The sequence below is a fragment of the Camellia sinensis genome, chromosome 9, assembly GCF_055761805.1.
Source record: "Camellia sinensis isolate YWXY chromosome 9, ASM5576180v1, whole genome shotgun sequence".
Classification (NCBI taxonomy): Eukaryota; Viridiplantae; Streptophyta; class Magnoliopsida; order Ericales; family Theaceae; genus Camellia; species Camellia sinensis.
The window spans coordinates 62,454,198-62,598,376 of NC_138969.1; the positions used below are offsets into that span (position 1 = coordinate 62,454,198).

At 37.3% G+C, this 144,179-nt stretch overlaps 3 protein-coding genes, 5 long non-coding RNA genes and 1 pseudogene across 11 annotated transcripts; 5 read left to right on the forward strand and 4 right to left on the reverse strand.

Annotated features, from left to right (window-relative positions):
- Positions 1 to 19,761: 19,761 nt before the first annotated feature.
- LOC145798621 (uncharacterized) lies at positions 19,762 to 41,392 on the forward strand. The gene is made up of 2 exons (XR_014339781.1): positions 19,762 to 19,887; positions 41,233 to 41,392. It is a non-coding gene; the product is annotated as an uncharacterized LOC145798621 (long non-coding RNA).
- Positions 25,313 to 28,735, forward strand: LOC145798620 (uncharacterized). Its single transcript, XR_014339780.1, has 3 exons — positions 25,313 to 25,445; positions 28,353 to 28,451; positions 28,601 to 28,735. It is a non-coding gene; the product is annotated as an uncharacterized LOC145798620 (long non-coding RNA).
- A 1,170-nt stretch (positions 41,393 to 42,562) lies between the features above and the next one.
- On the reverse strand, positions 42,563 to 50,579 carry LOC145788972 (taxadiene 5-alpha hydroxylase-like; annotated as a pseudogene).
- A 2,768-nt stretch (positions 50,580 to 53,347) lies between these two features.
- Positions 53,348 to 56,392, forward strand: LOC114321362 (uncharacterized). Of its 2 annotated transcripts, XR_014339776.1 has the most exons (6): positions 53,348 to 53,485; positions 53,563 to 54,131; positions 54,690 to 54,772; positions 55,693 to 55,738; positions 55,831 to 55,885; positions 56,308 to 56,392. It is a non-coding gene; the product is annotated as an uncharacterized LOC114321362 (long non-coding RNA). The 2 variants fall into 2 exon arrangements; XR_014339775.1 differs by lacking the exon at positions 53,348 to 53,485 and having other exon boundaries at positions 53,511 to 54,131.
- Positions 56,267 to 57,635, reverse strand: LOC145798619 (uncharacterized). The gene is made up of 2 exons (XR_014339778.1): positions 56,742 to 57,635; positions 56,267 to 56,388 (listed from the first exon to the last, which is right to left on the reverse strand). It is a non-coding gene; the product is annotated as an uncharacterized LOC145798619 (long non-coding RNA).
- On the forward strand, positions 56,733 to 57,995 carry LOC145798618 (uncharacterized). The gene is made up of 2 exons (XR_014339777.1): positions 56,733 to 56,766; positions 57,709 to 57,995. It is a non-coding gene; the product is annotated as an uncharacterized LOC145798618 (long non-coding RNA).
- A 2,040-nt stretch (positions 57,996 to 60,035) lies between these two features.
- Positions 60,036 to 70,623, reverse strand: LOC114321398 (putative disease resistance protein At4g27220). Of its 3 annotated transcripts, none has more exons than XM_082886884.1 (5): positions 70,365 to 70,623; positions 70,176 to 70,279; positions 63,114 to 66,299; positions 60,703 to 60,768; positions 60,036 to 60,338 (listed from the first exon to the last, which is right to left on the reverse strand). In XM_082886884.1, the coding sequence occupies exon 3, from the start codon at positions 66,295 to 66,297 to the stop codon at positions 63,115 to 63,117; it is 3,183 nt and encodes a 1,060-aa protein (XP_082743010.1). In that variant the 5' UTR covers positions 66,298 to 66,299; positions 70,176 to 70,279; positions 70,365 to 70,623; the 3' UTR covers positions 60,036 to 60,338; positions 60,703 to 60,768; position 63,114. The 3 variants fall into 3 exon arrangements, 2 of the variants coding, with proteins under 2 accessions (XP_082743010.1, XP_082743011.1); XM_082886885.1 differs by having other exon boundaries at positions 70,176 to 70,222; positions 70,365 to 70,496; XR_014339774.1 differs by lacking the exon at positions 63,114 to 66,299 and having other exon boundaries at positions 70,365 to 70,489.
- Positions 70,624 to 90,301: 19,678 nt separating this feature from the next.
- LOC114321363 (glucose-6-phosphate/phosphate translocator 1, chloroplastic) lies at positions 90,302 to 95,270 on the forward strand. The gene is made up of 5 exons (XM_028268537.2): positions 90,302 to 91,313; positions 91,408 to 91,633; positions 91,844 to 92,066; positions 93,231 to 93,444; positions 94,913 to 95,270. The coding sequence occupies exons 1-5, from the start codon at positions 90,804 to 90,806 to the stop codon at positions 94,922 to 94,924; spliced, it is 1,185 nt and encodes a 394-aa protein (XP_028124338.2). The 5' UTR covers positions 90,302 to 90,803; the 3' UTR covers positions 94,925 to 95,270.
- Positions 95,271 to 109,293: 14,023 nt separating this feature from the next.
- On the reverse strand, positions 109,294 to 110,350 carry LOC145799476 (L10-interacting MYB domain-containing protein-like). Its single transcript, XM_082889066.1, has 3 exons — positions 109,979 to 110,350; positions 109,676 to 109,876; positions 109,294 to 109,611 (listed from the first exon to the last, which is right to left on the reverse strand). The coding sequence occupies exons 1-3, from the start codon at positions 110,348 to 110,350 to the stop codon at positions 109,294 to 109,296; spliced, it is 891 nt and encodes a 296-aa protein (XP_082745192.1).
- Between the last annotated feature and the right edge of the window lie 33,829 nt (positions 110,351 to 144,179).

Sequence of the window (144,179 nt, forward strand, 5' to 3'; positions counted from 1 at the left end):
CTTATTGGGACAATGCTCATCTTGGCTCGGCGGAGCCCGATGTACGATGGCTTCAGGTGTGAGTTCTGCGACGAAGTTGGCCAAAACTTGGCCCTTTATTGCTGTTCTCGGCCTAAACTCCAGGTCATACTGGCCCAGGGTTACTGCCCATTTTGCTATCCTTCCTGTTAAGTCTCCTTGTTGCAACAAGGACTTTAGTGGGTGCTCTGTTAGGACCACAATCTTGTCTGCCTGAAAGTAATGGCTCAATTTCTTTGAAGCCATTACTAAGGCCAGCATTAATTTTTCCAGTGGTAGGTATCTTGTTTCTGCGTCAGCCAAAGTTTTACTTACATAATAGACAACCTTTTGCTCCCCTTTTTCTTCTCGGATTAGCACTGCACTGACTGCGTGTTCAGAGACTGCCAAGTACAAAAACAGCTCCTCTCCTAGTACTGGGTTGGAGAGAACCGGAGTTGTGGTCAAGTACTTTTTTAGGTCGGCTAAGGCAGCTTCATATTCTTCTGTCCATAGGAAGTCTGTGGCTTTTTTCACCACGTTAAAGAAGGGTCTGCACTTGTCTGAGCTTCTGCTAATGAATCTGTTTAGGGCTGCGGCCCTCCCAGTAAGTATTTGAACTTGCTTCACCGATGTCGGGCTCTGTAGTTCCAGGATGGCCTTGATTTGGTCTGGGCTGGCCTCAATGCCCTTTCTTGTTACCAGATATCCTAGAAATTTACCTGACCCAACTTCAAAGGCACACTTCGAGGCGTTGAGTCGGAGCCGATATCTTTTGAGTATGTCAAAGACCTCTTTTAGGTCGGCAAGATGACCTTTTGACTCCTTGGTCTTTACGACCATGTCATCGATGTAAACTTCTACTGTTTTGCCAATCAGGTGTTTAAACATCTTTGTTACTAACCTCTAATAGGTTGCTCCTGCGTTTTTCAACCCAAAAGGCATTACCTTATAACAGTACAGGCCTTTCGGGGTGATGAACGCGGTCTTCTCCTCATCTGGAGGGTACATGGCAATCTGGTGGTACCCTCTGTATGCATCCAAAAAACTCATCCTTTCATGTCCCGAAGTGGCGTCTACCAGTTGGTCGATTTTGGGCAGAGGAAAGCTGTCTTTGGGGCAAGCTTTGTTGAGGCTGGTAAAGTCTACACAAACCCTCCACTTGCCATTCTTCTTTTTTACTACTACTGTGTTGGACAGCCATGTTGGGTACTGAACTTCTCGGATGGCCCTGGCTTCAAGGAGTCTGTCTACCTCTTCTTCTACTGCTTCGACGTGCATCAACGTCGGCCTTCTGGCTCGTTGAATCACAGGTTTTGCCGATCTGTCGACATTCAGTCTGTGGTAAGTGACCTCGGGGTCAATGCCAGGCATTTCATAAGGTGTCCAGGCAAACGCCTCTATGTTTGCCCTTAAAAAATCTTCCAATTCTTTTTCTTCTTCTCTAGCTAAGCCTGAGCCGAGAAGAAAGAAACGTTCTTCGTCGCCCTCCTGGACGAGGATTTTCTTTAGCGCCTCTTCGCTTTTCTCGGCTGGTTCTTTGCCGACATCTTCCAAGACTTCTATGGCTTCATCTTCAATTTCGACTTTCCCTGGTTCTCGTATGCTGCAGGTGGACTTCATTGCTGCCATGGACCAATTTTTTGCCTGCAGTTGATCTCCTCTGATCTCTTCAATCCCACGCTCTGTTGGGAACCGAAGTAGTTGATGCAACGTTGAGGGAACTGCCCCCATTGCATGCAACCACGGCCTTCCCAAGATGATGTTGTATGGTGAGGGTGTGTCAATTACCAGAAATTTCGTCTTGATCTTCTTAGTGCCGGCTTGTACTTCCAAGCTTGTTGCGCCCAGTGGCTATGTCGGCGTTCCATTAAAGCCGACCATCGGGCCGCTGGATTGTTCTAAGTCATCAGGGTGAAGGCCCAGCTCCTTGTAACATCTGACATACATGATGTCACAAGAGCTGCCTTGATCTATTAGGATGCGTTTCACTTGGTATTCCCCAACCTGGAGGGATACTACCAAGGCATCATTATGCGGATGTTGGACCAATTCCAGGTCGGCTTCAGTAAAGGCTATTATCGGCCCTTGGCATTCTTCTGGCCGATGTCTCTTTTCCCCGACTTGGTAGACATGCTGTAAATGTCTTACCCTCTGGGTCTCCCCTCTGACTTCGTTTTCGTTGACCCTTGAGTGGATCACATTAACCACCCTCGGTCCTCCTGCTTGTGGTAGCTGTGCTGGGGGTGGGGGTGCTGCTGGTGCTTGTGGCAACCTTGCCTGTTCTTCCCTTGTCCTGGCTTCATCGACCAGGTCCCTCAGAAGGCCTTGTCTCACCAGGTCCTCCAAATGTGCTTTCAGGGCTCTGTATCCTTGAGTTGGGTGCCCTTCTTCATTGTGGTAGGCACAACGCCTACCAACGTTCCTTCTCATGAATTCCCCTGGTGCTCTTGCCGGAGCCCTGAAATATGGTTGGTTTCGAATCTGATCTAAGACTTTATGGATTGGGATTCGGAATACCGTTGTTACCGCCTGTTTACTCCTTAACTCTGTTTCTTGTTTGGTCGGTCCATTGTTGCCTCGGCCTCGCTTCGGCGAGCCGTTTCCCTTTTCTTGCTTTACCTCTTTGTTTCCCGATGTATCTTCTTCGGCCCTGGCGTATTTCTCAATTCTTGCCATGAGTTCTTCCATGCTTTTTGGCAATGTTTTTGCCAAAGACTTCCGTAGTGGGCAGTCATCTTTCAAGCCGTTCTTGAAAGACACGACTGCTACCTCCTGGTTGCATTCGGGTATTCGGTTGAACACCTCGTAGTACCTCTTCGCATAGGCCCTAAGGCCTTCTTCCTTGGTGATTCTTAGGGCCATCAAAGCATCAACCCTCAGGGGTTGCAGCTTGTTGGTCACGAACCTGGCTACAAACATCTCGGCCAGGCCTTCCCATGTCTTTATACTTCCTTTTGGTAATTTATGGAACCAATCGGATGCAATTTCTCCAAAGGATGAGGGGAATACTTTGCAGAGCAACGGCTCGTTTCCGCTATATAATGCCATTGAATTTAGGTATAGCCTAACATGAAAGTTTGGATCTGACTTACCATCATAGATTTGAAACCTCGGCATACTGAATCTCTTGGGTGGTTCGAATTTGTCCAGTTCCACCGAGAAGGCTGTCTTCGGTTTTACTGGGGAGTTTACCTCGGCTTCTGCATTCTGCTGCTTCCTCTTGAGGTAGTCCCTTAGGTCTTCTTTGCTCCTCCCTGGAGCTCGGCTGTCTTTGGATTTTAATCTTTTTGGTACACTGCTTTCGGCCTCGTGGTGGGTCCGTTTGGATCTTTCTTCATGGGTTGTGTCAAAGTGGAGTACTTGCCCCTGAACATGTCGATGTTCTTTGGGGTCTGGATTCTTCATGTGGTGCGTCCTTCGGGACTCTTCTTGCCTCGGCTTTTCCCGTCCGACTTCCCTGGAAGGCCGGTGAGAATGCCTGCCGCTCCTGGTATGCTGAGGGACCTCAGGGATTGTTTTTCTTCCACCCTTCTGGGTGTTGGTTGCTGGCATCGGCGTATCTTGCAGCGGGTATGGTGGCTGCATAACATTATTCTGCATCATGAAGTTGACGACTGACTGAAGGTCTGCCAACTTGTTCGCCAGTTCTTTCACTTCCTCATCCCTCCGTAGGCACCTGTCCCTCCATACCTGGAGGTTATCTTCATTGTAGTACTTTCCTTGGTTTGTCTTTTTTGACGTGTCGCCTTCTGGGATGACGTCGTTCTCTCTGTGACCCTGGTCACGGGCTTCTGTATTGTGGTTGTCTCCTTCAATGTCAAGATCAATTGGTCTGCCACTCCCAGTGGGAGCGTCATCCCTAGTTTTTTCATGTTGTCCGTTACTGGCCATCTATTCTTCTTTCGTTCCTATAGACGGCGCCAAATTATGTGGGTGAAAATCTGACCACACTGCCCGCTTAGTGATCAACTGGAGAGCACAGGCAGAATAGATGGCTTTAGCAACCTGTAACAGAAAGAAAACGGCTCCGGCGGTGGTTCTTCCACCCGGGGGCACTCCGACGATCAAGTCAGTATACTTCTCAAAGATAATCAAGTGTTAAACTCAATGCTCAAACATAAATTGCATACCTTAGACCCATGGGGGTGCCTCTCTTTTATAATATACTCAATCCAAGTCCCACTAGAAGTATGACTTCTATGAATTTCATATCAATGTTTACTTTGGACTCTTTAAGAGATAAAGATAAACTCCCTAAGAGCTTTATCCTTATCTTGGTTAAGTCCCCTCTTCGTCTTAGGACTCTTGTCCCTTATCTCGGATTCCGATATCTTCGGAGATAACCTCGGCTTCTCCGAGATTATCTCGGCTTAACTACCAGGACACGTGGCACCTCGGCTGACACGTCGGCGTCACCATGCCACGTGTTGGTATTCAGAAAATACATCCCCACATCATCATTATGAGAAAATCCACATTTATTCCTCCACACATAACACGCGTATATTTGGTCCTTTATGTAATTCACACTAAAATGAGACTTTTGGGTTCATAAGAAAAAAAAAGGGAGTACCAAATAGTTCATAAGATCACTATTTATGATTTATTGGTGCTTCATCCTAAAATTTATCTAAACTATGTAGTAAAAATGATTTATAATCAATTAAATACATGAATTTGATTAATAAAAATTAAATAATAAATTACAAAAGTTATATTTATGATAAAATATAAATACATTTCGTTTGATAAGTTTCGTAATTTTAGTTTACCATATGATAGTAGTAAATTACATTTGTTATTTAAAATTGAAAAATATAAATATAAATTACTCAATCACAATAAATGCAAATCTCTACATATATATATATATATATACTAGCATTCACCCGTGCTATGCACAGGATAAATATTTTTTGTTCATATATATTATACTTTTTTTTTTTAATCATTTTGTTTCTCTTATATAAAACTTTTGATTTAACTCACTTTTTAGAAAATTAAGTTTTTATTTTTTAGTAAATTTTTTAATATTTTACATAGTTTTTAAAAAAAATCTAGATATACCTAATCTAGATACACTAAAAAAGTATAATATTTATATAATTTTTAAAAAAAAAATCACCAAAAAATAAATAAATAAAAAATAAGAAAATTCAATACATTTTCGTATTTTGTTGTATTCAATAAATCTTTTAAATTTTTTTGTACAAATTTTATACCTTTTAAGTATATCAAGATTAAGTGGATCTAAAAATATAAAATACGACTGTTTTTGAAAATTCCAAACCAAATAGAGCATTATTTGTAAATTTAAAAGTTGTGTAAAATTATTAAAAAAAAATTAAAAAATTATGAGTTTAAGGCACAAATAACTTAATACTTGTTATGATTTTATAATATACATAAAATTAATTAATTTCCCCTTACTCCACCCAAAATAAATTTAGTTGTATTATGTGTAAAATTATTGATTTTATTTTTCATAACATAAAATAAAAATAAAACTAACATGTATCGTTAATATAGTATTAAATTTAATAGATTCTTGCAATCTAAGAAATTAAAGAAGTAATAAAAATAATTAAATTTTAATCTTAAATTAAAAACTATAAAGAAAAACAAAAGAATTGAAATCATGTTTAATATGATAGAATTTTCATTTCAAAACATAATATTTCCGATTTTCAAGCCAAGTATGTACATATATATTTTGGATTTTGTAAAACAAAATAAAACATGAAAGATTAAATTTGGAGATTACAATTTTCTGCAATCTCTGTAGTCAAAATACAAAATCTCAAATGCTTGGAACAAAAAATAAATTATTAAAAAAAAAGAAAAAGAAAAACCGAGACTTGCATTTGATGGCGGATTGCGGACTGCTGGCATTCACTGCTGATGAAGGAAGTTGATGAAGTATATGTATTTGCAGTAGTGGATTGTTAGAAGTAATGGTTTAAGAGGATATGGATAGATGGGTTATTTTTTTTTTATATATATCAATCTGTTGTAGGATAGTGAGAGAGTGTGATTGAAAGTGTTTGAGGGTAGGAGAGATTTGTTTGAGGTAGGAGAGTAACAGATTTGTTTGGATAGGTTTTGTTTTTTTTTTTTTTTTTTTGAGTTTGGATAGGTTTTGTTTTGTTTTGTTTTTTTTTTTTTTTTGTTGACAACTTTTTATGGATAAGAGTTGTGGATAGTGGAAGAGTGGGAGTGAAAATCTTTGAGGGTGAGGGACAAACGTAGGGTAGGAGAGAAAGATGGAAGGATATGAGTTTTTATTGTTATGAAAGTCTTTGGGAGGGAAGGAGAAGAGCTATAAACTCAAAAGAGAGGTGCCACATATTTTTCAAATTTATGAGAATTTTAGAATGGCATTTTAGGTGGAAAGATAGGAGTTTTTATTGTTATGAAAGTCTTTGGGAGGGAAGGAAAAGAGCTATAAACTCAAAAGAGAGGTGCCACGTATTTTTCAAATTTATGAGAATTTTAGAATGGCATTTTGAAGCCTTTTAAAACAACACTACATTCTATTATATATATAGTATAGATAGATTACCTTCTTATTTTAAAAATCATTTGACTCGTAATATTTTTTTTATTTAATTTTTTTTTAATTGTTCATATATAAATAGTTAACTTTTTATTTTTATAGTTAATTGACTCGCAATATTTTTTATTTAGTTATTTTTTTCATCTTTTATTTGACTCTTTATAATGTTTTGCAGTTGAAATTTGAATAGTTATCATTTTATTTTATATTTTTATCTCTATCTCTTTGTTGTTCATATTTAAATATTTATCATTTTATTTAAATATATATAATCCTTTTAGCTTTTGGGATTTAGATAATTGACAAATGATTAAAAATTAGAAAAAGTGAGAGGGGGAGACTTGAGAAGTGATACGTAGGAGAGAGAATCCATAAGAATTTAGTATTAAGAGTTTGGAGATTTTTTTTTAATTGTTCATATATAAATAGTTAACTTTTTATTTTTATAATTAATTGACTCGTAATATTTTTTATATAGTTAATTTTTTTATCTTTTATTTGACTATTTATATTGTTTTGTAGTTGAAATTTGAATAGTTATCTTTTTATTTTATATATTTTATATTTTTATCTCTACCTCTTTGTTGTTCATATTTAAATACGTAGGAGAGAGAATCCATAAGAATTTAATATTAAGAGTTTGGCGATTTTTTTTTAATTGTTCATATATAAATAGTTAACTTTTTATTTTTATAATTAATTGACTCGTAATATTTTTTATATAGTTAATTTTTTTATCTTTTATTTGACTCTTTATATTGTTTTGTAGTTGAAATTTGAATAGTTATCTTTTTATTTTATATATTATATATTTTTATCTCTACCTCTTTGTTGTTCATATTTAAATATTTATCATTTTATTTAAATATATATAATCCTTTTAGCTTTTGAGATTTAGATAATTGACAAATGATTAAAAATTAGGAAAAGTGAGAGGGGGAGACTTGAGAAGTGATACGTAGGAGAGAGAATCCATAAGAATTTAGTATTAAGAGTTTGGAGATTTTTTTTAATTGTTCATATATAAATAGTTAACTTTTTATTTTTATAATTAATTGACTCATAATATTTTTTATATAGTTAATTTTTTTTATCTTTTATTTGACTCTTTATATTGTTTTGTAGTTGAAATTTGAATAGTTATCTTTTTATTTTATATATTTTATATTTTTATCTCTACCTCTTTGTTGTTCATATTTAAATACGTAGGAGAGAGAATCTATAAGAATTTAATATTAAGAGTTTGGAGATTTTTTTTTTAATTGTTCATATATAAATAGTTAACTTTTTATTTTTATAATTAATTGACTCGTAATATTTTTTATATAGTTAATTTTTTTATCTTTTATTTGACTCTTTATATTGTTTTGTAGTTGAAATTTGAATAGTTATCTTTTTATTTTATATATTTTATATTTTTATCTCTACCTCTTTGTTGTTCATATTTAAATATTTATCATTTTATTTAAATATATATAATCCTTTTAGCTTTTGAGATTTAGATAATTGACAAATGATTAAAAATTAGGAAAAGTGGGAGGAGAGACTTGAGAAGTGACACGTAGGAGAGAGAATCTATAAGAATTTAGTATTAAGAGTTTGGAGAATTCTCATACTCCACTACATTTGTATATATATATAGTATAGATATATATAAACGTTTCGTGTGTATAAAAATATTGAATTTTGATATGTCTGTTAAGTAGTAATGGTCATGGTGAGAAAAAAAAATATGTTGCAAAATTTTAATTATATAAATCATTTTATGTTTTATGGTGAAAATTTTAAATTATTTTAATAGAAAATATTTTACATCAAAATATTTTTTGATTGTGTGATTTATTAATTATTATTTTTTACTTGGAAAACTCTTTGAGTGTATGTTTTATTAATTATTATTTTTTAATTGGAACGCTCCTTGTTTGTTTGATGGTAAGGAATGAATGATTTTAGAAAATGATTTTAGGAATGAAAAATGCGTTCTTTGTTTAAAAAAGAAAGTGTTTGAGTGTGTGATTTATTAATTATTTTTTTAATTAAAAAATTAAGAAATTTAGATTGAGTACTTGGAGCTCTCATATTTCTTGTCACTAAAAATTCCCTTTCGTTTTTATAATAGATAGATAACAAAGCTACTCTTCATATATTGAGAATTTTTACATAAATTTATAAATTTAAGGGCAAAGCACCAATAAATTCCAAATTTTAATTTGTTGAACCATTTGGTCCTATCTTTTATTTTGTAGACTAATAAGTCCTGTTTGAACATTAATTACGTATATACTCATTTAATTAACATGTAACCTTTTTTTTGGTGGAGGGCAAATGTAAGTTTTTACTAATGTTGTAATGACAAAAATGCCCAAAAGCTTACTATAAACTTTTTTATGATTTCCCTCCTTTCCAAACAAAACGGTCGAGATATTACGGAAGATTCTGGGTTTGTATCCCAACGTTAGTGATTGGGATCCTCATCATTTGGCAATGTTGACCCTCCAATATTGAATGACACAATAACATAGCACATGACCCACAAAAAACCCTAGAAATCCAACAAGGTGTAGGCGTCGTTAACATTACCAAAAGCTATTCGTCATGAGGATTGCAAATTCTTGAACTCTGCTTGTCGGTGATACCGTAACGTCGGCGAACTAACGTTGTCAGTGATTCGGTGTCGTTCTGCTATGGCAGTAGGTATGTGAATGGCTGCTGTTGAACTAATGTCGTAACTGAATAGGTTTGTAAGCCATATTGTGGTTTGAAATTGGGATTGTTGGTTGTTTTTAATGATGTTGTTTATGCCAAAATCGGAAATAAAAGTTGTATGTTTTTTGATGGACGAAGTGTTGTTATGTTGTGTTTAATGTTTGCGTAAAATGCAATGTCGATGTGTTTATGTGCTGTAACGACAATATTTGCTAGGGGAAAATGGGATTCAAGTTGATGTTATTTTTTGGAGATGGACAAATAATGTAGTTGTTTGATATGTTTATTGTGTGTGTGTGTGTGTATGTGTGTGTGTGAGTAAAGTGATTTTGGAGTGGGGTGGATGTTAATGATTACAAGCGTGAGAAATTCATGTGAGTTGTGTTGATGGTGTTTGGGTAGTTGTCCACAATTATGAGAACAAGGTAAATGTAAGGTTGTCATGACCCAAACCCACCCCTATGGGTTAAGGACATAACCGGCTAGTAATCAAGGGATTACCTACGGCCTCAAACCAAACCAGACATAATTCATCAGAATAAAGGGGCCAAACAGAAGCAAAATTTAAAACTTTTGTCCATAGAACTGTGCTTACATGGCACATCATAACAATCCATAAGTATGCATGTTAATAACTCACATCAAAATATGTAATAACACAAAGTTCTGTACATACAGGATCATTATGTCTAAGTCGGTCAAACCCAAAGTTTATATACAAAAGTAATCTAATGTTTTCGCCAATATAACAAAACCATATCAAAAGAGCAAAAGAGGTGAAGACAAGTCACGTGCGTGAGACGTGTGGGCTGACTCTTCAAAACCTTGACTGTTTTACACGAACTTCACTGAGGTTGGGTTTGGACCTCCCTTGGCTCACCTACAGACACATGAAGGAGCGTGAGCGAAAGCCCATTAATAATATCAAATAAAGAAGATACACGAACAGTATTTAGAACGACATGCACCAAACGGCCTTGGGCCCAATTCATATTCTTATCTAGTATACATATATATATATATATATATACATGTCAAGTAACTGTGGTTCTAAACACATCAGACGGCCTCGGGCCCAATCCATTCATGTCAAACGGCCTTTGGCCCATTTATCATTCATTCATGTCAAACTGGCCTTTGGCCCAACCATTCAAATTAACGAACTTATAAGACTTACATAGAAATAAGCAATTGGACAAGTACATACTTCAGATATCTTTAAGATATTACTCACAGTGTTCTGCCGATGGATTCACCCTTGAGCTCGACCCTACACATTACATAACACATATGGGTCACAAACAATTCAATCCATTCTTAATTCATACTTTCCTCTTAGGCTTCTTTCTTATCCTTTTAATTCATTCATAATGCCCAATGCATGCCTAAGAGTGCTTAGAAATGAAAGAGAACAAAAAATGAAACACAGAACACATTTATACAATTTTCAAAAACAGGGGTCCCCGCTCGAGCGTGGACTTGCCCGCTCGAGCGGACCCATTAGGTCTGCAAAAGTACTGGTTGCCTTGTTTTTATGCTCGAGCGTGAAGCCAGATGCTCGAGCTGAAGGTCTCACTACATGGCTTCCCGCTCGAGCGTAAACCTCCCCGCTCGAGTGGACATCAATGTCTGCAAAATATTCTGAGAGCTTGTATTTTACGCTCGAGCGGCGGTTCCCCCGCTCGAGCGAACTTCAAGAATTCTGGGTTTTCCAGAACTGCTCTTCAAGTTCAAACTCGACCTTCAAAGGTCCAAAACTCATAATTGTCGGTCCAAAACATGCAAATACATTATATAGCATATGGATGTAAGCAACATGAAGCCAATCATTCAAAATCATGGTCAAATTCTTCAAAATTAATCAACATTTCTTTGTATAATCGAGGCTCATGCATTCACACCTCATATAAGCTCCATATCTTCAATAATCAAACATGCATGCCAATTTTTGACTTCATTTCTATTTCAAATGGTGTTCATTCTCATGAAACTCAACAAAACCATGCTTGCATGTATGATCCAACTCTCAATCTTTTATAATTGACGTGCTACATGTTAGATTATGCAACTTCATGACAATTCATAGCAATTCTCTACATGCATGCACACATGGACTTAAATCTCAACTTAATCAACTCAATTCATGATCTAACTCACCATTTAATCTTCAATTCACAAAATCACAACTCAAACTTATGAATTAAGGGTTGATTACTCATCTAGGAGCTTTAATCCTCACAATTGAAGTTAATTCTTGAGCCTAGCTTTCAAATCTCACAAACCTTGAGCCAAAATATACAATTCTTCCTCTTTCCCTCTGTAGCTGACCCTCGCTCTCTTTCCTTAAGGTAATCTCAGCCAAATTGAATACAAAGAGAGGTATTGAGGGAAAATGGCCCATTTTATAGGCTCTCTCTCAAATATATTTTATTATTATAATTAATTGAGCACTATACTATCAATTTAATCTATTTAATTTGATCAGAATCAATTTTCAAAGTTTCACGGTAGGCTCTAAAAATTACGCCAATCACAATGGCGTAGTCAATTTCGGTTTTCGTGGCCGATAAGGCCTTCAATTTAAGCTTCAAAGCAGAAAGTCAAACAGATTTTCCTACGGTGAACAGATAGAAATTCAAAACCACATATATTCATGTAAATGGCACTCAAAATTATATCAAATACATAGGCACAATCATAATTAAGATTAATTAACATAATACGGAGCAGGGTTATCACACTGTAGCTGAATGTTAAATGCAATTATGATTTGGGAACATGATGGGCATGTTGTTGATGGATAGTCGAGGTGGATTTTTGTTGCTAGTTTTGAAATTGGGATTGGGTGGTTAAGGGTTTGAAAATGTGAGTGTGTGTGCAAATCTTTGTTTTACTGTTCCGTTAATGTAGTCGTTATCCCAAATTTAATGGTGGAAAATGTAATATATTAGTTTTGTGATTAGTAGGAGTAATTGTGATGATGTTTTTAGGTGATTCGTTTAGAGTTTGTATTGTGAACGTAGTGGTGATGTTGTTTGTTGTTATTCGCAGGTGTTTTGTGGGAAATTTGTTGTGTATATGGTTGCATAGTGTATGTTCCAGTCGAATGTTGTTGGGTCCGTTGGGGTAAATGTTAAGTAAATTTTGGTAAACATTTTGACTTGGACACCAAATATGTAAGTTTTTCAAACAATATAAAGCAACTATGCTAGATGTACTTAAACACACACGTATCTATGGTGGGAAATGTTGGGTACATTAACTGAGCATATTATTTGGTTTATGTGTTTAACTTATGTTGTTATGATTTGTGTGGTAAATTGTACGTGATTTTACAAATGTATGCTCATAAAATATTTGTTTTACGTTTGTTTTGGTTACTTGTAATGTAGTTGTTTGTTAGGGGTGTGGTTTTTGGGTTGTATGTAGCAATGGCATTTAATATTTGGGGGGATTGTCGGAGTCCGTAGATGTTACGTTATGCGTTTGTTGTGTTGTATATATGGTTAACGTTGACAAATAATAGTATAGCTGATGTAAGTGGTTGGAGATGTAATGATGGAAATATAATTGGGTGGTAATTACATGGTAAAGGGGTTGAAAATCTAAATAGTTGTGCAGCTATTTGTATTGATGTTCCGTTACAGTACTCGTTAGCCAAAATGGTATGTAGGAATATGTAAAATAATTGTTTTGTGTGTAGCGGAAGGAATTATTATGATGTTGTTGGGTGTTGGTGGGAAGACTACGTGATTCATTTAATGGGATGGTTTGTTATGTAGTTTAATTACTTCAGATTGTGTGATGTGAACATTGTGGCAATGTTGTTTGGTGGTATTTGCAGGTGTGTTGTAGGAAATTTGTTATGTGTATGGATGTTTAGTGTGTGTTCACGTCATTGTAGAAGTGTATGTGTTGCAATCGGATATTGTCGGGTATGTGGGAGTAATGTTAATGACAAGTGTGTGAACATCTAATGTGGCCACTAAATACCTGCGCGTGAAGCAACCACGTACAACCAGTTGCCGTTGCAATTACATACTACTTTGATTCGCACAGAGTCATTTTTAATGTACTTAAATTGAAACATGCACTCGACAGCATATTTGCATAATATCCTCTGAAATTCATCAGCGCCGCCCCCAAAAAATTGGCCAACATGTGTAATACCAAATGCCTAACTAGCAAACAAGAATGTCTTAGATTTATGCGTACAATATAAAGGCAATAAATTTGCATGGTCTTCCATATCACATCTAAGCCCATCATTCTGGTGGAATACCTCACTGTTACGAGAATCCGCGACACCACAACCACTGGTCGACCCATAACTTTTTGTTTGAATAATCACATCAATATGTTCTAAACCAAATGACCTTGTTAAGGAAAACATATTATGGACATCGTCATCAGAATCAACCTTCAACTATTGTACCCTGGAATATCAAACAAGAAAAACATCAACCCCGACACCAACCCATCAAACTTGCCAAAAACACACTCAACCAGTTGTTCAAATGTTGAAGCTTGATGAAGATGAGCAACCGCATTCGCTTGTCTGAATGTACACAAAAGCAAAATGACAAACTCCATACCTGATACAATTTTTTTAAAAAAACAAACCCAACATAACATTATGAACTACAAAACAATGTAACCGACACAAACTATTCAAATGCTATGACGTTGACGGTAAAAATAAGCACTATAAATGTTACAAAGGCAACACAATGTATTATTTTCTGATTCTGCTAACATCATATCAATTGACAAGTAACATTGAATTTGACAAAAACCAAAATAACAGTCCTATAATGAACCAGAACATTTGGAAAAAATATAAATCCAATGTCGTACAACGCTGCCACTGTGTGAGTTTTCACCACAAACATCAGTGGCAACCCGTAAACAACAACAAAGAACACAACATCAAAAATCAACTACTGAGAAAAAAAAAAAAAAAACGAAAACAAACAAACAAACAAACAAACAAACCAACCAACCTGTTAAAAATCGCACAGCCCTATAGTCATCATAATATTTTGGGAACTGACCAATAAATTTTATATTTTGATCTTGTGATCCATATAGTCCTAAATGTTTTCTTGTTAACCGTGTAATCTTTGGGGGCTAGTCGTTTACTAATTTTCCATTAGTGAAACCATTGTCAACAATTATGTATTTAATTTTGGGGATAAGGGTGTGTGTGTTTTCCACGTCCCCTAGAAAAGCGTAGTTAATATTTAGTTGTTTAAAATGTTTGAGTTGGAAATGTGTGGGTGTGAACATGCCACATGTGTATGGTGTATCTTTTCTGATACGAGTGACGTCATGTAGGGGTACACGGAACACCGTGTCACTATTAGAACAAAATTTGCTATACCCTCCCTCACACCCCACTGATACAACCACAGCAACGTCCATTACTCAAACGTGTGGTCCCTCAAATTCAATACATGGTGCACACACAATCCATCTTTACAATATTGAAAACCCATAATCAAAATAACCAATACAACAACACATCACTTACGAAATATACACAATGTTACGCATACATTTCTAATTATATTCGGCACATTGTCACATTTGAAAAAAGTACATTAACGAGTTTTCAGTTTTTTTAGAGTCACATCAGACATGTTACGTTGTCGCATTTGAAAAAAGGATACTAATGAGTGTCATATCATACCTGTTACGTTATCACATTTGGACCACGTTGTCATATTTAGAAAAAGTACACTAATAAGTTTTTAATTTTTTTTTTGAAGTGTCACATCATACCCGTCATTTTGTCAACCCCTTCGTCAACAAAATATCACCCCCTTCCTCCAACCATGTGATCACGTATTCCAAAAATAAAACAACATTCCCAATTAACTAGCGAGGGTATATTCGTCTAATCAATACCCATCTATATTTGAAAAGGGATTTCCTAGTCACAAATTACACCTAGTAAGGACTTGCCAATCAAACATTCCAAACGTGGGATCAAATGATACAAAAATTTCCAAAATAGAATTTTCTAATAAATTTCTCTAATATTTTTTTAATTAAATTTGATAATAGCATTACAAATTTGAGAAATTTTACTTCACATTTTGGTAGGGTTTGATAATTCCATATTTAGGTAGATTTTCATCTCATAACGCATTCCCATTAACCACTTCTTGGCAACCATGCAGCATGGGACCTCACACAGTCATCACCACCAACAAACACGGGTAATTCTATTTGGGGAATTGAACTATAAATCCCATATAGATGACTTGTGAGCCTTGCAGTCCCAATTGTTTATAATAATCCTATCAGTCCCATTTAGTGTTGATTTACCTTTTTGCCCATAGTGTATGATATTAATGTTGATTTATGCAGATTGCATATGTCATGGGTCTACCACATTTGGAAAATCATACTATAGTCTTTTTTGTGTTGTTACGTTGCTTTGGGCCTACCACATCACCATTTTTTTTTTTTTGGTCCAAAACATTCCCATGTTAATAGATCGATGGTCCATTTTCATTTGGGTCAGGCCAACCGTATTTGACATTGTTTGTACGGTGAACACAATCCACACCGTAGCATTCCATGGATAGTTGGTAGAAGGTTTGAATAACCCCCATTTCTCCAGCGTTGCTGAAGTTCGTCCATATTTCACGTTACGGCAAGGCATGTATTCCCAATCGGCTTGAGCGGCACTATGCACCCAACCCTGTTGTGGCAACCCAATAATATTCAACATTCATCACCCCACATGTGTGCTCACTGTTCTATTTCTTCAAATAAAAGAAACCATTCACATTCATCACCTTAGCGTGAACAGACCATGGACACCCCCTTGACTCATTAAACATACATACTGCTGTAATTCTGACCAAGTCATTCTTCTTAAACTTAAATTAAAACCACACTCAATAGCGTATTTGATGAGGACCTTACGAGATTCCCCGCCCCACCTTCAAAACACTGCCCCACATTATTGATGCTAAAAGCCTATGACTTCGGCAACAACACTTTCTGCGCATGCGGGCAAAAATTTGGTAACAAGTCATCATCTCCATCAACATCTTCTGTCACTCCACTTCTCCGCCCGTAGATAAGTCCGTTGTAGGAGTTGTCACTAATGGCCCTTCGACATTTGTCTTCCGATGATTCCTTGCGCAATTCAACAATGACATCAATGTGGTTGAACCAAAAAGACCTGGCAAGGCATACCATGTTTTGGAAGTCCAATTCGTTTTCCACATTGAATTTATTGTACCCGGTGATCCAAAAGAACATAGACACCTAACCTAGAGACATCCCCCGGATCGTTCGCAAACATAATTAACCAGCGTAGTGTACGTGAACGCCAAGTCAACCATGACGGCAATGTTGTTATCACCATACGAACACAACAACTTTAAGTTGTCCCCCATACTCGCAAAGAAAAATAACAAAATATGCGATTAAATTCGGGAAGAAAACTAATGATTGTGTGACATGGTGAGAAACCCCAACACAACCCGTCACAAATCATCGTTCCCATCCTCCACCCAAAGACTACCGCCCGCAAAATAAACACAAACTTGCTATCCTCCCCTCCCGAATACGTTACTTGAGCGCAATTACGAACACCAATCCCTATATTCGCAGCTCTCCTAGTTACAAACAACTCACTATATTCTTTGTTGGTGTTGGCACATTACAACGTAGCACTATGCCTTCAAATACCCACACAAAAGATCACCCCACAATGGTCGTTCCTATATCGAAAACGTATTCACTGGAATTCCTATACTTGCCAAATACATTACCTACAATGAATAAGGGTAAAAATGACACAAAATCCCCTTCCATATAACACAAATAGGATCTTGTGGTGAACATTGCCAAATAAATGGGACTTCCAAAAGTAATGAAAATAAAAAAGGATCCCTCAGTTCAAAACTTTCCCAAATGGGATTTTCTAGTAATTTTCCCATTCTATTTCCACACATCATTTAGTCTATGTGGACACACTTAATGAATTAATTTTTTCTTATAATTTTACCACTAAACAAAATGACCAATATAGATATCAATACACACATCAATCCTTAAAACTAAAATTTCTTAGTACACATCTTTTATATGGAAATTCTCAATACACAAATTCTTTTCAAAAAATATGCATCAGATTTACTCTTTAATTTTTTTTTTTTGTTTTTTTCCCACTCCCTCCATTGATCATTGTTCACTTTACTATTCCTTCATTGTTTCTCATAGATTTGACTAATGTTGCTCAAATTTTCACTCCTTATCTATTGCTTATAATATTGTTCCATTACATCCCACCGTTATTATTGATTTGTATGATGGAGGATTACAAAACAATGAATGTTTAGATGTAGGGAAAAAAATGATTGTTAATAAAAAATTAGGCAACGAATAGGTGAGTTTTTTGGTTTGAAAGTATTTTTTTTTTCATTGTCGCAATTATCATTCTAAAAATCAGTTCTGAAAACGTTGCACCTATATTGAAATTAACTTTTGAAAACATTTCATATATTCGAAAATCAACTTCAATAATAGTTATATGTCAAAAATTTATATTTGGTTTAGAAGTTGTTGGCTTTTTTGGCTTTTGAAGGTTAATTATGTAATTTTAAGCCTGCCAGCAAGGATCAATCAGTCCTTACAAAATTTTAATTGCCAATCAATTATCAGACGATTGTGTTGAAGTTCTTTCAGTTTCAATGAAGAGGACTTTTACTGGTGGCTTGTTTGAGGAAATTTTTTATAAGTAATAATAAATACAGGACAATTTAGAAACTGAATTTTATTGAGTAAATAAGAACTTACAATGAAATGATCCAGTCTTGAAAAGATTTACAACAATGACTACTTGGGAATTACTCCTAGGAAATGAAGTGCAGTACAAGAATTGAAACGTTGAATATGTAATGAACTGGAAATATAAAGCTGGAAAGAAAATATGAAGTAAATGACTAGTTTTCTGGATCTGAGTCTGGATTTTTCAATTTGGGATCTTCCATGCTATTTATACTCTTCAAGGGCAACCATCGAAGTGAGCTTTCAATCGTCGAAATGTCTTCCCATGATTGCTGATCATGTTTTCTTACAATCAATCCCACTACACCATTCTTGCAGTTAGGCTTCCCTCTTGGATTTGAATTTGAATTTGAATTCATGAGTAATCGTTGTGCCATGTGATCTTGTGCCTTTTAGCTATTTTAGTGCTGCGCAGATCCATTATAACCAATATGACCTGCCACGTGTCTTTTTTCGACTGGAGACTTGTATTAACTCCTTGAATTGCCCCTCATGTACTACGTGTCAAGCTGCAATTAGCTTTTACAAAATATATAGCCAACAAAAGTACAGAATCAAAAATTATTGTTTGATTTAGTTGTTGATTGTCGAATTTGTTTAATGTATCTGGATAACCAGTACCAAATTATTTCTATCTCGTTGCTAGTCAATATGAAACGAATAATAAAAATAGTATAACAATAATTTACACTTAGTTTGGTTTTGAGTTTTGAAAATAATTTTTGAAAATTTCAATCCGTATTCTTTTGTTTTAGTGAACATTTTTAATATTCTAATGATTTTTTTTGGATTCACTTAATTTAGATACACTTAAAAAGCATACAAAAATATAAAAATTCAGTACATATTTGTTTGTGTTTATTATTTTTTTAAAGATTTTTGGCAAATAATTTACTTTTTAAATGTATCTAAATTAAGTGATTTTAAAAAGTAAAAAGTTGATTAAATATGTAAAAAGTTTACTAAAAAAAATAAAATAAAAATAAGATTTTAAAATTAACAAAAATATTTTTAAAAACTTAAAACTAAACGGAGTAATAGTTTTTGAAGAATAATAGTAAAAGAATACAAAAAATTATTGATTTAAATTTTATTTTGCATATCTTAGTAAATATGGTTGGAAAATTATTAGAGTGTGCCGAAAAAAAATCCTGTGTAGGGCATGGTTTAGATTTTGACTTAGGCCTACATGTGTGGTAGAGTTTATATTTTCTGTGATGTGTGTACATAATATTTTGAAATTTTTGTATATATTATATGTTATGGATATATTTAAAATATTTTATGTGTAGAATGAATAAAATATAAGATAAATAAATTCGTTAAATGTGTGTACCGATGTTCGTGGAAATAGAATTACTCAACAAACACTCCTCAACGACACCAACCCCACCACCAATCTCTACAAAACCCAGTTTCGACAATGGAGAGCAAGAAGATGATGAGAAGGACAATCATTTGGAAGAGAAGCAATGGAAGCAAGAGAATCCAAAGGAAAAGAGATGCTAACTTTAACAACAACAATGCCGATCTTCGGGACGCGTTTGTTTCGATCATTTGTTCGGCAATGATGGTGACAACACCCTCGATTTTACCATTCTCAACTGCGATTGCTGTCGGAGGCTGTTTGAATCCGAAGATAACCCTTTCAAGAAGGCTTTTCTGATGAAATTTCTTCGTGATGTTATGGATGTGTAGAGACGTGACGATGATGATGAAGATGGTATTAGAGTTACTTCGATTACCAGAATGGTGTTTCCGTCTGGGCTTCTTCAATTGACTGATCATCACCTTGTTTATCTTGCGGAAAGGTACATCAATTTCTCCAAATTCAGAATTTCCCAATTTTTTTGGTGTCAATTTGGTGAAATTTTAAATAGGGAAAATTAGTGAACATCCTCTCCAATTTTGTCCAATTTTGGGTAGTAGTAGAGGTGCAATATATATATATATATATATATTTATTAGCGAAGGTCCTTTGATGAAATTTCTTTGTGAAATCAGAGAAATTTCTATGTGAAAATTGAAATTTCTGTGTCAATTTTCTCTGCGAAAATGTTGAGGCACCCAATTACTATGAAAATATTATATGTCCTTTATTTTGTAAAAATCTTAATTAAACTAAAAACCCCATTTAAATACTGAGCTGATGCCAATGGCACAAAAGTGTTACTGAAATTAAAGATTTGGTCTTTAATCGGTATTTTGTGGAAATACGGTTGAAACCCGTTTAATTTAGCTATTTTTTCCCTTAAAAGATCAGGTTGTCCAAATTTGTCTAAAAGCTATAATTTTGGAAAATTCTGAATTTGGATAATGACTTATAAAACTTTGAAAGGTATGGGAATTGGGGTGTGCCTGATAGGCCCAGCGGGTTAGGGTACATTGAGAAGAAATACTTGCAAAAAATCAAGTTGATTAGGTATTGATAGTCCTTTCATCGAATTGCATTTGTGTCTAAAAAAAAATAATGGTAAATGTGATTTAAAGTATTAAACTAAATACAAATGCAACAGTGGCTATGGGTGCCTCCCACACAGCAGCCACCCCAATTCCGTAGTAGTTTGTATGTATTCATCTATTTGGTAGTTTGTCTGTCTGTGTTTCACAGATACGGCGGCTATCTATCAAACTACAAGGCATGGAGTAAACAATTTTGCCACATAAAATTCATTTGATAACTTCTTTGGAAAAGTATTGGGTGTAGTTTGAAGGACAATTAATATATTTGTTTGAGAGAAAACCAACAATTGAGAAAATTGAAAAAAATGGGAATTGTTTGGGATGTCAGAATGTTAGAGAATAATTTGGAACTGAGAGGAAATGGAAAGAGTGGGGTTTTCATCTTTTGGAGCAATTCCATAATTTTTGTTGCTTTGGTACAGATTTTTACTTGTTCCTTGTATGCATGTGTATGTTATATTTCTTGGTGTTTATTTTGTTACTTTGATGTGTATTTGCTTGTGATGTGGCAGGGTGCTACCCAATAATATAATATTGTATACAATTCATTATGTGGAGTCCAATGAAACAATATTGCATATATAATTCATTATGTGGAGGGTTAAGGTGGTTGAAAGATTGTTGGTTTGGCTTTTGAAAATGAAAACAGATGGAGAAGTTTTTTTAATGTGTGTGTATAGTAAGGAAAATTTGATTGTGATTATTTAGTTGAAATTTTGGAAAAGATGCTAGAGTTTATTTTTTTTATATATTATTTTATTTTATTATTTTATGCAACAAGGTTGTAAGGGTTTTGGATGCTAGGTTAAGGGCCTTAGGGCGTGTTGGAAAGAAATCCAGTTAGCTATGTGATAGTAAGCTTAGACTGAAATATTAAGCAAGAATTAGGATGGGTGATTAAAACAGATAATTCTTTTCTAATGTGTGGGAGAAGAAGCAGTTAATGTTCTAAAGTCTTAGAATCCTCTCGGTGTTAATGGTTTGATAAAACACTAAGTCATAGGTGTGATATGGTTGTTTAAAACATACATTAATGTTTTAATGTTCTCAAGAGAGCGACCCAAACACCCCCCCCCCCCCCCCCCAAAAAAAAAGATTTTTTTAATATAAGAATTGGCCTTTTCTCTAAGTTCAAAGGATATTAAAGTCATATCACACCTATGACTTAGTGCTTATCAAATAGGGGTTTCTCATAATGCTACATGCCTTCTTCGACCTGTTTATCTTATTGCAACATTTATACTACCATATGAATCTGCTGTACGGGTCCCCGGAAGTAGGCTAGGAAGAACCTAATAGAGGAAACAAAGAATACAATTTGACTATTTTGTTAAGTAATATTTTTCAAATTCTAGTTTACTCATTCCAACCTCATTTTGGTAAAATGGATAACCACAGATAGTATATATGTATATAGATATATGTTAACTTTTGGAAACTTTTTATGCAAGTAAAAACTTTCATAAAGAAGGCCAACCAATATAATACTCATATACTATGCTAAGAAACATGGACATTTCTATAATACTAATATACTATGCTAAGAAACATGGACATTTCTAAGAAGGTAGCGTGTCATGTCTGATACCGTTTTGGACACTGACATGACACAATGCTCGATGAACAATTCCAAATATTTGTTGGGCAAATGTCCAAAATGTCTTACTATTTAAAAAAAAAATTGTGAACTTGGACATGTTTTAGACACTTGGAGACATGTCTATTATTTAGACACGTGAAACACATTACAAGTTTGAATACAATAACTTGAAATCCAATGTTTTTTTTTTTTTTTTTGAAAAAAGAAAAAGAAAAAGAAATGTAAATTTATACTTTTTCTTCTTTTTTAGACTTCAAAATTATTATCATTGAAGTAAATATTCAGATATATGACATTTATTAATTATTTCTTTTTATATATGATATTTAAATATATAGAACTATATATTTTGCACGTATCCCCTATGTGTCGTGTTCTACATTTTTTGAAAAATTACATGCCGGCATGTTCGTGTTGAGTCATGTGTCCGTGTCCATTCTTCTTAGCTACTATGATAGCACATGACACCATACATGGCAAGGAAGTGTTCAATACATGAATAGGCATTCTCATGTATATAAGCTATTTAATATATTGCCAAATGCACAAATGGGATATCCTATTACATGTGCTAGAAATATCGCCAACCTTCTGAGAGAGATGGAAGAAATGAATACAATCTTGTATATGAATGTTTTGATCATCCAGTAGAATGAATTGCTCTCTCTATGACTTTAGGGAGACTTCTCTCCGTGTCTTATGTTTATTTTGGCAATTGTGGTTTTGAGTTGAATGGAATCGAGGATAGTCTAAAGACGATTTTATAGTGGATAGAATAGGAGGGGTATTTATCTCAAAGCCTCATTTATTGTATGTAGATGGCATGATTATTTTTTAGTGGAATGCATGCATAGTAGTCTCTAGGTACTTGTGTCGCTGATTGTTATGATTTGTGGTTGCCTTGTGCCTTGGGCCTAGGTGTATCAATAAATTTGAATTTTCAAGTGACCTATCACACTCCACTCCTAAAGTAATGTGAAGTGAAGTCCCACGTTGCCCGAGTACTAAAGTATTGTTAAGCATATAAGTGTAGGGGCACTCTCACCTCTTGGGCTAGCTTTTGGGGTTGAGTTTTATCCAAGACTGTGTAACAATTACAAGTTTAAATAAAATAATTTTAAATTCAATGATAAAGGAAAAAACAAGTAAATTTATACCTATTCTTCATTTGGACTTTAGAATTAGTTTTACATTACATTTTGTTATTATCTTTGAATTAAAAAGTCATATGCATGGCATATAATAATTGTTTATCCTTATATATAATATATAATAAACACACAAAAGTATAACCCTAAGGGGTTGGCCTGGTGGTTAAGACTTGGGGCCTGGTGGTGTGTTCACTCTAAAGTCTCAGGTTCGAAACCTCTTAGGTGCAAACAGTTTCTTGGAACCAGTCCATATGAGGTGTCGCCCTGACTTTAATTGGGTTCCTCGCTAATAGATGGTGCGATTGGTCTCTCGAATTAGTTAGTCCAATAGACTGGATACCAAGTTATCAAAAAAATAAAATGAATAAATACATAAAATTATATAGTTTTTGAGTGTCCCTTAGATGTCATATCCTACATTTTTTGAAATTTATTGGGTCAATGTGTCGTGTTGCGTCCATGTCGTGTTACATGTCCATGCCCATTAGGTGAGGACAAAAGAATGAAAAGAATTATTTGGCTTAGCCATGAATAAGGTAGAGACTATATATATATAATAGATTCTTGATACAATTTAGGAAACGATATAAATAAAGAAATAATACTAAATCAGTGATTGACACAATCATAGATATTATATACATAATACTAACAATAAAAAGATTTTATGTACTCTAATTTCTATATTCAACACTCCCTCTCAAACTGGTGTGAAGATATGCAACAATCTTAGCTTGTCAATGGATGACTGGAAGAAGTCGGGAAAAACTCAACGGTTAGTCCAAATAAATGTTACCAAACAAATTTGGTAGTCCACTAAATAAAAAGGCCAAAAAGTGCTTAATACATCAGCACCATACCCTAGAAAGGGAAAAAAACAGGGACTGAACTACCCTAGAAGAGCTGCCGAAGCATCTATGGTTTGGAAACACCCTGGTCGGTAGTCAACAAGACCTTGGTTGGCATCAGATACTGGAGCTAATGTCGGGAGATAGTTTATGGTCATGTCAGGCCGTTGTAGAAACTGGTTGGAACTAATGTCGGGACAGTTTAACGTCATGTCGGATCGTTGTAGGAACTGACCAAAATCAATATCAGGACAGTTTAAGGGATTATGTCGGACCGTTGTAGAGACTAACCGGAATCAATGTCGAGATAGTTTAAAGGGGTCATGCTGGACCGATGTAGAGAACTAGATGTTGAACCAGTAAGCGTAACAAACACATAACTTATGACGTGGTGCTGAACGATGATGGCAACAGATGACTGAGTGCGTCAAGGAACGACTTATTAGAAAGTGCGGCAGGGGGGGCAGCTTAGATGGTGCGCCAAGGGGGGCAACTTGGGTTGTGCACCAGAAAGGGTGACTTGGGTTGTGCGCTAGATGGAACGGCTTAGGTGGTTCACATGGTATATCACCATGCTCATCATGATATAGGTATAATATCCCCCCTCAAGCTCAAACAGGTATGAAGATAGAAATTTATTTGAGGTTGAAACAGAGGGAAAGTTAAAGTGGAGTAGAAACACACAAAAAAAAGGATTAAGTAAAAGGAAATATGATAGAGATATTTGGGATAAGAATAAACTAATTGTTAGAGGAAGAAATCACCACGAAGTGATACTGAAAGAAAATATGGTAGTAAAATGAATTGAGATCCGGCGGGCGGCCAAGGCAAGGTTGTTGCCCGCTGGTGAAGCAAAATTACAAATTACTTAACGTAGCTCTGATACCAAAAGAATGAAAAGAATTATTTGGCTTACCCATGAATGAGGTGGAGGCCATGTATATATAATATATTCATAATACAATTTAGCTATGAAGCACCGACACGTTCCCAGGCTCTGCGTACGAGTGTCGGACACGGACACGGACACGCGGTAGACACGTGTCCGACACTCTCTCTAACGTGTCTCCTTTTTTTTTTGAAATCTTCCAGTCGGACACGCCATGGACACGGTGGGTCACTTTTCGAACACTCGTGAGGTGGATCGAAGAAGCCCTAACTACTTTCCTTGATCGACAGAGAAAGAGAGAAAGGGATCGAGGGAGAAAGAGAAAGAGATCGAGGGAGGAGAGAAGACAGAGAAAGAGAGAAAGAGATCGAGGGAGAGGAGAAGCTAACCTGTTCAGATCCAAGAAGCTGAAGCTGAGGTATTCTTCTTCTTCTCCTTCTTCTCTTTGTCTTCTCTGTCTCCATCATCTCTGTTCTTCTTCTCCTCTTCATTTTCTTCCTCTCCTCCTCTCTTTCGTCTCTCCCTTTTTTGACTCTCTTTCCTTGTGCCTTTTTGACTTCACTTTCTCTCTCCTCTATCTTTTCTCTTTTATATTTTTTTCTTCTCTTTTGATTCAACGTTTCCTCTCCCCCTCTTCTTTTTTTTTTTCTTTTTTTATGTTAAACTTAAAATTCATAAAATAAATTATTTTTATTTAAAAAAACTCATTTTTTATTAATTTTTTTTAAAAATATATTTATTAATTTTATTATTATTTTGATTGTATCAGAATTAATGATTTTATTTTTATTTTAGACATATAATAAATAAATAAAATTATATATATTAAACGTGTCCCCTATTTTTTGAAAAATTGCGTTTTCGCGTGTCCGTGTCCGTGTCATGTCCCGTGTCCGTGTCCGTGCTACATAGCAATTTAGGAAACAATATGAATAAGGAAATGATACTAAATCAGTGATTGACACAATTATAGATTATATACATAATACTAAAAATAAAAAGATTTTATGTACTCTAATTTCTATATTCAACAAGGACCTTATTGGGATATACTTGTGAGAGGGGAAGATTTGAGTGATTGGACTTACTACTCCCTATGGGTTAGTGTATGAAGGGTATGAGGAAAGGTTGGGGGTGAATTTCCTTATTAGTAGAACGATGAAGAGACTTTGGGCATGGTGTTTGGTTTTGAAGTCATTGTCCCATTCTTAATAGGGTATAGTAGCACAAAAGAATGCTGCAATGGCAGATTATGAGATTATAATAGGCAAGAGAGTGATGGAGTGGTAGGGATGTCAAACATAGGATCTTGGTTTTTGATTTGAAGAATAAGCTGGCGTGTCCTTTGAGACATAAAGTGATCTTTGTGAGAAGTGGAAATGATGAGATTCAGTGGCTCGCCACTAAAAATGAAACATTTGAGTTTAAATTGTTCTATAAAGTCTTGGTGGGTACTGCAAATATTTCATTGCCCTTAGAAAGTAGTTTGAAGCACTAAATGCCCTTCAAGGTTGTATAATTCTGATGGTTGGCTGTGGCATATAGGAAATTTTAAGGGGAGAAATTCTTCTCAATGGTGTAGTGTGGGTGAAGATGTAGGAGAAATGGTGAATCATCTTCTCATCCATTGTCAAGTGGTTTGACAAGGGTGGTTTTCAATGTTTGCTATATTTGTGGCAGGGGTATTTTCTTGATTGGTGGCTAGGTTACTTCACACTTGGACGGGATGTAGAATGATAAGAGAAGATGAAAGGCTTGCAAAGTAACTCCACTGTCCTTTGTTTCCATTAGTTAACTTTTCTGTAAGATCAAACGAAAAGAATAATCAATTTTGATATAATGAATCTAGAGCATAAATTTCACGTAAAATCAGGGAAATGATTCAGTAGATTGAGAGCTTCATGTGTATAGAATAACTTACTGTTATGCTTTTACAGTCTATTCCAATTTTAAAAAATCCAAAATTAAATAGACAGATCTTGCTTTTAATGATAAATATTCTTTTCGTAACTATTTAATGGACAAAAAGATAGTCTTTTTTTTTTTTTTTGGGGTAAGAGACAACGATAGTCATTCTCGAGTTCAAAATTATCTGATCATGTTGCAACTATGTGTTCCTATTAAGCATATTCCTGTTGTATCCATTCAATTTTTTTTTTTTTTTTTTTTACTTTACTTTTTAACAACGCTCAATTAGTACACATTAATATGTGTTTGGAAGGGGAAAGATTGAGTACACACCTAACCTTTGGTATAATGCACAAAATGGTAGTCCCAAGACTTGAACCCATGACCTCAAGGTTATTAGGCCAAGTCTTTAACTATTGAACCAATTGTCACCCCTATAACGATTGGGGAGATTAGATCGATTATCACGACGATTGGGGAGATTGGAGCGGATCTAGTCCACAGAATTAAGGCGGGGTGGCCTAAGTGGAGGAGTGCGCTTGGAGTACTGTGCGATAAACGAGTACCCATTAGACTAAAAGGGAAGTTTTATCGAACGGCTATTAGACTAATGATGTTATATGGGACGGAATGTTGGGCAACTAAGAAATAACATGTAGATAAGATGAGTCTTGCTGAGATGAGGATGCTAAGGTGGATGTGTAGCAAGACTACAAAGGACAGAATTAGGAATGAGTATATTCGAGAATGGGTAGGAGTAGTACTGATAGACGATAAGTTGAGAGAGAATAGATTGATATGGTTTGGTCATATACAACGGAGACCAACAAAGACAGTAGTGAAGAGATGTGATACAGTGACGGTAGATAGTAGTGTTAGGGAAATGGGTAAAGCTAAATTGACGTGGACTAGTGTAGTAAATAAAGATGAATCTTCTAAATTTGACTAACAAAATGGCCTTAGATAGAGTCAAGTGGAGAAGAAGGATTCATGCAGCCGACCCTATTTGATGGGACTTAAGGCTTGGCTTGGCTTGGTTTACTTTACTTTTTATTTTATTTTATTTTCCTCTTTATGATAAATTAGTTATGTTTCTTCTTGAAGTTATTTATTAATACCAGCTGGTTGATAAAATTGAAAGTTCATAAAGTATTTCTTGATCAGGAAACTCTTTTCCTTATGATCTTCATAGCAAGTAATGGATCATGGATCGTTGTCATCTTTTAAGGGGTTCTTTGTTATAGTTAACAATATGATAGAGAGGATTTTATGCTGCAAATAAATTACTGCATTATCTAATTATCAGAACTTGGTGCTATTTTATGTAGCTTCATGGAGCTAGTATCCCCATTTTATAATCAAATTGAAGTTGTTTAAATGCTTTCTGATCCTTGAATTTTGTTTCTGTATATGGCAGTTTCAGTCAAAGAATTGTTATGTGTGTGTCGTCTTATTTGGAATTAATTTGTGACTGCACTGCTATGCTATTGGGGCCGACTCCATTAGATATGGATAGGTGATAACTCAAATTTTTTTTCATGCAATATTCTAAGTGATATTTAATCTCATTGATAGACTGATGTTCCAGAAGCATTAGAGAATCTATTACCTAATTGTTTGCTGGTCTACAACTGTCAGAGCTCAATCACTTGTTTTGCATTATAGGTTGTGGAAAATTTGAAGAAGAGTTCGTAACATTCACGTCCCCATGGCTGGCAGACCCAAGCAATGGTTGATAACAAGAACGCTGGTACTGGGAAAGGGAACATACACATTAAGATATCTCTGTTCAGGCCTTGTATTTTTCCCTATCCCATCTCAGTGTCACCAGCATTCTTCTCTTGTTGCTTCTCTCACCTTCAATTCGTATCTTCTTTCAACTGCTCTCCCTGCCATTGCTGGTTTGATCAGTAACTTAGCATGAAAAGAAATGTACATGTTTTGTCTCTGTGGAAGTTGGGACAAGCAGTCTAGAAGGAGGTAAGTTTTTTATTCGGTGGATTTTTTCCATGCCATTGCAAATTTTTTTGATAAATAAAGATTTATTAAGAAAGCATCAAGGAGATGCCAAAAGAATACAAAACAAGCCCCTCAAATAGGGACCTAACCAACTAAATCATCAACAAAGTCTAAAATAACAAATAAATTAGGATCAACTCTTCCCAACACCCAACTGTACAAAACACCGCAGAACCGAGACTCTAATTGAACAATCGACTGAGTACTTCCCTGAAAAACCCGACGATTCCGCTCCAACCAAAGCAATCACATCAAACACAAAGGAGTTAGCGCGTAGGCTCTCTGCCGTCGCTTCCTAACTCGACCACCTCCCCAACAACGAAGCACATTCATAACTTGCTTTGGCTGAGCCCACACCACTCTAAACAAAGAAAAAACAAGCACCCACAGGCGAGAAGCAACCGAATAGTGAATAAGCAAATGATCCACTATCTCCACATCTGCATCTGCACAACACATGCAGCACCAATTCACCAAAATATGATGTCGATGGATCAGATTATCAATAGTCAAAATTCTACCAAATGCTGTCATCCATACAACGAAAGCCACATTCGACGGAACACCAGAAACCCACACGTGACGCGAAGTGAAAGACCTCCCACCACTACCACACAAAGTCCTATAAAATGACAAGACTAAAAAAACACCTTTTGCACGTGGAACTCCCCAAATGAAAACATCCTCTCCCTCCCGGCCGACCTTAACCTCATACAAAAAGGCCAACAAATACACCAACTGCCCAAACTCCCAATCTTGAGTCTGCCGACAAAGCACTATATACCAATCTAGTTCGTCACCTCCTCCACCTAAATACGAAGCCACCATCACATCAAGATCCACCACCAACTGAAAGATCAAAGGGAAACGGTTCTACAAAGCAGTCCCTCACACTACCGATTCTTCCAAAACTGCACACGCTCCACACCCACTCGATACTGGATTTGATCCCAAAACCCAATCCTACCCAACCAAATTCCTTTCCATAATCCTCACCCATGAGAACCCCCCCCTCCCTGGTACACTATTCACCCATTTCTAACCCATACTTAGATGCCACCACCCTCCGCCATAATTGATCTTGTTCATTGGAAAACCTCCACAACCACTTCCCCAACAAAGCCAAATTAAACTTATACAATCTCCTCACCCCCAACCCCCCATCCTCCGTAGGACAACAAATTTGCTCTCAACTAACGAGATATAACGAAACTCCCCACCATAACTTCCCCACAAAAAATCCCACTGCAACTTCTGCAAGCGGCGAGCCACTGACACAGGAATGACATGGACCGACATAAAATAAGTCGGAATACTGCTTAATACGCTCTTCGCCAAAGTTAGCCTTCCATGCTTAGACAAATATTGTCTCCTCCACTCTGCCAACCGACGCTGCATCCTCTCTAACACCCCATTCCACACCCTTTTCGACTTATAAGGAGCCCCCAAAGGCAAACCCAAATAAGACACCGGTAAATGAGACACCTTACAATCCAAAATGGCTACCAAAGTCGAAAGATGGCTGACCTCCCCTACCAGAATTAATTCTGACTTGGCCAAATTCACCTTTAGACCAAGACTGCCTCAAAACACAGCATAACACAGCGCAAATGCCCTAATTGCGTAGAGTCAGCCCTACATAATATCAAAGCATCATCAGCATACAAAAGATGAGAAACATGAATCCCATCTCCCACTGAAAAACATGCCAACAAACCGCCTAGCACCACCCGAGACAACAACCGACTCAGCGCCTCCATGGCAAGAATGAACAACAAAGGGGACAATGGATTCCCTAGCCGCAAATCCGGAAATGTTTGGAAGTAACCCGCTGCGTCCCATTCACCAAAACAGACATTTGTACCATCGAAATGCAAAACACTTAGAAAATATGAAGAAGAAGAACTCCGAAAATATGAGGAAGAAGGAATATATTTCTGTTATATTCAAAACTTCTTATCTTACAAGACCAAATGACACTCCTTATATAGGAGATATTACAAACATCATCATAACCCATTATATGCCACTTACATATTATATATTACCACTATCTACCACTATCATATTATATACATGCCACTATCTACCACCAACACCACTATCATATTCTATACATGCCACTATCTACAACCAACACCACTATCATATTCTATACATACCACTATCTACCACCAACACCACTATCATATTCTATACATGCCACTATCTACCACCAACACCACTATCATATTATATGCATGAACACAATTTCCAGCACTCCCCCTCAAGCTGGTTTGAAGATATCTTCCATAGCCAGCTTGCTAGTCAGCTTATCAAATTGCTTCTTGTGTAGTCCCTTCGTTAGCACATCAGCTAATTGTTCACCTGTTGGAAGGTAGGTCATACAGATTATGCCAGCATTGATTTTCTCCTTGATGAAATGTTTATCCACTTCTATATGTTTTGTGCGATCATGTAGAACTGGATTATGAGCTATAGATATAGCTGCTTTGTTGTCACAATAGACCTTCATAGGTGTCGGGTGAGAAAGCTTTAATTCTTCAAGAATTCTTTTAATCCACATTACTTCACAGATTCCATGGGCAACAGCTCTGAACTCTGCTTCTGCACTACTTCTAGCTACCACATTCTGTTTTTTACTCCGCCATGTAACTAGGTTCCCACCTACAAAGGAGCAGTATCCGGATGTTGATCTCCTGTCTGTAACACTTCCTTCCCAGTCTGCATCTGTGTATACTTCAACTTGAAGATGTCCATGTTTCTTGAATAGTAAGCCTCTCCCTGGAGTTCCTTTCAAATATCTTAAGATCTTATAAACGGCCTCAAAGTGCTCTGCCCCTGGTGAGTGCATGAACTGACTTACCATGCTGACTGCAAAGGCAATATCAGGCCGCGTATGAGACAAGTAAATCAATTTCCCTACAAGTCGCTGATATTGTTCTCTCTCTTTGACTTCTTCAGCCTTAGCAGCTTGTAACTTCAAGTTAGGCTCGATCGGAGTCTCCGCCATCTTACAACCAAGCATACCTGTTTCTCCAAGGAGATCAAGAACATATATTCTCTGATTAACGAATATACCTTCCTTGGATCTTGCAAATTCCATTCCGAGGAAATACTTGAGGGCTCCCAGATCCTTAATGTGAAATTCTTTTGCGAGTTTCTCTTTGAGGGCTGCTAACTCTGCTTCATCATTACCAGTTAAAATGATGTCATCAACATAAACAATCAAAATTGCAATTTTACTGTTTTTTGAATGTTTATAAAATATTGTGTGATCTGCTTGACTCTGCGAGAAGCCACAACTGATAACTGCCTTCCCAAAGCGTTCAAACCATGCTCTTGGTGATTGTTTGAGTCCGTATAATGACTTGTTCAATCTGCATACTCTGTCACTTCCAAGTCTCTGCTCAAATCCCGGCGGTAGGCTCATGAATACCTCCTCTTCAAGATCACCATTGAGAAATGCATTTTTAATGTCAAGTTGATGTAGAGGCCAATCTGAATTTACTGCAAGAGATAACAGTACTCTGATGGAATTTATTTTAGCAACAGGAGCAAACGTCTCCTGATAGTCGATCCCATAAGTTTGAGTGAAGCCTTTAGCTACCAGTCTCGCCTTGTATCTCTCAACGCTTCCATCTGCGTTACATTTTATCGTAAACACCCATTTACACCCAACTGTTTTCTTGTCTTTGGGTAGATCAACTATCTCCCAAGTACCACTTCTCCTTAAAGCATTCATCTCCTCCATGACTGCTAATTTCCAATTCGGATCATCCAATGCTTCCTGTATATTCCTTGGAACAAACAAGTGTGAAATCCTAGATGTGAAAGCTCTATGGTTTTTAGACAGTCTTTGATAGGAGAGGTAATTTGCAATAGGATGTTTAATGCAATTTCGGACACCTTTCCTAATTGCTATAGGTACATCAAGGTCGGAAATAGAAGGAATAGGATTACCTAAAATTTCGATGCCAGAACTCGGGTGGACATTCGGGTCATTAGGATGGACGTTCGGGTCATTATTCCTCAGATGAAATCGCTTCCTAGTATAAACCTGAAGCTCAGGATTTAGATCATTTTGTAGTACTTCTCCCCCTAAACAAGAATCTTCTTGACTAGGCACCATAGAACTTGGTTCTCCTAAGTGATCATTATCAGACAGATGTGGTTTTTGTGTAGGATAAATGACATTGGGGAGCGGGATAGAAATATCCCAAAAACGGTTTTCTACTCCACTTGTCTCCCCCTGAAGAGAAGTGTTGGGGAAATAAGATTTTGTTTCCACAAATGACACATCCATACTCACATGAAATTTCTTGTTTTGAGGATCGAAGCACTTATACCCCTTTTTGTTTGAGGAATAACCCAAAAAAACACATTTTATAGCACGGGGGTCAAGTTTTGAACGAAATTGACTGGAAACATGAACATAGGCAGTACATCCAAAAACTTTGGCGGGTAAATCAGAAAACAACCTCGTGTCAGGAAAAAAAGTTTTGAGACAATCAAAAGGTGTTTTGTATGTTAACACCTTTGTAGGCATCCTGTTTATCAAATAAGAGGCTGTTAAAATTGCTTCACCCCATAAATATTTAGGAACATGCATGTAAAACATTATAGCACGTGCTACTTCAAGTAGATGTTTATTTTTTCGTTCTGCAATGCCATTTTGTTGAGGGGTATCCCGACATGTAGATTGATGAAAAATCCCCTTTTCTTCCAAAAACTCACCCAACTGCTCATTGAAATATTCTGTTCCATTATCAGAATGTAAAATACCAATTTTGGTTTGAAATTGGTTTTCAATCATATTGTAAAAATTTGTGAATAAATTTTTCACGTCAGATTTTTTATTCATCAAATAAATCCAACATAAGCGGGTATGGTCATCAATAAATGTAACAAACCATCTTTTACCAGAAAGAGTAGTGATTTTAGAAGGGCCCCAAACATCACTATGAATCAAATAAAAAGGTTTTGAAGCCTGGTAAGGTTTTGGCAAATAAGTAGAGCGATGAAATTTTGCAAAAATGCAACTTTCACAATGAAAAGAAGAACAATCAATCCCTTTAAATAATTCTGGAAATAAATGTTTCAGATAAAGAAAACTAGGATGTCCTAGCCTATAGTGCCATAGCATTATTTTTTCTCGAACAGAGATTGAACTGGTACTATTAAAGCTCTGAGCTTTTTTATTACTAACAGGTACTTCATCAAAGTAGTAAAGACCTTCAAGCATCCTAGCACGCCCAATCATCATCCCCGAGTTCTGGTCCTGAAATTCACAATGGGATTCAAAAAATGTAACACGACAATTAGAATCCTTAGATAGTTTACTGACAGACAAAAGGTTACAGGCTAAGTTGGGGACGTGAAGAACAGCATTGAGATTAATTTTCTCAGTTAGTTTAATAAATCCTTTTCCTGCAATAGGTGAAAAACTACCATCGGCTATTCTGATTTTGTCATGACCAGAACAAGGGAAATAGGTACTAAATAAATGGGAAAAACTAGTCATGTGATCGGAGGCACCGGAATCTATGATCCACGGAGAGAAGTTTAGGCAAGAGAAGGCTTTAGGATTTCTGCCTGTTTGTGCCAACAAAACACTAGGAGTACCGGTTGAGGAGTTGGATTTTATCAGCTTTAAGAGTTGATCAATCTGCTCTTTGTTGAAGGGACCTGAATCGGCTTCATTAGCGGTAGGAAAGCCACGATTCTTCTCTCCTTGTTTGCTGCTTTTCCAGTTGACAGGTTTGCCATGAATCTTCCAACACGTTTCGCGTGTATGGCGAGGCTTGTTGCAAAAATCACACCAGACCCGTGGCTTATCATCAAACCTGCGCTGGTAATTTGCAGCCTTGTTGGCCGCAGCATCGCTAATTAAAGCAGAAATTTCAATTGATTCACCATTACCTTTTTTCTTAAGCATGACGCTCCTTCGGCTCTCTTCCCTTCTGACTTCGGCAAATACTTCGCCAATGGATGGGAGAGGAGGTCTGCCAATAATTCTTCCTCGCACTTCATCGAACTCAATGTTGAGGCCGGCAAGAAACTTGTAAATACGGCTGTCTTCCACAGTTTTCTTGTGGTGGTTACAGTCGTCAACCGATTTCCATTCGTATGTGTTGAAGATGTCAAGATCCTGCCACAACCTTTTCAACGAATTGAAATATTTGGTGACGGAATCATCTCCTTGACGAATCTCTCCCAACTTCAAAGTTAATTCGAAAACTTGAGATTGATTTCCTAGGTCAGAATACATCTGACTAACATTATCCCACAATTCTTGTGCAGTAGTATAGCACATGTAATTAGAGCTTATATCCTCCTCCATGGAATTGACCAACCATGTCATAACCATGGAGTTTTCAGCGTCCCAATTGTCGAACAGCGGATCATTAACAGCAGGAGCCTTCTTGTCACCAGTGATGTAACCGATCTTTCCTTGCCCACGGATATACATCCGGACAGATTGTGACCAGCGGAGAAAATTATCACCATTTAGGCGGATGGTGGTGATTTGGACAGAGTGAGAGTTGGACGTTTTCACCGGAATGGCAGCGGCAGGGGTTGAAGTGGTTCCGGACGTGACTTCCGACATGGCTATGACGGTTTTAGGGCTGCTGTGTTTTTTGTTGCTCTGATACCAACTTAGAAAATATGAAGAAGAAGAACTCCGAAAATATGAGGAAGAAGGAATATATTTCTGTTATATTCAAAACTTCTTATCTTACAAGACCAAATGACACTCCTTATATAGGAGATATTACAAACATCATCATAACCCATTATATGCCACTTACATATTATATATTACCACTATCTACCACTATCATATTATATACATGCCACTATCTACCACCAACACCACTATCATATTCTATACATGCCACTATCTACAACCAACACCACTATCATATTCTATGCATACCACTATCTACCACCAACACCACTATCATATTCTATACATGCCACTATCTACCACCAACACCACTATCATATTATATGCATAAACACAATTTCCAGCACCACCACCACTTTTCCCCAAAACCCATCTGCTCCATGATGGACATCAAAAAATCCCAACTAACATTATCATAAGGGCCTTCTGAATATCCAACTTACAAATCACGCCTGACTACTTTGCTCGCAAACGAGAATCAACACACTCATTAGCCACTAACACTACATCCAGAATCTGGCGGCTACCCACAAAAGCGTTCTGTGATTCTGACACCACATCCCTTATTTGCAACCGAAGCCTATTGGCCAAAACTTTCGCTAGAAGCTTGTACACACTTCCTAACAAACTAATTGGCCAAAACTGTCGAATATCCTCAGTCCCTCCCACCTTACGGATTAAAGCAATAAAAGTCGCATTGAAACTCTCCTTAAACTGGCCCGTCTAATAAAATTGCCCCATTATCCATGCCATTGCAAATTCATCCACAATTGTTTAATGTAAATGTTTTCAGGTCTCATAACTCCGAAGAAGTGTTCAAAATTTGGAATAATGCATTTATGATGCATTTTTATTTCAGTTGGACACCCCTTGCGCACTCTGTACAAATTTCATTCACTTTTCTGCAACTTCTATCAAAATCCGGCGCTTTGTTGGTGAATTAGAATTGGAGTTAATTTTCATGATTTTGAATTTCTACGTATTGAGAAGTTTTGTTCATCTCTTTGTGTCAAACTTGAAGCACAAAATATTTGCATATGAAAAGAAGATTAATTAGACTTGAAGCACAAAACTACCTCTATTTGCCACCCTTCGGGTTTTAGGTAGCTATCACGCTCAAATTCTTTGGGGATTCTTATGGAGGAACCAAATAGAGGAAGGAGAGGCGAGATAATCCTCATAGTCTCCCTTATTGCTTGCCATGTGTATTTTGTTAGGTCCCTAGTGAGAAGCTGTTTGAAACTGTTTTCCTAGCTCTGTCTTCTTATTCTGTGAGCTCAATTGTTGTATAGTTTTTTGATAAATGTATTTACTTCCTATTCTTGTCCAGTTGAGGTACGATTAATTGTGTGCATATTCATGCATGTGTATGAGTTGTGCATGTCTTTTTTCCTGTGCATGAAGAACCTTGGCATGAATGCTGAAGCCATTGATAGAACTGCATTAGGAAAGTTAGGTCAGACAAAGCCCCGTATCATAAAATATAATAATAATAGCATTATCTGCAATGTCTTCCCATCATTGTGACTGCATTATCTTCACCATGTTTCTGAGTGTGCAAGTGATGAGCTCATCTTCTATGATGCACAACGTTATCCCATTCATCTGCTCGTTTATGAGGTCAGGAACAACTTTATGGATCCTTCTGCTTGATTTAAGTCTAATGTTGAAACTAGTCAACGAAAGATGTAGAATTACTTGGGAAAATCACATTCCTTGCACCATGAGGTGAAAATCATGAACAGGGTTAATTGTGAATCGTCATAGCCCACATGTCATGACATTAAAATCACTACCTAGCGTATGGATTTATTTTCCTTGTTTGAAGGGCGTAAATGTTGTCAAATATGATTTTCTTCATCAATCAAATAGCTGGCACAAAAATAACATTAGTTGCCTTCTTAGTTTCTGAATTCTGCAGGATATGTTTTCTGACAAAGTGCATTGACCTCATTTGTCTTCTTTGTTTTAGAAAACAATTATAACTCAAATTTGGAATTATATGCTTCTATCAGTTGACAAGAAGTTAGGAATTGGGTATTTTTGAATGGGGTTCCGGCACCTTTCTGATGTGTTACCAATCACAACTAGGGAGATTCTATATTATTGGGTTATGTTTTCGTTTTAGTTTAAGAAATAAAACAGTCAATTTATGAGAAATGGTGTTTTTTCCTCACCTTTCTTCTAGAATTTAGCATTCCCTGAGCAAAATGTACAGTTTGTCTTTTGTCATTAATCAGTACTTGTACTACTGGTGACTCCATGCAAATATGAAGTTAGCATTGAAAGACAGAATACAGCATTCAGCTTCTGGAGTTCAAAGGAGTCCTCAACAACTATAGTCATGCGTAATCATAGTTAGATGAGGTGGTCTTGAGGCTTTTTTGGGGTTTACATTTACTTTTTTGATATCTAATGATTGGAGAGTTGTTTGTGAATATTGGTTTGTTTTCTTTGTTATATTTGGTAGTGGTTTTTCTTTGTTGTCACTTGTAAGAGGACTCATTGTCCTCATCTTGTAACCTCACTTTCTTTATCAATAAATTATGTTTTTGTTGTTGATAAAAAAAAAATATATAAAATTTACATTAGATGGTGTACTCTTGCTTCCTTTCTGTAAGGGTAAAAAATGGTGGGAGTGTTTCTTTTTGGGAAGATACTTAGCTTGGGGATTCTTCTTTTGATATGTTGTTCCCACATTTGTACCATTTGGTCTGTTCTCATAATGTTCCATCGCATCTATAGTGCTTTCCCAATCGGCACCGATTTCATGAAATTTCAATTTTTTTTATAGAAATATTAATGATCGTGAATCAATTGAGTTGGCAACTTGGCATCCTTGTTGAACATCCTTTAAGGTTTCTCCTTGAGACCCAATGTCAATGATAAATGGGTTTGGTCACTTAATTCTTCGGGGATCTTCTCAGGCAAATTGTTTTTCAACAAGATCATTGGTAATCACAATGCTCATCCTTTTCTCCATCATTCTAGGATTTGGAACAATTTGAAGCAAATCGTTAGTGTTTTTGTGTGGACTCTGGCTCACAGGAGTCTTGTGACCAATTACATATTTCAAAACTAGGCTTTGTGGAATTTTGTCTTTTGTTTTGTTCATGGGTATTTGGTTGGAGCACAATGCTAGAATCTTTGAGGACAAATTTAAGTACATTGATTCTCTTTGGGATAGAGTGTTTTTTATCCTCCTTTGGGGCTTTGCTTTCTTTTCTTTTAAGGGGATTCAATTATTTTTGTTTTTTAGAATCGGTGGGCGGTATGTCATCAGTAGTCTATAATCTTGATGAGTTTTGCTCTTCTTATTTATTTATTTATTTTTTTGATTTTTTGGTGAACTTCTTGTTTCCCACTTTCTTGTAATTTTCTTTATTTATGCTTATTAATATATTATTTTCGTTTCTGATAAAAAAAGATTCTGTAATAGGCATTTTGATAAACACGCCCATTTGACTTACTGAAGTCAGTTCTTGACAAAAGTATGTGTGTTTTATTGAGTTACCTCACTTTTAACTTACAGCTAGCTGCAAAGAAAATTTTTCTAGGAACACTCTCCATTAGTTTAAAGGGAATTTAATTCCTGTCACAAAAGTAGTGCTTTAGTGAGTGACCTTAGTTTCAACTTACTGCTAATGATATGATATGCTTCAAAGAAATCTTTTCTTGGTACATTGAGTGTTCTGTTAATGTAAGAAACTTTTTGTTGGACTAAGTGGGAGATTTTCTACTACCTTTGTTAAGGACATAGAGAGGCACATATTTTGACCATGCATCTCCAGGTGTTACCTGATTAGCCCTTTAATCTTATTGTGTCTTAAATGCTTTTGGTGTCTGGACCTGTTCACTTGCCTGTAATATTTCATCAATAAATTCTGCTAGAATTCAATTACCTTCCATCTTCATCTAATAATTTTGATGTGTTAGCATCGTGTAATTCAAAAAAGGTGGAGAAAACAAACGAGGTAGAGTGTAAGGAATATGAGAACGTGTATTCCGAAAGGTTTGCACAACCTGGGGGATGTGAATGAAAGGGAAATGATGAGCACTTGATGTAGGATGAGTAGGGATTACTTTACTACAAGTAGTGAGCCCGGTTTAAATATACTGGCAGCAGCAACAATAGACTTATAGGGTTGGATTTGGTAGGATTTTGTGGCTGCAAATGTATTTAAAAAAATAAGAGTTTAAGGGTTTATAAAAGGGTAGGGTTTTGGGAATGAAAACACGAGTGTAGGGGTTGTTAGGTGGCTGTTCTGAGCACTGTGAACAGTGATGTGAACAGTAATCTTGCTGGATAGAAGAGGAGGAGGAGGGGAGAGAGAGAGAGAGAGACAGAGAGGTGCTTCACCCTCACAAGGGATAGGCCAATCATACAAACACAATCTCAAATTTTCATAATATTAACTGTGCTATTGAATCATTGTGATTACACATATATTTATAGGTTAAAGACTCCTAATTCTACAAGGACTATTTCTCAAAATTAGAAACTAAAAATATTTAGCAACTACTAATATTCTGGACCAACTCTGAGTTCCAATTCTACTTCAATCATAATAGAAAACTTTAATGACTTCTAATTCTACTTCAATATCAAAATAGCAAAACTTGGACTTTTGACTACTAAGATTATTTTAGACATAATAAAACCCATATATAATAACCTATTTAATAACTTGATCCAAAATAAAACCATGGGTGACCCCTACAACCCATGTCCAACAATTATTGGAATTACTATTATACCCTTAATTACTAAAACCTACTATAATGACATGAAGACTCAAAATTATTCCAAATCTTTAACTCTTGATGCCCTAAATGTGTTTCATGTGAAATTCCAGATTTGGTCTTTTTCTTCTTTCCATGATCTTCATCAGCAAGGAGGAGACTTTGGATGGGCTTGTCCTTTCTCGAAGTGTGGCTTCTAAAGATGTGTCTTCTATTCCTAGAGAGAAGCAATCAAGGATGAACTAAAAGAAATATGGCATTCTTTGTTCTAGAGATGAAACCAAGAGGAAGCTCGACAAGAAGATTCTTAATCTAAAGCTTGTATGGGCAAAATCCTTTGCTAAATTGTCTACCAATCCTAAGAATTTTATTGTGAAATTGCAAGAAAATGTGGGATAGTGGTTTTCTTTCTTTTTATGTTTTGTTTTTGTGTCTAGCTTCTCGGTTTCTGAGAAGTGTGTTTTGTGCACTTTTTTTTGGGTTGTGAGAGGTTTGTTTCTCGGTGGTTTGGGTTTGAGTGTTCTTTGTGCCTATTCTTCTCGGGTTGTGAGGGCTTTCCTTTCTAGGTTAAGTCCTTTGTGTGTGCCTCTGTAGCAAGGTGGCCTCTTGGCAGTGTTTTGAGTTCCGTTGTATATTCCTCTGTTTTGGGTACTTTCTTTTTTGGTAGTAAAAGCTTACGAAAAAAATGTTTTTGGCTGCTCATTGGAAAGTACAATCCTAATGAGTACAAATCTATTTGCAGCTGGCTTGATTAGAACCATAGGGCACCAAAGAGGTTGACCTTTTCCCATGTTCTGTATTCTCATTTGTAGCCACTTTTCATTGAGTTGTTTAGTGCTCTCAGGAAGTTGAGGCTTTGGCCTAGAAAGTGGATCCCAATTAAAGAAGAGGGTGGCAAGTAGAAGAGCAAGAGAAGGCGGCGAAGCAGAAAAGTGAACAAATTGTATCACTTATGGTGGATACAATGAATCAAAGAAAAAAAGCTTTTAGAGTACCAAAACATGGTAATAGCCTCTATACTTTAAAGGTGCTTTTTACATTTAATATTATTGATTTGGTAATATGATCGTTATTGGTTTCAGTTTGAATTTGTTTCGTTCTATCTGTTGAAATAATTTTCTCTTCTATGTTGTAAGGATTCCTGACTAAAAATAGTGGAAGTGTCTATATTTTATCAAATACAGGACTTTATATGATATATTAAGTTGCACGTCCAAATCTTACATCAACATAAAACATACGGGGATCAGCAGGATTTGAAGTTTTAAGGCTTGAGGTGTTTTCACCATCTTAATCAGCTTGGAATGTTCGTAGAGTCTAATATGTTCTTGTCTTAGAATGAGATGCATTTGGATATTAGATAATTAAAAAAAAAGGCCCAATTAGTATACATTAATGTGTGTTTGGATATTAGATAATTTATTGATATAAAATTTGATTATGTTAGTGCCGGAAAAATTCCCGTGGAAGCAGGGATTTGAATGAACTTCAGATGATACTTCTGCAATATCACTTAATATTGAAAAAAGGGATCAGACATTATGCTAGTCTTGACAAAGATTAAAAGCCAACTAACTTCTTGGTAGAATAATTCTAGATTCTAGTTTGATTAAGTGGGCAGTTGAATTGTTATTTAACAAACTTTATTTCTTCTTTTGAAGTTCATATTTGGCAGAAAGCAAAAATGAAGTTTTCACCAAATTTCATTATGCATCAGATTAGACAAATTGAACATTGTGGAGAAAAATGTTTACCCATTGAGAAGTTATGGTGAGCCAGATGACCTATAGATGTGTCACATAACCCCACTCATAAAGTGGAATATCATAAGTTCAATAAAGTTCCTCTGGGATAAAATGAACTAAAGGCAACATAGCATTTAGACTTAACTTGAACTTTTTGGAAATGGTGCTACGCCCAGGGTCATCAAAATAACTGGCATTTTTATTATACACCATTTTCTTCATAAGGAACCACAATGGTAATAGTGACATAAATGCTCCCACTGATTCCTTTTGAGTGCTTGGACATGAAAATCAATCAAATTGTCAAGGAGTGATTCCCTTGACCTTGTGAAGAAGGGTCCTTGCAGCACACAATTGCTGCAGCAAAATCTTGTTAATAAAATGTAGAAAGTGATTTTTTTAATTTATTTTTTTACTTTTATAGCTGAATTGTTTCCACTAAACCGATACATTAGGTTTATTCAATAGGGGAAATATTGTTTTTCATCAAAGTCAATGAAAGCTACTTGAACTTAAATCGCACCATTAGATTTCTTTGTTTAATATGAATTGGTAGCCCCTGATTGAAAATTGGCATTGGATCTCTGCAGAAATAATCGTCAATGCAGGAAAGCTTACATGTGAACTGGGTCACCGAGTAATGAATCATAGCTAGTGTTTCAATTCTGGCGAACTCATACCCAGGACACATTCTTGGTCCTCCTCCGAATGCCACAAAGCAGTAAGGAGGGGCTGGTGCTTGTTGCTCAAAGCGTGTTGGATCGATCTTTGATGGATTTGGGAAAATCGTCTCATCCATGTGAGTCATGCTTGCTGCCCATACCACCTGTTTATCAGAAATTTGTGTTACTTCGAGCTTTTATTTTATTTACATTACACACATTTGTTCTGGTAATTAATCTACAATTATGGAAATATTAGCAATATTTACACATACTTGCCACCCTTTTGGTATTAGATATCCTCCAAATTCTGTATCTTTGAGGACCCTCCTGAAGAAACAGAACCCAGGAGGGGTTATCCTTAAGAGTCTCCAATGCTACTCTCCATGTGTACTTCATCTTGGTAAGATCATCCCATGGGACGAGCTCCCCCAGGGTCTTGCTTTTAGCAATCTCCTCTTGTTCTGTGATCTCAAAATAGATAATTTTTCAGTATGTTCTATTTTCTAGTATCCTTTTATCTTTTCAGTTCTTAAATCTTTCTCATGAATCATGATGAGGGAGCTAGTTGGGGGCATACCTTGAACAATAGCAGCATAAATGGATGGTTCATTGGCTAAAAGCCTGATCAAGAAGGTAAGGAGGATGGAGGATGTGTCATATCCTCCAATCATTATAATGACCGCGTTGTCCTCAATCTCCTCATTGGACAGTAGAGCTGAATTGTCATCATTGCGGATACTAAGCAAGCAAGTGATGAGATCTTGATGAGGGAAGCACCATTTTTTTCCAAGGTTACCCTTTTCTCACTTATAAGGTCCATGAGTATGGTTTTCATTTTTGCCCTTGCTTAGAGGCTAAGCAAATTCACTGGTACTGACAGCATTCCTTCAATCATGTTTTGAAATAAACCTCTTAGTGCTTCTCTTCTTGCTCCTAGTTCTATTCCAAATATGAGTGAACAAATAATGTTGAATGTGAGGGTCTTCATCAAAGGCATCACCTATGTTATCAACAAATTGTTTCATACTATTAATGCAAGGAGGAAAAATTAATAGGTTAGCATGTCTAAGGTCCAATGGAAATTGTCATTTCTCCATGTGTATGTGGTTGGTTTTGTAGATTCTCATATAGCTACTAGCCAAACAGAAACCTCATGCGCGTCTCTTGTTCCACTCATGACGTCATGATTTGCTTTTGTAAAGAAAGGACCATCTTCATTTCATTATAATTTTATTGACTAGTTACTAGATAAAACTATGGATTTAAATCTAGAGTTTTGAAATTTACATCAGTAGTTGCAACATATGTTGACCTCATTTTTGCCATGCCAATGCATCTCCATGTGCTTTCTGTTAAAATTGATGTATTATTGATTGATGTATGTTATGTTTACAATGAGTCCTATATATAGAAGATTAGAGGAGGTAGGTATGTAGTAGGTGGAGTAGTAGGTGGAGTAGGTGAAGTGGGTGGAGTAGGTGTAGTGGTAGGTTTTGGTAGGTTTTAACAGCCCCCCGCAAACTCAAGGGGGATAGGAACTAACCAACTTGAGTTTGGAGAGAGTAACAAAACAAGAAAATAGACTAATACATAAAATAAAAGAGGATAGGAGACACTGTATGGTCGTGTCAGACCGTTGGTGAAGACACTGAATGGTTGTGTCATAACGTTGTAGAGGACACTGGATGGTTGTGTCATAACGTTGTAGAGGACACTGGATGGTTGTGTCATAACGTTGTAGAGGACACTGGATGGTTGTGGCAGACCGTTGTAGCAGATAAAGTCTGGACAGTTGACGAGGTCACACCGGACCGATGGAGAAGCTAACCGGAATCAAATGTCGGGACAGTTTATGGGGTCATGTCGGACCGTTGGAAAATACACTGTATGATGGTGTATATAGGCTGCCCAAATATATATATACATGGATATATATATCGAGCCCTCAAAAGGCGCGCCCACTTCATCAAAAGGCGTGCCCGACAGAAAGCGTCGAGCCATCAAAAGGTGAGCCGGAGACGTGGCGAGGCACGTGAGTGACAGAGCGGCGTGTCGGCCGCGTCGTCAGTGTCGATATAAACCAATGCGGAGGCTGTGGAAACCAAACCAGGCTGAAACCTCTGAACATTGTCATTCTGAAACACTCTGTAAATATTCTGGATCCAACCCTTCTCTGAAAAACTCTGCGTTTTCGGAGAGAGAAACTTTGTAACACTCTGTAGCCCAGAAAATGGCCTCGTCTTCCCGTGGTCTGCTCACTCTCTTTCCCGACCTCAACGAGTCAACAAGAGAGATAACTGGTGCGGTGGCCCGTGAACCTCAACCAAACGCCTCTGGTTTTGCTCCGTTGAACTTTCCGATGCGGTCGGTGGAGCAAAAAATGGCAGTGCAAACGGATATTGAAGCCAATCAGTATACATTGAAGTCATGTATGGAAACCATGACTGCGGTCACAAACTTGTCGCACCGGCTGCAGAGTAGGACAAATGAGGTGCAGCAGTTAAACGCCCAACTGGCTCTGCTCCAGCGCATGTATAAGGATGCGCGAGCAGAGATAAGTGTGCTAAAGGCGGAAAACAAGGAGCTGAAGCGGAAGGCCACCGTGATGTTCCGATTTGGAGGTCCGCCATATGCTGCAGTGGAGGAGCAGGAGGGAGTGAACGTGCTCGGCAGCGCGGGAAACACAGAGGCAGCACCGTCAAGGGCTGTCCAGGACGGAGGCAAGAAGAAAAGACCGGCGGAAGAGGCGAAGAAGTGAGGTCGGTGGGTGGCCGTCTGCAGAAAAGAGAACAAATCTGTTGTTGTTGTGATGGTGGCCTTTGGTTTTGGTTTTGGTTGTTTTGTTTTGTTTTGTTTTGTTTTTTTTTTTTTTTTTTTTTTTGTGGGTGATCGGGTTAGATCCCGGCAAGAAGATGTTAAAATTTCCCATCTTTACCTTCACCTACTCCACTACACACTCCACTTCACCTACCTCCACTTCACCACACACTCCACTTCACCTAACCCACTATCACCTCCACTACACCTACTACCACATTTTCTTCTATATATAGATTGTATAGGAATTGTAATTAATCAATCTTGTAATCAACATATCAATCAATAATACAAAAATTCTTACATGGTATCAGAGCAAGGTTGAGAAGCTAATAATTCTGCTTCACCGGCGGGCGGCAGCCTCGCCTTGGCCGCCCGCCGGACCTCTACTGGTTGCGTTTATCCACTAGCACTAGTACATCTTCGATGAGCAACACATCCTCCTCCTGCCACCCCAGGCTCTTCGTCGCCGACCTCGCCCTTGGGGTTTCCCTCTGCCTTCAGGGACTCTGGGTGCTTCAGACCGTCCTCCCCCCCAGAAAATCAACACCAGCTGCTATGGCAATACTTCTCCATTTCATATTCCTTCTTCGCCTGTGGTGTTGCCTTGGTCGACAAATTATTGTTCTTCATGACAGACTCTTCAACCCCTTTCCTCATCTTACACACCAACCCCGACATGTCTGTTACTTCACTCTCGTAGTCATCGTCATCGTTACTTCAGGACGAGGCTCCGGCGTTTTTTTCGGTGGACTCCTCCTCTTGATCTTCATCATCCAAATATTCGTCCTCCTAATATGGGCCATCCTCCAGCCCAAGAAACCCCCCTTCGTCCTCCAAGACGCCACCGTCTCAGCCAACATCGTCTTCGGCAACCCCACTCCTGGCATCGTTGTCGGCAGCAACGGTATCAAGTACCAGCTGGACCGGAGCTGCAGCGTCTCCCTTTGATCATATAGATCATGGATCATATAGATCATGCTGTAAGCAATGTAAGCAATCATTTGCATACAGTACAGGTTCAAAAGTAGCTGGTACGAGCCACCTCAATTAACTCCTTCGGAACCAGGAGAGGACTCAATTAACTCCATACAGTGCACCGTCAAAGATGGGTGGAATTGGGAATGGTACCCACGTTTCAGTATCTTTACAACCAACCCTCTCTGTTTTTGTCCCCCCACCATCATTGCATCCACCTCCCCACTTTCCTTTCCTTTCTTTTTCTTTTCTTTTCTTTATTCTCCACTCCCAAAACCTTATCATCCACGTTGCTCCACTTTTTCCCTTTTCTTTTATTTTTTTATTTATTTATTTATTTTATTAAAAAAAAAAAAAAAAAAAAAAAAAAAAAACCAACCAACAAACACACACGGAGGAAGAAGACAAACTGCAAAATTTTATTCATATCGGGCCTCACCCCGATCATCATTTTACACAAACCAAAAAAAAAAAAAAAAAAAAAAAATACAAACAAAACAACCACACCCACAGTGGGATTTTTCTTTTCCCTTCTCTATTCTACTGCAGGTCTCTTCTTCTTACTTTTATCTTGGGTGTCCCGTGCCAGTCCGGTCTCCGTGTTTCCTTGTCCACTGAGCACGTTCACTCCCCCATACTCCTCCACTGCAGCATATGGAGGACCTCCAAATCGGAACATCACGGTGGCCTTCCGCTTCAGCTCCTTGTTTTCTGCCCTTAGCACGCTTATCTCTGCTCGCGCATCCTTATACATGCGTTGGAGCAGAGCCAGCTGGGAGTTTAAATGCTGCACCTCATTTATCCTACTCTGCAGCCGGTTCGACAGGTTTGTGACCGCCGTCATGCTTTCCACACAAGCCTTCAAAGTATACTGATTGGCCTCCACATCCGACAGCCCTGCCATTCTTTGCTCCACTGACCGCATCGGAAAGTTCAACGGAGCAAACTCCGGGGCGCTTGGTTGAGATTCCAGTGCCACCGCACCAGTTCTCTCTCTTGTTGACTCGTTGAGGTCGGGAAAGAGGGTGAGCAGTCCACGGGAAGACGAGGACGAGGCCATTTTCTGGGCAACAAAGTGTTTCAGACTATTTTCTGGGCAACAGAGTATTACAGACTCTCTCTCAGCAAACGGAACTATCTTTCTCAGCAACACGAAGGATTTTTCAGAGGTTTCTCTCAGTTTTTTCTCTGCCTCAGCCTCTGCCTTCGTCTTGGTTATATAGCCAAGGCAGCCACGCGCATCGCGCGACGCCAGCCGACACCACGGGCGCGCTAGCCAAGGCGCTCACGTGCCTCACCATCATGCCCGGCACACTTTTTGATAAGTTAGGCACGCCTTTTGATGGCACGCCTTTTGATGAATTGGGCACGCCTTTTGATGGCACGCCTTTTGACAAAATTAGGCACACCTTTTGAGGGTGCCACTTTTTTATGGGTCCGACAAGACTCTGTAAACTGTCCCGACATTGATTCCGGTTAGCTCCTTTCTGGGTCCGACAAGACTCTGTAAACTGTCCCGACATAGATTCCGGTTAGTTTCTACAAACGGTCCGACACCCCATAAACTGTTTTTCTACAACGGTCCGACATGACCCCATAAACTGTCTTCTACAACGGTCCGACATGACCCCATAAACTGTCTTCTACAAACGGTCCGACATGACCCCATAAACTGTTTTTCTACAACGGTCCGACATGACCCCATAAACTGTCTTCTACACCGGTCCGACATGACCCCATAAACTGTCTTCTACAGCGGTCTGACACCGCCATCCAGTGTCCTCTACACCATTATGACACCACCATACCGTGTCCTCTACAACGTTATGACACCCCCATACAGTGTCCTCTACTGTCTTCTACAAACGGTCCGACATGACCCCATAAACTGTTTTTCTACAACGGTCCGACATGACCCCATAAACTGTCTTCTACACCGGTCCGACATGACCCCATAAACTGTCTTCTACAATGACAGTGTTTGTTTGTTTGTTTGTTTTTTTTTTTTTAACGCTTTGATGGAAGTAGATTCCGGAGATGAATAAAACAAGGTGTGGTGAGCAAATCTATATGGTATGAATGGAATTTGGAAAAGATGTTTTTGTTTGTTTGTTTGTTTGTTTTTTTTTTTTTTTTGTTAATAATAATAAGAAGAATAAAAAATAGATAAAGAAAAGAGAGAATATTTTTGAGTGGAGGATGTTGGGGGCGATGGTGAATGTTCAAAAAAAGAAAAGATAAAAAAAAATAAAATAATGGTTTGAAGTAATATAATATAATAAAAAGATATATATTATATATATATATATATATATAAAATAAAGAAAGTTGGGAACAACATGATAAGGGTGTATCTTAAAAGGATAAATAAAAGAAAGTGGAAGACAACATGATACGGGTGTGTATGGATGTGATAATGAGAGTGAAACAAATTGGGTGGGTGTGATTAAATAAATAAAAGAAGAATGGGTGTGTGTGTATGAAGCTCTGTGAGAGATAGAGAGAGAGGTTGATGCCGAGAGTGTAAAAGAAATTGAGAGAGAGAGTAGATGTGCCAAGAGGAGATCTTCCACTGCACACTCATCACTACTATCTGAAAGAAACGAGAAATCTGCCATTGCGCACAGAGAGAGAGAGAGAGAGAGAAAAGGCATGTGTAGAGGTCCGGCGGCAGCACATGTAGCTTGCATGAGCAGTGAATGAGAAGGATGATGGACGGACCAACGACGCATTGGGTAGGCGTCGTGGTCAGCAGTCACGGCTGACAGACGCAGCAATATTGCAGGTGCTGGACACGAAGCATGCAAACCATGCGAGTTGGGATGGTCGGCGACGGTGCCCGGAGTTGCAGCAGCGGGCAGTGAGCAAACAAACGAAGCTTTGGTTGAAGAAGATGCAATCTGTATCTGCAGTAGGCCGAAATGAAACACTGGTGGCGAGAAGAGTGGGCGTCAATTCGAGCTAGCAGTGGTTTGAGTTGCTGCAATGGTTATTGGCGGTGATTGGAGGAATTGGTTGAGGTCCGGCGGGCGGTTAAGGCAAGGTTGCCGCCCGCCAGAAGGCGAAGAGCGCCAAGAGCTTAACCTATAGCTCTGATACCATGTTAAAATTGATGTATTATTGATTGATGTATGTTATGTTTACAATGAGTCCTATATATAGAAGATTAGAGGAGGTAGGTATGTAGTAGGTGGAGTAGTAGGTGGAGTAGGTGAAGTGGGTGGAGTAGGTGTAGTGGTAGGTTTTGGTAGGTTTTAACATTCCAACTTCTTCATCCATCTTCCCAACATATTGTTTTAATGCTTCAGGCTTCAAAAAGGATACAAATGCTCCCCTTATTCGCTTGTGATCTTCACCACTCAACTCCAGTATATTTTTCTCACCACAGACTCTCCTCATTGATGCTGGTTGCTGGTTGGAAAACGTCTTGCTGTCACACGTGTATATAAATTTGTTTGCAGCCTGTCCCTGGAGAAAAACTGTAGGAGTTCCAAAGAGGCTGAGTTTGGAAATGGGACCATACTTTCTTATTCTTTCATGGAACCATGCCTCACCCTTGTTTGCTCGCATCACATGTAGAAGGCTGAGGCTATGGCCTATGATGGGTAATCCCATGGAACCTGGTGGGAGCTTGTTGGAAGTTTTCTTGGTTAGGAAGAGAAAGATGGGGAATAAGTAGAAGTAGCAAACTCAAATAGTTAACAAATTCCATGGCTGATGGAAATAGAGAGAGTGGTATATTGGTTTTGAAACTTTAAGATGGTGGAAGACTATACTTAATTGGGCAATTTTGAGGTGTTAAGGACGACCCTACTTTTACCTAAACAAAGGAGAGAGATTGGCCCTTGTTTGCTTCGTCACTTTCTTTTTGTAGAGAGAGAGAGAGAGAGAGATTGGCCCTTGTTGTCTTTGTAGTTACAATCTTGCTTTGTCATTTTCTTTTTGTAGATACTTCTTGTCTTTGTAGTTACAATCTTGCTTGTCATTTTCTTTTTGTTTTCTTTAGTTGATGATGTTGACATGAATAGATGTTGTCAATATTTGTTGGGCATATAAGCTATATAATGGAGTTGCTTTGACATTTTCTTAGTGATTAAAGCACTGCCTTCTGAAAAGGGCCTGCAATGTTTTCCGTAATAAATGATGTTGATATGAATAGATGTTGTCGTTAATATTCGCTGGACATATAAACTACAAAAAAGTTGCTTGGACGTTTCCATAGTGACTACAGCACTTCCTTCCAAAAGAGGCTCTATTTCCAATGAGCAGCAACAAAGGTCCAAACTTAATTATAAAACTATTTGTACACTAAAATTTGTTATGTTCATTAAAACAAGAGTCATAATTCTAGTGTTCAAAAATGCCATTAATCACCTTGTCATCTGGCATTTTTTTCTTTTTAAAGGAAGAAGAAGAAGAAATGGAAAAACATGGGTGTCAAATGACTATAATGACACATTATCTTCTTATTGTGCGACGAGACGACAATTATTGTCATTTGAAATTTTTTCCCTTGCATCATCTCCTCATTTCACATCACTTTTTTACCTCACTGCTTTCTCTCTCCCTGCCATTTTTCTCTCTCACCCTTTTTTACACCGATGATTTTGATAATATAGGAATTGATGATAAAATGATATTGTTCGTCTTGCTCTTGAAGATTTTTGACTAAAAACATAAGTTTTTCAAAATTTTTTGGGGTTCTTAATACGTCTTTAAGCAATTGGAGCTTCTTTTTGGTTTTTGTTTTTGGAGTCTTTGAAATTCAGTAAGGCTTGTTTAGGTCATAAGATGAGAAATAGGCTTTTTTTCTCTTGAAAATGTGAAGTCCTTGGGACATTTTGTCAAGAAAAAAAATTGTGAGTATTAAGATTTTTACGTGGCCATTTTATAATTCAATTCTGCGTTCACTAATGGCGAGCGATTATAGGTGGGTTTTCATTATATACCGTTTTCCAAAGTAGAAACTTCATTTGGGTTTTGAAGTTTTAAAAAACTTTCTTAGTTGTGGTCTGAGTAGAAGGGAGAAAGACAAATGATGAGGGGGAGAGAGAAAAACTGTTGAAAAGGAGAGATGATGAAGAGAGAACAAGTGGAGAGAGAAGGTGAATGATGGTTGAGCTATGCCCCAGAGGAGTAACCAATCAGAGGAAAGGGTCTTAATTTATATTGAACAGATGCACTACATACAAGTTAAAACAAAAAGTATCATGGTATGTCATCCTTCCCTAAAATGGAACTTCCATGCTGGTGCAAGAACTATCAGGAAAATCAATCTAGACCTAAAGCAGACTTGAGGGCTCTTGCTATTGACAGGAATGAACCTACTTCTCAAGACCATGTATACAGCTTGTTGGTTGCATTATGTTGTGATTAGTTAGGCTTAGTTTACTTTGTAATGAATGCAAACAAAAATAGACCGCATTTATGCTAACAAGGGGAGCTAAAGATTTCCTTGCTACTTCAATACAAAGACAATAGTTGTTGTACTATTAAGATTAAGTAGCTGTACAATAGAATACCATTGGCCTTGAGCTTAGCTAAGTTTTCAAAGTTGAACAGCCCGTCCTTTATAGAATTTGAACACCATCCCATTTCAACCAAAAATACAACCCTGTCTGGATTAAATATATGAAATTTCATGTAAGACCTCATTACATAAAAGTTGATTTTATTGTTTATATATTGCATAGGCAAAATTGTCTTCTGCCACACATTCTCATGGGACAAATTTATCCCATGGTATTCCTAATATGTGCATTTTTGGGAATTTATTGTTTTAATGGGATTGTTTATCCATGCCTTTTTTTTTTTTTTTTTTTTGGTGTGCAACTAAACACCAACTGTGTGGAACTTATCAAATTACCAATCCAATCCCTACTCTTACCAGGTTATCAAATAAGACCTTAATGTTGGTAGATCTCAAGTATGTCTTTGCATTGCAAATAGGAATATTTTTCAAGAGGGATTCTCTATTATGATTGGTTCAGGGGTTTACGTCAAGTTATGTTTTGGCATGGTATTTGAAAGATGAGTTTCCTAGACTATTCTTGATTTTGTCTCAGAAATCTGTTATGGTTAATGATGTTCTTTTGTTCGATGGAAGCTTGAACAAGTGGTGTTTGCAATTCAGGAGGAGTTTATTTGTTTGGGAGCATGTCCTTTTGGATAATTTAATGAATACTTAATTCGCTTTGCTTGACTCTTGACATGGAGGATAAGCTGCAATGAAAGTGGGATAAAAATAATGGAACCTATTCGATTAGATCTTTTTATGATTTCTGTGAAAATTTATCTTCTGGTTTTGAGGTTTCTCCTCTCAATTCGCGTTTCTTTTCTAGAATAATCTTCGCACATTCAAAGCCAAAATATTTTGTTGGCAAGCTATTCTAGGTAAAGTAGCCTCTCAGGAAATTTTTAGCTAACAGGGGTAATCCTAAATGAGTTTTAAGCTCTTTGTTCAATGTGTTTGAGATTTGTCAAATCTGTATACCATATCTTCATTCACTGTCAGTTCGCTTGCGAACGCTGATCTTGTTGTTTAAACTGGTGCAGGTGGTGTTTGTTCGGTCTGCCCTGCCTCTCTCTTTGATATTTTTATGTGGTGGTTTGATCCTCCTTTTCGGAACCTTGAGAAACGACTTTGGGTGACCCTCTTCTACATGGTTATCAGGTTAGCTCAAAATGCTACTGTCTTTAACCACTCAGACCAGCATGTTCATGACGTGATTCACCTAGTATACTTGTGTTTCGCTCTTTGGGCAAGCTTGTTTTGTTATTGGCAATTACCCAGTGTCTGGCATTATCACCTAACTTGACGGGATCAGGAAACTCAAACTGAAGCTTCTTTCAAAGCTGCCTTGACAGACATTGAAGTGATAAGATGGTTGAGGTGCGAAGGGGCTTGGCTCTTTTTTATTGTTCTTGTTGTTGCTGCTGATATGTTCTTTGATGTTGCTGGTGGTGTAGGGTTGCTGTTTTGCTGGCTAGGGAGGTCTTTCTTTCATGAAGAATATTTTTATTGCTATGGGAAGCTTTAAGTTATAACTCATAAGGTTGTGTTGTTGCTTTTTAAGGCTGAGGGTTGTTCTTGACACTACAAGAAAAAGTACTTTGCACGGTGTTTATAAAACGTTGTGTAAACGTTGTCTTACATCTAGGTCAGACAACGTCACTTAGCTATGTAGTGATCACGCTGGTTCATATTAAAACCTACTCGCCGTTTGAAACCTTTCAAAAACATCTCACTCCAGACTCTCTGAAACTCAGATCCCCTTTTCAAAACCCTCTCTCTACAACCACCATGTTCAGAAACTCTTAGTTTCCTCGATATTGAGTTTGAACAGAAGATATTGTGAAGGCTCTTGAGGTTGAAAGCCATCAGTCACTCTTGGTTGAATGATCTACGTTTCTCTCTCTCTCTCTCTCTCTCTCTCTCTCTCTCTCTCTCATCCATGAAGGTTGTCAATGATTTGAAGGTTGATTCTTGCAGATTTGAAGGTTGATTGTTCAGATTTGTGATTCTCTCTTTCGATTTTGTGAGTATTTAATTCGTTTATCTATCTCTTTTTTTAATTTAATTTTTTATTTTTAGATTGTATACATCCGAGAACACAGATCTGTGATCAGCCCCTGTCAAAATTGTCTTTCAATCAATTGATCGATCGATTGTTTTCGTTCAGATCTATTTCGATTAATCCTTTGATTGATTTTTGTGAGTCACACTCTCTTTTTGCTTATAAATATCTGTTTCTCTCTTCGAGATTTCTCTCTTTGAGATTTAGATCTGTTCTACTTTCATTTCGGCACTACGCTTTGGCATAAAGGTAATGAGCTTCATTCTCTCTCTCCTGAAACTTGCTTTGTATGTTCAATGCATATCCAGGCTTAGGCTTATTTTAGTATTGATGTTTTTGATAGTGTATGTTAGAGTTTTTGAAATTTTTTTGTTGAAATTTTTGGTTTGGTTATGAATTTGCCACTAATTGTTGTATTGATTCCATGTTTCTTTATGTGGTAACTGTTGCTGCAATTTTTATGAAGTAAACTCATGGAAGATATTTGTTTGATTTTTTTATGTGGATTGTTGGAAACAGTGAATAGAAGCTGATCGATGAAGAGATGTAGATCTGCCCTCTCTTCGATCAGATCTGCTTTCTCTCTCTGATCTGCTAATATGGTAAATATCAGATCTTCTCTGTCTCTCTAGTCTATTATTTTACCTTTTTTAGGAATCTCATTCTGGCATTTTCTTGCTTTTTGACTCTCCTAATAATTGTTTCATTGTAGTTCCCATTTAAATTGATAAACTACTATTTGTCATTGCTTGGAAAGAAAAAATGTGATTTGCACCAATAGCAACCAACTATATGTAGATGATCTGGCTTTTTATTTTGTGAAGCTATAAAAGATTATCTCAAAAAGATCATTCTGCATCTTAATGTGTTTTGTGGTTTCTAACATTGGTCATTCAACTCTTGGTTTATTTTTTATTTTTTGTTGAGTTACCTAGATCATGGTCCATCAAAAAAGGGGGAAAAGACACCCTTTGGTGGCCTAAAGTTTGTTCTATTTAATCTTGGTACTTCTGCAGTCCATATAATATGCTTTATGCTTGTCACTAGTATAGTTTGATACAATTCATGCTTGGGAGTTTATATCATGTTTCAGTTCAGAATTCAAATGTTATTTTGGATGTGTGGTTCATATCAAAATTTGATTTTGATGAGATGGTTAACAAAATATCAAATTTCAGAAAGTATATTCGTTGAAATTTTTGAAAATGGGAAGTATGAAGATGGCCAGTCAAATAAGAAAAGGGTCATATGTTTGAGGTGTATCTATTCTGGACAGCTATATTCTTGACAGTATTCATGATTGTTAGATATACAATATTTGATTTTTTTTATTGAATATAAGGTAGAGCAATGATATTCACACTCCACTTGTGAGAGGCTAAAAGACAAAAAATAGAGTGATAAGTTTAAAAGAGAATGGGAATATCATTTCTATTAATGCTTTACTGAACAGGAACATGGTTGGTTTTTATTGTATTGCATACTCACTCATACTTTGTTTCATTGTCTATTTTTCTTTCAGCTTGAGATCCTCTGTAATTTGGTGATGTGGAGAAGAAAAAAATGTTGTAAGAATCTTATCAAGTTACTCTCTTGGTTATTAATATCATAGCAAAAAAGAACAAGTGGCTGATTTCTTTGTTGTTTATTCTCTCTGCAGCAGTGTGACTGCTAGGTTAATAACCAAACATGTGGTTGGACTTGGCCTTGGGGAGGTAATAGTGACTGCAGTGTGACTGATTTCGTTTTTTTTCTTTTTCTTTTTCTTTTTTAAATTCATCTATAGTGGCCTCAAGTTGATTGGGCATTAATCTTTGTTTAAGGGATACCTTTAATGTTTGGGATTTCTTATTTTATAAGCAGAGAGATTATCTACTTGTTGAGACAAAGTGTGATATGTTAAAAGGACTAATAAATGTGAATGTTTGATTAACTGATGTTTGGGATTTCTTATTGCATATGAAAGATTTGTCATTGTCAACCAGAAAAGGGTTGTCCATTTCCCATTGGGAAGAACACAAAATGTCATAACAGTTGTCAATCTCCTCAAAGCTTCTTCTCTTTCTTGGTCTTTCTCTAAACTGTCTTTCTAAAAGTTCTTTTTTTTTTTTTTTTTTTTCATTGTCCACCACAAAAGGGGTTGCTTTCCTTCCTTTTCTTTCAGGTGTCTCCCAAATCTCCAAAAAACCCACAAATCCCTGAAACGCCCAGGTTCAACCTATGTTACATGGACTCGGGTACGGGGTGTCAGGTGCGGGTATGTATCTAGAGGTCGGACTCATCAAATTATAAATTTAAGGATACACGGACTCGGCAAAAAAATGTCATATTTTTATATTTTTAATCTAATATGTGAGATAAAATGGTATTATATGTAACTTATAGTGTCAAAATGACATTTATAGCAATTATATAATAATATATACATATAATAATAGTGTTATATACAATTATATAAGAAGTATCCGTTGAAAAGTATCCGACACATATCCCATACCCTTGTCCGAGTGTCGGGTGTCCGACACGGGTATTTGATTTAATTTGAAGAGTCCATGTAACATAGGGTTCAACTTCTCAACAAGTTTTCTAATTCTGGGTAAGCCTCAAATGAATCCCTTTTTAGCATTAATAACATTAGTCATATACCTGGCTAATATTTAATTTTTGTTGGACTACTTGCTTCAATTTGTGATGGTTTGATTTGATTTGATTTGATTTATTTTTTTTTTGGGTAATTATTGTTCTAATGATTAAATTCTGCAAATTGGGTTGGGATTCTGCTATGGATTTGGCTTTGATTTTGAAATTTTTTTGATCTTTATGATTATAAGGGCTTTAACTATAAACCCTTAGAGGGTTTAAGTGTAATTGTTGCGTTTGGGCATTTTATGGGTCTTGAATTCCAATTTGAATATAATGGGACGTGTATGTTTTCTTGTTAAAATCTGCTGTCAAGTAGTTACTTTTTCATTGAATTCAATCAAAAGTTGTAACAAGTTGAACTGTTCAGATGGTTACTTACCCTTAACGGAGAATTGGTAGTCTTGTGAGTGATAGGACTTTTTCTTTTTTATTTTGTTTGTGTGGGATTATTTTTGTTTGTGGAAACTTTACACATATACACACTCTGGGACGAGGATGAATTGGCATCATCAATTTATCAATTTCTTTACTTCTTCTAAATTGTGCCAGCATTTAATTATTATTATTGATGCAGAAAGTTGTTAGCAACATAAGGGTAGCCATTGCAGATTTATCAGTAGTTTAGTTTGTGCCAGTGTTTTTCTGTGTGTAGTTAATTATGCTGGTTTTAATAAAGTGATATATAGAAATTGCTAACAAGTGTATAATTTCATCTGAGAGGGTAGAAAGCAATTGGGATAATTAGCTATTAGAGGCTGTGGTAACAAGTTTTGTTGATCAGGTGTGCTCATTTATTGTTGTGGAAGTTGAAAATTCTCTCAATTATTGCTTTTCCAAACTGTGTTATCAAGTTTTGTTGATCGGGTGTGCTCATTTTCATTTTATTTTTGAACAGGGTGTTACAAAGATGGTTAGTGTCAACAAACTGACTTCTGCTGGTTGCAAAGTAAAGATTTGCATTGTAGATTGGTTTGCACAGTTGAACAACAAAATAGGGGGGTGATTTGAAGAAAATTCAGACTGTTGGATAGTACACGATTGAGATTTGGAAAGTTGTAGGGTTAAATCTCCAAGGAGATAAGGTGGAATTTTATGGTCTTCAATTTGGCATTGTAATTCAAATTTGAGCCAATCTGTGTTCTTTGATATAAATTCTTAATTAATTCTCAATCTTTGTTCCTAGTTAAATTCTCAACAAAAAAGGCCTTTTTTGAAAAAAAAAAACTTCACTAAATGATGTCATCATCACATCATATCTGAGGCAAGTGTAAAAATGAGGAGGTAGTGTTTTTTCGAAAAACGCCACTAAATGATGTCATCATTGCGTCAAACATTAATTGTGATGGAAAAGTAAGTGGGTGTCAAAGATTTGGTGACGTTTTTGAAACGTTGCTAAGTTATAACGACAGTCATATCTGTGACAAAAATATTAAATGTCATAAAAAACTATTGCAGCGTTTTTCAAGCCTATAGCGGCATTTTTGAAGCATTGGTAAAAGTCAATTTTCCTGTAGTGATTTGGGAGTTTTGGGGAAGTTTTTCTGTTGCTCTTTTGAGTTGTGCAGAAATGATGAGTTCTACTTTTGTTCTCTCTCTCTCTGGTTTGGTTTAACTTTGATTCTTTCTGCACTTCCCTCAGCTTGATTTTCTTGCTCATAAAAAATATATAAAAAAAGAAAGAGAGAAAAACGAAAGAAAGTGGAAGGCAATTGGCATGTGCTTTTGGATGGACCTTTGTGAACAAAACATGGAGTAAAGTGGATGCTTACTACTATATATATATATATATATAAATTGGTAGAGGAAGGGGAAGCTACATAACAGTAAACTCGAATTTAGATATTACATTTGGTAACTCATCTATTGGACTAACCCTTAATGTTAGCTACTTGTTACAATAACCATATATATATTTTGGTGGGTGGCAAGGCAAGACAAGGTAGGTTGTACTCAATGCTGGAGTTAGGAATTTGACGATGGACAATAGTTGTTTTTCATGCTATCAAAATTTGATGTGTTTCACATATAGCTTGTTCATGGATTTAGTATATGTTTTTTTTGTTTTTTTTATTTTTTATTATTATATTTAAAATTTTCTCAATTTTTGGTGTTCCACATATATCTTGTTTGTGGGAGCCTTTTGGAAGATTTCTCGGTTAGGAGAAGGAAAACAAGTAATAAAATTAGTAAGCTCAGATAGCTAACAAATTCCATAGTAGGTAGACTTAGTTGTTGCCTTTGTAGTTACAAGCATGCTCACAAGGGTTTAACGGTTTGGTTTTGGAACTAATCTTTTGATTTTTATTGATTGAGAACTAAAACTGATCACATGTTACTATTCAATTTGCTTGGATGTTTCTATAGTAACTAAGAACTTCCTTCAAAATAAGGCCTGCAATATTTTCCTTAATTGATGATGTTGATATGTATGAATAAATGTTGTATGTCAATATTTGTTGGACTTGGACATATAAACCATAAACTATACAGGAGTTACTTGAACATTACCCTAGTGACTAAAGCACTTCTTTCCAAAAGGGGCATGCAATAGATTTCTTTTTTTAAATGGAGATCCTATGTCTTTTTAATGTGTGTCATTTTATATTTCCTCAATATCGTTGGTCCTCATGTTCACTTGAGATAAATATAAGAATCGATTGCTAAGGATTCATTGCTAAAGAAACATTCTTTCCCACATGTTTTTGTTTTTATAATCATCCTATGTTTTTGAAATGTTGCATAAGATAGTTCCACTGTCTTTCTGGAGGAGTTTCTTACAAACCTCATTACAAGGCATAAGACACAATGTTAGAGTAGTAAATTAGACTCGAGCAAAAACTTTGCCCGTTGTATAAGTTTACATTTGAGGGAGAGACTGTTGGAACTTTTTGAAGTAAAATGGTCCCATATTGGAAAAAAAAACAAATGTAAAGTGTTTAATATATGTCAGATGGATTCAACCCATATATGTTTAAGCCTTGAAGTGGATGCGTGTCTGAAATAACGTGTATTAATTCTAAGTATAGACACTTTGGATTCCCTAGCATAAATCTAAGTATGGACTCTTTGGATTCCGTAACATAAACTCCCTTTCGAATGAATTACAAGACCATCTTAACAAATTCAAGCAACAATTCATTTTTGTACTCTAAATTATTACTAGTCAATCACATTTCAGTAAAGAGCAAATTGCATTTTTTTTTTCATAGATACAAACAAGCATGAAAACAAACTTATAATATTGTTAATTCAGATAAATAATTTTGAATACAAACTCCATTACAACGCAGAAAAAGTAAAATTACACACGTTGGGTACTCTTTTTTTCCCCTTTATTCACTCTTCAAATCTTTAGCACACATTAGGTAAACGTACCTTTATTTAGAGTAGTAGTTTTGATATTGCAAAGCAAGACAATTATTTAGAAACACAAATCATAGGAAGCGTATGCCCTTACACAATAAAATCCTAAGGTAGACATCACATAACCATAGGGAGTAGCTCAACATTCTTTATGGTTGACAACTGCAAAAAGAAAATGAAAACTCAATAATAATCTAGCAGTAATATCTATATTTTGCTACATATAATGTTTGCTTTTTTGTTTTTTTATTTTTTATTTTTGGAAACAAAAAAATGAAAATTTCAAAACCACCATTGCGTTCATATTGTTTTCATTTTTGCACAAAAAACAGCTTTTGAAATTTTGGAAATAAATTTTTGTTGTTTCCTAAAAAATGAGATAGGTTTTAGAATTTTTTTTTGAAAAAAGTATTCAAAAAATAATTCACAAAACACATCTATTTTTCTGTGATAGAAAATTCCTTTCAAATAAGAATTGTATGGTTTTTGGGTATAGCTTGATGTAAATCATGAATTGGCCACTTACTCATGAGAGTTATTCCTCGTAAATTCATAATTTGGTTCACAATTAGATTTCATTTTCAGGAGCTGCCTGCACAAAAAAAAAAAAAAAAAAAAAAAAAAGTTAGGAAAGATTATGATAGGAAACATTCATAATGATAACCAAAAAAAAAAATGTGAGAAACTTGATAATATTGTCTGTGGATGGAAAATAAGATATTTAAACAACCTATGCATGAGTTCATAGGCCAACAAATCTATCAAGTGTATGTTGAATGGGCCTCAAAGAAAATATGCAGATTGAAAGGCCAATTAATTTTATTTATTCCTAATGTAGTAAAATTTATAATGAAAACTCACATCATTTTTAAATTCCTTATTGATTGAATAAAGATCTTACACAATGCAGAAGGACCATAGATTTTTCTAAAAAAGATAGCAAGTAGGCATTCTTCTCCTCTTTCACTTTTTGACGAATAACACTTTTTATCATTACTCCAAGTCATGGCATCTATCACTTTTTGATTGATTGTATATACATTTATTTATTTATTTATTTATTTTTGTTTGGTCTTAGGAAAAATAAAATATTTAATATAAATAAACATGTAGGGGGTGTTTGATAACTAAATTTAACACTTAAAACTGAATGTATTAAATGATAATCAATTAAGCCCATTAGATAATCATAATTGATATCACTTAAAAATTAAAAGTGTCTTTTAAAATATAAGCTAAAACTTAAAAGAAAATTTTAAATCATATGAAATTTACTTAATTTTGACTGAATTTATAAAACTAAACATAAATATTGATATACAATGTTATAACTCACCACCACCACTACCGTCATCACCATCGCTACCACCACCACTACCGTCATCACCATCGCTACCACCACCACCACTATCATCACAACCACAACTATTACCAGCAGCACCAGCACCACTATCACTACCACCACTTTCATCACTATTGTTATTGTTGTCATAAGTACTATCATCATTTTATTACCACTAAAATCACTATTGTTACCACCACTACCACCATGCCATTGCCGCCACCACCATCACAATATAAAAATTAAAATATACAATTTGAAATAATAGATTTTAAATTTGATTTTATATATATCAAACAACTTATTTTTAATTAGCACTTAAATTTTTATCAAACAATTTTTAAATTTAAAAAATTCAATATTCAATATTCAATTTTTAATATTTAATTTTCAATTTTTAGTTTTTAATTTTATCAAATACACTACACACATTTGACTAAATGGCCTAAGGTCTCATTATTGGAATTCGGCAACTTGAAACCAAAACAAAAAAGAAAAAGAAAAATTTCTAATCAAAATTTAATATAAAATTTATCAAAATGCATAAAAACAAAAGAAAAAAAGAATTTGAGTGTTAACATTTTCTTTTTTCTTCTTTATTTAAGAACGCATTATCTCAATCCACTAGATCTCTTCCATATTTATCCAGAGGCCTAAAAAACATTCATTGTCCAAAGGTCCTTATACTAAAATTTGATAAAAATCTCCCAAATAAAAATAGAACTATTCAAGTGGATATAAATTCTAAGCATTATAGGGAGTACTACCATATAAATGGTTGCTAGAATATTAAATAATTTATTATCTCAGGTCCAAAGGCGATTTTTTTTTTTTTTTTTAGATAGTCAAAGGCCTTCGATAATAAAGGCATAAATGAATATTCATTGTAAAAGGTTAATAAAAAGTAAAATTTTGTTATCCATCAACTTAACTTAAGACTTAAAAATAAAAATAAAAATAAAACTCTATGCACAAAAGAGGATAATATATTAAATTTTAACTAAATAATAAAATAAAACAATAAATTTTACATTAAAAAGTGTAATCTATACAAAAATAAAAATAAATAAATAAAAATGTCATTTGAGTGTAATAAAGGGCCTCTCTATACACAAAATTCATACACCAAAATATACTTAAAAAAGTAATATGTGCTTAAGATTCAACTCTAATATAGTGAAATTCACAATTTGAATGAATCTCAATCGTACATTAAAATTTTTAAGCATTTTTAAGTGTACAAATTTTGTGTGTGTAGTATTGCTCTAATTTAATTTAAAATTATTAGAGATCTGTAATTATGTACAATAAATATATCAACCATGCTAAATACCCCCACTGGGGGTCGACCCCCAGTGAGGTGGCGGGCCATGATTCGTTGAAAGTCAAAAAAAAAAAAAAAAAAAACTATTGTTTTTTTTGGCCAATGAGAGGGCAACACACACGACCCCGAGTGACCCCCACTGGGGGTCTAAGGCATTTTTGTAAATATATATAGTCCATTGATTTACTAGTTTATTAGTCAAGGACCCAATTTAATTTAATTTAATTTAGAAAAAAACATTGCCTTTAAATGTGGTAAAATAGAGAAGTACCTTAGTTAGGTGGCTTTGAAATGACATGGATTTGCACAAACTGATTCAATTCCATCCCCTGTAGCGGTATCACGGATCTATCCAATTCAACTTCAACTTCCTTCAGTTTTGGTGTGCTGCCGGAAGTAGTGGCAGCGAAAGTCTTCATTTTGGGGCACTCTATCACTCCAAGTTGTTCCAAGGATGGCCATTCAAAAGGAAAGTCGTCTCCTCCTGTGCAGAAACCACTTAGGTTTGGAAGACGCCCAAGGTAGAGTTGTTTGAGACTTTTGAACTCCATCTTGTAGCCCACTCTCTCTTCTTCTTCTTCTTGTTGCCCTTCGTTTTGCTTCGCAGCAACAATTTCCTCCATTTCTTCACACTCAAATACAATAAGCTTTTCAAGTTGATGAAGAGCTTGAGCTATGGAAGGTTGGAAGACATATTTCAGTTTGCCACATGAATGGACTTTCATAGATCTTAGGTTGCCGAGTTGCACATGTTGACGACTGGAGCAGTTCAATATATGCTTCAATCTAGGCAACTTCCATAGAGTTAAATCTCTCAAACTAGAAAGCAGCTTCATGCCTTCTCCTTCAGAACCAAAATCAAATACTCGTTCCAATTTCACACATCCTATTACGAAAAGCTCCTCCAAATGTTGTAGCCATTGAAGCAAATTGAATGGAAGAAGAACAGTTGATAGTGAAGGACAATTGTTAACTATCAATCTTCTGAGCTTTGGGAAGAACACCCAGCTGGAAGTAGTAAGTGCACTTGCTGCACATATCCCTTTGAAACTATCCAAGCAATAGAGTACCAATTCTTCCAGGTTGAAGAACAATTGCAGATCACGTGGTTGTGCCTGTGATGAAATCCCCCATTCCTCTGTGTTGATCAAGTATTCCAATTCAGAACAATCTTCAATGCTCAGACGTGTAGCTCTCTTCAACACCATCTTTAGCCATTTACTCCAATTAACCATGGTTCCAACCAAATTTGCAAGTCCCAAATAATTTGGGGAGTAATTTTCAACCCTCACCCAAGAACTCGATTTTCCAATCAAAATAATAAAACTTTCCAGCTCAGGAAAAACAAAGTCCTTGGGTATATCCGCAATGTCAGGTATGGAAATGGTTAGCATTTTTAGGCGAGGCAAAGATCTTAGTGCAGCAACTACTTCCACTGCAGGGTATCCGATACTCGAAGATGTGATGCCAAACAAGTACAACTCCTCCAAATGGAATAAAGGCAATACCATTGTGGCCGGAATCAGAAATTCATGATGGCTTTCAGTCATGTCCAACAACCTTAGATTAGTTAACTCCCTTATAGCATTTGGTGCCTCAGAAAAGAAGGCATGCCTGAAGCTAAGGACTTCAAGCGTCTTTAACTGTCCAAGAAATTTAGTGTCCCCAAACTTAATTCCGTCAAGAACTAATGTTCGAAGACACATTTGGTTATTGAAAGCATCAGGACTACGAATTAAATTGTCAAAATTGTGGCTAAGTTGGCTCAAATCTAAAACACTCAGTGCTTTCATCCTTGAAAAGAATTCATGTGAACATGACCATGCATTTCCATTGTCTTGTAATAGTAATATTTGGAGCTTTGGACATTCCAAGACCTCAGGAAGGTTACTGATTTGATTTCTCATCAACGATAAGCCAGTGTATTGATCCAAACTATCCATATTTGGCCAATCTTTCAAATTGCAACCAGCTCTTACAAAATGCTTTTTGGATCCAATAAATATGGCAACATCACGTACGACATCATGCATTTTAATGCAATCTTGTTCATCACTAGCTAATAACAAACAGGAATCTATGAGATTGCTGATCACTGACTTTGCTCTGCCCCTGACTTCTTGCACTGTATCAACATTTTTGAATAATCTCAACCCCATCCCATATCGCACCAAGTCTTCTACTAAGATGTCATGATCCTCCGGAAACAGAGAACAAAGCAAGAAGCAAGCCTTGGCTTCCTCATCTTGCAGGTAATCATAGCTCAACCTAAGACTTTTGTACACTTGTTGATCAACACCTTCAATGTTTGTTGGCATTGATTTTCTCAATTCTCGAGCTGCTTCGTTCCATAAAATAGGGTCATCTTTACCTTTCATTGCACTTCCAACCGTAACAAGTGCTATAGGCAGACCTCCACATTCTCTACAAACCTCATTAGCGATGGTATTCAACTCGTTAGAGTCAAGAACATCGCCAACATTCTTTTTGAACAAGTCCCATGAATCTTTTTCAGATAAAACACCAAGATGAACAATCTTTGTCCTTAGCCTTTCCATTCCCATGGAATTGCATACTTGCTCACGCCGTGTTGTGATTATGATTTTGCAACCCCGATGATCATTGCCAAATGGAATGCCCACGGCTGCCAAATTAAGTTTGACCCAAACATCATCCAATATAACAAGGATCTTCTTCACATCCTTGAGTCTTGCACACAACATGCTTGCTCTTTCAATTTCACTTTGTTGATCACGTAATCTGGTGAAATCCAACATGCTAGCTATTTCATCTTGAATCTTTGTAATGTCCGGGTTTTGAGACACTACAGCCATGACAACATCATCAAAAAGCTTATCAGATTTTGCTTGTTTACCAATTTCTTTTACCAAAGTTGTCTTTCCAACGCCCCCAATACCATGTATTCCGATGAAGTTGATCTTGTCATTACCTAGTGCCTCCATTACATTCGTCATTACCAAATTTCTAGACTCATAAGTCTCGAAGCTTTCAGAGGGTATGGACTCTATCCCAAAGGGAGCTGCATGGTTGGATATGCTAGTGAAGTTGCCATCTTTTTGTAGCTCTTTAGCCTCCTCTATTTTATTTTTTGCCTCTTTACCTAGCCGGCAACATGTGACCAAATTAGGAAACCACCCACTGAAACATTTCTTGTTCACGTTGGAACCGCCTTGCAGAAATTTTTTAGCCTCCACTATGAACCCATCAACTTTTGTAGTCCAGTGGTTGACATCTTCTCGAATTTCTTCTCTATTTTTTTTTGCATGAACAATGGATCTCTGCACTCCAATTCGTAGAGCCTCTAAAGTTTCAACTTGGATTGTCAAATTTTCTATGTATTTCTTTCTGTGAATCACATAACTGATCTGGCGCCCAACTGGCTCCACCAATAATGCAGCGACTTTTCCTCCAATGGAAATTAGAATATCTATCATTTCTGAGAAAAAACAATGTATAAGCAACACTTAAAAATTGCTATAGTATTACTGTTATTAATAACAAAAAACTTGTGTCTGGATCTACCTCCTACACTTAAATCTCTGGGTTTAGTTTTTGACTAATGACATACAACATTTTTTATATTCTATCTTGCTGAAGGTTATGGACAAGTTTATTCAAAATGGTGCGGTATCAAGTGGTATATATGTTATACGTCACAAATAAACTATTGTATGGGATTAATGTTGCAGATTTATTTAAGCAAGGCCTTAATGCCTTGAGTTACAAGTATAATGTTTATGTTATGCTAATGATCACTTTTTAAAATGAAGAAGAGGCCCTACTTTCTCGCAGTAAGAGTAAATAAAACAAGGAGTGCACTTAGATCTTGTCTTCTCGCTTCTCATACTATTGTACTAGCTTATAATACTTATCCTATATAGCGAAGAGATGTTTGAAAAAACCTCTGTAGCAGGAAAATGAGGAACACTGCTGGAAGTGGATCGTTATACTTATCCTATAGAGCAAAGAGGTGTTTGAAAAATCCTATGTACTGTGATTTAGTTTGCAGACTAATGAGGAACACAGCTGGAAGTGGATCATTCCCACTGCAATTGTGGATACACTATCACAAGCATGAATTGTCTAATGTTGAACTCGTGCAGTTTCCTTCAATTTGGTATGACCATACTCTAATGTTGAACTTGTGCAGAGTTAAAATGTGTTTTTGTTTCCACAATTAATTGAGGTAGAATTTCACTTGTCTTGCATAATTATTATTTATATTATGTGATGCAGTACTAACATAAACATATATATACTTATTCCCCAACATAAACTGAACAATGCAATTGAGCTGGTAAAAACCCCATTAACAAAGTTGGCTTTTCATTGGCTGGAAATTAAACATATCAGAATTTAATAATTAGATAATGTAAACATAATTATAGAGCTTTAGGAGGGATGGTGGTAGTAAAGATATTTAAGCTTTCAAAGGGGGGCATTGATTCTAGAAACCCAATTGGGAAATTTATAGTTTTCTTGGGTTTTGAAATTTATGATTGTTTTGTATCACCACTTACATAGATACTCACGACTGGTTCCTTGTTTAAAAAGAAGTATTAAATAAATAATGAAGCTGAATAATAGTTTACCATGTATCCCTTGAATCCATAACATGGTGAGGAAAAAATTGGTGAGATATAGATAATTTATTTGTCTACTAGTTTATTTTTAACTAATTATTTATTTTGTCATGTGATGAATATTGAAGCCGAGTTTTCTTTGTTCTTTTTTTTTTTTTTTTTGACTTGGACAATATGGGACTACTTTTGGCACAATTTAGAGCTATTTAATTATTTAGGTAATAGCCGTGGATCACTCTTTCAGAGGGTTTATAGAGCTAAATTTTCCCTAATGGCTCCTTTATGGTGGGAAAGGCGATGAGTAATTCATCTTGGGTTTGAAATGGGTTGTTGGAGGGGAGGAAAGTTATTGAAGCTGGTTGGCGGTATAGAGCTTTTAATGGGAAAAGAAGCTCAGATTTGGTCAGACCTTGGCAATCTGATCCTTATAACCCTTGAACCATAACTAGGATGCCCAATGATTGCCTGGTATCTAAAGTTGCTGATTTTATTGATGAAGAAAAAAATGAATAGAAAGTTGACATTGTGAGAGTAGGAAAAAAAAAAATTACAAAGGGATGCAGTGATTCTTAATGGGTTCTTCTCCGTTAGATCAGTGTATGTTGTTGCCAAAACATTATCGTATCAACAGAGCTAGTGGCAGTGATGGACAACCGGTGAATTGGAAGACTCTAAGATAAAATAAAGAATGTTCATCTGGAAATAACTCAAAGGAAAGTTCCATTTGGCGAATTGTGTGCAGTATGTGGACTTGAGCCTGAAACTGTTATCCATCTGATTTTAAGATGTCCTAGAGCATTGATGAAGGTTTGGTAGTTGTTGCCATTTTGGATCGTACATGAAAATCTCTTGGAATATTGAGTTTGCAAGTAGGTGGAAGAATATGGGGGATTTGATCAAGGGACCAGAAAGGGCAGAAATTATAGATCTGTTGGCTTGTATCTGCTGGTTTATTAGGAAAACCATGATTAGGTGTTCAACAACAAATGTAGAGAGTTCGACAAAATTGTTCCGTAAGCTGCAGAGTACTAGCAAGCGTATGTTCATGACACATTGACTCAAATGTAGAGTTGATGATTCAATCATGGCAACCCCCATGATTAGGTCTAATTGTTTTCGCTTTATATTCCTATCCTCTCACCGCTTTCTATGCGAAGTCTATTCGTTTTCCCTGTTGTGAGGTTTTTGGCCTGCCCGACCTTGTCTACGTCTACACAAGCCATTTGGACAGTGTCTTGAACTTGATTGTATATTCTTGTTTTGGTAATTAAACACTTACTTACCCAAAAGGTGACCTAGGACTGGTGCTAAGAAATACAATCAAGTTGGGCTCATCATTGACAATACTTTGTGACTTGCTGCGAATATTCAAAATTGTCCCTTTTGTTTTGTTTCTAGAGATTGTAACAGGAAGGCTCATAGAGTAGCCAAGTATGCCCAACTTTGGGGTCTTACTATTCCTGGGTGGGAATCAATCCTAGTTGGGTTACTATGGAAGTTTCTCTGGATTGTAGGTTGTAATGACCAATGATTTCATCAATAAAATTTTCCTATTTATTGGCCAAATAAACAAAATAGTGGTGAAGATAAGATATTGCCTATGGGATTATAATGTAGTGATTCCTATTAGTGGTTAAATTTTGATGTGGTAGCTTTCTATAACTGACAAACCCCATGTCCTTTTAATGGGATTCTTTTTTGCAGATTGTTTTGTTTTCACTCTTTGTATTTGTTTTATCTTCTTTTTTTTATTTTTTATTTTTTTTTATGTTTTCAAAATAATAATAATAGAATAATAACGAGAAGTTTGAAAAACCATCGCTCTCATTTTATTTCTAAATCCTGTTTTTGAGAATTCAAAATTTAATTATTATTTTTTTTTGAACTTTTTCTAAAAGGGGGTGTTTTCAAAAAAAGATTTTGAAAATAGTATATCAAATGAGTTTTCTTTTTACTTTTTTTTTCCTTCTTGTTTTTTGAGAACAGAAAATTGTTTTCAACAACAAAATCAAATGCGCACATTTTCTAAATAAACAATTAAAATCATAAATGTTTTAAATCTTGAAGAAATCTATGGTGTGCAACCTTAAAAAGAGAGACAATGCAATAAAATAAAAATTTTTTGTGGTGAAATGAATCATATATGTACATATCATATACTAACAATACTGTTAACCATTTGTGGTGAGGAATATTATGAATCTTTTTGGAGAAAAAAATTACAAATTCTTGTGATGTTAGTTATGAAACGTTGTGGTAATATTATGTATGTTGTGGTAGGGAGGGTGTACAAAATATGCACCTTTTCAAGGGTTTACACTGTAGCAGCTATCTTAAATCATTTAAAAGACTATAAGTTTTCCTTCTGCTGTTCCCTCACTTTTGTTGCCAAGAAAATCATGTACCATAGCTAGGAGCTACTAAAGTTGATATCATTTATTTGCTCAAAATTCATGTGTCCCAACACAAAATATAGTAGTCAAAAACACAAAATATAGTAGTCAAAAAAATAAATCAAGCTTAATCCCCCATTTGATGGGGGTCTGAGACGAGTAAATTGGATATAGACCTAACATTTGGCATAATCAATTTTTTTACCTCTTAAAAATATTTGTACATGTAAACTCACTCAATACCCTAAACCAAGTAGAAAAAAACAGGCTAACGTATAGATATTGTATATGATGCATAAATTATTGACATAGGGGAAGTTAGAATTTTTGGTGTACCTCTCTTTCTGTAAACAATTAAGGAGAAAGACAACTGTTGCTGTAGGCTTCACAATGGAGATGGAGAGGGAGATGGAGACATCAATATAAACATATACAAAAGCCTGAACCAACCAAAATGATAACATGTAGAGATTGTATATGATGCATAAATTATTGACGTAGGGGAAGTTAGAATTTCAAGCTTACCTCTCTTTCTGTAAACAATTAAGCGAAAGACAACTGCTGTTGCAGGCTTCACAATGGGGATGGAGATGGAAATGGAGATGGAGATATCAATAGACATTCTACATATGTTTAAGAAGAGGGAAAACATTTTTTTCTTGGTTTGATGTATCTAGCACAATGTTTGATTCTTTTCTTCTAGGGAAGAAAGGTGGCAAAGAACATATACCAGCTCCTCTTTTCTCTTTTCCTTTTCCTTTCAATATTCTCTACTTTTCCTCAGAAAAATGTACAGCTGCATTCAAAGCATTTTCATATTTATAAGCACAGTGTAACGAGAGTATGAGACTCCCAATTGGGTTGCCCACTCACTTAAAGGACCTTACATTCCTTGCATGCTGAAGAAGTTTCACGGATAAAAGCTCAATGACATGGTTAGCAGTGTTTTTTAATACATCATCCAATATAAAAATGATCCTCTTCACATCCTTGAGTCTTGCACATAATATATTTGATCTTTCAATCTCATTTGGCCAATCAGTTAATCTCAAACCCAACATGTTTTCTATTTAATCTTGAATACTTTTAATGTCTGGGTGCCAAGACACTATAGCCATCATCTCATAAAAAAGCTTGTCTTATTTAGCTTCCTTTTTTCTTTTTCTTTTTCCTCTGATTTTTCTTACCAAAGCTGTCTTTCCAACATCCCCCAATACCATGTTTTCGATGAAAATGGTCTTGCCATTAAAAATGAACAAATTTGTGGTCTCATAAGTTACAAGCCTTTCAGAGGGTATGAATTCTATCCCCAATATGTAGAGTGGATATGTTATTAAAATTGCCTTCTTTCTATAGCATTTTAGCCTCCTCTGTTTTCTATTTTGCTTCTTTTCCTAGCTAGCAACATGTGACCAAATCAGAAAACCATCTTATTAAACACTCATTCTCATTGGTTCCATCTTTCAGAAACTCTTTAGCCCTTCATATGAACTCCTTTAGCTTTTCAATCTGGTGCTTGGAATCTTCTCAATTCTTTTCTCTAATTCTTATTGCTAGATAAATAGATCCAGAAACCCTATCTCTTAGAGCCTCAAATGTTTCAACTTCGCTTCTTCGACTGTCAACTTATTTCTTTTGATGAATGACATAATTCAATTAACGCTTAACTGGCTCCACCAATAATTCAACAACTTTTCCTCTGATGGACATTAAAATGTCAGCCACATCTGAGTAAAAATATTGAACAAGCAACACTTGAAAATTGCTAGAATATTAATGTTATTAATAACAAGAAAACTTGTGTTTGGATCAATTTCTTAAACTTAAATCTTTCTAAGGTAGCTGAAGGATATGGAAAAGTTTGAGCAAAATAGTGTGGGATTAAGTGGTATATATGTCACATCACTCAGAAAAACTAATGTATGGCATGGGATTAGTTGTTCATATTTAGAAAGGCCTGTACAAGTTTAATATAATGGAAATGAGGAAGATAATCTTTCAGGCCTATAATTTGCAATAAGACTACGAAAACAGTGAGGACAATTATATATTAGTCCTTCTCATACTATTCTAGTAGCTTATAATACTTAAAACCTATAAAGCAAAGAGGTGTTAATTGCAGATTGAGCAAGGAGTGATGATTGTCGTGGTAGTGGTGTGTAGTGGTGGCAGCAACAGTGATGGTAGGGTGGTGGAGGCGGGGGTAGTAGGTGCGATGTTGGCAATGGTGGTGGTGGTAGGGCGCTGGTATGGGCAGTGGTGGTGCTAGTAAGATGGTGGTGATGTTGTATGTCTCATTAGATCCTGAAAAATGTTTTTTACCCTTTTTGAAAAACGAAAAACATTTTCCATCCAAATTAGTTAATCTTTTGTTGACAACCGAAAAAAGTTTTCCATTGACTTCTACTTTCCAAAAATAACATTTTCCATACTAAATGCTAGAAAATGCAAAATACTTTTTTGCCAAAACAAACTGAATATTTTTAAAAAAAATTTCATTTTCTTTCTTTCTTTCTTTAATTATTTATTTTTGACATGGACAAATATGGTGTTATTTGAACACATTTCATCTAAAAGTATTAATTATTAGACTGATACATAAGACTTAGTTTGGTATGGTTTGCAAGCAAAATGTAACAGTCCACACATCAACAATAGCGATCTCTACAAAGCAGTCCTCCTTTCATGAGATATCATCTGTATCCGTTTGGAATAATGCATCTAGAATCTATGTACCCTAACAGGAAGAAAAGGTTGAAATCCTCCCTCACATACAAATATTTCCGGCACCTTTTGTTAGAACAATCTTTTGTGTAAAATAAATAAATTGAAACAAATCAAACAAATAAAAATAAATTACTTAAAGAATTTATTTTACCGAACTGAATTTAAAAGATCAAGTCGAGTGGGTGACACTCTGTCCTTAAGATAAATTCGCCCCGCTACGGTGCTTACGGATAAAAGGCGTCTATTTCCTAGGATACAATGATCTTCACAAATTGTAGTAGCACTCCAAACAATTTGTACGGCGAACAAAACCTGTGTTCTATACTCTCTTTAATTTTTTCTAAAACTATATGAAGAATATAAATGCAATAGAGTAAAACTGGACAACAAAAAAGAATTTTTTCCAGACTGTTTTTGGATGCACAAGACTGCTGGAAATGGCCTCTGTTTATAGGCAAATAATCTGTTCGAACAAGTGTGAAATCTGCTGAACAGGTATAGACTGTTTTTGAACAGATTCAATTCAAATTTTGAATAGATCTGCTGTAACACCCTCAAAATAATACATATAAACCCACTTTCAAGACATCCATAAACATAAGAGAATAAAGCATATTTCATTTATCAGAGTATTCATTACAAAAGTATTACATGTTGACAACAAAAGTAAATACTCTACGGGCTTACAACTTTCCAAGCCAACACTTGGTTACAAAAAGAGAGTACTAACTCAGAACACATTAAGCCCTTAGCTTGAATTTACATGTAATACCAAAATAACAAAAAAACAACAAAAAGAGTCTTCAACTCCCAGAACCTCCCAAGCTACGTCCTTGGAGGTAGCATATCACCTGAACCTGAAAATGATGTCCCATATAAGGTGAGCCAATGCCCAGTAAAGATATACTAAACCAAGTATGAGAAATAACTAAAATATTAGCATTTGATAAATGGTTAACACTTGTAAACCAACTTACAACACATTCCAGTTCAATGACAAATACAACTGTTTTTCATTCCACTTTCCTTTACTTATCCAATTCAGATTCATAAGCATGGCTCATTATCTAGCCCAGCAATTTCATGAGACTATAACTCATATTAAACACTTCCATTATCCACAAATCAAATGAAACTACATCTCATATTAAACACTTCCATACTTCAATTATCTACGTTATGCAAACGCAATTAAGATTTTGAGACTTTCACCCTGTACACTCCGGCCAACTTGTTATCAATAGAGTCCATCCCCTATCTCCTCCCAAACAAGTTTGCGAGTGCATCCCCTATTTCCTCTCAAACCATGGAGTACATCCCCTATCTCCTCCCACACAATATACATATACAATGTATTTAAACACTTATCATATACAATGATCAATCAATACACATATTCGATGTATTATTCAAACCATCATATTCAATGACATATTCTAGGTGATTAGTTTCAGTTTTCCCTAATCAACATACAGTGTCTACAACAATCAAGACTATCCTCCACCGATAGCCCAAAGCAATTATCTCTAAATAGATAATAAATTTATCAAACAGATAAAACATCAACATTCTCATAGGTGAGTGATTTATTTATCCAACTACACTATTTAATCCCATAAATTCCCAATTTCATGATTTCCAACACAATTTCATATTTCTCCAAATTAATTATTTAAATTAATTATTCGATACATTTAGGGCATCTTCCATTCTTTTTCAAATGTCAACCCTAAGGTTCAATTTTATCAATGTAACAATAATAATTCCATTTTTCCAAGGTCTCACATACATATGAGGTTTAACAATTAAAACCCCCTTTTTATAACTTTAAAACAAACCCTAACCTTCCTAAAATTACCAAACAACACCACCTAATCAAAATGACTAAAATTTATGTCAAAACTCATAAGATGGAGTAGGGTATCCCTACCTCAAATGAAGAGACCAAAAGGAGAAGATGAAGAAAACTCGAGATGCTCCAAACCCAAAGATTTTCGGATCAAATGGTAGCCCAGACCAAGTTCTACCTTTCTTACAAAGGGATTAGGGTAAGAGACTCCTAGAACATGGAGTATTTATAGAGAGAAGGTATGTGTAGAGAAAGAGGGAGCCGGATCTAGGGTTTGACATGTAAAGTGGATCAAAAAGTGATGAAGGAGACTGCTGCTGCGATCTGATATATTCGAGGCTCGCTCGAGCGAAAAAGTGATCGCTCGAGCGACCAGACACAAAGAAACCTCGCTCGAGCGCAGAAAGCCTCGTTCGAGCCAACAACACGAAACTTCAGGTCTGCAACCCAGAAGCACGCTCGAGCGCAAGAATGCTCGCTCGAGCGAAGAAACCCAAAACATAGTCCTTGCTCGCTCGAGCGAAGGAAAGCTCGCTCGAGCCTAGAAATGCAACCTTCAGGTCCAAAACTGGACGCAGACGCAAGCTTGAGCGCAAGACTTCTCACTCTAGCTAACAGACACACCACTCAACTCTCGCTCGAGCGAAGGAATCCTGGCTCGAGCGAAGGAACTAAAACACAGAGCTCGCTCGAGCGAAGACACCAAAAACTGGGCAGCAACCTTTTGTTTCTAATCACAACGAACCTGTTACAGACTTGCCCAACACATCCTAAAACTCATATACAAAGAATTAAAGGACGGAAATGAAACATATGCAACAACCGACATCCACGGAACCGAGTCCGGAATACAACAACAACTGGAGGGAAAATCGGGATCGCTATATCTACAAACTGTTTGGCAGTTTTAAAACTGCTCGGAACTGCTGGCAGTTTTCCCAATCTGTTGGACAGTTAGCCTGAGTGTCTGGAGTGAAAGACCGAAAACACGCGCGGAGGAGGTACCACTTCCCTTTCGGTGAGAGACCGGTAAAGTGGGGTTTAGTAGTGCTAGTGATGCCTACTTGCAAACACCGACCTAGGGATTACCAGAGTTGCATTTACCGCCCCTTGAATAAAATTGATAAATGTTGAACAGTTGAAATTGCATGACATCATTGAGCATGATGGTTTTCAAAAGATAAAGATGTGTTTTATATTCAAAAGGGCATGGCATGGCATATCCATTCATCTCTTGAGACTTGTATAAAATGTATATACTTTGTTAAGGATTTCCTATTGGGCTTTATGCTCACCCGACAGGATTTTTATACAGGAAAAGACGTGGTGATTCTGCCTAACTAAAGACGTGGAAGTGTGTGTGTTGAGAGCACAAAGTTCTCATTTGCTATGATTCTATTTATAAGCAAGGGCTATATTTGTATGGGTTTGAATAACCATTTTGTGTAATCGGGCTTAGGCCTTGGAAATTTGTAAACCCTTGGGGGTGTATATTTGTTTATTTAATTGTTGTTGGATTAAATGTATGGGCTATATTTGTATGAGGGACTATTCATATCATGTAATGCAAGAGTGGGGATATATGTTTGGTTTTCTTTAAAAGAGCCATGATTATAGCATTGCCATTTGGGCTTGAAATTTGAGGTGTTACACAAAAGGATGGTAGATCTAGAGTTCACATCTGGAAAAGTCTTAAGTCTTAATGATATTTATTATGTACCTGATGTCAGGAAAAACTTTGTATCTAGAAGTTTGCTTAATAAGCATGGTTTCAAGTTAGTATTTGAGTTAGACAAATTTGTCCTGTCTAAGGGTGGAATTTTTGTTGGGAAGAACTACATGTGTCAGGGAATGTTCTACATTAACGTTATCAATAATACATCTGTTTCTACTTATATTGTTGATTCTCTTTCTTAATGGCATGCTTGTTTAGGTCATGTTAATACCAGGAAAATGCAGAATATGGTTAATTTAGATTTAATTCTTAAGTATGACATTGATATGATTGAAAAATACAAATTTTGTATGCAATCTAAAATTACTCGCATTCGATTTTTTAAAGTAGATAAAACCACATCTCTGCTTGAACTTGTGTATAATGATGTATGTGACATGCATAGTACCCCCACTAGAGGTGGTAAGAAATATTTTATAACATTCATTGATGATTTTTCTAAGTACTATCATATCTATCTTTTGCATTCAAAAGATGAGGTACTTGATAAATTCAAGATTTTTAAGACAGAAGTAGAAAATCAGTGTAATGTCAAAATAAAGAGACTTAGGTCTGATAGAGGCGGTGAATACCATTTTTCAGAATATTGTGAAAATGTTGGTGTTATTCATGAGAAGTCTGCACCTTATACACCACAACAAAATGTAGTTGAAAGAAAGAATAAGACATTAATAGAAATGATTAATGCTATGCTTTCTTACTCCAGTTTAAGTTCTGATTTTTTGGGTAAAGCCTTGCTCACTGCCTATCACATACTCAATAAAATTCCTCTCAAGGGAAGAAATGTTACTTCTTGTGAACTTTGAGAAAATAAGAAACCTAATCTTGATTACTTGAAAACAGGGGACTGTAGAGCAATAGTCGGAAATTAGGTGAAAAGGGAATTGAATGCATATTCCTTGGCTATGCTATACATAGCAAAGCATATAGGTTTCTTGTAGTAGAGCCCAATAGTTCCATCAAACCCTAATTTCATCAAAAAGTCTGATGCATATTTTTTGCAAAAAAAATTGTCCACGGACTATTTAGTTGGACTGAATTTGTATTCCATATTTGTTTAGTCATGGGATTAGATGTCAGGAAATGAATATTTGGTTGGATAGGATATGAATCCTATGTTTGTTCGGGATATTATGGAGAATGATAAATGTTTAAATGACTATTTTTATCATTTTCAATTATTTACTAAGTGATAGCAATATTAAATATATCTTTAATATTTTAATTTTTGTTAACTAGATAAAATAAAAATTATTTTATTTTATTTTTTACACAATTAAATAAATTTATTTTTTAAAAATTAAATAAATTAATAAATAAAATATCAATAAAAATATATGTTATTTTTTAATTAAAATTTTAAATAAATTTATTTTAAATAATAATAATAATTAAATAACGAAATAGGGATATTTACTAATAAATCTCATATCACAAACAAATACTTTAATTAGTCCCAAGTTTTTTTTATTGATCTGTTAAGTCATATTAGTGGACAGTTTCTTTCGTATGGTCGTATTTTTGATTTTGGTAGTATTTTGGTGCACAGCTATACCCTTTTATTAATGTGATAGGTATGATGTGATACTCCAATATAGCAAGTATAAATGTGATACTCTAACGATGTGACAGTCCAAAAAAATTAAAAACGCCTTAATGTATTTTTCTTAAATGTGATAATGTGGCGGATATAATATAACACTCTAAAACTTTTACTCAAAAAAAAAAAAAACTTTTCTGTATACTTTTTTCAAATGTCACAACGTGGCAGATATGACATGACACTTAAAAAAAATAAAAACTCTTTATTGTACTTTTCTCAAATGTGACAACGTGACTGGTATGATATGACACTCTAAAAAAAAAAAAACTCCTTAGTATATTTTTTCCAAACGTGACAACGTGGTGAGTATGATGTGATACTTCAAAATAAATAAAAGCTTCTTAGTGTACTTTAGTGTACTTTTTTTCAAACGTGACAACGTAACGAGTAAGATCTAACACTTTAAAAAAATAAAAACTCCTTAATATACTTTTTTCAAATGTGACAACGTGGCAAATATGATCTAACACTCTAAAAAAAATAAAATTTCTTAGTGTACTTTTCTCAAACGTGACAACGTGGTGAGCATAATATGACATTCGAAAAAAAATTAAAACTCCTTAATGTACTTTTCCTAAACGTGACATATGACACACCAATATGATGGGTATAATGTGACGCTCTAAAAAAATTAAAAACTCTTTACTAGTGTATTTTTCTCAAATGTGACACTTTGATGTAGCAGGTATAATGTGACACTAAAAACTCTTCAGTGTACTTTTTTTTAAATATGACACTCCAATGTGACGGACAAATGAGTTATTACACATTCAAAATGACTAAATTGATCACAAGAAAAAATATGAGACGATATGGATTACAAATCTAAAATATAAAACTTATTGGTCAATCTTCTTAAAATGTAAATAATGAAATTAAATAAAATATAAACAAAATTTTAAAATAAAACATCAATAAAATATCTATAAAAATTATTTTAAAAAATTAAATAAATAAAACATCAATAAAAATTAAATAAAATTATTTTATTTTTAAATTAAGACATTTAAATTTTATTAAATTTTACTAAAACTAATACATACTTAAATAGTAAAGGGTCAAAATAATCATTTCATTACTTAATCACATATCCCCTTATCTATCCATTTGTGTCCCACCCTCCATAACGCTATGTTTGGATTGAGTGATTTAGAAAGAAAAGAAAAGAAAAGAAATGGAAAGATATGCATTTCTTTTACTTGTTTGGATAACCTAAGTAAAGAGAAATGTGAAGTAATTGAGAGAAATGGAGAGAAACTCATTTCTCTTATAAGTCTTATTTTCAATCTTCCCAAAAGTGAAGAGATTGAGAGAGGAAAGAAATCACTATTTTCATAATACTAATTTTGTCCCTATAAAAATATATATATATATATATATATATATTGAAAATATAAAAAGGTTATTTTGGTAATATAACATAAAATAATTTTTTTTTCTTTTCTCTTAATGAAATCTAACCAAACAAGAATGAAAGAAATCACAATCATTTCTTTTCTTTTATTTCTTCCTTATCCAAACAAAAAGGAGAAAAATCACAATCATTTCTTTTCTTTTCTCTTATAACTTAAGTAATTATTTCTTTTCTTTTCTCTCTTAGGTTACCAAACATAGTGTAAGACATAATAGTCCAATAGATTTGGAACTAATAGTCCGGAGAGACTAATAGTTCGATATAAAAATTTTAAATCAAACAATGGACTATTCACCCCTCAATCCCTCAAAAACAAACCCACCAATATATTCAATATTTTTTACTCCCTCCGTTCCAAAATATTAGTCCCTTATTCCATTTTTCATTGTCCTAAAATATTAATCACTCTTCAAAAATCAAGTATAAAAATAATATAAATTTTCTATTTTGCCCTTCTTTTAAATTAATAAATAATATAAAAAGTATAATTATGACATTGATATTCCCAAAAAATATACTATCAAAAGGATAATTTTGAAAAACTAACTTTTTTTCAAATGTAATAATTGTACTACCAAAAAAAGTTAGATTTCTAAAAAAGAACCATTATTTTGAGACGGATGGAGCATCTGTTTTTCAACATATCTTAGCCAAATCTAGATCTGGACATTCTAGGAACCCAAATCTAGATCTGAGCCATTTTTGTGGAATGAATCAAATCAAATTCTTTAATTTTCTTGAATTCAAAGACAAACACACACATATACACACACACACAAATAACCACAGACAATCATAGATCTATACAAAATTAATTAATTAATTAATTAATAACAAATTCAAATTCAACAAACACAAATCTATACATTTATACCTATACATGTATAGATCTATACACTGTGACAGATATACATCTACAAAACAAACACAAATTTATATATATACATTCATATATGTACAAAACATATATACAATTATGAACCGGGGAAGAAAGAGCCAAGCCGAGTCCTATCAAACCCACTCAGATCTGACGCACCGTGAACTCAGATCCCTCTGTGAAGCTACTGGTTGTTTGTTCGAGATTCAAATCTGTTTCTTCTTCAAGGCTTCACGGCGGCGGACAACTGAATCGGTTGCCAATTTCGTGCAGCCACCAGCGCCGCCGGGAAACCCTAGGTCGAAACCGTAGGTTGCAGCAGCGGCGGGGACCGATAGAAGATGGCGATGATTCGAAGGTAGAGATGTGAAGTGTGGGGGAGAGAGAGAGAGAGAGAAATCAATGCCGATATCATCGCATCATGATCTTCTTATTGGCTGATCTACAATTCGAACTATCGATCGATAGATTGGTGGCGCAGAAGAGAGAAAAGAGATGAGAGGGACGGTGGCGGCTAGGAATGGCAACGGGGAGGGGCCGGGCCGGGGATCGCACTCCCCGTCCCCGATCCCCGATGGTGGAAATACCCCCGTCCCCGGCCCCAATCCCCGACGGGGAACTTGTCACTGCCCCCGCCCCCGCCCCCCAACGGGGATCGGGTTTCCCCGACCCCGATAATTCCCTGGATAAAATTAAATAACAACAACAACAACATAAACATCATCCAACAACAGATCTACACATCAAATGTAAAAAATTCATCAAATGTAAAAAATATATAATTCATCAAATGTAATTCATCAAATATAAAAAATAAAAATAAAAAACAAACAATCTAACACATCTTTCATCAGATCTGAGCATGTTGAATCTAACATAACTTGTGTGAGGCAGATCCGAGAGAGGAGGCGACAGAAGCGACAAAATGATGGAGATCGGTGTGAGATAGAAGTGACGGAAAGGAGGAGGCAGTGATGGAGATCGGTGTGAGACAGAAGTGACGGAAAGGAGGAGGTAGTGATGGAGATCAGTGTGAGACAGTGAGATCGGAGGGAGGGAGATCGGCAGCGATGGAGACCGGCGTGAGGCAGCGCAGCGACGGAGATCGGCGTGGGTAGCGCCGTGAGGCAGCGCAGCGATGGAGATCGGAGGGAGAGGAGGGAGGCTGTGGCTGAAGAAGGACGATCGGCGTGACGGCGTCGCAATGGTTGCTGTGATTGGGTCACGACAGTGGTGAGAGTGAGAGAGAGAGTAGAGTGAAGAGAGAGAGATACGGAAGACAGATTTGGTTTGGTTACTATCACTATGTGTGTGTGTATGTATATATATCGAGGGGTAAATTAGTAAATTCATTTCAGGGAAAAATCGGGTCGGGGAACGGGGACGGGGCCGGGCCGGGTACGGGACTGAGACACTTATCCCCGTCCCCGGCCCGAATCTGTTCGGGGATTGATTTTTAAATACCATCCCCGTCCCGTCGGGGGTATTTTTTGTGGAAAACCCGCACAATTCAAGGTCGGGGGGTCGGGTCCCCATCTGGCCGGTTTCAAATTGCCATCCCTAGTGGCGGCTCTACCCCTCTAACTCAGATCGGGAGCGAGTTGGTTTTTTTGATTTTTTTTTTACTATTTTAATTTAGGATTAAAAAATTTGATTTGAGAATTTTTTTTAATTTTTTTAAAAATAAAAATATATTGATTATAAATTAGATATAATATTTTATTTTATTGAATTAAAAAAATTATTTTATTTTTTATAATTAAAATAATTAAAAAAAAAAAAAAAAGTCTCAACCTTCCCTTCCCAAGCGCTGTACCATATATAAAGGGAATATTTTGATTATTTAATTTAAACTTGTCTTTTATAAAAAGTTAGGGTTGGTTTGGGATGTTCTAAAAAAGTATACTTTTTGACTTATTAGCTTATATGGGTTGGGTTTGGGTTGGGTTTGATGTGATATGTTAGAGAGGTGATGTGATTTAAATAAGATGATGTGACTTAAATAAGATAGTGACTTTTTGACTTTTTGTATTATTTAGTAGATGCCAAACTTGGCCTTAATTCTGCGCCAGCATCTCTCACCAAACAAAAGTCTAATTTGGATTTTTGAGTCGAAAGCCCAAAAAAAAAATTTTGGACAAATTACAAACACTCCTTTTAGGTTTGGTAAAAATACATATTCTCTTTTAAGGTTTGAGAAATTACATCCCATCTTTTGAGGTTTATATTTCTATAACAAATTGTCCCTTTTCATACAGATTTCCCCTTAATTTTTTCTAATTTGTTATGAAAATTTAACCCTCAGAGAGCAATTTATAATTTCTCAAATCTCAAAAAAAAATTTGTATTTTTATCAAACCTCGAAGGGGTGTTTGTAATTTACCCAAAAATTTTTAGTTATAATTTTGTAACTCTTTAATTATTTTAATATATTTTCAAACTTGCCCTTAGTGTGCACGTGATCTTCGTTAGCAAGTTCGAAAAGTCAAGTTAGCACGTGATCTTCTCCACCTCAGCAAGTAGTTCCAACCTTAATGTCTCATATCCCAATAAAAAGTTTCTGTCTAACTGATTTACCTACGCTTTATTTTAGTACGGATATTTAAAATATTAATCTTTTATTTTATTTTTTATTGTTTCAAAATATTAATTTTTCTTCAAAAATTAATATAAAAATAATATAAATTTTTTATTTTGCCCTTCTTTTAAATTAATAAACAATATAAAAAGTATAATTATGATATTGATATTCTTAAAAAATATACTATCAAAAGAATAATTTTGAAAAATTAAATTTTTTCAGATGCAATAATTGTACTACCAAAAAAAGTTAGATTCCCCAAAAGGGACCATTATTTTGGAATAAAGGGAGTATTTATTACAATAAATTACAAATATACTCAAAATTTTGTTTAAAATACTAATCACCTCATGTAATCTTAAAAATTACATTTCATTTTTTAAAATCTATAATTTTATAATAAATGGTTCATTTATTAATAAATTATCAAATCAATTAAATTTTTTAATAATGCCAAAAATATAATTCAATTAATATTTTAAATAATTTTATTATTATATAAAAAAGTAATCAATAATTTTATTTTGTTAAATTTATCTTATTTTTTATTTTTTCTGCCGTGGACCTCTAACTGTTAATTCCAAATGGTAAGAAAATTCCTTCCATTGACAACTAACAGTGGTGATTATGACCACTAGTAGAGGTGTTTTAAATGCAGTTCTACTAAGCTAGCATATATTTTTTTAAAAGAAAACAAAATAAAAGAGAAAGACAAAATATAAAAAGGAAAGAGATAAATTAATGCTTTTTTTTTAGTGGTCTAAACTATTTTTTGACAACGAATTATACTAGAAACACACTGACGTTCATCAATGTATACTTTGTCAGTCAATTTTTTTTTTTAATCAAAAGCTTGGATCAACTTGCATGTATTTTGACTGATATTGAAATTCTAAAATTGATAATCAAATAAACTTTCAATGATTTTTTTATAGTGACTCAAACGTGAAATCTTCGCATGACCAATCTTGAGGTAAAGTGCGCAAGAAAATTGCGTTAGGTCTTTGAATTTTATCTAAAAATTAAGGCCCAAATAATTTTACGTCTGTTATTTGATTCATTAAAATAAAATATATGAAATAATTATGGGGGATTTATTAGGATTTTTTTTAAGCATATGTATTCTAATTAATCTATAACATATTTTTATATTTCAATAAGTCTTATTATTTAGATATTTAATCTACCAAATTATAATTATCATATTTAAGATATTTTATAAACAATTTACCTTTACAAATATTTTTTTAAACGTTTCGTAATTTGATGATGTGAATATTCATATTTTACAATGTGAATGTTTACATTGACGTGTGAACATTGACACTATCAATGTAAATAATAGTAGGGATATTTTTATAATTATATGACCCATAGATATATAATTTATCCGTATAAATTATATATCTATCTATCTATACTATGGCCTTGTTTGACAAAGGTTTTTATTTTTTATTTTTTTCCCTTTTTGTGCTGAAATCTACAAAAAGGAAAAATAAGTTAAAATAGTTAATAAAATAAAATGTTACATCAAATCCGTAATTATTTCACTTTTTTTCTCATAAACATCACATTCAACTACAAAAAAATTTAACCATCTTTCCAAATACAAATATTTTAGTTTACTAAAATAGTCAAAAACTAAATTCCCCTACTAATATATAAACTAAAAACTAGTAATAATTTTAAGTATAAATTACAAATACACCCCTTGAGATTTGCTTGAAATACGAATTGCCCCATGCAGTTTGAAAAATTACAAATACCTCAATGTCAGAATTTTTTATTTAGTAGGTGTTTGGCATCTCCTAAAATAGCCAAAAAGTCACTGAAAAAATAAAAAAAGTTACACTATTCACATGTTTGGGCGGGATACAAAAAGTTAGAAATACCCCTACAACAATGCACTTTTTGGTAAAAAAAAAAAAAAAAAAAACAGTACAACACAATGCACTGATGCACAGAAAGCAGTGCAACACAGACATCTCAAAAAGTCAAAAGGGTAGGAAGGTAATTTTGTTAGTTGATACAATATTTTAATACACATTTTTTTTCGTAAAAAGTCAACAAGTTATCCCTAACATACATATTTTTTTCTCTACTTTTTTAGTTAAAAAGTCAAAAAGTGCACTTATATAGTACATCCCAAACAACCCCTTAACAAAATTAATTGAAAAAATGAAATTTCTAACTATTCACCTATACAATAATAAAATTATCTAAATTATTAATTGAAATAAAATTTTAACATTATTAAAAACTGTTAATTGACTTGATGATATATTAAGAAAAGGACATATTGTTATGAAATTAGAAATCTTATGGGGCATAATGTAATTTTTAGAACTACAGGAATAATTTATAATTTAAGTAAACCTTAGAGTGTATTTGTAATTTATCCTAATTTTAATGTTTATATATATAAACGCATTTTATGTGGGTTGGTTTGGAGTGTCCTAAAAAAGTGTACTTTTTGTCTTTTTACGAAAAGATGTGCAGAAAAGTAGAAAGATGATGTGATGAAAAAAAGATAAAAAGATAAAAAGATGGATTATATAATCTATGCCAAACCAATTATATATTTATCTGTACTATATGTATAAGTAAGGCTCCACTGGCTTCTCTTTATGCCAAAAAGATTTGAATAAATTACACTTTGTCGTTTATGTTTGGCTAATTTTCCACTTTGACCCTTAAATTTTTTTTTTCTCACTTTGCTCCTTCATGTTTCAAGTTTTTCTAATTTTACTCTTAAAGTCAATTTCTGTTCAAAATTAGATAGAAAATGACATATTGACACTTACGTGGTATAAAAATATTTTATTACATATAACTCACATATCTAATATAAACTTAAACTTCAATATAATAATTTCATTTTTATATTATGTGACAATTATTGTGGCATTTTCTGTCTAATTTTGAACATAAATTAGCTTTAAGAGTAAAATAGAAAAAATTTAAAACATGAAGGGCCAAAGTGAGAAAAAATAAATTTCAAGGATCAAAGAGGAAAAGTGATCAAATATAAAAGGGGTAAAGTGTAATTTACCCAATAGATTAATGATTTTTCTATTTAAAACAAAAAATTAGAAGAGAGTGGCACTAAAACCTATGGCATTATGTTTGATAAAGAAAACTCTTACCACTTAAGTAACACACAATATATAATGAAATTTATTTATTTTTCTTATTTGAATTGTACACAAATCGCATGTGTCACCTGCTAATGTGTATATATATAAAGGTCCGTTTTTTAAGTTCACCTCGAGCCTCCTAAAAATCAAGACCAATCTTACACCTTAAATCTTATTTTTCAAGTTTTTATTCAACCCATTGAGGTTGTAAAATGATTTTTATTTTTTTTGTTTTTATAAAAACAAAAGTGCAAGATGATTTTCCTAGAAAACAATTAAGTTTTTGTGATCTTATATCTCATACAATATGATGTTACATGCTACAAGAATTAGCCTGCGTTTGGAGTTTATTTATTTTTTGTTATTTTTGTATTTTTAAAAATTATTAATAATGCATTTGAAAATTTGTTTAAAAATTTATTATTATTTTATTTTTTTAACCAATGACAAGTAACTTCACTTTCTTTCTTTTTTTTTTTCAGTTTAAATTGGTTCTTTTGGAGTGTCCCCAAACAACGTTAAATCTTATTAATTAAATTTATTTATCTATAAGTCTTAACTGATAAATTTATCACTGTAAATTTATTCAGAAAAACAGGAAAGACTGATAAATTTATTAATAAGACTTAATAAACAAAGTCTAAAAAATAAGTCTTTACTCACCATACAATATAACGTTATTGTTGTTAAAATTTTATTTTATTTTTAACTTTTTGAGATATAAAATTACAAATTAAATCTTTATGCTTAAGTTTTGCTAATATATCTTTTTTATGTGATAGTATAACTAAATATATTTTTTCTAAATTGATTGATATACATGGAGAGCTCTATAAAAAACAAAAGATAAAAAATATCAAACTTGATCACGTGAGTAGTTTGATAAAATAATTAGATCATCGAAACGGATTTCGTGATTGGCTTCACATGTCCAAATAGTTCTCTCATGTTTAAATTTAAACTTGAAAAAAGTTCAATTCAAAGCGTGATACCTATATACCTCTATCTAGAATCATATCTACCATTGCTAAAATAAAATAAAAATGCAGCTTAAAAAAAATTCTAAACCTAACATAAATAAATTAAAAAAAAAAATAGTTAGATTTTTTAGATTGTTTAGAAATTTTTGAACTAAAAAAACAAATAAATCGAAAACTAAAAAAAAAAATTCGACAAATAATATTTCAAAACTTTTCCAAGCACAACAACTTAAAGATACAATTTCAAAATTTAAGATAAAAATCTCAAAATATGTTTTACCAAATAAGAATTATTGATTTATGGAACTTCTAAAAACACCTACTTTTCACACCCCTTTTGCACAAAGATGTCAAGAGTTTCAAATTTCAATGCATATGATGGTGGGGAAATAATTAGGTAGTTGTTCTGAAATATCATATTACATATTTACATGATCAACCATGCTGCAAACCCCCAGTGGGGGTCGCACCCCCAGTGAGGTGGCAAGCTCTCACTGGTTGAAATTCAAAAAAAAAAAAAAAATAGTTTTTTTTTTTATCTAATCACAGCGCGCCACCTCACTGGGGGTCGACCCTCAGTGGGGTCCGAAACATTTTTCTTACATGATACTTTTAATAGATAGAAAAATTTCAATACATACATTAGTTATTATTAGTTTCTTAATAACTTAACAGAAGTAAGAATGTTCTACCTGTAAGATTTTTCACTACGATTTGAAACACATATAGTAGATTTTTCTCTCAAAACATGTTTTTGGAAAAAAAAATCCAAAAACATGTTTGGTTGAAAATTAAAAAACAAAAGAAGTCCAAAATTACTATTATCTCTACTACACATTAATCAATTAATTTTTAGATAAATTACAAATACATTCCCTGAAATTTGATTAAAATACGAAGCACCCCCTGTGATTTTAAAATTACATTTCACCCCTTGATGTTTCTAATTTTATAACAAATTGCCCTTTTTATTAATAAATCATCAAGTCAATTAACAGTTTTTAATGATGTTAAAAATATGTTTCAATTAAAAATTTAGATAATTTTATTATTGTATAGGAGAGCAATTATGAATTTTATTTTTTTAGTTAATTCTGTTAAATAAAAAATTCTAATAAGGGGGTATTTGTAATTTTTCAAATCACAAGGGACAATCTATATTTTAAGCAAATCTCAAGGGATGTATTTATAATTTACCCATTACTTTTTGTTTCTCGTCTCTCATTTTTAATTACTTTTTCTCTCACTCATCTATTCAACTAGAAAAAAAAAAAAATCAAATCATCACAAACTCCAAAACTCCAAAATTATTTTTAAAATATACAACTAAACAAATTTTTAAAATTTCCAAAATTACGTTAATTTATTGCCAGGTCGGCCCTGAGATTTAGGGGCCCAAGGCAAACTTTGGAAATGAGGCCCCTCTTACATTGAAAAAAAAAAAGTTCATGGATAAAACGATAAGTTACAACAACTTTTTTATTTGTTTGTAACCACAACAAAATTTACTTGCACATATAATCATTAAAATTATAAATAAAAATTTACTTTCATATATATTAAGATATGAAGCAATCATTACAAATACTAAAAAAAATAAAAATATGATCTTGTTGCTTTATAGTTTAGCAATATCCAATTTACAATTGAATCAACTATCACATAAAAATTACTCTTCTCACATTTTTAGCTGTAAAAACACTAATGGAACTTGCAAAATCAAATTTATCCACCATATCATTTTCAATGGATAACAAACCTAATCCTTTATATATATATATAACACAAAATTATATTTAGAGGTCCCTATTTTCAGCCCAAATTTGGGGGCCTAAGGCGCAAACCTTTCTTGCCTGTTCTTAGGGCCGGGCCTGTTTATTGCTAAAAAAATTGACACATTTGAATTGATTGATTTTTTGTAGTTTGAATTGATTGATTTTTTGTAGTTTTTTTGTGAGAGAAAAAAAAAATTTAACCCTTTATTTTTTAGCTTACTACCATAAGACTTTTTTTTTTTTTTAAAAAGTTAACTTATTTGAAAAACATATATTTTAGAACATTCATCAAACAATCCATATATTAGACTTAAAAAAAATAAAATAAAATCAGGGAGCCTCCCCAATTTATTTGAATATTTACCTACTATTCACATGGTAACCCACTTCAAAATAGAGACTTTTAAGAGGAACAAAAAAAGGTAGCATTTCAATTAATTAGATTAACAATGCAGTTGGTAAATTTTTTAAAAAGATTGAGGCCTCGATTGTGGCTCGAATTGGTTTTTTTTTTTTTTTTTCTCTCTTTTAAATTGTGTTGGTTTGGTTGTTTTTATTATTTATTTGTTGTGTTGCGTTAGTTTGGTTGTTTTTATTTATTTTTTTGTGGCTCGAATTGGTTTTTTTTTTTTTTTTCTCTCTTTTAAATTGTGTTGGTTTGGTTGTTTTTATTATTTATTTGTTGTGTTGCGTTAGTTTGGTTGTTTTTATTTATTTTTTTATTTGTTGGGCTGTTGCACTTTTTTTTTCTTTTTTTTCTTTTTTTTTTAAGGATGGTTATATGTAGGTGGGTTTAGAGTTTAAGATTTAAGGTTTAGATTTTTATTTCTTCCGACTCTTTCTGATTTGAAATAAAAATATAGTAAAGACTTATACAAAACTATATGGAATTAACAAATTTTAACCAGCAGTCAATTTTATCACCCAATCAATCTAACTCAACTCACTCATCTTATCAAACCATATAGGATAAATTGTTGTTGTTGTTGTTGTTTTTTTTTTTTTCTTTTATTTGTTGGGCTATGTTGGTTTGTTTTTTTATTTTATTTGTTGGGCTCTGTTGATTTGATTTTTTTTATTAGGGTTTAGATTTTAGGATACACATAAAAACCCTTCCAAAAAAAAAAAAAATCAAAAAAAAAAAAACCCCCAAACCAAACTAACATAGCGCCAAAAAAAAAAAAAAAAAAAAAATTTCGAGGCAAATTCGTGCCTCTCTTTTCGAGGCCTTTAGCACGGTTGATTTTTTAATAAATTGGAGAAGCTCCCTAATCTTAGGAAAATTCTGATATACACCATTTTAAAAATGGTGTATCATATAGATTCTTATTCATTTTATTATTTAGTTATGATATTATTTTAATTATGATTTATAAATTTTTTAATTATATCTCATATTATATTTAGTTATGATATTTTTTTTTAATTATAACTTAAAAAATTAAAATTATACCATTTTTTTTGAAAAAATTAAGATTCATATGGTTCATTCCTTTTGAAAATTTTAGGGTTTGCTATGTTGCAAATTCAAAGTTGTACAACTGTCCATAGTCAAGCTGTCACCTACCCAAACATACACCCGTTGCGTATACCAACCACGAAAAATGCTTGGGAGCGCTAATTAGTGCTCCCACTAATTAGGTGGTAGTGGGTCCTGTCATTAATGATGTAATATTTTGGTCTTGGAATTGTATTTTTTTTTATTTTTTTAATGTATTAGTGCTATTAGTGATGATATTTTTAGTGGGATGAATCATTGTTGTACCAACCACACTTACCTACTCACCGTGGTGGCTTCTATGTGAGTGTTTGTAAATTTGTTATTTTAATAAGTTATTTTAATTTTTAATTATTTTAAGAAGTTAAAATATTATGTTTGAAAAGATAATTGAATTTTTTTATAATTCGATATGATGTTTGTTTGGAAAAAAGTAAAATAATTATAAATTTGATATGATATTTTGTCTTATTGATTATTTTAAACTATTTTATTTTTTAATACTATTTTTAGCAAAAAAAAAAAAAAAAAAAAAATGCTCTTGAATCCTCATCGCTAGTGAAGATCCTTTTGATTCGTCTCATCTCTCTCTTGGTCAATCCGTCGACCCTTCAACACAAACACTTCAATTCTGATATTTCAAAGCCTAAATCCTCTGTTTCTCATCTCCCCTGTTTCCTATCCTTTGCCTTTTAAACTCTCTTTTGCTACCCATATTCAATTCCATAGCCAATTTTATTCTAACCCATTTGATCAATTGCATTGTCATAGATAACAAAAACATCAATATGATTTGCTCTGTAAAGCAATCAACAAGCTTTTTCAGATGCTCTGCTTTGATACCCAGAAAAAGTTTAGCCTCAGAGCCTCAAAACTTGTCACTACCCTCAATTTCACAAGCAAAACAAGTCTTTAGAACCAATGTCTCTACTCAGAAGCCTCTGTTTATATCATCTATTGAAGGGTTTGGACCTTCATTGAGAACCCAAAAGGCTTTCATTGAATGCAAAGCATACGAAGCTGATCGGTCTCAGCCTCTTAACATCGATTTACCTGACGAACAGGTGAGATCAGAGGCTGCCCAGAAGCTCAAAATCAGTGTGTATTTCGCAACTTGGTGGGCATTGAATGTGGTTTTCAATATATACAACAAGAAAGTTCTCAATGCGTTTCCTTATCCTTGGCTCACATCGACACTCTCTCTTGCAATGGGTTCGTTGATTATGCTGATTTCGTGGGCTACAAGGATTGTTGAGGCTCCAAAGACTGATCCTGAGTTTTGGAAGAGTTTGTTTCCGGTATGAAATTTGGGTTTTTGATGTTAGGGTTAGGGTTTAAGAGTGGTGATTGGTTTGAATCTAAATGGGTTTTTTTTTTTGTTTTGTTATGTAGGTTGCTGTGGCGCATACAATTGGGCATGTAGCTGCAACTGTGAGTATGTCAAAGGTTGCTGTTTCATTCACACACATCATCAAGAGTGGTGAGCCTGCTTTCAGTGTGTTGGTGTCAAGGTTTTTGCTCGGCGAATCGTTTCCAGCAACGGTTTACTTGTCACTTGTGCCAATCATTGGTGGTTGTGCTCTTTCTGCTGCCACAGAGCTCAATTTCAACATGACTGGTGAGAATATCAATTTAGACAATGACATGGTTTTAATTCAACTGAGTTTTCGTTCCATCTACTTTTTGTTGTGGCTATATGAACCAAAATATTCAATTTTCACATTATTTAGTCTGTTAATTGTGTGTTATGTTCTGATGATCAATCATAGTATGATTTGTGGGGTATCTATGTTTTTGAGTCTTAAATTTTTGTTGGTATATGTTTTAGGGTTTATGGGGGCTATGATATCGAATTTGGCATTTGTGTTCCGTAATATATTCTCGAAGAGAGGAATGAAGGGGAAGGCTGTAAGTGGGATGAATTACTATGCATGTTTGTCGATAATGTCTCTATTGATCCTCACACCTTTTGCAATTGCTGTGGAGGGCCCTCAAATGTGGGCAGCTGGCTGGCAGACTGCTCTCTCTCAAATTGGACCTAATTTCATTTGGTAACCACAATAACTCGCAACTCTCCTAAATCTACTAAAGTCATGTTTTCTAAAAACATATATGTGAATTTGAATATAGTTACTTATTCCCCTACTCTGTTGCAGATCCCATTGTTTACTTGTTTGTTTTGATTTAATGAAATGAAGATCTCCCAGTTTAGGGGATAAAACTTCCTGAATTAAGTGAAGTTGCTGGTATTTGATCTGATATTGAGTTTTGACAACGCAAAAAGTTACTGATCACTTTTCACCTGCTTATTTTAGGCAAAAATTTATTTTTATAATTTAGGTGATGGATCTTTAGTTGAATTTCTCGAGGAAATTGGACCGCTAAAGAAATACATATGGGATCTATAGATTTTTATAAGACCCTTAAAGTCTCCTGTGAAACCAAAAAACCAAACCGTAGTATTTGGTCGATTTCAGTTCCACGAATAACAAAACTGATGGGTTTGTTTCGGTGCTATTTTTTACTTCAACCCCGACCAAACCAAATCGTTTACATCCCTATGTGGCATAAAAGATGAGCTGAGTGGTATGTTTCTTGTTGAAAACTTACCCTAAGAATATGGTTCTATTTCCTTCTCTTAAAATATCTTATTTTTTCATTTTTGAACTTTTTAATTTATTTTCAGAGGATATGAATAAAGTTTATATTAAAGGTCCAGGACTAATTTGTGTTTGTCATCGCTGATTTAATTTCTAAGCCTAGGAGATCTCTTTGACTAGAAATTGAGTACCATCAAGCGTTTGAAGAAAGTTACTGGTTTTTCCTATACGCGTATTAGGGGCATGCAGTTTTCGACTTGAATCGCAAACTAGTCGTTGATCAAGTATCTGTTTTGTAATTGTATAGTGATTGCCAGATATTCATATATTGACCAAATTCTAAAGTTTCCTCATTGATTGTTACACTCACTTTTGATGCCTCATTTTCTTGCACTTTTTACGTTTTACATTTGTTGTCTCATGAATAGCATGCGTTTATTTTATTTTATTTTTTTTGGTTTCTTCTGGGTGATTGAAATAGCAATTCTGATGTTGATGGCTTGATATGTTGTTATGTCATTAAATAGTGGCATTGATATGTTGTTTGTATTTAAACTCTCATTCTCCGTCAATTTCGTGCTGATGAGAAAGTATGTGTGGCTACAATTTGTATAGGTGGGTGGTGGCCCAGAGCGTCTTCTACCACTTGTATAATCAGGTTTCGTACATGTCTTTGGATCAGATCTCTCCCTTGACATTTAGCATAGGAAACACAATGAAGCGGATATCTGTCATAGTCTCTTCCATCATCATCTTCAGCACGCCGGTTCAACCCATCAATGCGCTTGGAGCTGCGATCGCAATCCTTGGAACCTTCCTCTATTCGCAGGTAAAATGTTCTCTCTATAAAAAATTGGCTTTGATAGCTTACAATTCTCTTTAGATTTTTGTTGGGGACCAACAATACCAAGCCATATTTGTGGACAAAAGTGCTCATTGCTTACATACTTATGGCCCTTGATTGTATGGTTGACAAAAAGACTGCAAAATAGCCTATCTATCTTTTTAAGGGCCGTTTGCATTAGAGAGGAAACCAAAATAGTCGCCTTTCCTTCGCTGCCCTATTCCCTGCCTGAGGCAATCCAAGTCCTACAAGCATTTTAGTTGGAGAATCATGAGTGATGTGGACTGGGAATATGTCCTTTTGCTCGTCGCATTTTAGGCTGTGTTTGGATCAATGATTTCAGTATGGATTTGTGTCGGGAAAGGAAAAAGGGAGGAAAAAGTGACAAAAATTTGACTTATATTTAAATCTGTACTCAAACGAAGTTGTATCCCATTCCAAATTAGGGTTTCATCTTATCACAACACTATTGTGGAATAAATAGTACCTTGAAGGAGTATGGTATTTCAAAGGTGGAGTCCTATGTATCTAATTACTCAACTATATAGATTAACAAAACAATGCATGCTTCATCTTTAGGCTCCTCCATATGCATATCAAGACAAGACCATCATGAATCACAAGGCACTTTCTGGAGAGAGATGTTTTAGGATGTGTTTTGAACTTTTCATTATTTGTTGACACAGATAGCAGTTGTATCAGGTAGTTCACATCTTCAAAAATTCAAAATTTCCAAAAAAAAAAAAAAAACTACTGCTTTCCCAAATTCAAATTGGCTTGCCAAACTAATCACCACTTTTTGGCTGTGGGCCTCAGGTCGAGTGATGAAGGGTTGGTGTACATAAGTGGAGGTCTTAGGAGGATCATATCTTACCCAATGCCCACCACAAAGACGCACGTCATGAATGATGGTCCTCATGCTGGGCCTTGGATATATGTTTTCATGTTCTTATTTTAAAAGCCGCAGAATGACTGATCAGTAAATTTAGTGGTGGTCAGATTGTAGATTGTGGCCATACGCTTAGAAGCATGAACATAGACACATGTACGGACATGGGTTACAGAATACAGACACTGCTGGAATACGGCAAATTTATATATATATATATATATTTTATTTGCTATGTATATGAATATAAATTTAAGAGGCATCAATATATATGTGTCCAACACGTAAACACGTGGTGTTTCATAGCCATAAGCCTTGTACCTTAGGGGTACGGTACCCAATTGGCCTTTCAACCTTGATGTCCGGGCTCAAGTCCCCGTTTGCCTAGCATTTTCTTTCATCCAGTATTGGATGATTTGTGGTTTCAAGTCCACTGTGAAAACTTATGATAACAACAAAATAAGTGATTTTAGAACCTGTGCTAATATTCAGCAAGTGCTGTAATAAATTGTCTTGCCTATTGAGTTCTACTGATGATAAAAATTCGGTTTTATTATTGAGCAGGCAAAGCAGTGAGGAAGCCGAATTTCCAGATTTATCATGCGAGATAAGGAACAAGATGCAAATAAGATTGGCTTGGCTTGGCTTGGCAAAGGAGTTAGTAACCACCGATTTGACAGTCATGAGGTGTTACATTGGTTAGGAATATTTTACAGTAATTCTCTTTTGGGATCCTCATAATAATGTTTAACATAGGTGGATAGGTAGAATATGGTATTTGAATCCTATGTTTTAGGGTTTATTTATTTATTTATTTATTTGAGAGAATGTTTTGTGGTTAGTAAGAACAGAATTTTATACCAGTATATGATTGAGGCAACATAATGATAATATTATGCTTCACATAGTTGAAGTTCAATTATGATTTTGAATGAGTGCATTACTTTGTAGAATGATAAGTGTAGCATTATTGATTGAGGATTGAGGATTATGTGACTTCAATAAAAAGAAAATAATGACTCTCAATGGGAATGAATTATATGGAAATGTGAAATGTTTTTAAAACCATGTTTAAAAAACTAAAAAGGTGTGAAAAGAAACTTAAAATACACATTCTGTGGCATTTTTTCACCATAAATTTGAAATGTGTTGTCGTTAGGCATGTCTTTAAAAGTTGGGTTACATACCCTCGAAAAAATTCAGGTTTCTTATATATAATTATGTGATTGTCAAATCTTCTGTCATGCCTCAGCTTTAGAGGTATGTTGTGCTTTTTGGGTTGACACCAATCAAAAGAAGAGATCAGCAACTAGAGCTGCACAACAAAATCGGTGAAATCAATAAATCGGTTTGTTTCAATTTATATTGTATGGTTTCATTTTATTTTTTAAGAAGACGTTTGATTTAGATTCTGATTCAAATTGAAAGTAATGATTCAATTCACAAATTAAGGCTTAAAAGAATCATAGTGAACCGAATTGTACTGTTCCCTATTTTTATGTTAATTTTAGGAATCACGCTGCATACCCCAGTGGGGGTGGGGGTCGCGCCCCCAGTGACGTGGCGCGCCCCCCACTGGCCGAAAACTTAAAAAAAAAAAAAAAACCAGTTTTTTTTTTGAGCCAATCCCCTAGTGACACCTCACTGGGGGTCAACCCCCAGTGGGGATAGGAAGCATTTCTGTAATTTTAGTAGGTAAAGTACAAGGGTAAAAGGGAATAATTACTTAAAGGTCTATAGACTAATTTGTTTAAGGGCTGCGAAATGGCACTACCTATTTCCTTTGACCCCACTTCTTTGAACCCCACTTATATAATTGAAACCCGGGAGCTTCTACTTACACACACTCATTCCCCTCTTTACACATCTTTTTCAATAAATAATTGGTTCGGAAGTAGGTTTTCGAAAATAAGCAATTGGTTCGGAAGTAGCTTTCCAAAAATAAACAATTGGTTCGGAAGTAGACTTCCGAATTTTTATTATTTTTTCGACAATCAACTTCCGAATGGGTTTATTTGATGTCTATAATAATAATTTCACCTGAAAAAAAAATTTAATTTTTATGAAGTGTATGCAAAGAGGGGAAGGTAGATGTGTAAATAGAAGCTCCCTTGAAACCCTCTCCTCTTTTCTTTGAAACTCCACCTTAATACCAACTATACCCCTCTTCTTTGGACCCCAACTCTTCTTCTTCTATCAATCCTTTCCATCGTCAACAACTCTTCACTGTCGAAGACCTTCTTTCCGGCAACCTCCACCCTCATTGTCGACCTCCACCCTCTCCATTTCCAAAGCCTAATCCCCCAAACCCAACCCAAACCAACTCAACAATTGCAGAACACAATCAATTCAGAAGACCCAGAAAGAAACTGAAGATTTTGATAGACAGGTTTCATGATAGCCATTTTAATTTCACCCAAAAAACAAAAAAGAAAAAAGATATCCATTTTAATTTATAGATTTAACAAAAAAAAAAAATAATAAATAAAAATCTCTACTCTTGTCATCTTCCTTATAAATCAATAGTGTGCACCTTATAAGTCACAGACTTGATGATTCACTTGTATTTTCAGATCACTCGTCCATGGCTTCTTCGTCATCATCATCGATAATGTCTATACACTTTATTTCATCACTAGTCCTCACCTTCTTCGACGAATCTCGAATAAAAAAAGACTTATTTCACAGCCCATCTTTTTTTGTTCTTCAAGAATCAAATGTAAATGGAGGTTTTAAGAGATCATATGGAGCCCAGAGAGTATCGATGACGGTAGTGATTCGGAGATCGGTGAATTGGGAAGTGAAAAATGTGAGGAAGAAGAAATTCAGGAAGTAGTACAAAGAACCCACCAATCAAGGTGGTGAGAAAGAGGAGCCGACGGGAGGAGGTGGCTGGTAGGATTAGACTGGCAGTGAGGGGCTGGGTGGCTGCAGATGGCAATGAGGTATTGGGCGGCGACAGGTGGAGGTGGTAATCTAAGTTGAGAGAGGTTAGGGTTTGGAAAATTAGGGTTAGAAGGGTAGGGATGAGGGTAAAAATGTAATTTCATATTTGAATAAAATTGAAATTAAAAAAATAAAAGAGATGAGGAATCCAAAAAAGAAAGATAAATGCTAATAACAGCACTCCTTATTTATTTATAAGTCTCGAGTGAGTTTTTATTTTACATATTTGTCCCTCAATTTGATGATGAGAAAATTTTGGCACTTTTTAGATGTATACTTTGTTTTTGTGGAATAATCTTTTGAACGGGTAATGATGCTGGAAATTTTATCAAAATGATAAATAATTAGGACATTTTAGCTTTTGTTGGTGATTTTTAATTTATTTTGTAGTGATTAATTTCTTGGACTCTGGAATCCAAAATCTTGGATCTCAAGTTCAAACTTTTGTTTGGTCCTATTACATTGTTTAGTAATTTTCAATTTTAGTCAAAAAGTTAAGTCATTGTAGATTGTCATATTATTGTTTCTATTTTTCTGTACATTTTTTCGTAAAAAGTTAAAAAATTACTAGCCTATGTTTATGTTTGGGAAGTTGGGTTTGGAGATTTTTTTTTTGACTAAAATAGCCACAAAAAACAAAATAAGTTTTTTAACCCAATAAGATAAAACATCACATCCAACCTATAATCATTACATTCTTTCTCTCACAAAAAAGTCAGAAAAGTCAAAAAAGCCAAAAGCTCTTCCTAAACTAGGCTTTTTAGCCCCAGGCTAAAATAGTCAAAAAAACCAAAACAACAACCCACTTTCCAAACGAAACCTTAAATAACTTATTTCCAAACGAGCCTAAGAGTTGACACCAAACCAACGAGTGATTCTCTGGCCCCGTTTGGTAGAACTGTGGGAAAGTGATTATAGATTATAATTAACAGATTATAGCTTACAACTGTGAGTATAAGCTGGTAACCTGTTTAGTGCAGCTGTGAGATTATAGATTTAAGCAGCAGAGTAGTGTTTGGTAAATAAGCTGTTGTAGACACCTAAATTTTTATATATCTTGATCACTGTCTGATTAATCAAGATGAATAAATTTTCTTGATTAATCAAATTTAAGATAGTCAAATTTTCCAAATAGAAGTGGGTCCCACTAAAATTATGGATTTTAACCCATTTTAAATTATGAGTCACACCAAAATAAAACTGAACTTATTTTGACAATTGAGTCAACCCAAATGTATGTATCCCATGAAAATATTTTATCAAAATTTAGTGGAATAATTCAAATTTAAATGCAAATCATGTCCATAAGAGAAGAAGTAAATTGCTTGTTTCTTGAAAATTAGAGTCAATTTTGGAGTTTTCAAAATTATCTCTCCCCTCCTAAGCCTATGAATAGAGGCTCTCATTAGGGGAAATGGGACACATTTTTTTGGCTAATAGTCTTGCAAGCTCCTAAGCAATCTCAAGACTCTGTCAAATTCTCTTCTTAAAATTCTCTCTAAAATTTCTCAAACTCAAAACGAAAGGATTATCAAGCACTCCAAACTTGTGTCAATCCTTTCAAGTTACAAATACAAATTTGGTCTCTCTTTTCAAAGAGATCATTTCAAGACTCGTTCGAGATTAAGCCGTTCAAGCCCTCGATCAAGCCTTTCTTCTCCAAGTTTCTCCATTCGAAGACTTGAAGAAATTCATTAACTTGTCTAGTTTAACAACAAGCTTTTACAGCCGTTGAATTGCGCCCATTTTAGAGATCGAATCAGAGGATCTACTCTTTTGTAATAGAGCAAACTACAGAGGATTGTATCCATTTATTATAATCAAATAAAATTAATTATTTGTGCATTTATTTCGTGTCTTAATTGCAGCTACTAAATTTATGTTTACAAATTTTAGCACGCCTAGTGGGACCTCTCTACTTCTCATCTCTTTCTCCTAAAGCATCTTCCCGGAGTCTTGTTTGATCAAGCATAATGGCTTCAAAGAAAGTTCAAACTGCTCCGATCAATAAGAATGTTTGCAAGAAAGCCGTTGTCACAACTAGCAACAATAACACTTCTATGGGTCCAATCACCCGTAGCAAGACCGAGGCTACCATTACTCTCGCCACTCGTGGGGTCATGTCGACCGCCAATACAACAAAGCAAGTGCAAGGCAAGTCTCACAAATCTATCACGGTATCCCCGTCAGGGGCTATGCAAAACGAAGTGAGGAGATTGCAGAAGTCCACTTTTGTCTCAAAAGATTCACTGCCAGAAGGTTTCTCTCCACACCCAACACTCGTAGCTTCTGATGCAAACTCAAGTACAGGCTCACACTCAAGATCATCTCCTAGTAGTCCTCAACGTTCAATTTCATCGAATCGCTCAGATTTGTCTCGCTCGGTGGCTATGCAAGTCATGACCACTAGCACCACTTCAGTAGAAGAATAATTGGCAACCATGGCTCATGCCATTGACAAGCTCACCAATACTGTGAAAGAGAAAGATCTTCAGATTGCCATCTTAATGAACAAGTTAAAAGCACGAAATGATGACGAGGTAAGTCCAGACAATTCTCATCCAGCTTTACACCACAAGGCGCATTTGTCAAGAAGGTGAACCTTACATCTAAGTCCAAGCAAGTTGTTGGTGAGGAAACTTGCCATACATCTGTTGCGAGGCAAGTGATTGGCACAAGTAGTCAACCAGCATCCATTGCTTTTTTGTCTGTTCAACAACTCCAAGACATGATTGCAAATACCATCTGAGCATAATACGGTGGGCCCTCGCAAAATGCTTTCATGTACTCCAAGCCTTACACAAAGAGGATAAACATTCTTAGAATGCCTAGTGGATACCAATCTCCCAAGTTCCAATAGTTCAACAGAAAAGGTAATCCTAAACAACATGTCGCTCACTTTGTTGAAACTTGCAACAATACCGGGACAGACAAAGATCTACTTGTCAAACAATTTGTTCGGTCACTCAAAGGAAATGCCTTTGATTGGTACACTAATTTGGAGGCCAAGTCAATTGACAGTTGTGAGCAAATAGAACTTGAATTCCTTAATCATTTCTACAACACCCGTCGTATGGTAAGCATGATGGAATTAATCACTACCAAGCAATTGAAGGACGAGCCTGTGGTAGACTACATCAACCGTTGGCGTGCTCTAAGTCTAGATTGCAAAGACCGACTCTTTGAGATCTCAGCTGTGGAGATGTGCATGCATTGGGAACTCCTTTACATCATTCAAAGGATAAAAACCACGAACATTTGAAGAGTTAGCTACGCGTTCATATGACATGGAAATTAGCATAGCCAACCATGACGGGAAATACCTTCCCATTCTTGAACAAAGTAAAGATAACAAAGAAGTGAGGCAAGCCTTTCAAAGGTTCCACCAAAGAAGCAATGGCGGTAACCACAGCTCCAATCAAGATTTCAACGAAAGACAAGAAGAAAGAAGAAAGGAAGGAACACACCCATCTCTGAAAAAACTACAAGAAAAGAAGTATCCTTTTCCTGACTCTGACGTACCAAGGATGTTAGAAGATCTACTTGAAAAGAAAGTCATTGAACTCCCTCAGTGCAAACCTCTTGAAGAAATAGGTCATGTGAAGGATCCTAAGTACTGCCACTATCATCGAATAATTAGTCATCCTACTGAAAAATGCTTCGTGTTAAAGGAAATGCTCATGGACTTGGCCAGGAAGAAGAAAATCCTCTTGGACCTTGACGAATCGGCAGAATCCAACCATGCGATGGTTATTGTAGGACCTCCAAATTCTCCATCCTCAAAATCCAAGACAGAGATGTCACAATCTGCAATCCCAACAGTGAAAGCAATTCCCAAAGTCATCCAGTTTGGTTCACTTGAACCTATCATTATTCAAGTTCCAAATCAAGACATGCATGATGATTTTGAAGAAGTCTTAACTATTAGAGAAGATGAAAGTTGGACTCTCGTGATATGAAAGAAGTCACGAAGAAGCAAGTCCAAGGCTCAACATTTTTCACTCAAGAAAGTAAAAGAAAAGAAGGACTCTTATCAACAGAAGGAGGTGATGGACAAAAGGAAGAATGAAAAGAAGATGCAACAAGAAGGCAAATTTCCTAAAGAAAACTCACCTAACCCAATCATCCTAGGAGACTTTTTCCCCATTGGGTACTTTGGAGATGACTTGGTCGAGGTAGCCCACATTGAAGCAGATATGGAACAAGTTCACACCATTAAGGTGACGCTAGATAAGGAGGAAATTGATGTTCTAACAATCTTGAAAGAATTACCCCCACGCTTCAGTTTGCATGAAGCATCTCAACTCCTTCGGTCTGTACAACTTGCACTTGTTCAAGTGTTAGAAGACCCTGGAAAATATGAGTTTGTTGTTAATGAGCTAGACTATCCCAAGGTGAACTCCATCATTTCTATTCCTTGTTGCACAACAATCACTTTCACTGATGAAGACCTTTAACTAGGTTCAAAGCCACACAATCGCCCATTGTTTGTCTCTGGCTTTATTAGTAAACAAAAAGTTAACCGCATCCTTTTTTATGGAGGCTCAGTGGTAAACATCATGCCAAAGTTCACCATAAAGAAGCTTGGAATCCTAGTGGATGAGTTAGCCTGAAGTCGTTTGGTTATTCAAGGTTTTAACCAAGGGGGGCAACGTGTGATTGGTATGATTCGTTTGAACCTCACCATTGGAGAACTCACAGCCAGCACTTTGTTTCACGTCATCAATACAAGAACTCTTATAATTTGTTACTTGGGCGACCTTAGGTCCATGAAAATGGTGTAGTTGCATCAACTCTCCATTAATGTTTTTAAATTTGACCAGAGTGGAATAAAGACGGTGCTAGCAGATGACAAGCCATTTACAGAAACTAAGTCTCACTTCGCTGATGCAAAATTTTATTTGGATTCTAATGGGATACCTGAAGTTATTTTAGCTGAAATTCTTTCTGCTAGGAAAGAGAAGATGAATGAAGAAAAGCAAGTTGTGTTGGACTTCTCAAAGGAAGACGTATCAAGTGGTAAAAAAGCACCTGAGGTCGCGTCACCACAAAAATAGCCTTTATCCTCAAAAGGCCATGCAATAAAAAAAGTCTTCAAGTATGTGCTGAAGTTTCAACGGAAAGAAGGGCAGTCACCGTTTGAAGAAGTCATGACGCCCACAATAGTTAAAGGAGACTTTGCTCACCCCGTAATAAAAAAAGATCTGCAGATACTAAGAGTAAATGCAATAATACCAATTCCACAGGTGGGATTGTCAAGCCTAATTAAACCTCCACTAAAGGGATTTGTTAGGGCTATGCAAAATTCTATCGAACATGGCTCCTTACCTGAAAGACGATTGGAAGGGTTTGATCCACAAGCTTACAAGCTTCTAGCCAAGTCAGATTATAACTTTGCAGGTCCCTTATCATTGGAAGAGTTAAGTCTTGAACTTACAGGTGAGAAAGTTCATGGTCTCAATGAAACTCAGAAAAAGTTAAGGCAACAAGGGTACGAGGTGAGCCCTCCAAAGACCGGTGTTGGATTTATGCCAACTGAACCAATTCGTATCTCTGCCAAGAGAAAATGGAAGAAAGAAGACGTACAACATATCATTGTGGAAGAAGTGAAGGAAGAAAAAAGTCTAAGCCTAACTTCTTGAGTCTTAGTGTTTGACCACATTGAAGCTCCTGCACCTCGAACCTCAGTTTTCAATAGGTTGAGCACTGATGACAAGATAGATGAAGGTATAACTTGTCGACCTTCAGTTTTTAACAAATTAGGCACTACTAAGGAAAGGGATGGAAAACAAACTTCCTGGTCACGAAAGTCCGTTTTTACTCGACTTGGCGATGTGAATACATTACCTAGAAAAGGCAAGAACAAGAGAAGCACAACAACAATTGAGTTGAATTCTACAAAAGAGGATGATGAGACTCGAAGTTTGATTCCTTCTCGCATGAAACGCATGACGTCACTTGAAGTTAGTGTTGAAGGTCCTCTTAAGGTCAAAAGGCACACTATCATACTAATTGGGGAAGTTAAGACTCAAGCGGAAAGTAAAAGAGAAGAAGAAATTGAACATGTTGCTTCTCACCATGTAACAGTTGAAGAAGATTCTAGCTCAGATTCGGAGGATGATGATCTCCAAGAAGCTCCTCCAGAACTTGAAGATGGGAGCCAATCAAGTGTTGACAATTTGAAAGAACTTAAATTGAGAACTCCTAATGACCCTCAACCAATCTTTGTGGGAACACTCTTAACGCCCAAGGAAGAAAAGACATTTTTTGAACTGCTTCTCAAATATAAGGATGTCTTCGCATGGACGTACAAGGAGATGCCAGGTTTAAGTCCAAAAGTGGCTTTCCATCACCTTGGGATCAAACATGGTATGCGACCAGTAAAGCAGGCTCATCGATACATCAGACCTGAGCGTATCCTTAAAGTGGAAGAAGAAGTCAGCAAGTTGATCGAAGTTAGGTTCATACGTGAAGTAAAATATCCGACATGGATATCAAGTATGGTCCCAGCAGTTAAGAAGAATGGACAAATTAGAATATGTGTCGACTTTCGAAATTTGAACAAAGCATGTCCCAAGGACGAATTTTCGCTTCCTATTATGGAATTAATGATAAATGCCACTATTGGACATGAGGTGTTGTCCTTCATGGATGGGTGTTCAGGATACAACCAAATACGGATGGCACTTGAGGATGAAGAGTTAACTGCATTTCATACCACAAAAGGCATCTATTATTATAAAGTGATGCCTTTCGGATTCAAGAATGCTAGTGCCACCTATCAACGTGCCATGCAAAAGATCTTATGCTGCATAAATTTGTTGAGTGCTATGTTGATGATTTGGTGGTCAAAACTAAGAAAAGGGAAAATCACCTAGAGGACCTTCGTGCAATCTTCAACCGGCTGAAAAAGTATGACTTGAAGATGAATCCACTCAAATGCGCATTTGGAGTCATGTCTGCAAAGTTCCTTGGCTTTATTGTTCGACATAGAGGCATTAAGATTGATCAGTCCAAAATCGATGCTATACAAAAGATGTCACCACCAAAAAACTTGAAAGAACTTAGAAGCTTCCAAGGTCACTTGGCATATATCCGCAGATTCATTTCAAACTTGTCAGGACGTTATTAACCTTTTAGTCGACTGATGAAAAAGGAGGCTCCATTTACATGGGATCAAGCATGTCAAAATGCTTTTGACAGTATTAAGAGATACTTGCTTCATCCACCAGTAGTAGAAGCTCCTATTCAGGGGAAACCATTAATACTTTACACTGCTGCTCATGAAGAGTCTCTTAGAGTGATGCTAGCCCAAAATAAAAAAGAAAATAAAGAGCAAGCACTTTATTACTTGAGTTCGCAGATTAACTGAAAACAAGCTCAAGTACTCACCCATTGAGAAGATGTGTTTGGCGCTTGTTTTTGTCTCTAAAAAATTGAGACATTATTTTCAAGCCCATACAGTGCATCTCATTGCAAGAGCCGATCCAATAAAGTATGTAATGTCTAACCCCATCCTCTCAGGATGCTTAGCGAGGTGGTCCCTCCTCTTTAATGAATTTGAGATAATTTACGTGCCAAGAAAAGTTGTGAAAAGGCAAGCCCTCGTAGACTTCTTAGCCGACCATTCCATCCCTGCTGATTGGGAAATTTTTGAGGAATTCCCTGATGAAGATGTATTGTTCATAGAGGTCCTACAACCTTGGATGATGTTCTTTGATGGGACTGCAAGGAAGGAAGGGGCAGGTGCAGGTGTCATTTTTGTTTCACCACAGAGGCACATTTTGCCGTACTCATTTATTCTTGGCGAAAATTGCTCAAACAATGTTACTGAGTACCAAGCCTTGATCATTGGTTTACAAATGGCAACAGAGCTAAAAATTGTTAACCTAGATGTCTATGGGGATTCTAAGTTAATAATTAATCATCTCCAAGGGGATTATGATGTTAAGAAAGACAACTTAGTCCCATATTTCCAGTATACAACTCATCTCATTGAAAATTTTGAGGGGGGTGGTACTCGAACATGTTCCAAGGAAAGAAAATCGCATGACTGATGCACTTGCCAATCTAGCAACTACACTGGCATTGTTAAAAGGTGAACAAGTTACTGTCCCTGTATACTAACAATGGGTATTGCCATAATTATTGGAATGTCGCCTTGTAGAAACAAATGCAATTTCAGTACTAGTCATCGAAGTCGACGATTGGAGAATGCCAATTATAGACTACCTTGAACACGGGAAGCACCTAGATGATACTTGCCATAGAACTAAAATAAGACGTCGAGCTCCTCGATTCATCTAGTACAAGGAAACTTCATTCCGACGATCATTTGAAGGAATTTTTCTTTGTTGCCTAGGGGATGACGAAGCTCAACAAGCCATGGAAGAAGTCCATTCTGAGATATGTGGAGCACATCAGTTTGGTCCTAAACTTCACTTTTGGGTAAAAATGATGGGTTACTATTGGCGTACGATGGTTAAAGATTGCTTGGACTACTCAAGAAAGTGTCAACCTTGCCAATTTCATGCAAACTTTATCCATCAACCACTAGAACCTTTACACCCGACAATTGCTTCTTGGCCATTTGATGCATGGGGTCTAGATGTAGTTGGCCCGTTGACTAAGTCTTCTGCAGGCCACTTATACATCTTGGCCGCCACAGATTACTTCTCTAAGTGGGCTCAAGCCGTCGTACTTAAAGAAGTCAAGAAATAAACTGTCGTTGACTTCATCAAATCCCATTATTTATCGATATGGTGTACCTCGCTACATCATCATCGACAACGAAGAGCCTTTCTACAACAGTCTAATGGACAAACTTTGTGAATGATTTGGATTTAAACAACGCAATTCCTCAATGTACAATGCACCTGCCAATGGATTGGCAGAGGCGTTTAACAAAACTTTGGGCAACCTATTGAAAAAAGGTAGTTGCTAAATCAAAGCGGGATTGGCATGAAAGAATTGGAGAAGCACTCTAGGCATACCGTACGACACATTGTACCCTAACACAAGCCACCCCATAGTCCTTTGTGTATGGTGTTGAAGCGGTCCTTCCTTTGGAACAACAGATTCCTTCATTAAGGATAGTTATACAGGAAGGTCTTACTGATGATGAGAATGCAAAACTACGCCTTGCTGAGTTAAAAGCATTGGATGAGAAAAGATTGGAAGCACAACAAAAACTTGAGTGTTACCAAGCTCGACTCTCCAGAGCTTTCAATAAGAAGGTTAGACCCCGGTCTTTTCAAGTTGGAGAATTGGTATTGGCTGTTCGAAAACCTATCATCACCACATACTGAATCGACAACAAGTTCTTGTCCAAGTGGGATGGTCCATACGTGGTGACTGAAGTCTACACTAACAGAGCATACAAGATTGTTAATGAAGAAGGTATTAGACTTGGTCCAATCAATGGCAAGTTCCTAAAGCACTACTATCCATGAGAATGTAACGCTCCTAATCGAATGAGCATAAACTACATGATGTTTTTGGCCCATATGAAATAAAGTTGTTAAAAAAAAAAATTGTACTACTCTTGGCCCGCATGAGTATAAATTGTGAACGGCTAAATAAATCAATAAACCAAATGTGTTTTACAATAAGAGTATTTTGCTTCGAACTATAATATTTATTTCATAAATAAATTGTTTGCTAAAGCAATTATTTTATAATGAAGTATTTGGTTTCGAGCTACATTTCATGAAAATAATAAAAAATAATATAAAAAATGAAATAAAATAATAATAAATAAATAAATCATGGCAACTATGATAAACTCTGGATCTCGCCTTGTTCAACCTTCAAAAGTTGCTCTAACTTGTTGGCGAATTCAATATCCGCGCTTCTCATCACCTCAATATCCTCGCTTCTTATCACCTCAGCTGCTTCTATTGTAGCTTGTTCATCCCTTAAAGTGGAAACAATGGCTCGCCTTTGAACTACTTCAGCTTCAGCAACACTAAGTGTAGTCTCTAGTTGTTGTGATTGTTCATCTAAATATTCCAATGCCTTTAACAATTCTGCCTTCTTTACTGCAAGGCTACCCAAATCAAACTTCAGTAAGTGAAACTCCTCAACTCCTTCATTCTCAAGAGCTAGAGCATGACTGACACGTTGATTGACATTCGCCAAATGCTGATCTTGTAGCTCTGAAGTCATCCCTTGAGCAAACGCTGATTTCAAAGTCACATGCGGCCATTATGTTTTAAGTCACATACCCCTTTCTACCTATTAAACGAGGTTGCTTATCTAGAGATACATATGCTTTGATGTGCGTTCCGTCAATTGCTCCAATACAATTCTATTACAAAATAGTGAATAAAAATATTTTTAGTCATAGATTATTAGAAATATCCTATCAACATTAATTATATGTAACACCCAAGTTCCACTTGTAGTTAATTATTTACCTTGAAATGAGGATAATATTTGCGGTTGCGTCGAATATATAGATGCACACCATTTCTCGGTTGAGGCCTTACCCAATCAATGGACATCATTGTAATAGTTTTTAACACCTTCTTAAAGTATTTTGAAATAGTCTCCCCAGAATGTTGAAATCTTTCTTGGACATTTCTGTTTTGAATGTCACCGCCAAACAATATACAAAAATATTGCAACCTGCTCTTGAACCGAGACTTTTTGTCCAGTTACAAGGCCATACTTTGTCTGTAACAAATCACACAATTGATAAAATACCTTTCTTTCCATTCGAAAATTTTCAAATATTCTTGTCCAATTCCTTTCTTGTAATTCTACCATCCACTTCTACCCTATTAAACTAGATGTCCTACATGGTTCTTTTATCAAATAATTTGTCGCATATGTCATTACAACTGTAGCTGCCGTAGTTAAGAGCATATTATTATTTTGTTGAGTTTGCGATGTGCTGCCTTCATCTTCAGTATCTTCATCATCGTGATCATCATTCCATTCATTTTCATCACTGTTATTCATCTCCAAAATACCTACTCATTTAAAGGCTTAGTTACTATTACAAGAATGATTCATGATATCATTAAATTATCAACCCCCATGGCATTGTGTTCTCACCACTAGCATGAGTGTTTTTTTGTATTTATATTTTAATGATTTTTTAAACCGTAATCCCATAAACGTGCCCAAAACACTACTTCAACTTGGTAGCTATTTGGAGGGAAAATGAAGAAAAATTTGAAAGCAAAAGAAGACATGGAAGTACTGAGGAGCTGTGCTAAATGGACAAGGGTAGTCTATGATACAAGAGCACAGACTCTGGAGGGGTTGCTTTGTAATTCACATGGGATGATCATTAATTGTGTTGCCCAATAATTTTTTTTCATTCGTGGGCCATCTTCCATGCAGCACAACAACAACAACATTTTTTTAAAAGGGGGCCATCTTCCATACCCAATATTATTATTATTATTATTATTATTATTATTATTATTTTTTGTAACATATAAATTACAAACAACAACATACAAATGTAAAGGGAAAAAAATTATACCTTTAACTTCAAACAACACAGCAATGCAGCAGCAAAGACAGTGGAACAGATACAAAAAAAAAATATAGCACAACACCAGATGGAAATTCAATATAGCAACAACAACAGATGGAAATTCAGCACAAAAAATAAATACAGCACAGCTAGCAGAAATAAATTCAACCTGTCTCACAATAACACCAATTGGAGAACATCTACATATATATAAAAGTCTTAACCATTCACCTACCATTCATATTCAATATTCAAATCAACCATTCAACCATTCAACTAACATTCAATCATTTAACTAACAAAGACCAACATATAATCAAAGTCCAACAAAATATTAATAAAAGTCCAAATAATGAGTCCAACATACTTAATATTAATAAAACAAAAAAGTAATGAGTCCAACACAGCAGTCCATAATTAATAATAAAAGTCGTAATAAAGGTTTTAAACATGAAATAATTAGGAAATTCAAGAAGAAGAAAAAAAAAAAAAAAAACTTCATAAACAATTAGCCACGATAACATGTGGTGGTCTTCTCCATCTCAATCTCCAACTTTAGAAACCTCAACCGAACTTCATTCGTAGGAAGGGTCATGAAGAACTCACAACACTTGTCTCTTAAGAACAATCTGGCAGCCCATACATACAGCTCATCATCCGGGGACACACCTGGGATGCTTTCCAACTTCACCAAACATTCTGCAATTGCAGGATATCTTGACAAGCTTTGGGTTGAAGTTGCTGAAGATGACTCAACTACATTAACTATACGATCAAGTGTCTTGTTAAGTAGAGCTGCACTAGTAAATTTCTTCTTTGTCTTGCTCTTGGTTAATGAACCATCAGTGTTTGATGGCTGTTTTTTTGTTTAACTCAAAAGGATGAACCACCTCCAAATCATCATCATCATCATGAAATCCAGTATCATGTGGGGTATGAAATTCGTTCAGAGTCTCATCAGTGTGAGGCATAACCCTTGAGCTAGGAGTGTATGGCCATTCTCCTGTAGCAGCTGCATCTGAGAATAGTATGTCTAAGTCTTTAATGAATTGCAACGGCATACGCCGGAATTTAGCAGCATCAGGATACCTCTGTAACAATTACAAAGGAAAATCTAACAATTTCAAGTAACAAAATTTGGTCTATTTAAAAAAAAAAAAAAACAAAATATGCACATTAAGCAATTCACTTACCTCCAATTTCTTAGTCCACCACTTATCAAATGCAGATATACCTCCAGTCAATGTATCACAGCCTAAGCCTGTCTCATCCCTTAACAGATTATTCCATAAAAGCCAATCTTTTTTCAACACATCCCAATGGTTTTTCATTTGTATTCGTTGGTATGCTTTTCCAGTCATAGTTTTAAACTTAGTTATCACATTTTCCCACCCGACCCTATCTAAGTGTGTACCAGGTCTGTGTCCAGCCTTCACTTGCTCAACACAAAGCTTAATAAAAATTTCATTTGATTTTGCATCCCAATGAGCCTTAACAAATGGTACTTGAGAGGATTTTTCCTTGTTCTTCCTATTTTCATGTTGTGTTTCCTCTTGGGTACTCATTCTATGAAAGAAAAAAAATTCTTTAACACATACTCATTCATCATTGGTTGCATTAAAACATAAGATTAGTACAAAATAACCATACATGGCAACTACAACAGACATATCAACATTCATTTGGTACACAACTTAGCACAAAAACACCTGATATAAAAGCCACCTACAATCATTTGAAGAGTAATGCAACTGACAGAACAATACAAATTCTGAGCAAACCCACAACAAGCTACTTCATGAATGTTAAGGGTTGCTCAAGCATTTGGTTCTTGACTTTTAGTCCTAGAGTCTCGATGTTTTGATTTTGATAAAGGTTTGTCTCGTTCCTCTACCTCTCTACCATCGTCACAGATTTTGGGGTACACCACCTCCAAAATTGACAATTTCTCTTCTCAAAAATGACATACAGACTTCCTTTCGATAGTTGGTCAGATTCGATAACCCTTATGGAAGCTCTTACACACACTAACATTTCAAAGCCTCATACCTCAAGTCCAAGGTCTCAGCACTGGAAGATAGTTACTAGAGGATGACATGCCTCTGCAATAATTAGGAAGAATTGAATCCAAATCCTCTAAAATTGATTGGGAAGTTAAAGATGTTATACATGACTATTGTCTTTAATTCTTAACACTATTGTCCTAAATTTCCATCAAGACAATCAAACAAACAGAATAACTAGCATATAGTGGAGAGCATGTTTGGTGATTGTAGACACCCCATTTTTGACCGACCTTAAGACTCAGACGTCACTGATTGAGCACTCGGTGATATTGCATATTGTGCTCATTCAGAAGTTTCAGAGTCCCGGCTGCGAGCCTTGCCTCCGGACTTCCGAACTCTTTTGTGCTTTGCCTCGGTTTGCGAACCAGGCTCTGTTTTCTCTATTTTCTCTTCCCGAAGGGAGAGAGAGGTCTCGTAGATCATCTCTTAGTAGCCGTAGGCTACGTTTCGTGGTCGTAGGCCTTTTTTTCCCATTTGGAGCTCGGTTTTCGATTTTTCGGAGCCGACGGCCGTGTGTCTTGGTTCGGGACCGCCTAACCACCTCCGTTTGCTCCGGTTTTTGGTGTACACCTTATTTCCTCCCTTTTGAGGAACACTGTGGCCCGAGAGACAAACTTCGTGGTCGAATGCCACCTCCGGTGCTTAACAGCCCATTTTCGGGGCCCCAGGCCGCGCGTTTCGGTCCCCGAACCTCCGTTTTACATCCGTTTTGGTTCATTTTTGGTGGAGACCTTATTTTCATTGTTAGAAATCTTGTAGGAGGGTGGGAGGCCAGCAATTGTTCTGAAAAGCTAATTTATTTCTTCATCGCTTTCCGTCGCCCATTTTCCTCACTTGAAAGCTAATGTTGACCACCCCGGGACCACTTTCTTTAGCCCTAAACCCCATATTTGTGTTGTACACACCTGGGAGGCCACCAATATGGGTTGGCCGGCCATCAATCATTCCTGACCCTTTTGAACCCCTCTAAAAAGCTTGTTTTTCTCTCTCCTGATTCACTTTTTCCAATTTTTCTCCACATAGCTGTGTTATACACACATGGGAGGCCACCTTTTTGAGGTGGCCGGCCATCAATCATTCTTGACCCTTTTGACCCCTGGTCGGCCGGCCAGGGGAGGTAGCTGGCCGGCCACCTGAGCCTTCTGAACCTGGCCGGCCATGACCCTCTCACCTGGTTCCTTCCAGCTGTACCCTCTGTTTCCCTCCAGATTTTGTATCCGAAAGGCTGCCTTTTGGGGGGGAAACTTGAATTTGATTTTCCCCCCCATTCCCCCACTCTTCTCCTTTATAAAACCAGCACCTCAGCTCTATGTTTGGGGGTTACAAAAATTGTTTTGAGCCTTGTATACAACTCTCCTTCTCCCTCTCTTCCAAACCCTTCAAACCCTAAGGCTCTCCCCCCCCTTTACACTACCACTCATAGCACCACACCTCCACTCTCCATTCCAGCAACTTGAGGCTATTTTTCAGAGGTTAGGAGCACCATTTCTTGGACCAAAAGCTGTTGAAGACTTAGGCTACAAGGGTAAGTCTCTTTTCCCTCTCTTTTGGCTCTATTTTGCATGCTTTCTTAGCCTTTGTTTCTTGCATTTTTGGGCTCCGACCTGAACTATGAATAGTCATATTTTGATCTCATCTCCATGTTTGATCAAGGGTCTTTCTCTGTTTGAGGTCTCCTCCTCACCCTTTGTGTTTAAACTCTCTTTTAGGCCTATTTTTGCATGATATTTTAGACTTATTTGTGAGCTATTTTGGACTTGGTCATAAACTGTGAAATGTCTTTTTTTGAGCCCCTATTCAACTTTGTTGAAGGGCTCTCCTCTGTTTGAGGCCAGCAGCTACCACTTGCCTCTTTATCCCTCTTTTAGGCCTTTTTCTTGCATACTGATTTAGCATCATTTCTGTTCATTTTTGAGACTTGATGTAAACTGTAAAGTGAATTATTTTGAGCCCCTCTTCCACTTCTTTGAAGGGATCTTTGCCATTTGGGGCCAGATGCTGTCCCTTGTCTCTATTTCCTCTTTTAGGGCCATTTTCGCATGATAGATTAGCCCTATTTATGTTCATTTTTGAGACTTGTTATAAACTGTAAAAGGGCTTTTTTTGACATCATCTACATGTTTGATTAAGGTCATTTTCTTGTTTAAGGTCATCTCCTTCCTTGCATGCCTTATTTCTTCATGTTTTGAGCCATACATGTGAGCATTTGCATTGGTCTTGTTTTGGCCTTCTAGCCACTGAAATTCAGTGGATTTTCAGTGGCTAAGATGCTGTTTTGAGAGCCAAAATTAGAGGGGGTGACCCCCTCTCTCCCTCTCTTGTTTGGTGGCCTTTTCGGCCTTCCAAAGAGACCCCATCTTGCATGATTTGAAGTCACTTTCCAGGGTCAATTTGATGAGTTTTAGGACTACCATATTTGATTTTCATAGTTGTTTATGCCATGCTAAATGTCTACCTTGCATGTGCTTAATAACTCCTTGCATGACCCTCCAAAGTAACTCGTTATTTTTGCATGCCATGGTTGCATATCAGTGGTTATTTGAGCCTATTTTCACTTGATTTATTCACTGATTTTTGCTGGTTTGGTGAGATTCCATGTGCATCCTATACTTTCCATGTAAACCATGTTTGCTAGTCAAAGTTGCACGCTACTTTAGTCCATCTTGCTAGCATCTTTTGGCCATTCTTTGAACTGGAAATATTCATGTTTTGGAGCTGCCTTGGCTCTGTCTTTAGACTTCATGATCAAATAATGTATGCTTTGTATAGCTATAAGTCATTCCATGTGCCTAGTTTCGAGTTTCGGGGTTCATCTCATGCATCGGGTGCCATTTTTCCATGTTTCGGGGCTGTTTAGCATCATATTTCAGTGCTCGAATTTGTGAGTTTGTATGCCATCTTGCATCCCTTGCCATGCCTTGTTAGAGTTGCATACTATGCCTTAGGTTCGGTCCTCGGTTTACGTGCATGTGTGCACGCATTTCGATAGTCTCATTTTCACCTAATGGCTACTGATGTGAGTGTGGCTGAGGTCCACTCATGTTGGTGTAAGTCCATCGTGCATTGTGTATGCCATTTCATTTCACAGCATTATGTATGCTAGGTTGTATGTTAGAGCATTGTGTATGCCTCGTTACATCGTGCATTGTGTATGCCATTTCATAGCTTTGTGTATGCTAGGTTGCATGTTAGGATCGCATTCACGCATGTCATGCATATTGCATAGTGCTTGGGATAGGAGTTAGCCCAAGCACGGAAAACGAGATACGTTTCGTACTCCGAGTGACGGAACGTGTCTTAATTCCTGGTCGCCGACACTCCGGATTATCCATGATGGAGTCTAGGCCTTGTTGTGTCCATATGTGCATTCATTTCATATTGAGTCATGCAAATCGACTCCTCAGCCATCATGCATCGAGATGCGTGATTGGTGGCACGAGGATCGAGGACTACACTCCCTGAAGAGTAGTCATGCATACATATGTGAAAATACTTTGACATGCCCCTTTGTTGCTCTCTGTTGCAGCAAATCAGAAATCGACAGCCTTCCGGAGCCTGGCACGCATCCCGAGATTAATTGCAAACAGAGGCAGACTGGGGCATCGCAGTGTATTTTCGCGCAAGGCGACTCAAGCATGCATCATCCATCATTCGGAACAGAGCTGAGGCAGTCTATAGATTTGCGTGCCAATTTACTGCTTTCCTAGATTAATTTGTTAATTAATTAGGGTTTTGTATTTATTTGGACTGTCATTATTTATTTGGGATTGTATTATTTATTCGGACCCTCCGCGCGAGGGCAATATTGTAATAAGTGTGCGTGTGTGTGATGTATGTCTTCCAATCCCACGTCTTTCTCCCTTTTATTTACCCGCTTATGATGGTTAGATTAGGGCATGTTTCAATTAGCATACAGTATGATAGCATGTTTGCATTCATTCATCTGTTTTGCATGCACCGGGCTCGGTGCATCATACTAACTGCATTGTATTTTCAATTCCAAATTAAATACATGTTAGCTGTAGCATTTTATATGCCATGTTTAGAATAGCCGAGCCTGCTATAGTTGCATTTTTGCATGTGTTGCATTAGGCATTTTTGTATAGTTAGGATCATGCATGGATTTCTAACCTAGCTTCTGTTTTGGCTTGGAGTACTCGGTAAGTTTTATGCTTTAGCATCCTTGCATGCGTGTAAGTGAATGCCATGACAGCATGTTTACTATGAGGCTAAATGCTTATGTGATATATCTGCCTGAATGCCTGTGGGTGAAGGTTGGGTTATTTGAATTGGAACAATTCATTAATTGTGAGTTTTTAAAGCCCACTAGATAGTGGCAAAATCATGTTTTTTAAGCCCACCCGAGGGTGGCAAATCCACGTCTTACCCTACTTGCGGGTAGCACCATCAAACCATCTTTCAAACAAACAAACATGAAATGTTTTGTTCCAATTCAGGCGACTCAGTCTATACTTGTATGCTGTGCGCCTCACATAGTAAATCTAGGCTAATAACCGGAATAAGAACGCGTAATGTTTTCAAAACTAGATATCATGGTTAGTAGAGGCCGATCTTTGATCGGGCGAGCGGGGGTGCTCACGAAGTGACCTTCCCTAATCGTACCCAAGTTCCCGAGCCGAGACAACTTTGGTGATGACGGACACGTGGCCCTAGGCAACGAGTCAGGGTTTCCTAAATTTCCTCAAAATAAAACATTTAGGTGGCGACTCTGTATCTGGCAAAGCAGTCCATGTTTGGCACTTCTTTACAAAAATCTGTTTTCTCAAAACGATTTGCCGGATTTGGACTCTTTGGTTCAGATTGAGAACTGTGACAATTTGAGAGTCCGAACTGTAGTGAGCCCCAAAAAGAACAGAATGGGACCCATCCTCCCGGGGCGTTCGGGGACGTCTACAGTTTCTGGCGACTCTGCTGGGAAATTTAGAGAACTTGACTCGAACTCATGATATCTTGTTTTGACTACACTTATGTGTTTCTTTGCATTACATTTGCATTGGTGCGCCTAGGACACCGTGTTTGCCATCTGCTATTCCTGAACGGTTTGCCAGAGGCTTGTCTTGTCAAGGCATGACCATAAGGCTGACCGGTTGTGGGCTCTGCCAGTATGGGAACACAAACCCCGATTTTACTGGGGCACCCTTTTGACCATTCGACCTAGTGCATATTCGGAATCCGTAGTGACCATTCCAAACTAGCACAGGTTGCTTACCCGATAGGTTGTTTGAAACCGCTGCGTGCGTAGTGAAACCCTATTTCCTGACAAAATAGGACAGGGAAACCCTACCCCAATATAGGGGTGTTTTGGCTCTCACTTGTTTGTTATGTGCTTTTAGAGTGCGTCTCTATACGAATACATGTATCAGTTTACAAGTTTGGGCATCAGGCCTGTGAGCGTCAGTTCAGTATTTCGGGTAACAGGCCTGCGGGCATCAGTCAGTGTTTCAGAATCAGTTATCTGCAGGTACCGGATTCAGTTATTCGGGGACAGTGATTCGGGGATAATGATCAGTGTTTGAGGACAGTGTGTACTCAGCTTATCGACCGTGTGTTGTTATGCCCGACTATGTGTCGTGTATTTATTTTAAGCTGCTATGCTGTCCGTTTGTCTGGTTATTTATTTTCTTATTGCTTTATTTATCTTTTTGCTAGGAGGATAGTTTAGCACAATTGCTTCAAACCAAGCAGATATTCCCCAAGAACTCTGTACTAGAGGTCGCCGACTCAATCGATCCAAGGATCTGGTTGATGGACAACCAGTGTTCCACTCTCTACCCCCGGTTATCAGGCAAAGGCCAAGGAAATGCAGTGTATCCGAGCAGAGGTTGCCAGAGTAGTGGATCACCCCATCACTGGACAGTTAGATTGAGATCCCAATTGTTGCTATAGAAATAGACCTGCCAATAGTTCAGACAAATCAGGGCAGTATGGCGGCACCGACAGGAGTTGAGGAAATGATGCGTCAGATGCAAGAGACCATGAGAGCCATGCAGCAGGACGCTGTTCGCAGGGATGAGTTTGCCAAACAACAGGCCGAGATCATGGCCCAGCAAGCAGAATTAATTGCCAGGCTGCAACAACAAACCGGAGCATCTGCTTCACACCCAGTTCCTCCCCTACCGGGAATCCCAGCACCCGAGGAGGCACCAAATGTCCAGGCAGATACGGACATACCAACGGGGCCAGCTCCGCCCCCAATTCTACCCCAGCTATCTAAGGCACCTATGCCTGTCAATCAACCGGACTCTTCCTTCGAGTTCGAGGTAGACCATACTGCACTGAAATTGAGCAAGCTCGAGAAGCTATTCAAAAAATCCCAAGGGGTAAAGGCTATCCCGGATATCGAGGACGGATATACCGATGTGGCTGTAACGTTGCCGGATAGATTCAAAATGCCGCAGATCGATTGCTTCGACGGATCTGGTGATCCCATGGTCCACCTCCGGCTATTCTCCGATATATTACGGCCAATGGGCCTCACCAGACCCCAGAAGCTTTCGCTATTCGGCCGGACCCTGTCGGGTGTGGCCGCTATCTGGTATGCGAAGTTGGAGGATGATGTCAAGCGGAGTTGGGATGAAATGGCCGAGGCCTTTGTTGCGCAATACTCTTACAACACCCAAATTGAGATTACAACTCGTGATCTCGAAACAACCAGGCAGGAGCCTAAGGAGAGCTTCTCGGATTTCGTAACTCGGTGGAGGGCAAAGGCTTCGATGATGACGCTTAGGCCCACCGATAAGGACCAGATCAGGATGATTGTGCGCAATCTCCAGCCAAAATTGATGCAAAAGATGATTGTACTCCCCTTCCCCACCTTTTCGGATCTGCACGAGATGGGAGTACAAATTGAAGATGCAATGAAACAGGGTCTGATTGACCAAGACAGAGAGCAACCCCGAAGAACCTTTAACCGCAACAACAATACAGGCCCAAGTGGCGCTGCAACTGCAAGAACTTCGGAGGTAAACATGGTCGCCACCATTCCCCCTCCCCTTCCAAGACCCATGGCGGCCACGCCTTTCTCCGGTGCATCCGGAAGTAATACACAGGCCACCAAATACCAACCCAGAGGCCAAAGAACCTTCACCCCATTGTACATGCCCTTGTCCAAGGCTCTAGGGGTATTAATCAGGAAAGGGCATCTAAAATCCCTGGAGCCGAGGCCATTGCCAAATCCGCTCCCTCCCTCTCACAACCCAGCCAAATACTGTGCATATCACCAACAACATGGTCACGACACTGACCAATGTTTCCGACTGCGTCATGAAATTCAAGATCTCATTGACAAACAGGTGATCCTACCTCCAGAAAAACCCAATGTCACAACTAACCCGCTCCCTACACAACCAAGCTCCACCTCCCAAAAGAGTCAATTTTATCCAAATTGGGGTCGTGTCTTACGATCCTAGTAGCTATATCACTCCTTCTCACCTACCTAAGCCGGAGGTGCTCCTTCCTGACTGCACTGACTCTTTGTGCATGTTAGACATCTCCAGAACCCAACCCGAGCCAATGGTGGTGACTGTCGAAGACAGAACAGAGGAGATTTCAGAGGAGGACAGAATTGGTGAATTAGGGTTTGAGCAATCTAGGAGTGTCGCTGGGGAAGCCTACAATCCGAGTGATTACATTCTGCCAGCAGGCCAGTTTGAGCCAAATGTAGAATTGTCAAAGAAAGCAGAACTGTGTGTGATCCAGGGGGATAGATTTGAGCAGGGAACAGATGACGTGGCGGCTGTAAAAGAGGACTTCGCCAACCTACAGTTTTTCAATGACCAAGAATCAGGGGGCGCGGCAGTCAACTGGTTTGATTATGAGGAATCGGCAGAGGTTACTGGATGGCTGGATGATCAACCGGATATTGTGGAAGAGTTCCAACCAGAACAGGGCCCGGCAGGGGCGAGAGTATCAATTGTGGCCGGAAGGGTCGGAAGTCAGAATACATTGCTGGAGAGCGCCGGTATGAAGAATTTCGCTCGGGACTTGAGCATTGTGGATGCAGAGAAAGTTGAACAACAAACTACACTGATGCAGTCAAAACAAGAAAAGTTTTGGGATTCTGAGAGAATCAAGAAGGCAAAAGCCCGTGAAGGGGCCGAAAGTGCTGTGGGCACAGGAACAGAAGATGCTGCGGACATGTGGGCTGAAGGTACTGCGAGTACGATCATACCGGGGCCGGACAGGTGTCTGTCGGCCGCCGACAGAATGTGGTGGGAAGACGATGATTTATGTCTCGCCCACACAGATGAAGATTGGGGGAGTAACCAGCCAGATGATACCTGGTATATCGGCGAAGTCGATCACATGACAAGAAGTGGGCGGTATTTCAAGCCCCCACACCTAGACCAGCCAGAAGCATCTGGAAAGGATAAGGAAACTGAGAGACAGAAAGAAAAGCAAATCGAAGAAGAGGCTGTACTGAAGCAGTTAAAGAAGATACAAGCAGACATCTCCATCTGGGGACTGCTTATGGCATCACGAGCACACAGGCAGGCTGTCCTTTCAGCCATGGATAAGGCCAAGCTCTCTATAGAAACCACGCCGGAGCAACTGGTGGGATTAGTCTTTCCGGGAGGAGCTACCCCGATGCTGACTTTTTTCTGACAAAGAACTACCACCTGAAGGTGCGAACCACAATAAGCCACTCTACATCTCTGTGGAGTGTAGAAATAAATAGATATCGGTGGTTCTTATTGATACCGGATCCACCATCAACGTATGCCCAGCAAGGACAGCCTATGCCATCGGTTTAAAGAACGCCGACTTCGTACCAACGGCCCAGGTGATTCGGGCCTATGATAACACAAGCAGGGAGGTGATGGGGACTGTCAAAATTCAGACCCAGGTTGGTCCAGGACAGCACGAGATTGATTTCCATGTCTTGGATGTTCCCGCAACTTTTAACCTACTTTTGGGGCGACCGTGGTTGCACCAGGTCAAGGCAGTCTCTTCCACCTTGCATCAGATGTTGAAATACCCTCACGGGAAAGGGGTAGCTATTGTTTTTGGAAATTTTTCAATCCATTCGCCGCCGAAAGTGTCTACACCAGTCTTGGAAATCGAGCATGGCACAGAGGATTTGTTCTTATCAGGGTTTACTTTGGCTGAGGCCCGAATTGTGCAGAACATCATGGATGTTAATGAGGGAGTGTATGTCAGTGCTCAATCTGTATACCTCATGAACAAGCTTCAACACATCCCCAGGATAGGATTAGGAAAGAGCGGCCAGAAGGGCGTCGCAGCATTGGCCGAAGTGCCGTACAATCCGCATACCTTTGGCTTGGGTTATCTGCCCACCAAAGAGGACTGGGTGAGGAAGGGTAAAGAGATGGCTGCGAGAGCCAGAGCAAAGAAGGCAGGGAAGCCTTTTGAGTTAATGCATCGACCCATTCAGGGTACCCTGAACAGACGTTTCGTCCGGGAGGGGCAGGACTTTCCATTTTGTGGCTTCCCAGAACCGTGGCTGAACGCGGAGAGGGAGCGCGTGCCTGGTTTTGAGATCTTCTTCGACCTGCAACTATCCGGGGATGACGTTGCCGAAGAGCAAACGGACCCATTGGCTGAGTAAGAAAGTGCAGTCTAAGGACACCAAACTTGAAATGGGGGTAGCACTGGGGTGTCTACTTTTAGATCCTCCGATCGACCAGGAGTGCTTGGGGGATAACTTCTCGGTATGCGTGATAGGGAATGGAATGGCTGCGGGCTCACCAACAACTGTTTTGGATGCATCTATCGCACCCTCTTTCATTTGGCAGTATGAAAAGGGATTTTTGTCCAGCAGCACCGAGTCAGGTAGTGAGCTGGAATCTGATTCCACCGAGTCTTGTGAGTTAGAATCAGGTTCCAGCTCGACTGAGTCTGAGTCTGGTAATCCTGGGGATGATAACCCAGATACCACAGTCCTGTCCAGGTCGTCTTTTTCTTTCTCTTTTGAGTCTGTTGTAACTGAAGAATCGGACGATTTGGATGTGCTTAATGATAATCAAGTAGCTGTGGTTTCTGAGTACTTTTCTGTGCCCTTGATTTATTGCATTAACTCAGACTTTCAAAATTTTGATAAAAACGACGAGGAAGAAATTCCTCCGGTTTTGCAACGCTTAATTGAACAAGAGCATGAGAGGTTTGTTAAACCCTTAATGGATGAAATCACTACTGTGAATGTTGGTACTGAGGAGGACCCGCGGCTGGTCCAGATCGGGTCCACGTTGTCTTCGGAGGAGCGCGAGCGCTTAGTCGCTTTATTAAAAGATTTCAAAGATGTTTTCGCGTGGTCCTACGAAGACATGCCTGGAATCGATCCTGAGATTGTATAGCACCGGATCCCTCTTGACCCCGAGGCCCGACCCGTCAAGCAGAAACTCAGAAGGATCCGCCCGGACTGGGCTCTCAAGATTAAGGAAGAAGTCACCAAGCAAATTGACGCAAGGTTCCTGCTGGTATCCGAATACCTGACCTGGTTGGCCAACATTGTTCCAGTGCCAAAGAAGGATGGCAAGATTAGGGTATGCATGGATTTCAGGGATTTGAACAGAGCCAGTCCAAATGACGACTTTCCCTTGCCACATATCGATGAGTTGGTGGATTTCACCGCAGGGCATGCTTTGCTTTCGTTCATGGATGGCTTTTCGGGCTACAACCAGATAGTAATGGCACCTGAAGATCGGGAAAAGACTGCTTTCACCACCCCGTGGGGAACATACTGCTACAGAGTGATGCCGTTTGGGTTGAAAAATGCTGGAGCTACATATCAACGGGCCACAACCACGATATTGCATGACATGATCCACAAAGAGGTTGAGGTGTATGTGGATGACATGATTATCAAGTCCAAAGAAAGGGACGGCCACTACACCGCCTTGCAAAAGTTCTTTCAGAGGATCAGGGAATTCCGGTTGCGTTTGAATCCTTAGAAGTGTACGTTTGGTGTTACAACAGGGAAAATGCTGGGGTTTTTGATTACACAAAGAGGTATCGAAGTCGACCCTTCCAAAATCAAGGCCAACCTTGAAATGCCACAACCAAGGACTGAAAAAGAGGTGCGAGGCTTTCTGGGTAAAGTGCAATTCATAAGGCGGTTTATCTCAAAATTAACCTTGACTTGTGAACCACTTTTTGGTCTCCTGAAGAAAGGAAAGAAATTCCAATGGGACAGCCGATGCCAAGCTGCTTTTGAACAGATCAAAGAATACTTGCAGAACCCACCCGTGTTGTCACCACCAGAGCCGGGGAGACCGTTGATATTGTACCTTTCGGTAACTGAGACCACAATGGGCTGCATGCTCGCGCAAGAATCAGAGGACAAAGTGGAGAGAGCCTTCTACTATCTGAGCAAGAAGATGCTAGAGTATGAGACTCGCTACACACCGTTAGAGAAGGCTTGCTTAGCTTTGGTATGGGCTACCAGGAAGCTGCGGCACTACCTGTTAGCTCACTCCGTAATGTTGGTTTCACGACTCGATCCCATCAAATATCTTTTCGAGAAATTGGCACTTACGGGTAGGCTAGCTCGTTGGTTGCTGCTGCTTTCCGAATTCGATCTAAAATATGTGACGCGCAAGTCAGTCAAAGGGAGAGCAGTAGTAGAATTCTTAGCCGACCATCCAGTTGAAGGGGACGAAGCAGTCGAGTACTTATTCCCAAATGAAGCCATTTTGCACATCGACGATGAAACTTGGACGATGTACTTTGACGGAGCGTCAAACCAGTATGGGTATGGGATAGGAGTGCTGCTGATAGCACCTGACAAGTCCCGTATCCCTCTAGCCTTCAAACTCTAATTCAAAGTCTCGAACAACGAAGCAGAATATGAGGCATGCATTGCTGGTCTAGAAGCGGCTTTGGAATTAGGGGAAAGACGGTTAGACGTCATCGGGGACTCGAACCTTGTTGTGTCTCAAGCAAAAAGGGACTGGAAAGTCAAAGAAGAAAAGATGATGATGTACCACCAAACCTTGGACTTGTTAATCTCTCGGTTCGAGAATCTAAACTTTGCTCATCTACTAAGAGAGAACAACAGGTTCGCAGATTCTTTAGCAACTCTATCTTCCATGATAGACATCCCGTTCGGAGTTCGGATGCGTCCCGTCATCATTGACCAGAAATTTGCGCCAGTCTATGAGTCAATTGCTGCTATAGATGAGGTTCAAGACGAAAACCCCTGGTATTACGACATTTGGAATTTCTTGGAGAAGGAAGCATACTCGCCAGGGGTAAATGCCAAGGATAAAAGGGCAATCAGAAGAATGGCCGTTCAGTTCATCATCTGTGGGGGTAAACTGTATAAGAGAGGTCACCTGGGAATGCATGCTGTGTGTCGATGTCGAAGAATCAAAACGCCTGATGGAGGCCATCTATGGAGGGAAATGCGGTGCACATATGAACGGGGTAATGCTGGCACGAAAAATCCTCAGACAAGGTTACTACTGGTCCACTATGGAGGAGGATTGTATCGGCTTTGTTCGGCGATGCCACAAGTGTCAGATCCATGCGAACCGCATGAACATTCCACCGTCGAAGCTGTGCAATATGACTTCGCCATGGCCATTCTCAGTTTGGGGAATCGATGTGATCGGGGCTGTTACCCCGAAGAGGTCTAATGGGCATGAGTTCATCCTGGTCGCGATAGATTATTTCACGAAGTGGGTTGAGGCCCAATCCTATGCGGTGTTGAAGGCGTCACATGTTGCGAAGTTTATCAGGAACAACATCATCTGTCGTTATGGGGTCCCAAACGAGGTCATTTCAGATAATGGTTCCCACTTCAAGAAGGAAGTGATTGACTTGTTGGAAAAATACAACGTGGTTTTTCATAAGTCATCTACCTATCGGCCGCAAACCAACGTAGCGGTTGAGGCCGCCAACAAGAACATCAAACACATATTGTAGAAGATGGTGGAAACCTACCGGGACTGGCCAGATAAGCTGCCGTTTGCTCTGTGGGGCTACCGGACTTCAATCAGAACTTCTACGGGGGCGACTCCCTATTCATTGGTTTATGGGATAGAAGCCGTTCTACCTATCGAGATTGAGGTTCTGTCATTGCGAGTATTGGCTGAGTGTCAAATAGCCGAAGCAGATTGGCAGCAGAGCAGGTTTGAGGAACTCATGCTCTTTGATGAGAAAAGCCTGAAAGCACTGTACCATGTTCAAGGTTATCAGCGCAGAATTGCCCAGGCTTTCAACAAGAAAGTTAAGTCCAGGAATCTAAAGGAATGAGATTTGGTGCTCAAGGACAACCGAGCTCCCATCCGCGACCCAAGGGGCAAATTCAGACCCAATTGGACTGGTCCCTACATCATCAAAGCTATCTGGTCAGGTGGAGCTGTGGTTCTGATGGATCTAGATGGCCTAGAGTTCTCCCAACTAGGGGTGGGCAACGGTTTATCCGAACCGCTCAAACCGCCCAATCCGCCCAACCCGCATATAAATGGGCGGTTTCGCAAACATAATGCGGGCGGATGCGGTTTGAAATATGAAAAATTTGCGGGTTGCGGGCGGATCGCGGTTTAAACCCGCAACCCGCAAAAACCGCCCGCATTTTAATTATTATTATTATTTTTTTTTTATATACCAACTTTGTAACTTTTACAGGAGCACCATTATATTCTCTATGACACTAGGATCCTTATTTTTAAGTATTTCTCAACTTTCTTAATGCCGTAGAATTATCAAGTCTTAAACTTGGTTTCTTATATGATTTTCATTGGTGATTCATCCACTTTTTCTTAATAAAATTTTCCTTCTAATGGTCGATGGAACTTATAGTTTGATTATTGATTACTGAACTGGCAATTCTAATTGAGTACAACCTTTAATGCATTGATATACATTTTTTTCATGGCAAAAATACTAGTGTAGGGTCTCTTTGTTTTGGGTACTTTCATTTAATGCATTGATATTCAATTTTTATTTGTAAACTCATCAAAAAATTGTTATCACAAATATATAAAATGAATCTGATGCCTAAATTCGCTGGGAAAAAAAAATTCGAAAATTAATTTTTAAAGAAAAAAGTGTAAACCGCAAACCGCCCGCAACCGCCCACACATTTGCAAACCCTATCCGCACAAACCGCAAACCGCACTGCGGGCGGTTGCGGGTTGAATTTTTCCCAAACCGCATAGATGCGGGCGGGTCAAAACCGAACCGCAAACCGCACAAAACCGATCCGTGAACACCCCTATTCCCAACCAATCAACATGGACAAGTTGAAGAAATATTACCCCTGAGAGGCTCGCTAGGCCGAAAACCCGAAAGGGCGACCTAGGCAAAAGTTAGAGCATAAAAAATTAGAAAATGTAAAAACTGAGCTCGCAAGGTTGAAAACCCGCAAAGGGCGGCCTTGGCAAAAGTTAGAGCATAAAAGGAGAGTGAAAATACTCGAGTGAACCTAAGCCTGAACTACGTAAGGCTTGATTCCTATCTTTGGGATACGTAGGCAACTTCATCCTGAAGTTCAGCCATAAACTTTTCCCCGATCAACTTTGTCCATTAGATCATCTCAGTCATCTTTGTCTATCAGCATCCATTGGAATCTCCGATGCAGTGCTATTCAGACTAGGGGCAACTTTCCGTTGCCATGCAGTGCCGCGTTACTCTTCAGACTAGGGGCAACTTTCCAGTTGCAGGGATCTGGGGTTGTGCGTCTCAGTGACAGATCTCAGGCGTGTCCAGTTCTGATCCATATCGAAAATGGTTTTGAAAAGTTTTAATAAAAGTTGACTTTTTTTCAAATTAATCTTTCTGCAACCAAGACCATTTTTGGACCAAAGCGGAAAATTTTCAGTACCACAACCTTCAATTTCATTGATTTCAAAACAGAGTTCTCCTGCTCGTGCATACAATCGAAGTTGCTTTTTATTACATTCATAAAGAAAACTTGAAAGTACTAATAAAGCAATAAATTCGGGGCATAGTCAAGTCAGGTGTCCCTGCGCTCCCTCCCAGAGCTGGTCGAAGCTTCTGATACCGAGCTGGGCCCAATCTGTGCCTCTTCATTGAGCCAATCCAAGCACTCGTCAGACAAAGTATAACTGAAAGTGGGAGCGGGGGCCAAGAGTTCTCTCGTCCTCCATGCCGTGGCATATCGAGCAAGCTATGCACCTCGAACCGGGAATAAAGCCGGATACTCTATCCCCTCTGGTGGACAACTATGATCATGACCGAACTGGCGCTGGAACCGGAACGAAAAGTAGAATACACAGTGAGTCAGACCAATCAATTGGATCCCAGTCTGCTGGGACATGCTATAGCTCATTGCCGGGAGATTGAGCCAAGGGCAGCGCCAAGCGATGCGATCTGCAGACAAATTGCACATCCAGTCGAACCACCATCCCTCATCAAGGGCATCGACTAGGCGTTGTTGAAAGAAGTAGCCGCGAGCTGAGTAGGCTGGACAAGAGTCCACAACCTGCAATTTGTCCATCAACCATACCTGGGGAGGGATGAAAAATGAGAGAATAAAGAATAGAGAGATGTGCGATGAGAGAAAAGAAAGAAGAAGGGTTTTGTGAGAAAGACCAAGCCTGAGGGCCGAGTGATGTGAGCAATACATATGTGAGATTGGGTAGGAAACATTACCTGCAGCAGTAGCAGACTCCCCGCAAACCTGGTAGTCTCCCGGCAATAGAAAGCGTCTAAGCCCATCAGTGTCTCGGCCAATGTCATCGCAATACAACTCTTTCCTTCCTTCAGGCCTTGAGCAACTTCAATCAGGCGAATGCTAGATCCACCAAAGCCCGACGCAAGTAGAAAGTGAGATAGCATACACAAGCAAAGGGCATGTTGTCGGGAACCTTGCCAATAATGGTTGCCGCGGTCATCGGCGTCAAAAAAGCGACGAATCAAGCCAAGGATGTCCACTTCCCCGTTGCAGATCAAAGACTGAGCGTCATACATGGTGAGCCCACACATCCGCCCTAGAGCTTGGGCGTGGCCAAAGCGAAACTGAGGCAAAATTTCTTCATAGCGCTCAGATTCCATCAAAACTTGAAAATCTTCGAAATTTGGACATACCTCTTGCCCGCCGAAGCTAAACACATGTGTCACCGGATTCCAAAACCTCGCCGTGGCATGAAGAAAGGGGAGGTGCAGCGGAGTACGGCTCAACGTGAATAGTGCATTCAAGCCGAAGCCCCAGAAGTTCAACTTTTCCGAGCCGTCTAAAGTAGCAATCCAAGCTGTGAGATTTTCGACGAGAAACGCCTCCATTTTGGTGCAAAACTGAGATGAAATGAATGAGCCACGGAGCTAGGACTTTTAAAGGGGATAAGGCACTGTTCGGGGGGACACGTGTCGAAAAACTGGTGGTTACTGAGCTAAGTGGCCGGCCGGCCACCTTTTCTGGCAGGCCGGCCACCCCTCTCCCCTCAAATGCAAAAAGCTGGTCGGCCAGCTCCCAAAGGTGGCCGGCCATGCTGCAATTTGTGTCTTTGGTCCTGTTCTACCCTCTAGAAGAAAGTCCCTAGCATGTCCATGCATCGGGAGTGTCGAAGGCCTCCATTTCCCTCTGCTTCGGATGCGTTCCATCACCTAGATCGTCCAAAATGCGTTTCGTTTATTGAATTGGTGTTTAGTCTTGCTTATCGAGTTGTTGTTTTGCTTATCGAGTTGTTGTTTTGTTGGTCGAGCTGTTTCGTTTACCGAGTCTTGTTTATCGAGTCGCCAAGTTTTGTGCATTTGAGTTGTTACTCTTTGTTTATCAATTTTGTTGTGTTTTACTTATCAAGTTGTAAACTTGCTAAGGTTTTGTTGTTTCTTAGTAAGTTAGGTTGTTTAGTTTGTCGTGTCGGCTCGCTACCTGACTTGGCAAATACACAATGCACATTTACTGTTCAATCTCATTATTTGCAAAATGATGCGATGCGATGCTGAGAACATAAAGTACAATACCTTTTCAAAAAGCTGTTTCATTCCATCATGCTTCCTTTGTTACAACATTTTTTACAACAAAGGAACAAGTTTTACAGAAAATAAAACTGCCTAATAATGTACAATGTGCTACAACTACTAGTAAAAAGGTAAATAAAGCAGGAAACAGCTGCAACAATGCTCTCAAGAGCAGGAATAAGAGGCCCTCTTAGTCCTCTTCCGTGGAACGGGCTCTGCACCACCGGCACCATCTAAGTCGGAACTGTCATCATCGGGATCCTCTTCAGCCTCCTCTCCACTCCCAGAACCAGGGTCAGAACCCTCCTCTCTGTCAGCAGATGTCTCTGACTGACGATCTGCAGCCTCCTCCTCTTCGTCCTCACCAGGCTCCTCCTCTACGATGTGTGCTCTGCGTCTGCAGGACGACTCCCCTCTCCCGGCCCCGCGAGAAGGCCGAGATGGCCCGGCTCCCCGAGGAGGCCTGGATGGCCCGGTCTGTGGCTGATATACTGGAGGCATCTGAAAATAAAAAGTGCAGTTTGAATACATCAGCTCAAATGTGTGTATCAGATACAGATGCAAGCAAAACTACATGAAATGAGGGTGCATGCAGATACAGTATATGAATGTGGTGTGTGTCAGATGTGCTCTACACAGGCAACCTATCAATGCAGTGAAATGATCAAGTTCAGCATGTCATTGGAAGTATGATAAATGCGAGAAAATTAAGGAGTACCTGGACACCCATGATGGACAACTGTGCCTCTTTCCGTAAGACCATGCCCTCGAGTGCGGCCATCATCCCGAGCATCTCATCCATATACCCGACCGGAGACTGCAAATGCAACTACAAAATATCAGTAAATGAATGAATGTCCAAGTATTTGAGTGATAAATCAAAGCTGTAAAGCATACCGGCGGCGAATCATGGTCTCTAACATATCTGTGGTCAGACATGGGAGGCTCTATCGAAATCGAGTAGGGAGTCCCGAATCGCCATCCCGTTAGCTCGGTCGGCATGTCTGGCCACCCAGGATGATGATGAGTCGGAGGAATTGGGGGAACCAATCCACCCCCACCCCTAGATGTACCAGCCCTGCTAGTGGAAGGGACGTCTGTAGCCCGAGCCCGGCTCGATGAGGGCATTCCAGCGGGTCTCCTCGTCGGAGTACGAACTCCCGTCAACGAAGGCATCAAGTATGTGTGACGATAAGTCGCGTACTCTCCCTGCTCCAGATGAAGGAGTGCATCAGTGCCCAACATGGCGTTAACAACACCCTGGGGAGGGAGCCTATCAGCGGTCCGCATGTCGTCTGGGGGTGCTGAGGGAATGTCCTGAACGAGGTAGCCTCATGTCTGGCGCAGGAAGCGCTTCCCTAAAAACCAGGCCCTGCCAACCGGCCCCTCTAGCAGGATCCTGTATCGAGAGGCACCCCAGGCTCCGGCAAACTGGAATTAGGGGTCTCTACCCAAAGGAGCCCAAGGCTGCCATGTGATCTGCGGATAACCAATGCATAAGCTGATCAGAAATTGTAAATGCGCAAGATAAATCAAAGATTGGAAACATGAAGAACTGAGAGTTCTGCAATACCTCTAATGGTCGCACTGTATCGAAGTACTGCCGTAGATAGAGGAGAGACTCCCGAGGTCTCGGCCGGTACGGGCCCTCAAATACCAGCGAGTAAGTGGTCACGGGAGGCATCCCCACCTCGAGCTCCGGAGCCAGTGTCAGGAAGTACGCATAGATCCATAGTTGTGGAAAACAGGGCAGTAGCCATCAGAATACAGAATGCTGAGTGCAAATTGTAAATACAAAATGCTGAGAGCAAAGTGCAAGGTACAGAGTATAAAATCCGCCGTGTGTGCAATGTGCAAGTAATGTAAAGCAGAAATGTAAATCAAGAGGGCAGAAAGTACCTCCCAGGCTCTCCAATAGCCTCCGAGTATGTTCCCCCGTCCGCGGGAGGTCGCGCTCATATAGCAATAAAGAGTAGCCAGACTAGCGCCACCCCAATCATACCGCCGGACCTGTGATAGGTCCACTAGGGCACTCAACAGGTAAAGCCCAACAGTGTTCCCCCTATCGGCGAACAGGGTGGTGCCGAAAAGGAACATTAGGAATCCGCGAGTGTACTGCGCCACTTCTTCAGGAGTCTCAGGCTCCATCTCCACCCTCCTGAAATGGGAAGAGAACCAGGTGTATCAGACTTTGCCCGAAGATCTGTCAATGGGCGGACGAGCCCCCAATAAATATATCCAGGCGGCCTCCCACTCGCTCATATCCTCGTCATACGAGATGGCCCAACCTCCCACATCAAGGCCCGTCAGTATGGCAAAGTCAAACAGGGTCATGGTCATGTCCCCGGTGGCAGAGAAATGAAAGGAGTTGGTGGTGTCCCACCATCTCTCTACCAAAGCACCCATCAGTATCCTACTGGCAGGACAGCGGGATATCCCAGTGCAAAAGGGCCCGAACCTTGCCACGTCAACCAGATCCTGGACAGCCTCCAGGAGCTCGGCATACCACTCCCTCGTCGCGATGGAGCCGTATCCTCGCGCAGTACGAGAAGTCACCTACATTCAGGATGAATACATATATTCAGTTCCGGAATGAAATGAATAAGCTGCGTGCAAATGAAATAAATAAGCTACGTGCAAATGAAATGTATAAGCTGTGTGCAAAATCAAATCAGATACAGAATCTGGGCTGTGTGTTTAGAAAGTTCAAATGTATGAGCCGTGCGTTCAGAATTCAAGTATTTGAGCTGTGTGTTCAGATTTCAAAGTATGGGCTGTGTGTTCAGAAAGTTCAAATGTATGAGCCGTGTGTTCAGAATTCAAGTATTTGAGCTGTGTGTTCAGATTTCAAAGTATGAACCGTGTGTTCAGAATTCAAGTATTTGAGCTGTGTGTTCAGATTTCAAAGTGTGGGCTGTGTGTTCATCTCAAAGTACGAGCTGTATGATCGACATCAAAGTGTGGGCTGCGGGTTCAACACTCAATCAGTGTGTGCTGTGTGTTCACCTCAACAACGAGATGTGTATTCGACATCAAGTATGTGGGCTGCGTGTTCAACTCTCAATCAGTGTGTGCTGTGTGTTCACCTCAACAACGAGCTGTGTGTTCGACATCAAGTGTGTGGGCTGCGTGTTCAATTCTCAATCAGTGTGGGTTGTGTGTTCATCTCAAAGTTTGAGCTGTGTGTTCAACATCAAGTATTTGAGCTGTGTGTTTAGATTTCAAAGTACGGGCTACGTGTTCAACTCTCAATCAGTGTATGCTGTGTGTTCACCTCAACAACGAGCTGTGTGTTCGACATCAAGTGTTTGGGCTGCGTGTTCAACTCTCAATCAGTATGGGCTGTGTGTTCATCTCAAAGTTTGGGCTACGTGTTCAACTCTCAATCAGTGTGTGCTGTGTGTTCACCTTCAGGGGGCTGTGTGTTCATCTCAAAGTTTGGGCTGCGTGTTCAACTCTTAATCAGTGTGTGGTGTGTGTTCACCTTCAGGGGGCCGTGTGTTTATCTCAAAGTTTGGGCTGTGTGTTCAAATCTCAACAAGCGTGTGTTGTGTGCTCACAACCACTATATGGGCCATGTGTTCAGAAAGTCAGAGTGTTTGAACTGTGTGTTCAAGATGCAAACGGAATACGGTGCTATGGACTAAACATTCAAACAAAAAAAAAAAAACAAGTTGTGTGCTTGAATGGGCAGATAAACATAGCAAAAGCATGAAATGCACGGAGGATGCAGAATACATTGCAGGAAATGTAAGAATGAAGTAAATACCTTTTGTGCCTCATGAGAGAGGTGAGACTCTGGCTCCCGCAGTAGTAGATCTACAGGCGCTCGCTCATCAAAGTCAGTGAAGTGGTGGAAAACCGCCTGAGGAATGACGTGCTCCTGGGGATGATACCTCTCGGGATCGAACGGCCGAACTCTCGGAGGTAAAGCCGTAATATCTGGGTCACCTCCGGCACCTGGAGGACCTCCGCCATGAGGGAAATGACCAGCCATCTCGAAAGATCTGCAAAAATGAGCAAAATGAGCCAAAATTGGAAAAAGTCAACAAAAGTCAACTCTCGGGAAATGAAAAAGTCAACAAAATTTAACTCCCGAGAAAATCTTCCAAATGTTGAGACAAACTTACCTCAAGTGATGAAAATGAGAAAAGAAGCATCGAAATCAAAATTTAATCGGTTCAAAGTGATGAAAACTAAAAGATTTCGTGAAAACAACTTGCGTAGAGCGTTGGAAAACGCGTATAGAGCACAGATCTGGGAGAGAAAATGGTCTAGGAAGGTAGAGAAGGTGTTTTCGGAGCTGGAGTTATGAGGAAAAATTCTTTGGCCGAATGGATTTAAAGAAAAGAGAGTGAAAGTACCAAAATGCCCACGGTTTTGGAAAAGTGGCTGGCCAGCCACCTTTTCGGGCAGGCCAGCCACCCCTCTCCCTCAACCCTGGCCGGTGGCCTCTCCTTGGGAAGAGATCTGGTCGGTGGTGTTCCCCAGGTGCCCACCAAGCTCTCTGCAAATTTTGGGGAGGATTGGAGTCCCCGGGACCTGAAAACGTACAAGAGAAGTGCACTTTCCATCGCGAAATCGCTCTACCGGAACTTCAACTCCAACTTTCGATGCGTTTCTCATCGTTACTCGTCAAAAGTGAGATGTATCCTTTTTGAACATGTTGCAACCCCTCCGGGAGGTAAACCGGAGGTCGCGATTGAGTCGCCCTCATCAAAAACTTGCATTTCTTTGCTCGTCGTTTTACGACAAATTCGCATTCGAGTTCACATTTATTCTGCATTGTTATGCACGTCACTTGCATTCTCATGCACACCACTCATACTATTGTGCATGTTTCACGGGTGTCGTCATACCCTCATGCTTAACTTGCGTTGTCACGCGCGTTACTCCTCACATTGCGATGCACTTTTCTATCGACGCTGCGATTGTCTGCATTCAATATCGCTTTGAAAATATGTTGCTAACTATGTTGGGCTTGTTGAGTTTCTTCCTTCTTTTCAGGCACGATATTGTATGTACAGTTCATTTGAGGCTGGTGCGACCAGACGAACCGTGCAGGTATTGTATCTTCTCCGTGAGAGACGTGGCGAGAATTGAATAATTCTCCGCATTCTTAACTGCATGAAATGTAGTTGTTACTTTGCATTCTTGCTTAAAACTGTTGCATCTATCATGAATATGTGCTTCATTACAGCTTGCTGCATTTGCATGACCATTGAGGTACTTTTGGCTTCTTGCATTATTGGTTGCATTTTTCCCCTGCCTGCGGGCACGCCTGCGGCGCATCTCTGTTGATCTCGCCTGTTTATCTAAGCCTTCGGCCTTGTCAAAAATGGGTCGTCTCTGAGCTTTGACATTTACTCCCGTCACTTATGACTTCCGAGTTCTGTCAAAGAGGGGCAACTGTAGACACCCCATTTTTGACCGACCTTAAGACTCAGATGTCACTGATTAAGCACTCGGTGATATTGCATATTGTGCTCGTTCAGAAGTTTCAGAGTCCCGGCTGCGAGCCTTGCCTCTGGACTTCCGAACTCTTTTGTGTCTTGCCTCGGTTTGCGAACCAGGCTCTATTTTCTCTATTTTCTCTTCCCGAAGGGAGAGAGAGGTCTTGTAGATCATCTCTTAGTAGCCGTAGGCTACGTTTCGTGGTCGTAGGCCTTTTTTTCCCATTTGGAGCCCGGTTTCCGGTTTTTCGGAGCCGACGGCCGTGTGCCTCGGTTCGGGACCGCCTAACCACCTCCGTTTGCTTCGGTTTTTGGTATACACCTTATTTCCTCCCTTTTGAGGAACACTGTGGCCCGAGAGACAAACTTCGTGGTCGAATGCCACCTCCGGTGCTTAACAGCCCATTTTCGGGGCCCCAGGCCGCGCGTTTCGGTCCCCGAACCTCCGTTTTACATCCGTTTTGGTTCATTTTTGGTGGAGACCTTATTTTCATTGTTAGAAAGCTTGTAGGAGGGTGGGAGGCCAACAATTGTTCTGAAAAGCCAGTTTTATTTCTTCATCGCTCTCCGTCGCCCGTTTTCCTCATTTGAAAGCTAATGTTGACCACCCCGGGGCCACTTTCTTTAGCCCTAAACCCCATATTTATGTTGTACACACCTGGGAGGCCACCAATATGGGTTGGCCGGCCATCAATCATTCCTAACCCTTTTGAACCCCTCTAAAAAGCTAGTTTTTCTCTTTCCTGATTCACTTTTTTCAATTTTTCTCCACATAGCTGTGTTATACACACATGGGAGGCCACCTTTTTGAGGTGGCCAGCCATCAATCATTCTTGACCCTTTTGATCCCTGGTCGGCCGGCCAGGGGAGGTAGCCGGCCGGCCGGCCACCTGAACCTTCTGAACCTGGCCGGCCATGACCCTCTCACCTGGTTCCTTCCAGCTGTACCCTCTGTTTCCCCCCAGATTTTGTATCCGGGAGGCTGCCTTTTGGGGGGGAAACTTGAATTTGATTTTCCCCCCCATTCCCCCACTCTTCTCCTCTATAAAACCAGCACCTCAGCTCTATGTTTGGGGGTTACAAAAATTGTTTTGAGCCTTGCATACAACTCTCCTTCTCCCTCTCTTCCAAACCCTTCAAACCCTAAGGCTCTCCCCCCCCCCTTTACCCTACCACTCATGGCACCACACCTCCATCCTCCATTCCAGTAAATTGAGGCTGTTTTTTAGAGGTTAGGAGCACCATTTCTTGGACCAAAAGCTGTTGAAGACTTAGGCTACAAGGGTAAGTCTGTTTTGCCTCTCTTTTGGCTCTATTTGGCATGCTTTCTTAGCCTTTGTTGCTTGCATTTTAGGGCTCCAACCTAAACTGTGAATAGTCATATTTTGAGCTCATCTCCATGTTTGATCCAAGGTCTTTCTCTGTTTGAGGTCTCCTCCTCACCCTTTGTGTTTAAACTCTCTTTTAGGCCTATTTTTGCATGATATTTTAGGCATATTTGTGAGCTGTTTTGGACTTGGTCATAAATTGTGAAATGTCTTTTTTTGAGCCCCTCTTCAACTTTGTTGAAGGGCTCTCCTCTGTTTGAGGCCAGCAGCTACCACTTTCCTCTTTATCCCTCTTTTAGGCCTTTTTCTTGCATACTGATTTAGCATCATTTCTGTTAATTTTCGAGACTTTATATAAACTGTAAAGTGCCTTATTTTGAGCCCCTCTTCAACTTCGTTAAAAGGCTCTTTGCCATTTGGGGACAGTTTCTGTCCCTTGTCTCTATTTCCTCTTTTAGGGCCATTTTCGCATGATAGATTAGCCCTATTTATGTTCATTTTTGAGACTTGTTATAAACTGTAAAAGGGCTTGTTTTGACATCATCTACATGTTTTATTAAGGGCATTTTCTTTTTTGAGGTCATCTCCTTCCTTGCATGCCTTATTTCTTCATGTTTTGAGCCATACATGTGAGCATTTGCATTGGCCTTGTTTTGGCCTTCTAGCCACTGAAATCCAATGGATTTTCAGTGGCTAAGACGCTGTTTTGAGAGCCAAAATTAGAGGGGGGTGACCCCTTCTCTCCCTCTCTTGTTTGGTGGCCTTTTCGGCCTTCCAAAGAGACCCCATCTTGCATGCTTTGAAGTCACTTTCTAGGGTCAATTTGGTGAGTTTCAGGACTACCATATTTGATTTTCATAGTTTTTTATGCCATGCTAAATGTCTACCTTGCATGTGCTTAATAACTCCTTGCATGGCCCTCCAAAGTAACTCGTTATTTTTGCATGCCATGGTTGCATATCAGTGGTTATTTGGGCCTATTTTCACTTGATTTATTCACTGATTTTTTCTGGTTTGGTGAGATTCCATGTGCATCCTATACTTGCCATGTAAACCATGTTTGCTAGTCAAAGTTGCATGCTACTTTAGACCATCTTGCTAGCATCTTTTGGCCATGCTTTGAACTGGAAATATTCGTGTTTTGGGGCTGCCTTGGCTCTGTCTTCAGACTTCATGATCAAATAATGCATGCTTTGTATAGCTATAAGTCGTTCCATGTGCCTAGTTTCGAGTTTCGGGGTTCATCTCATGCATCGGGTGCCATTTTTCCATGTTTCGGGGCTGTTTAGCATCATATTTCAGTGCTGGAATTTGTGAGTTTGTATGCCATCTTGCATCCCTTGCCATGCCTTGTTAGAGTTGCATACTATGCCTTAGGTTCGGTCCTCGGTTTGCGTGCATGTGTGCACGCATTTCGATAGTCTCATTTCCACCTAATGGCTACTGATGTGAGTGTGGCTGAGGTCCACTCATGTTAGTGTAAGTCCATCGTGCATTGTGTATGCCATTTCATTTCACAGCATTGTGTATGCTAGGTTGTATGTTAGAGCATTGTGTATGCCTCGTTACATCGTGCATTGTGTATGCCATTTCATAGGATTGTGTATGCTAGGTTGCATGTTAGGATTGCATTCACGCATGTCATGCATATTGCATAATGCTTGGGATAGGAGTTAGCCCAAGCACGGGAAACGAGGTACGTTTCGTACTCCGAGTGACGGAACGTGTCTCAATTCCTGGTCGCCGACACTCCAGATTATCCATGATGGAGTCTAGGCCTTGTTGTGTCCATATGTGCATTCATTTCATATTGAGTCGTGCAAATCGACTCCTCAGCCATCATGCATCGAGATGCGTGATTGGTGGCACGAGGATCGAGGACTACACTCCCTGAAGAGTAGTCATGCATACATATGTGAAAATACTTTGACATGCCCCTTTGTTGCTCTCTGTTACAGCAAATCATAAATCGGCAGCCTTCCGGAGCCTGGCACGCATCCTGAGAACAATTGCAAACAGAGGCAGACCGGGGCATCGCAGTGTATTTTTGCGCAAGGCGACTCAAGCATGCATCATCCATCATTCGGAATAGAGCTGAGGTAGTCCATGGATTTGCGTGCCAATTTACTGCTTTTCTAGATTAATTTATTAATTAATTAGGGTTTTGTATTTATTTGGACTGTAATTATTTATTTGGGACTGTATTATTTATTCAGACCCTTCGCGCGAGGGCAATATTGTAATAAGTGTGCGTGTGTGTGATGTATGTCTTCCAATCCCACGTCTTTCTCCCTTTTATTTACCCGCTTATGTTGGTTAGATTAGGGCATGTTTCAATTAGCATACAGTATGATAGCATGTTTGCATTCATTCATCTGTTTTGCATGCACCGGGCTCGGCGCATCATACTAACTGCATTGTATTTTCAATTCCAAATTGAATACATGTTAGCTGTAGCATTTCATATGCCATGTTTAGAATAGCCGAGCCTACTATAGTTGCATTTTTGCATGTGTTGCATTAGGCATTTCTGTATAGTTAGGATCATGCATGGATTTCTAACTTAGCTTCTGTTTTGGCTTGGAGTACTCGGTAAGTTTTATGCTTTAGCATCCTTGCATGCGTGTGAGTGAATGCCATGACAGCATGTTTACTATGAGGCTAAGTGCTTATGTGATATATCTGCCTGAATGCCTGTGGGTGAAGGTTGGGTTATTTGAATTAGAACAATTCATTAATTGTGAGTTTTTAAAGCCCACTAGATAGTGGCAAAATCATGTTTTCTAAGCCCACCCGAGGGTGGCAAATCCACGTCTTAGCCTACTTGCGGGTAGCACCATCAAACCATCTTTCAAACAAACAAACATGAAATGTTTTGTTCCAATTCAGGCGACCCAGTCTATACTTGTATGCTGTGCGCCTCACATAGTAAATCTAGGCTAATAACCGGAATAAGAACGCATAATGTTTTCAAAACTAGATATCATGGTTAGTAGAGGCCGATCTTTGATCGGACGAGAGGGGGTGCTCACGAAGTGACCTTCCCCAATCGTACCCAAGTTCCCGAGCCGAGGCAACTTTGGTGATGACGGACACGTGGCCTTAGGCAACGAGTCAGGGTTTCCTAAATTTTCCCAAAATAAAACATTTAGGTGGCGACTCTGTATCTGGCAAAGCAGTCCATGTTTGGCACTTCTTTACAAAAATCTGTTTTCTCAAAACGATTTGCCGGATTTGGACTCTTTGGTTCAGATTGAGAACCGTGACAATTTGAGAGTCCGAACTGTAGTGAGCCCCAAAAAGAACAAAACGGGACCAATCCTCCCGGGGCGTTCGGGGACGTCTATAGTGATAGGGAAATCAAAGTCCCAAATAGTATAAAGAATTGGCTTGTTTCTCTCAATTTAATAAATCAGCTTCCTACTTTGTTGTTTTACAGTTACAAAGAATGAAATAAACAAACAAGTAGCTGCACGATCAAACAAATCCCAAACCCCATGATAGATTACACTTGAAAGATTTCGTAAAGAACTGAGATTCATGACCCTAAATTGCTATGTGTTACAACAAGATGACAGTGGAAGTTTTAAGTGACTCAAAAAAAACTTCAAATATATATATATATATATATTTTTTTTTTTTACCCAACCCTCTTGAACTAAAAATCTGTCAAGGAGTTTTCAAAAAATGTGAAAATGTGAAGTTAAGATAGGCTAGATGGATGGAATAATTATCTGTCACTATTGGATGGATTGGAAACAAAGGTTGAATGCCATTATGACACGATGAAATACTTATCAACTAAGAAAGAAACAAAAAATGAAGTCTAACATTTGTGAGTCTAACCTACATCATTATTAGACTAATTTACATGCCCACACTCATGATCATTTAACTTGAACATACTTTACTAAGAAATTGGTGTATTTGACATACTGGTAATATGGGAGCTATTTTAAACCAAATGCCATGGTTTAGAAGCAACCATGGGAGCTATTTTAAATAAATAAAGACTGTTTTTGAAATCCTTTGGATTGTGTTTAGAAGTAAGAAACCAAAAGTGAACAAGAACACTAAACCACAAGTGATTTTGATTAAACATTGCAACAAAAAAGTGAACAAGAATTGAGCAAAAATTGAGCAAGAACACTGAACCAAATAGGCAAGGGCGCCTTGCAATTGAGCAGAAATTTTGATTTAACATTACAAATCTACATTCATTCAAACAACCACCATTATATATCCTTCTCAAGTATTAAAACACATAAGAGACCTCTGACAAGTATCCATTGATAACACAAAATTGTAGAAACAATTCTCCATTTAAATAAAATCTAATTGTTTCTTTCTTTTTCTTTTTCTGTTTCTTAGATTTTAAATTTATTAGTTTTTATTTCATGTAATTTTGATTGTGCATATACAGGAAGCAAATGAATTGTTTCTTTAAAAAAAGACATATAGAAAAGAGAGGAGAATCAAAGCAAGAAAAGAGAGTGAGAGAGAGAGAGAGAGAGAGAGAGAGAGAGAGAGACGAATAGAAAGAAGAGGAAATGATGAAGAATCTTACCTGAATACTCAAGTGTCGGACTCATCCAATGGCTGCGAATAGTGGCTACAAAAAAAAAATAAACAAAAAAGACGATGAAAATCGGAGAAGAAGAAGAAAGCGAAGAGAGGAACAGAGAGTGATTTGATCTCTGTCTGTGTAAACCCTAACTCGATGTGTGTATATATATAACAAACAAAAGGCATGAACTCTTACCTTTTTGGTGCAGATCAACGGAAACAGGGAGGAAAGGAGTTCGATCAGCTAATCTTGGAGATGTGGAGGATCGTCTTCGGTTGCCAAAAGAGGAAATAAGAAGAGGAGTGTGAGGAGAGAAGCGGGCTAGGGCAACGAAGAGGGTTTATATAGTGGCAATTCCGTAATTGTTGAAGTTTTGGAGGGGCATTTAAGTTATTTCATTCCCCTCCAATCAGCTGCACACTTAAGCTATAATTTCTTAAGCATCCCCCAAGCAGCTTCCCAAATTTGAGCTGAAAATAGCTTTAAATAATCTATAATTTAATAATTTAAGTTGTACCAAACACAACATTATAGCTTAAATTAAGTCAAAAGCTAAAATAAGCAGCTTTTAAGTTCTACCAACAGGCACTCTATTTGCACCGAAATAGTAACTCAGTATGCCCAATTAAAATTTTAAAATTTACTAATAAGAACAATATACATTAAACCCTAAAATAAAATATTATTTTTTTCTTATAGTACCCCCTAATCACTTATACATATTTTTCATAAACAAGTTTGTTCATCTTGTTTCCCAAATTTCAATTATTTTCTCTTCATCTTTTTACTCACTCCAAAACTCTAAACCACTCACCAAAACTTACCATTATCATTAAAATTATTATTTCTTATTGTGTTATTACTTTGTAAATGGAAGAAATGCTCAAAACTCACGATCCTTCTCTCCAAAATAGATATTGTTCAATGAGCATCACCTATGAGTTCCTCAGCAATAAAACATCGAGAGCTACATCAAATTATATTCGCCATCACTTGCAAGGTACTCCAAGTTCCATATGTTTCATATGTCTAAAATCATATACCATGTTTACATATAAATACGTGACAAAAAGAAAGGGTAAATTACAAATACATCTCCTGAGGTTTGATTCAAATACGAATCGCCCCCTGTGATTTTAAAAATTACATTCCACCCCCTGAGGTTTCTAATTTCATAACAAATCGCTCTTTTTATTAATAAATCATCAAGTTAATTAACAGTTTCTAATGATATTAAAAATATGTTTCAATTAATAATTTAGGTAATTTTGTTATTATATAGGAGAACAATTATGAATTTTATTTTTTTAGTTCATTTTGTTAAATAAAAAATTCTAATAAGGGAGTATTTGTAATTTTTCAAGTCACAGGAAGTAATCTGTATTTTAAGCAAAACTCAGGAGGTGTATTTATAATTTATCCCAAAAAAAAATTAACAATGTCTGGGACTCAAAAAAATGTACTCCCGTCATTTATGATGAATATAAACTAGTCAAAATCTCAACAACCCATCATCCCAGGTTAAACTTGCAGTATAAAAATAAATAAATAACACAATAATACCAATATATATACAAACACATGAATCAGTGATGAGATTTACAACAGCAAGGGCAGTTATCCACAATAATGTCTCAAAATTTAATCTATTGACTGCACCCAAATAAATGTATTTATGGTGAGATTGAAATAGCCGGGAAGGTAATCAGCGGGGGAGTTGTGGAGCAATTCATCAAGATTGTTATATTTACAGGGACCAATGAGATTGACTTAGAGGGTTTTAAAGTTTTTGAAATAGAAAAAAATAAAAATGTTCAAGCCCTGACCAAGCCCGAGCCTAGGCCCGGCCTAAGGCCCAAATACCCCTTGGGCCTGGGTGTAACGTCCTCAAAATAATAGATAAAACCCAACATTTTTAACATGCATAAATATAAGAGAATAAAACATCCTTCCATTCATCAAAGTAGTTAAGTACAAAAATATTACATGTTGACGATAAAAGTAAATGCCCTATGGGCTTACAACTTCCCAAGCCAACACTTAGTCACCAAAGAGAGTACTAACTCAAAAACATTTTAAGCCCTTGGCGTGAATTTACATGTAATATCAAAATAACAAAATAATTAAAAGAGTCCTCAACTCCCAGAAACACCCAAGCTATGTCCGTGGAGGTAGCATATCACCTGGACCTGAAAATGATGTCCCATATAGGGTGAGCAAAGGCCCAGTAGAGATATACTAAACCAAATATAAGCAATGACTAAAACAATAGCATTTGATAGATGGTTAACACTTATAAACCAGTTATATCACATTATAGTTCCACGACAATTATGTCCATGTTATGTTCCACTTTCCTTTCTTATCTAAATCATTTCATAAACATGGCTCAGAACCTGGCCAAACAATTAATGGGAATACATTCCATATTAAAAATTTCCTTCATTCACAATTCAAGTGAGTCTACGACTCACATTATGATCACTTCCAATATTGCAAGTTAATACACACATTTGCTGTATTAACACTTCAAGTGATACACATATTTGCTGTATCTATGGAGTCCATCCCCTATCTCCTCCTAGACAGGTTTGAGAGTCCATCCCCTATCTCCTCTCAAACTATGGAGTACATCCCCTATCTCCTCCCAAACAATATGCATATACAATGTATTTAACACTTGTCATACACAATAATCAATCAATACACGTATTTGCTGTATTAATTCAACTGTCATAATCAATGACATATTCAATGTGATTAGTTTCGGTTTTCCCTAATCAACATACAATGTCTACAACAATCAAAACTATCCTCCACCGATAGCCCAAAGCAGTTATTTCTAAACAGAAAATAAATGCATTAAACAGATATAATATCAACATTTACATAGGTGAGTGATAAATTAATCCAACTACACCCTTCAATCCCATAATTTTCCAATTTCATGGATTTCAACTCAATTCCATATTTTTCCCAAATTAATTATATCAATTAATTTATCACAACAATTAGGGCATTTTCCCCCTTTATCAAAAATCAACCCTAAGGTCCAATTTCCTCAATTTGACACTAATAATGCCATTTTTCAAGTCTTGCTTACACATGGAGTTTAATATATGAAAAACCCCCCTTTTGCCAAATTACAAATCAAACCCTAACTTTTTCCAAAATTACCCAACATCACCAACTAATCAAAATGACCAAAATTTAAGACAAAGCTCATAAGATGGTGTAGGGTATCCCTACCTCGAAATTAGAAGCCCAAAGGAGAAGATGGTGAATACCCGAAATGCTCCAAATCCACAACTTTTCAGATTAAAACGAAGCCCAAGCCACCCTCTATCTTTCTTACAAAGGACTTAGGGTAGGAACACACTAATAGTAGATCAATCCCTAGAGAGAAGATATGTAGAGAGAGAGGGAGAGTCGGTTCTAGGGTTTGTATAATGAAGGAGATGAAAAAGTGATGTTCAATCCCGCTGCTGCCTACTAATATAACACAGGCTCGAATACAAAGTATTGAAGGATGAAAACAAGATATATATAACAACCAACATCCAGGGAACCAAGTCCGAATTACGCTAATCAACGGAAGGAAAACCAGGGTCGCTATACTGGGGCTGAGCCCAGGTCTAATTTTTTGGCATGTGGGCTGACTTGGTCCAAATTTTGACGCTAGCCCGCAAGACCCATCATGGGCTGGGCCGGCCAAATTTACACCCCTAGTCACAATGACAGTAAACGAAAACTAATATTTAAAAAGTAGACGCTCAAAAAAATCTCTCTTCCAACTTCACAATAGTTAAGTTTTCCAAAAAAATTCATTCGCTTAGTTAACAGATGTGGATTGAGTAAGTTGTGCAAGTTGACCGTTGGATACAGATCAATTTGGTGATTAAACTTTCTATTTTTTTTGCTCATTTTTTTAAAATTATTTTACAGTAACTTTTTACTATTTCAAACTTTATTTGAGCTTAAATTTTTTTATTCTTCATTTTTTAAAGGTCAAACTTTCATATCTCATAAATAACTAATATTATTACTAAATAGAATTTTTTTTTTAACATACAAAAACAAAAATTTAACATCATTTTTTTAAAGGGGTAGCCGGGTCAGATTGAGATAGCACTGCCCAATAGAAGGCAAAAATAGATTTGGAAAGAAAGATTCAGCGAAGGGGATTAAAAATAAATTCATGCATCAATATTACAGCTATTAAAAAAAAATACATATATTACACATTCTATTAGAAGCATAATAAGATGAAATTCACTTTAAAAGAAGTTAGCATACACTGTACTACTACTACTAAGTAAAGCTTGACATTTGCAACCATACATAAAAAAATATTAGAGCTGCATAAATACGAAAATTCTAATTCTACGCATTTAATTATTCCAGTGTACATCTTCTCTCAGTACACATACTTATTAATTTGATTATTAATTAATTTTCTCAATCCACACACTAAAAGTTACAATTATACCATTCACTCATAATTATTGTATACACACCACTCAACCCTCCTTTCCACACACTTCTTGAGTGACACTACTTCTAGATTTGTAGACCCATTGTAGACCCACGTCAAGACTATTCAAGACTACAATGTGAAGTGAAGTGAAGACAAAATACTCCATTGAAGACCCTATTGAACCTTCATTAAAAATACTATTGAAAACCCTCCAAAATATTGTTAAAGATGAGACATCTTTCCATTTTGTTATTGCATTTACTATTTTATTATTGCATTTACCATTTCTAGATCTCTGTGCACTCCATTGCCATAAAAGCCTCGTTTTTTTTTTTTTTTTTATGTTTTTTGATTTGGGGATTTCAGCACTGATTTTCTAAATTATACATTTAATTCGAAACTTAACTTCCAAATAAAAGTGATTAGTTCAACAAATCTGTTCCAAAGAAAAAACATAAAAATAAAACTTTCAGCAGTTGATGTCGGAATATAATGAAATAATTTAGCACTAGTTGTCTCACTGAAAATCTTGAAAGCAAAATAAATAAATAAATATGCACCAAAAAAACTAACATTTTCATCACTAGTAGAGTAA

Excerpts from the sequence above, each read along its gene's own strand:
- LOC114321398 (XM_082886884.1), bottom strand. The coding sequence starts at position 66,297 with ATGATAGATATTCTAATTTCCATTGGAGGAAAAGTCGCTGCATTATTG.
- LOC114321363 (XM_028268537.2), top strand. The coding sequence starts at position 90,804 with ATGATTTGCTCTGTAAAGCAATCAACAAGCTTTTTCAGATGCTCTGCT. Across the intron at positions 91,314-91,407 it reads TTTGGAAGAGTTTGTTTCCG|GTTGCTGTGGCGCATACAAT; the intron begins GTATGAAATTTG and ends TTTGTTATGTAG. Across the intron at positions 92,067-93,230 it reads ATTGGACCTAATTTCATTTG|GTGGGTGGTGGCCCAGAGCG; the intron begins GTAACCACAATA and ends CAATTTGTATAG.
- LOC145799476 (XM_082889066.1), bottom strand. The coding sequence starts at position 110,350 with ATGAGTACCCAAGAGGAAACACAACATGAAAATAGGAAGAACAAGGAA. Across the intron at positions 109,877-109,978 it reads GGTGGACTAAGAAATTGGAG|AGGTATCCTGATGCTGCTAA; the intron begins GTAAGTGAATTG and ends TAATTGTTACAG. Across the intron at positions 109,612-109,675 it reads ATGATGATGATGATTTGGAG|AGCAAGACAAAGAAGAAATT; the intron begins GTGGTTCATCCT and ends TCATTAACCAAG.